The sequence below is a fragment of the Bombina bombina genome, chromosome 2 (assembly GCF_027579735.1).
Source record: "Bombina bombina isolate aBomBom1 chromosome 2, aBomBom1.pri, whole genome shotgun sequence".
Taxonomy (NCBI): Eukaryota; Metazoa; Chordata; class Amphibia; order Anura; family Bombinatoridae; genus Bombina; species Bombina bombina.
This window is the reverse complement of record NC_069500.1, coordinates 690,020,956-690,165,134: the sequence shown is the minus strand read 5'-3', so window position 1 is coordinate 690,165,134 and position 144,179 is coordinate 690,020,956. Positions and strand designations below refer to the sequence as shown.

Here is a 144,179-nt window from a genome sequence, read left to right as displayed (position 1 = left end):
TCTAGGGGGCCTATCTATCAAGCTCCAAATGGAACTTGAGGTCCTGTGTTTCTGGCGAGCCTGCAGGCTCGCCAGAAACACCAGTTATGAAGCAGCAGTCTAAAGTCCGCTGCTCCATAACCCTGTCCGCCTGCTCTGATGAGGCGGACAGGAATCGCCACAATTCAACCCGATCGAATACGATCGGGTTGATTGACACCCCCTGCTGATGGCCGAGTGGCCGGGAGTCTGCAGGGGGCAGCGTTGCACCAGAAGCTGACAAGAGCTGCTGGTCCAATGCTGAATACGGAGAGCGTATTCCTCTCCACATTCAGCAATGTCTGTCGAATCAGGTCCGACAGACATTTCATAAATAGGCCTCTATGTCTTAACATTGGACAGTTGTAAGATTAGAATTTAAATAATTGACAACAGAAAAATCCATATCTTGGCCTATATTATAGTCAATACTTACCAAGTGAGACATACTGTACTTCTCTGGAGGGGGACAGATTAAAACTACATCACCTTTTCCTGCATAAAGATAACTGAAATTCCTAATCACCAATTTCTAGGTTGTCCATCATTGAATTGTGAACAATGGGATACTCTGGTAAATATAAACTATCTTTAGTGGTGGCGCGGTCATCCGACATGGAGCTTCCTCTTCATGCGATTGTCCGTCGCACACTGAAGCTTGAATGCAAGGTACCCATTTTATATTGGGGTAATATGCATTCTTATTGGCTGAAATTTTCAAATCAGCCAATAGGATGAGAGCTGCTTAAATCCTATTGGTTGATTTGATCAGCACCTAGCATTCAAGCTTCAGTGTATGGCGGACGATAGCATGAAGAGTTGGCTTCACATCAGATGACCGTGCCGCCGCCAAAGATCACTCCTGGCATCGGAAGACTGCTCTGCACATCGGAAGGCCACTACACACCTCCAGGAAGAAGATAGATGTCGTCCCCTCGCTAGATGAAGATGTCGCTGCCTGAAAGAAGACTTGTCACCGCCTGGATAAAGATGGCTGTCTGGACTTCAGGAACGGTGAGTACATTTTTTGGGGTTAGTGTTAGGTTTTTTATTTTATTTTTTGGGGTCTTTTTTTAGATTAGGAATTTTTTTTAATAGGCAGCAAAAGAGCTCATTGCCCTTTTAAGGGCAATGCCCATACAAATGCCCCTTATGGGGCAATGGGTAGCTTAGCTTTTTTAGACTTAGGTTTTTTATTTTGGGGGTTTTACTGTTATGGGGTACATGGTAATTTTTTTTAGGTAAAAGAGCTGTCACTTTAGGGTAATGCCCTACAAAAGGCCCTTTTAAAGGCTATTGGTAGTTTAGTATTAGATTAGGGGGTGTTTTTATTTTGGGGTGGCTTTTTTGTTTTTACAGGGGTATTAGATTAGGTTTAAATTTTATTATTTTGGATAAATTCATTTATTTTTTTATGTAATCTTAGATTTTTTTATTTTTTATGATTTTAGATTTTTTTTATTTTATGTAATCTTACGCCTAGATTTGGAGTTTTGCGTTAGAAGGGGTGCGTTATCTACGCGTGCTTTTTTTCTCCCGCACCTTTTAAATACCGCTGGTATTTAGAGTTCACAGAATGGCTGCGTTAGGCTCCAAAAAGGGAGTGTAGAGCATAATTTACCGACACTGCAACTCTAAATACCAGCGGTGCTTACGGACGCTGCCAGCTTCAAAAACGTGCTTGTGCACGATTCCCCCATAGGAAACAATGGGACAGTTTGAGCTGAAAAAAAACCTAACACCTGCAAAAAAGCAGCGTTCAGCTCCTAACGCGGCCCCATTGTTTCCTATGGGGAAACACTTCCTAAGTCTGCACCTAACACCCTAACATGTACCCCAAGTCTAAACACCCCTAACCTTACACTTATTAAGCCCTAATCTGCCGCCCCCGCTATTGCTGACCCCTGCATATTATTATTAACCCCTAATCTGCCGCTCCGTACACCGCCGCAACCTACATTATCCTTATGAACCCCTAATCTGCTGCCCCTAACACCGCCGACCCCAATATTATATTTATTAACCCCTAATCTGCCCCCCTCAACGTCGCTGACACCTACCTACACTTATTAACCCCTAATCTGCCGACCGGACCTCGCTGCTACTATAATAAAGTTATTAACCCCTAATCCGCTTCACTCCCGCCTCACTAACCCTATAATAAATAGTATTAACCTCTAATATGCCCTCCCTAACATCACGACACCTAACTTCAAGTATTAACCCCTAATCTGCCGACCGGACCTCACCGCTACTCTAATAAATGTATTAACCCCTAAAGCTAAGTCTAACCCTAACACTAACACCCCCCTAAATTAAATATAATTTTATTCTAACAAAATAAATTAAATCTTATTAAATAAATTATTCCTATTTAAAGCTAAATATTTACCTGTAAAATAAACCCTAATATAGCTACAATATAACGAATAATTATATTGTAGCTATTTTAGGATTAATATTTATTTTACAGGCAACTTTGTATTTATTTTAACCAGATACAATAGCTATTAAATAGTTAAGAACTATTTAATAGCTACCTAGTTAAAATAATTACAAAATTACCTGTAAAATAAATCCTAACCTAAGTTACAATTAAACCTAACACTACACTATCAATAAATTAATTAAATAAAATACCTACAATATTATCTACAATTAAACCTAACACTACACTATCAATAAATTAATTAAATACAATACCTACAAATAAATACAATTAAATAAACTAACTAAAGTACAAAAAATAAAAAAGAACTAAGTTACAAAAAATAAAAAAATATTTACAAACATTAGAAATATATTACAACAATTTTAAACTAATTACACCTACTCTAAGCCCCCTAATAAAATAACAAAGCCCCCCAAAATAAAAAAATGCCCTACCCTATTCTAAAATTAAAATAGAAAAGCTCTTTTACCTTACCAGCCCTTAAAAGGGCCTTTTGCGGGTCATGCCCCAAAGAATTCAGCTCTTTTGCCTGAAAAAAAAAACATACAATACCCCCCCCCCCACATTACAACCCACCACCCACATACCCCTAATCTAACCCAAAACCCCCTTAAATAAACCTAACACAAAGCCCCTGAAGATCTTCCTACCTTATCTTCACCACACCGGGTATCACCGATCCGTCGAGGCTCCGATGTCTTGATCCAAGCCCAAGCGGGGGGCTGAAGACGTCTATCCTCCAGCTGAAGTCCTGATCCAAGCGGCGGCTGAAGAAGTCCATCTTCGGGCAGAAGTCTTCATCCTATCCGGGCAGAAGAGGACATCCGGACCGGCAAACATCTTCATCCAAGCTGCATCTTCTATGTTCTTCCATCTGATGACGAGCGGCTCCATCTTCAAGACCTCTGGCGCGGATCCATCCCCTTCTTCCGACAACTAGACGACGAATGAAGGTTCCTTTAAGGGACGTCATCCAAGATGGCGTCCCTCGAATTCCGATTGGCTGATAGGATTCTATCAGCCAATCGGAATTAAGGTAGGAAAATTCTGATTGGCTGATGGGCATTTTTCTTTGGGGCATGCCCCGCAAAAGGCCTTTTTAAGGGCTGGTAAGGTAAAAGAGCTTTTCTATTTTAATTTTAGAATAGGGTAGGGCATTTTTTTATTTTGGGGGGCTTTGTTATTTTATTAGGGGGCTTAGAGTAGGTGTAATTAGTTTCAAATTGTTGTAATATTTTTCTAATGTTTGTAAATATTTTTTTATTTTTTTGTAACTTAGTAATTTTTTATTTTTTGTACTTTAGTTAGTTTATTTAATTGTATTTATTTGTAGGTATTGTATTTAATTAATTTATTGATAGTGTAGTGTTAGGTTTAATTGTAACTTAGGTTAGGATTTATTTTACAGGTAATTTAGTAATTATTTTAACTAGGTAACTATTAAATAGTTATTGACTATTTAATAGCTATTGTACCTGGTTAAAATAATTACAAAGTTGCCTGTAAAATAAATATAAATCCTAAAATAGCTACAATGTAATTATTCGTTATATTGTAGCTATATTAGGGTTTATTTTACAGGTAAGTATTTAGTTTTAAATAGGAATAATTTATTTAATAAGAGTTAATTTATTTCGTTAGATTTAAATTATATTTAACTTAGGGGGGTGTTAGGGTTAGGGTTAGAGTTAGCTTTAGGGGTTAATCCATTTATTAGAGTAGCGGTGAGGTCTGGTCGGTAGATTAGGGGTTAATAATTGTAGGTAAGGTAGCAGCGACGTTGGGGGGGCAGATTAGGGGTTAATAAATATAATATAAGGGTCGGCGGTGTTAGGGGCAGCAGATTAGGGGTACATAGGGATAATGTAGGTGGCAGCGGTGTGCGGTTGGCAGATTAGGGGTTAAAAAAAATTAATACAGTGGCGGCGATGTGGGGGGACCTCGGTTTAGGGGTACATAGGTAGTTTATGGGTGTTAGTGTACTGTAGAGCACAGTAGTTAAGAGCTATATGAACTGGCGTTAGCCCAGAAAGCTCTTAACTCCTGGTTTTTTTCTGCGGCTGGAGTTTTGTCGTTAGATTTCTAACGCTCACTTCAGCCAAGACTCTAAATACCGGCGTTAGAAAGATCCCATTGAAAAGATAGGATACGCAATTGGCGTAGGGGGATCTGCGGTATGGAAAAGTCGCAGCTGCAAAGTGAGCGTTAGATCCTTTAATGACTGACTCTAAATACCAGCAGGCTGTAAAAACCAGCGTTAGGACCCCCTAACGCTGGTTTTGATGGCTACCACAAAACTCTAAATCTAGGCGTTAGTTTTTGTAGCTAAATTAAATCATAGGTTTTATTTTTTATGTAATATTAGGATTTTTTATTTAAATTTTAGATTAGAATTTTTAATTTTGGTAGTTTAATTAATTTATTTGTTTAATAGTCTTTTTTATTTTATGTCATGGGGTTAACTTAGGGGATGTTAGGTTAGGGGGCTTAGTGATTTGATTAATACTTTGTGTTGTGGGGGATGGCGGATTAGGGGTTAATAGTTTAAATAGGTAGATTGCGTTGTGGGGGATGGCGGTTTTGAGGTTATTACATTTTATTGTTAGTTGCAATGTGGTGGAATGGCAGTTTAGGGATTAATAACTGTAATAGATACTTTGCAATATGGGTGTTGGTGGATTAGATTAAATGATTAATACATTTATTAGTTATTGCAGTGGGGGGATGGCGGTTGAGAGGTAGATAGTGCGCATGTGTTAGGTGTTTGCTTTTATAATAACAGCGAGCGACGGGTAAAATATACGCGCCACACTGTATGTGGCACTGTATATGTGATTGAGTTATTAATTTTCAAGAAATCCGGCATCAGGTGGAAGCATTAACACAACGCTAACTTACACCTACATGAAAAGGGCGACTGCACGCAATCCGCAAACTATTTCAATGGAAACCTGGTGCTAAAATGGAGCCGTAAATTACTTTTAGCTGCCGGCAACTTTGGTAGCTTACGGCTCTATTTTTAAGAGCTCAATGGAATCGAGCACTAAGGGATTACTCTATAGTAAAACACAGAAAGGTCCATCCATTTTGCAATGAGTTTATTAGGAATCAAATGATATATGTTGGGATAAGATGAATATATACAGGTACATATATTTAAAACAATTCAGTCCAATTTATACTGGACAACCCTAGCTATCTTAACCCCAATTTGTGCAACACCAATAACTAAATATAAGAATCACAGAGAATTTAATAAGGTAGAATACTTAGAGAAATTCTCCAAGTTGTGCTTTGTCTCTCTGTCCAAGATCAGACATCATTTAGCAAGAAAAAAATAGAGGATAGGGAGTTTATTTACTAATTTTTACAATTTTATTTAAATTCACTAGGGTGTGGCCTATTATATGCCATTCAACGGCTATATGGGAGTATCTTTTCATTAAATGAGCCATTGATAATTATATTTTTTATTGTGAATTAGGTCTCTTAAGACAGGCAACAATATGGACAGTGCACCAGCAGAAGCAAGCAAAAAATCCCTGTTTTACACAATCACAGAAGAGGGCTTACCTGAGAGGGTCAAGTGGCACGTTGCACAGAGAAAACCTATGTTTTAACATGGTAGGTCCCTTTCCATTCTGCAGTCAGTGGCTTAGTAGGGAACATTAGAGTGAAAACAGGTAAATTATTTTATTTCTTTATATACAACTTAGAATATCATGACCACGTTAAAGTATTCCCCACAGACTTAAATGGAGAGCAAAAGTGGGGGAAAACTAACACCCTGCTCACAAGCATATTTCCCATTCCAGTGTTCTTCGCATAGCAGAATATGTTCTAGTTATTCATAAATACATATTTCTATTTTGGTTTTATATATATATAATAAATATATTTATAGATATAGTCAGATATTTATAGGAATATCTATTTATAAATACATAGATCATATTGCCCTATGCGCATAACATTGGGACAGGAAATATTAACACTAAATACACAATATATCACTTTATTAAATATGAATAATTGCATAAATATGATTCCAAGCAGCACATACATGTAAAAGCAGGTAAGCAGTATTGACAGGTAGTCTCACACAAACACGTTTCATGCGCATGCACACTTGATCACTGCATTGATCACAGGTGGAATGTCTAATTGGCAATCAAAGTGCGCTCATACTAACAGTATTTGTTTGTATATATATATATATATATATATATGTGTGTGTGTGTGTGTGTGTGTTTTTATATCTATACACTTGTATTTATGTGTTTATATGTATATTTATGTCTGTAATACACATATAAATACATAATTACATATGTATAAACACACACACACACACATATATTTATATATGTAAATATGTATAGATGTTTATGTATGTATTTACAGTCATATATACACATATAAACACAAAAATACATATGTTCTGCTTTTTGCGTGCAAGAGAAAACTTTTTACTTTCACCTTGTAATACGAGAGCTACCCGACGCGCGCAAAAAGCTTACTTCTAGCAGAGTTAATGCGTGAGCGATAAATAGTGCTCCACTTGTAATCTAGCCTAAAGATTGTAATCACCCTCTATTGGCCAAGGAAGCCTTGGCTTCTGCTTCTTCATCAGCTTGCTGATCAACCTTCCTGTTTTCTCCTGAGCTTTCAGGGAGTTCTTCATCAAGGTCATTTGTTTAATTCAAATGTATGCAAACTGTAACTAGTAGCTTGGTTGCTAAATGTGCAAGGATGTTAAATATTACATCTCTAGTGCTTAAATTAACATTAAAATGACATGAGTGCAATAAATGCACAAAATAAAGTATATGCATATAAAGAAATAAAATAATTTACCTGTTTTCACTCTTTAGTTTCCATCTAAGCCACTGACCTGACTGCAGGATGAAATGGGATGTGTGTATATATATATATATATATATATATATATATATATATATACACACACATATGTACCTCTATGTTAAAGCCCTTTGCCTGCCTTTTTTTCTAACACCTGAGACCTTATATCTTTGAGCCCTTATACATTTTTTATTGAATATTTTTTTTAATAATTTTTATTAGTGTTTTTATGAGTGTAACTGTATTTTTCAATGATTTTTTTTATGTGTTTTGTGACACTTTTTTGTTCCGTGTAACAGTTTACCAGAGCTCTAAGGTAGTGGTATTCGTTTTAGAGTAAACCACCATTGCGCTCACACATTCGCATTTACTTTAAACTTGTAATTCGAGCGCTCCTTCTGATGCACACAAACAGCTGTGATATCGCTTGTGAAAACCAGTTAGCATGCCACATATAATCAGGCTTCATTCTCATTCTGTGCAGTGAGGGCATTGGAGGAAAGGCATAATGCAGACTGAAGTCACATTTCTAATGGAACACATCTGATCTCCTGTGTTGAAGTAATGCAAAATAACTGAAGAATCCACTGACTTCATTACTGCAACCACTTGTCATCATGTCTACTTCTATAAAGTTCCATTTTACTGTGATTGCCAGACATATTCTCTTGTGTAACTGACATTCTGTCATGAAAACCATGGGCTTGCTCAAGAAATCTGTTTTCAAGGTCAGGTGTCCCAGAAGATGAACTGCCATCAGTTGACATATATATAAATATCATTGCCCAAATCTCTGCCCTAAGAACTGCTGCACTTCTTGTTGAATCTTATGACCTGGTGTAGGATATTGCTGCCCTGTTGTCTGACAGAATCTTGACAAATTATCTTTGAAGAATTCTGTGAAAGGTTGGAAGGCCTGAAAAAGCAACCATTAAAAAAAACATTATTTTCCATGTTTTATTTTCCATCAAGGCAATTAAGAAATTAATGAAGGATCAGAAGGTGTCCTAGCCACTTTTCCAGTAAGCTCCCCACAAGCTTAACATACAAATTTCACACAAGTTTTAGAGAATGAAAAATGGCACTTCCACAGCTGTGTCAGTTTATACAGCACTAATTATGCAGCAAAAAATAAACTTTTTATGTTCAGAACATTAAAGGTTTATTTTTTGCTGCATAATTAGTGCTATATAAACTGACACAGTTGTGCTGTTTAGACTAATACAGATACATTATTGCTATAAATGTTGCTATTACATTGTTGTTGATATACTGCAAGTGCTTTTAAATTTGAATATATATTTTTTTCTATACTTTTTTCTATACATAAAATATGAAATTATCTTTATAGTCAGAAGTGTTTTGGATTTATTTAAAATTGTTTAGAAAAACTTTGATATTTACTCCTTGTCAGCTGTGGAAGCGCCCTTTTTCATTCTCTAAAACGTATTTTCCATCAAGCCCATTTGGCCATGCAATTCGTTGAGACTAGCTTTCTGATGGCTTCCATTCTGTAATGCTCATGGGATATTTCCCTATCAGACCAAACTTGGCCAGTAGTTTTCTTATCCCAGCGTTAAGTGGAAGGATAAGGAAATATCCCAGAACAAAGTGAGAGGTATGAAATGAGGTAAGCAATACTCATGGGAGAGAGGGCAGTCCTTCACGGCAAAAGGGGAAAGACAGAGAATAGTCAAATAAGGCAAAGTCTGGCAACAGGCAGTCCAAGGAATCAGCCCTACAGGTTAAGCAGCAGAGTGGTCTGACAGGCAAAGTTCAGCAACAAATACAATCCAGCAATTCAGGGGTAAAACAGCAGAGTGGTCCAACAGGCAAGATTCAGCAACAACAAGGCAATCCAGTAGCTCAGGGGTTAAACAGCAGAGTGGTCAGACAGGCAAAGTTCAGCAGCAATAAGACAATCCAGCAGTTCAGGGGTTAAACAGCAGAGTGGTCAGACAGGCAAGATTCAGCAACAATAAGTCAATCCAGCAGTTCAGGGGTTAAACAGAAGAGGGGTCAGACAGGCAAAGTTCAGCAACAATAAGACAATCCAGCAGTTCAGGGGTTAAACAGCAGAGTGGTCAGACAGGCAAGGTTCAGCAACAATAAGTCAATCCAGCAGTTCAGGGGTTAAACAGCAGAGTGGTCAGACAGGCAAAGTTCAGCAACAATAAGGCAATCAAATATCAGCAGACAATAGCACCCAGGAGCACACAAAGTAAGCCCTATACTTGGGCAGTGTATGTAAGTTATGCAGGTACTTACATAGGCCCCGATTCATGCCAAAGAGGACTCAGAGGACCCAACCAGCATGAGAGGGGAATTGACATACGGCGATAACGTCATCGCCGCACGCTCAGAGCAATTGCCGCATCCCTGGCAACAGCTATAGCAAAGGAGCAGCACAACAATGAAGAGAGGAGTGGCGTGACACATCCATTCTTTGTCATAATATATTTGTTTCACTGCAGTTTTGCCAGATAAGCAATCAAGCTGAAAAAGCTTTTTGAAGTAAATATACCATATCTTCTGTATTGAATAATTCTAACAGAAATCAACATGAACAGCCTAATAAGTAGGATTGAACTTACTATTTTCACAATTTATTATCCAGTACCCATACCTGAATACGCAATTTCTGATAAGTTTCAAACTATAGTCCTAGATTTTCATATTTCTTTAAAGGGACATTAAACACTTTGAGATGGTAATATAAAATGATAAACCGTATTTATAAAAAAAACTTTTCAGTATACTTTCATTATTTATTTTGTGCCCTTTTCCCGTAATTCCATTCTAAAATTCTGAGCTTTTCAGTTCCTTTTAGAAATGGAAGCGCACAACACTGTTATATTCCACACAACCACTCTAGTGACCTATTTATAACTGTCCCTAATTGGCCACATCAGAGATGGTAACCTAAGCTACAACATGGCAGCTCCCATTGTTTTATAGACTCTACAACTTTACACTTATTTTGTCAATATTTAAACAGCTAGTGAAACTTTAAAAAAAATGCATCTACATGTTATTCTCAGACTATTATTTTCTTTGAATGCTTCATTCTATCTAGCATTTATTTAGTGTTTAATGTCCCTTTAAAAGAACTGATTCTTCCCTGGAACCTCAATCTTCAAGAGCAGTTTATCATCTAAAGCAAAGGCATCCCATTTCACTGATACTACTCATCTTCAAGACACCCTTCCTTATCACCCTCATCAGCAGGCACATTTGTCAGCTTAATGTATTTTTTCAATATTCCCTTATCTAAGTTTTTACCAAGATAAGGCAGCTTTATGCTGTTAACCACTATATACTGAGGAATGATCATCTGTCATTTTGCCACGATCTTTAAAATAAATAAAAAACACACATCAAAACATACCATATGTTATTCCATATATAGCGCATTTTTAACAAGCAATAATGAAATGGAGGGACATTTTAAAAATACTATTTAGGGAAATAAGTCAAGAAATTAAAATCTTTAAGGAAGCAAATACATGACAAGCGTAAGTGGTTAATCATAGTGAAATATAGTTAAGCTTTAATTAGATGTCAAAAGACAATGGACAGCATTTCATCCAAATGTGGGTGGCAAAGGTATGGAAATCAATTTTCTAATTTTCAGAAACACTTAAAGGGACATGAAACCCAAAATGTTTCTTTCATGAATTAGGTAGAACATACAATTTTAAACAACTTTCCAGTTTACTTCTATTATTAAATTTGTTTAATTCTCTTGGTATCATTTGTTGAAGGAGCAGCAATGCACTACTGGTTTCTAACTGAACACATGGGTGAGTCAATGACTATTGGTAAATATATGCAGCCACCAATTAGCAGCTAGAACCTAGGTTATTTGCTGCTCCTGAGCTTACCTAGATATACCTTTTAAGCAAAGGATAACAAGAGAAGAAAGCAAATTAAATAATAGAAGTAAATTGAAAAGTTGCTTAAAATTGTATGCTCTGTCTAAATCATGAATGTCTAATTATGACTTTACTGTCCCTTTAAGGGGTATGTATGTTTCAGGTTCCAAAAAATAAGAAACTGCCTTGTAGATTGTATTTTAAGACATACTTCTGTAGATCATTTAATAAATTAAAATGTATTAGTTTCCAATGCTGCAAAAGATTTTGGGTAAGATATGCAAATGAGGTTCACAAAGACTCACTTTTTAATTTCAGTCTGCTTTTATGCAGACTCCCTTTATGCCATAGTATCACTGTATACACAGCTTTTTTTTTTTTTTTAATATATTTTTCTTTTATTAAAGTAAATTGGATTGTCAGGTATAACAAAACATTGTGTCTCTTTAAGTCACATCACTACTTAGAGACCATTATATATAGAAAATGTGTCATGTGCACAGAAACAAAAAAAAAAATATAAAACCAGAACAAGCTGGAATATTAACAGCAATAAAATACTCTACTGATAGCAAGTTTGTCTATATCTAATATATATCTCAGTAAATCTTTACGAAAGTTTGAAATTCTCTACCCTGTCTTATCAATAAACTATTGTACTAGTGGATTCTCCAGGGATCAAAGTCAAAAGGCAGTAAACTTGACCTCTTTCTGACATAATTCTCTCCCTATCCCTCAGGTCTCCCTATACCTGGATCTAGTGCAATTTGTTAGAGAGTACACTCAAAACGTGGGATCTAGGATACTGAATGTGATAATCTATGAGTGAATAGTGGAGAGATTGTGGTACATAATCATGAGAGGGGACAAACCGTACTGGGGAGGGGGGGAATTCGGCATGTTAAAGTTTACCTACTGTACCTATCTCAATTAATACTTTCATGTTGTATCTAGGTAGGTAGAGCAGAGGCAAGGGAAAAGGGTAGAGTCATACTAGGGGGGGGAGGGTTTAACGAAAAGGAAGCATGATACAGTCAGATAATGGAGATGGGAAAGAGGAGAATCCCGAACATGGGAGGACTCACAGCCATCTGCCCTTATACTAGATGAGCCCACACATTCCAGAATCCCTTTATTGGTCGCCTGGCGGATCCTGTCTATGAACCCAAAGGTCCCAAATTTTCTAATACGATTCAATTTTGTTCAGATGGAGAAAGAATCCCTTCTCCATCGAGGCATAAGTTTCCATGATTCGAATAATGTCAGTCAAGGAGGGCGGGCTTACCTGTCTCCACATTCTAGCAATCAAGGTTTTAGTGGTGGCAAAAATAAAGATAGCCGCTTGTTTCTGAATTTTAGGTGTTTTCCGCAGAAAGAAATTCAAGAGGGCCACCTTAGGTACTTTCGGGATAGAAATCCCAATTGAATCGCATACCTGAAAGACTTCTTTCCGCAGTTGTTTCAAGACTGGGCATGACCACCAAATATGAAGATCCGAACCTACCTGTCCACAGCCACTCCAACACAGGGGTGAATGAGATGGGGCCATTTGTGCCAATCTTTGTGGGGTGTAATGCCATCTAAGGCAAACTTTAATATAGAGCTCTAATAAGTTAGCACAGTGTAATGTCTTTTTGGTGTGTAAGAACGCTTGCACCCAATTCTTTTCAGAAGCTTGAATTCTCAACTCTCATTCCCAAGCCTTTAATTGCCATACCTCCCCTGCACATATGTCTTTCATTATTAGCGAATAATGAATGGATAGGGGCTTCAAGAGGGGCGAACCAGATCTACTTTTCTGTTCCCACACAGTTGGGCCTCTAAGGTCTGATGACAGAAATCCCCAGCTAGATAAAAATTTGTGCAACCGAAATCTTTCAAGCCGGAACCATGGAGGAATATAGAAATCATCTACCTGACACTTCGGATCGGCTGGTTGTAGGGTATTCTGTTGATACAGATCAGAAACCCTAAGTAAATCCCACTGCCTCCACTGGGAGCCATGGGAGTCCCGTAGACCTCTCAACAGTCCAGGGATAGAATGAATTGGGGAAGGGTGCGGGGCTATTTCCGAATAGTGCCTAATATTTTTCCAATAGTCGAGGGCTTGTTTAATAATTGGATTTAGGATGAGGGAGCTATCAGTTTTATAGTCTGGAATCCAGGGTAGATCCCTAAGAGTAATGCCTGGTGGAAGGGAAAATTGTTCAACCCTCTTCCAACCTTGTGTAGTATCATTCGTCTCCCAGTGGGAAATGTGGGTCAGTCTAGCTGCCTCATAATAGATAGTAATATTAGGGAGAGATACTCCTCCCATGTGATAGGGCCTCTGGAGTGTCTTTCTAGAAATTCTTGGCTTTTTCCCTTGCCAAATATATCTGGCCATCAGGGCATTAAACTTTTCTAAAAGAAAAAGGGAGAGGTTGAGCGGCAGGCAATGGAAATAATATAGTATCTTAGGCAAGATGATCATTTTGACTGAGGCCATATGGCCCATCCAAAAATCCTCCTTGAAGGTCCATGAATTGAGCTGATCTCTAACTTCTGATAGGAGTTTGTCACAGTTTTTTGTCCTGACTAGTTCAATGTCCGGGCCTAACTGGACTCCCAAATGAGTGATAGTGTCCGATGCCCACTGGAATTGATAGGACTCCCAAAGAATCTCTTGTTCAAATTGCGGAATATGGATCGCGAGAGCCTCAGTTTTGGCTAGATTAAGTTTTTAAAAACTTAGGGAGCCAAAATGAGCGAGAGTCTCAAAGAGTGCCGGAAGTGATCCCAATGGGTTGGTCAAAAAGAGGGTAACGTCGTCCACAAATAACACTATCTTTTCTCCCCCTCCTTCCCTCTCCCCCACCCGGTGGCTTAAAGGGACCCCTCTAATCAAAGGTGAGCTCCGAATGGCCTGGGCCAATGGCTCAATCGCCAGAGCAAATACAATGGGCGAGAGAGGGCAACCCTATCTCGTTCCGTTTGTTATGGGGAAACTCGATGAACAGAAGCCTAAACCTCTAACTTTGGCACTTGGAGAGTTGTAGAGAGCTTGGATTGCTATGACTATATCCTTAGGGAAACCGAAGCTAAAAAGAACCTCCCACAAATACTCCCATCTGACCCTGTCAAATGCTTTTTCAGCATCTAGGGACAGGGCCAGCATGGGGACTTTCAATCTGTGTGCCTCTGACAAAATGTTTAAAATGCACCTCATGTTATCAGGCCCCTCTCTACCTATAGTGAACCCCACCTGGTCTGGGTGCGGGAGGTTAGGAGTGATGGGTCGCAGTCTGTTAGCACACAACTTAGAGTACAATTTTACATCTATATGAATGAGGGATATTGGACGGTATCTCCCACACTGGGAAGGATCTTTGTTAGGTTTTGGGATGGTAAGTACAGTTGCTTCTAATAAATCACTTCTGAATGAGCCTTTTTCTCTAGCCTCTGTAAAAGTCTGGAGTAGTAGAGACGAGAGTTCCGGACGAAAGGTCTTATAAAACATAGCCAGGAAACCATCAGGGCCTGGGGCTTTCTTATTTTGGAGTTGAGTAATTGCCACTTTCAATTCAGAGTTTGAAAAGGGAGTTAGTAGCAAATCAACTTCTTTTTGGGATATAGTGGGCAGGTTCAAGCCCTCTAAGAAGATTCTAATCTGGTCTCTAGGGGGGGTATTTTTCCCCTCCGTGTGATGCAGATTGTATAGGTTAGAATAAAATGACACAAAGGCTTCCCCAATATCTCTGAGGGAGGTCACCTGAGTATTCCCTTTGTTTATGGACAAAATGCGGGACGAGGCCATTCTACCTCTCAGCTTACGTGCTAGCATGGTGGAGGCTTTGTTACCGTGGTAGTATAGAAGTTTTTTAAACCTACTAACTGCCTCCTTAACGCAATTTAATTCTAACTCTTTGAGTTGTTTACGAAGGGCGTCTATTTCAGTCATCAGCTCAGGGGAGGGGTTAGTTTTGTTAAGGGATTCTTTGGTCCGAAGCTGGGCCACCACAAGGCCGAAAGGAGCCCCTCTTGATTTTCTGATGGAGGCTTGTTTGTAAATACAAACTCCTCTAATGTAAGCCTTGAGAGCCGCCCAGAGTGTTTGGTGGCAGGAAACAGAATTTATATTGTGGCTCAGATATTCCATCCTGTATGGAGTTCCGGATCAAAGGTTGAAACTCAGGGTCAGACCATAACGAATCTGGGAGTCTCCAACTCGGGCTAGGAGAGGAGCTTAGTCCATTGCCACTAAAAGTGCATCATGATCGGACCAGGTACAGGGTGTGATCTTAGAATCTTTAACGGCATTCAACGTTCACGTGTCAGTAAAAAAGTAATCTAGCCTCGAGTATGAGTTATGAGGTCTAGAGAAGTACGTAAACTCTTTAGTTGAAGGGTGACAGGATCTCCAAATATCAAACAAGTTGTATTGGGAAAATAAATCTTTTGGCTGTAGAGAGCGAATATGGGTCTACAGTTTTACCCTGACTGACTCTCTTGTATACGAGTGCATCCCAGATCATGTTAAAGTCACCCCCTAACAGGAGTTTCCCCGTCTTTACTTTGCAAATATTTTGTAATAAAGTCTTAAGGAACTTAGGCTGATTTTGGTTGGGGGTGTATAAATTAACTAATGTGTACACTTGGCCATCTAGTTTACAGATTAGAATGAGGTATTTGCCCTCAGGATCTGCTTCATGGTAATTTTTTTCATGGCTAACAAGACGATGGATAAGGATTGCCACTCCCCTGGTCTTCACAAGGACAAAGTATAATCTGCAATATATTCAGAGAATAAACAAACACAGCTCCAACCACCACCCTGTATTCATGGCCGGTAACAGGATACCCCGGCTTCAGGTGACAGGGATGGCTAAAACACTATGTTCAAATCTCTTGCAGATAATTTACTAGAGTGGAGTTCCAATATTAACAATTAAAATAAAAAAACACAAAACACATTAACACTAGCATGCTGCACACAAACGCGTTTCGGCCGAGTAGTGGCCTTTCTCAATGTGTATTTAACTACTGACAAGGCGAGTGTCACGCTGTAGACTTCTTAAATACCCTGTGTGTGAAGTTGATAGCCAATCGTGTCACGCATTGCATTCACGCCCATCTTTGGGTGAATCACGTACAATATTGTATGTGCAGGGTTTGTGATGGGAGCGGATTAGTGGTTGGCTGAAACTAAACCGCTATTGCCCAATCAACATCTATCAACTCGTATGTGTTCGTGCATATACGATCGCTATACTCACACTGGTATTGTGAAGGCTCAGAGTTACCCATATATGAACCAAATTCTACGTGCACCATAAAGCTGAGATATACTTATATTCCACGTTAATTAAACATATAGGAATGATTGGGGCAATTGTTGAAATAGAATGCCTATTCACGTTGTGATTTCATTCATTCTATTTATAGAATATTGCTGAAGTATATGATTGGATGTGATCCAAATTAATAAAAACACATAAGATCATGATCCTCATAATAAGAGTGGTTTGTATTGTGTGTGTTACCAAAGAAACACTATTTTTTCTCCCACACTCCTATATTGAAACCAGAGAGTGGACTATAGATAAATGCACATATTGTAACTCGCTGACATTATAGCGATATCCTAGGATTTAGATATGGAAAAGGATATTCCTAATAATTGTCGCGATAAGTATGAAAAACATTATATATATTACTTATCTTGGTAGCCCATATAGAGGAAGGCGTTTATAAAGATACAAGTGCCCCTATCAATGTATTTATACAGCTTGCGATGTATATTTAGCATTTTCACATTGGTATTATGGGATAATTAAATAAAAAATTTACTCTCATATTAACCATACTATAGTCTTCATCATACTATTAGTAGAGTGTTGCTAAAGTATATAATTCCATGTGAACCTAATGATTATGACAGCAATTCTCCATGTCAAGTAGTGGGTGGAAATATTTATATGTACATCCTCACAGCCATTGTTTCTGCACGCTCTGGATAACCGAATCGTGTGAACAAAGTATGGATTAATGGACATAATATTGCCTACTAAAGTTACAGAAGAGCCATAGGATGTAAATGTTAGTGAGATGCATCCCTATTGGTCCTCCCATTGAATATATATCACTAACTTTAGTCACCTTAATAAGGAAAGGCATCTGTTAAACTATAACAACCCAACTAACAACCCACAAAAGAGAGAAATTATAAACGTATTGAAGTTTAGCTGTCCTATTCACTGTTAGAGTTCACAGGAATTAAATAAGCTGTTGGCGCATTTGTTGTAATTAACACCGTATTATATAAAGTTTATATGATATTGAGATTATTATATAATACATTTATTAGTAAAATTAGTAAAAAAAGTTAGTGATGTATATTCAATGGGAGGACCAATAGGGATGCATCTCACTAACATTTACATCCTATGGCTCTTCTGTAACTTTAGTAGGCAATATTATGTCCATTAATCCATACTTTGTTCACACGATTCGGTTATCCAGAGCGTGCAGAAACAATGGCTGTGAGGATGTACATATAAATATTTCCACCCACTACTTGACATGGAGAATTGCTGTCATAATCATTAGGTTCGCATCGAATTATATACTTTAGCAACACTCTACTAATAGTATGATAAAGACTATAGTATGGTTAATTTGAGAGTAAATTTTTTATTTAATTATCCCATAATACCAATGTGAAAATGCTAAATATACATCGCAAGCTGTATAAATACATTGATAGGGGCACTTGTATCTTTATAAACGCCTTCCTCTATATGGGCTACCAAGATAAGTAATATGTATTATGTTTTTCATACTTATCGCGACAATTATTAGGAATATCCTTTTCCATATCTAAATCCTAGGATATCGCTATAATGTCAGCGACTTACAATATGGGCATTTATCTATAGTCCGCTCTCTGGTTTCAATATAGGAGTGTGGGAGAAAAAATAGTGTTTCATTGGTAACACACACAATACAAACCACTCTTATTATGAGGATCATGATCTTATGTGTTTTTATTAATTTGGATCACATCCAATCATATACTTCAGCAATTCAGTAGAATGAATGAAATCACAACGTGAATAGGCATTCTATTTCAACAATTGCCCTAATCATTCCTATATGTTTAATTAACGTGGAATATAAGTATATCTCAGCTTTATGGTGCACGTAGAATTTGGTTCATATATGAGTAACTCTGAGCCTTCACAATACCAGTGTGAGTATAGCGATTGTATATGCATGAACACATACGAGTTGATAGATGTTGATTGGGCAATAGCGGTTTAGTTTCAGCCAACCACTAATCCGCTCCCATCACAAACCCTGCACATACAATATCGTACCTGATTCGCCCAAAGATGGGCGTGAATGCAATGCGTGACGCGATTGGCTATCAACTTCACACACAGGGTATTTAAGAAGTCTACAGCATGACACTCGTCTTGTCAGTAGTTAAATACACATTGAGAAAGGCTGCTACTCGGCCGAAACGCGTTTGTGTGCAGCATGCTAGTGTGAATGTGTTTTGTGTTTTTTTATTTTAATTGTTAATATTGTAACTCCACCCTAGTAAATTATCTGCAAGAGATTTGAACATAGTGTTTTAGCCATCCCTGTCACCTGAAGCCAGGGTATCCTGTTACCGGCCAGGAATACAGGGGGGTGGTTGGAGCTGTGTTTGTTTATTCTCTGAATATATTGCAGATTATACTTTGTCTTTGTGGAGATCAATAGAGAGACATGTGAATCTTCCCAGCTGTAATATCGATTACATTTTAATAGTGGTTAATAAATATATGTTTTTAGCAAATTTATTACTTTACATATTAGTTGAATAGGTTTCAACAACATTACAATACCTAATGGAATGAGTGCTATTTAACCCCTTCTTGTCCAACTTCCCATATCCTTTTTTTACTACTAGACTATTAAGGGCTAGCACCAGGGATTACTATATCCCTTATTCCTAATTATTATTTTCACAGTGCCAATACTTTTTGTTCCTTTGTATAACACTCCCCTGGTCTTGTTAGAGTGGGAGGCCACTTCATAATTAGTAAAATGTTGAAACTTAAATGAAATTGATGGGTCATTTATCCAGTGAGTTTCCTGGGCAAAGACTATTTTAGCATTATTGAATTTCATGTAGTTACCCAGTAGACTGCGTTTAGTGGAAGAATTAAGTCCCTTACAATTAAGGGAGGCAAAAGTTAGAGTAGCTGGAGTATTCCTCATCTTGGGGAAAGTGGAAGAGGGGGAGGGAGACAAAGCTAAACAAGAGAATCATGCAAGAAAAGAGGACCAGGAGGAAAGGGATGGGGCGCTCTGCTCCACCTACCTGCGATACAGTTCCTCGGCATAGTAGTTAAGAAACCTAGGGTTTCATATCATATTCGTTCCTCGTAGTGGGATGAACTGTGGGACAGCAAGTACTGTAGGAACCCAGAGGGCAGACTTAGAGAGGGTCAACTTGGTGGTCTATCACTTACCCTGGAGAAAATAAATTATATGTATTAGTGGGACAGGAATTGGTTCAAAGAATAAAAAACAAGTAAAAAGGGGAGACAAAGAACGGAAGAACAAAAAACAACTGAGAATCTAGATTAAACCTAGGTACAATCAGTATTGAGTAAAATTGGCATCACTATTCACCGCCTAACAAGGAATATATCACGAAACCCAGGGAGGGCTATTTTACTTCCTTGTTCTCATCAAAATGAGAAATTACTATGGGGGGGTGGAGAGAGGATCTGAGCTAGATCTTATGTCTAAATAACAGATTCTCTACCGCCTGAAGGGATATGGGGGGGGGGGGCACTGGAGGTGGTTAGTGAGAATAACTATAGAGTCAAGGGACCCTTCATTAAAGAACTAAAACAATCATATTCCCTACACAAACTTCAACATAAACTGTACAAACATATAATATCTGCTAGGGTAGGGAAATATTAGTCACAGATTAACTGAGTAAGATACATATCATTAAAACTAGAGTGAAGAGCAATAAACATATTGTCACATCATCATTTCAACTGGAATTAAACAATCACATCATGTTATTATGCCAACCACATTGGACCTTCTCTTCTTAGTAAAATGAACTAAGTGGACTATAGAAGTTGCAAGAATGTCAGGGGCTCAAATAGGCTTATCCAACTCCTGAAGAGGGGGGAGATGACTTATCATATGGCCCGTTTCAACTTGCTTCATGGCAAGAGTAATTATGGGAAACTAACACAGGCCCCAACCATGCTTTTATGGTAATTACTTATTATTATGATACAGGGGAGCGGGCCTTGTCACTACCTCTCAAATAACTACAAAATCTATTACACATTTAAGGGCTATTGCGCTATGAGCATTGGGATATCTCAACTTGGAGTTTTAAATAAAAGAGTAGACCTGCAACTTCAACATAGTCCTAGGCAAGATGCACTGAGTTTAAAAACTGGAAGAAAAAAACTAAAAGCTAGAACATAGAAAACAACAAAGAGGACATATATAACAGTGAACAGATCACACAACATTATTCTAGAACCTAATGTGATTGTTTAATATTAACTACTGTACTTATTTGTTGATGTTGTGACGAATAAGGTCAGTCATAAACCCTGAACAGCCCAATCAGCTAGTTTCATCAAGAGTACAGTCCCGGGGCAAGTTTGGAGTGTCCTCAGAATTCCTCCTCAAGGAGGATCACTGGGGGAGGGGGGCCCATTCTTGTGCTGTGGCTTGAAGTGATGAGGATGAGGGGCATAGCTCTCTGGACTGAGATGGAAGTCTTCGAAGATCCCATTTTTTAAGGAGGTCCATCCCCTCATTGATGGAAGAGACCGTATGGAGAGCGCCGTTTCTGTTGACAATCAGCTTGGTTGGGTAACCCCATCTATACTTGACGTTGTGTTGTCTGAGAATCTGTGTGAAAGGGGTAAAAGATCTACATCTTTGGAGTGTAAATGGAGAGAGATCTGGGAAGACCTGGATGGATTGGAACTTCTCCGGTAGTGATGGTATGTTTGCCCGTTCTCTTAAAATCCTTTCTTTATGGGTGAAAAAGTGGATTCTGGCTAGCACATCCCTGGGTTTGTCAGCCGAGATGTTGCGGCTCCTTGGGGTGCGGTGGACCCTATCTATGAGGAAGCTTGGGGTGTCTAGATCATCTAGGAATAAGACACAGAAATCTTTGATGAAGTTTTCTAGATCACCAGTCAGGATATCCTCTGATACTCCTCTAAATCTCATATTATTTCTTCAGGATCTGTCCTCTAAATCCGAGAGTTTGAGTTTCAGGTCAGAGATCTATATAGCCAGACTTTGAGAGTAAGACAATAAATTTTCATGGTCTACTGCTAGGTCCTCATGTTTTCGTTCTAAGGCGTCTGTCCTTTCTCCAATCACCACCATATCTCTGTGTAGTTCTGCTGCGGACCCCTTAATGGCCTTAGTGAGGGTATCTTGGAGAGTGTTCATATACTTTGAAAGAGCGTCTACTATAGTAGCTGCCATATTATCAAGGGGTGGGGTCCAGTCTGGGTGCGCTTTAAGCCTGACATCTGTATCCTGATCATCACATGATTGGGTATCCTCAGGAGAGGAGCTCCTTTCTTCTCAAGGAGTAGCTTTAAAATGATCAACGACGGTTCTCCTGGGTTGGTTCACTTGCTTGGGCTTTTTCTTATGAGATTGTGACATAATGAAGACTGGACTGTTTTGACTTAGTTTATCTTAAATTTTTAGCTCTTTGAATGACAATTAATGCCGTAGAGATGTATCTTACAGGTTCTCACCTCCTATTGGCCCCCTTCCTGATCCCTAGGTCATTGTGCAGCACAGCATAATTAGCAAGGGAACATCTGGAGTCCTTTGTTGAAGGCCTCTCTCCTAGGGGAGGGTGTCATCTGATGATGATGTGGGAGCGGGAAGAGAGGATATGACCCTCTGGGAATACACCAGAGGGAAATGGTAGGAGAGAGGTTCTCACTGATTGAGCTCAATAGCCCACTGTTAGGGAGGAGGAGGTCTCTGATGATTTAAATCTTAGTGGAAGAGGACTTTGAAATGGAGAAGAGGGTGTAGGGCCCCCTCCAATAAGCAAGATGCAAACTATGAAGGCCTTGAGGGTTGTTGTTGTTATTTCTAAATGCTGCCTCCAGCTGCTTATGGCCTCCTGAGGCTCAAGTTGGGCGCTTCCAGCAACAGTCACCTAGTAACTGCAAGGACGTGTGTGATTACTAATTACAACCTATAAACTGACAACAGGGACAAAAACTTAAATACACTCCACTCTGAATGTAAAAATCAGAGGTACATATGCGGACGCAGCAGCCAAAATGCAATGCAACAGACAAATATATAGTGTCCTTCAATTCAGCTATCTCCACATTGACTCCTGTGGCTTCTCCTAACTCTCTAAAGATGTAATGTGCAGGGCCACAATTAAAAGAGCTTAATTTCTTTATAGATCTCAGTATAAATTATATATGTGACTAGAAGACTGAGATAAGGGACAGTAGCTTTCCACTAGCAGGGGGCCCAAAATGATCTTCTTCTCACACAGAGTAAGTGTTACAGGGCTTAGTGGTGCTCAGTGGAGGCCTATGGCCTGTGATGTGCTCTAGGGCGCTTGAGGCGCAGTTTTGGCAACACAGCTCTTATGTAAAAGTACTTAATGGCACCTCTCCTCCCCAGAAAGATGCAAGGGATCTAGTACAAGCGGTTTTATGTAATAGCCCAAATTGTTAGAAGCAGTGCAGTGAGAGGAACTAGGGATTTAGGGCCTTAGGAGTACTCATGTAAAGTGTGCTATATGCAAATGGGAGACTTTGATCTTACCCCTTCAGAGCACTTCGGCAGCAAGGTCCACAGTAGGTAGAGTGCACAATGTGGGATCCGTAGGTCTTCAGCATCAATGGGCTGCTTATTCACATAGGTGAAGGCCCAGACCTTAAGATGGCGGCTATGTGCGCTCAGTGGCAATCGAGAGGTGTACAGGGCTCTTTCTCTTCCACTCTTCGAAAGTGCTGAGCCCAGGATCCGATAATCTGGGGGTCCTTTGTAGCCTTAGGCTGACCCTGTGTCCGCGCCGCTGTAGTGGCTCTCACCACGGAACTTCGCTGCCTTAGTCGCCCGCCACGTGGGCCCAGCCATGCCTTGCTCAGCAACAGCGCCTATGTCTCCTCCCCTGGTACCGGTTAGATCCTCTGTGTAGGTGATAGCTCCGGAGCAGATCCCCGACCCTCCGGAGCTCAGGTGGATAAGAAGGAGTCTAGATGAGGTGGTAGGCAGAGGTCTGTATGTGCTGGGCACAGCTGTTGTATTTCTCACACAGCTTAACTCCCCAATCCAGCCGGACCAAGAAGGGGCTTGTTATGTGCAGCCCTAGAAAGTCTTTTTGGTATTTTTAAGGCACTTTCACAGCCTCAAAATTAAGAAAAACTCCAGAAAATATACAGAGCTCAAAGCTAGTGCAACTGTCCTGCACGGCAGTTGGTTCCGCCCCCCGTATACACAGCTTTTAATCGTAGCTAGGGTTAGTACAGTGATTCAGACCATCCCAGCCATTTCATAGGTCTGAATCACTGTTGGGTGAAGTTGATTTCTGGGTGAAATACAACAACTTTTAAAATTATGGGGAGGTGAAAAGTGATTTTAAAATCCTCCAATAAGCACAAAATGCAAAGAAAATAACTCATTATGTAGATCATCTAACAAATCTTAACAAGTCAGAAGGCTTGCTTTTCCCACAGAAAACCTCTGGATACATTGTTTCCAATGCAGCAAAGGATTCTGGGGAAGATTTGCAAATGAGTTTCACAATGATTCACTTTTTTTACTTCAGTCTGCTTTTATGCAGACTTTGCGCTTATGAGTTGCAAAAAACATGAAACGGCTGTCTTAGGATTGTCTGAATCACCGTACTAACCCTAGCTAAGCTTAAAAGCTGTGTATACAACGATGTTATGGCATAAAGGGAGTATGTGTAAAAGCAGAGTCATTGTGAACCTCATTTGCATAGATTACCCAGAATCCTTTGCTGCTTTGGAAACAATGGTGCATATTTATCAAGCTCCGTATGGAGCATGATGCCCCGTGTTTCAAGGGCATCAAGAGCACTACTCCATAACTTGTCCGCCTACTCTAAGGTGGCGGACAGAAATCAACCCAATCGAATACGATCAGGTTGATTGACAACCCCTGCTAGAGGACGATTGGCCGCAAATCTGCAGCGGGCAGCATTGCACCAGCAGTTCACCAGAACTGCTGGTGCAATGATAAATGCCGAGAGCGTATGCTGTTGGCATTTATCAATGTGCAGCGGACATGTAAAATATCGGATTATGGCCCCTCGCACTATGATAATTAGGCCCCAATGTATCCAGAGGTTTTCTGTGGGAAAAGCAAGCCTTCTGACTTGTTTATATTTGTTAAATGAACTACACAAGTTATTTTCTTTTACATTTTGTGCTTAGTGGAGGATTTTAAACTCACTGCATAATTTTAAAAGTTGTATTTTGCCCAGAAATCAACTTCACCCACCAGTGATTCAGACCTTCTCCCATATGATGAGTGGCAAAAACCACAAACATCTTGAGATGGTCTAAATCACTTCAATATTTGACTGTTTTTGTTTGCTAAGAAGTAGATAACGCAATATTTGCAGCAGAATTGACTTGTGCTCTATGCTTTAAACTTTTTTGCACATACGGCAGTTAATTTATGCCCTATTACACCACGGATGAACTTTTGTATTTTAGCCACTGTTATCTTCACATTGTTCTTCGTTATCTGCATTAACGCAAATCTTGTTTTTGATATTACCATAATATTTAAGCATGCATATGTACGTTTGGATATTTTAGCATTTTTATGAATTAGCACATGTTATGAATTCATCTTTTTACAAGCATTGGGAGATGTCACACTTTTATATGTATTTTTCCATTGTGATTTTAATATTGTAATTATCATATAAACTATCCAATCCGGATGTTAATAAATCCTTTATAGTATCTTTAGCCTTGGGCGCACTCACTATCTTTCTTTTTTTCACTTATTTATTGTTTTCCTAATAGAGAAGGAGTTAGGGCAGGTGTAGTGTATGATACTTTTAGCCAAGCGCATTTTCTTTGTATATCGCATTCACTGCAATAACCCTAACTAAGCTTAATGTATACAGCGACGCTATGGCATAAAGGGAGTCCGCGTAAAAGCAGACTGAAGTAAAAAAGTTAATCATTGTGAACCTCATTTGCGTATCTTACTGAGAATCCTTTGCTGCATTGGAAACAATGTATCCAGAGGTTTTCTGTGGGAAAAACAAGCCTTCTGACTTGTTTAAATTTGTTGAATGATCTACACAGTGAGTTATTTTCTTTACATTTTGTGCTTAGTGGAGGATTTTAAACTCACTTTTCACCTCCACATAATTTTCAAAGTTGTTCTATTAAGACCCACTTGAAAATGTGTCTAATTTACTTGGTAAGTTGAGATGATGTGTTAAGTAGATCTGCAATCTTCCTATAAATTAACTGCTGGTGTAACAATTTGTCAGTAATTTAAGGACTAGAGGGACTAGATTTACAAATGCTTTATGTAAGTCGAAGACAAATAAAGCAAACTACAAGACGTAGTAATTTAGGTAATAACCTGGATGATCTCATAAAAACTAAAATAAATGTATACAGTATGAGATTTTAAAATAATTATTTGTGTAATGGCTTAAAGAAATAATCAACAAAGCTTCCAAGAATAGTTAAAAATGCCATAGAATTCTAAGGATTTGCACTTATCTTGAATATGGGCTACTACTTGAAAATACTAAATTACTATTTCCTGGGTCCACCTGGCTATTGTAATAAAAGTGGTGTGGGTCCATTTAAGACTATACAATTTGGGGTTGTCAAAAAAGAGTACTGTATATGTACAAAAAAGCAATATCTTTCATATTTACTGAAGCTGGCACCTTTGAGGTTTGGGGTTCTAGTGGAACCCCCACTAGCCAAAAACAGGACTTTCAGATCAATGATGAAAAAAACATTTCATGAAACCTTTGAATAAAATAAAGTATCACATAGAAAATTTGAATACATTGGGGCCAAGTTATCAACGTGTCTACTTACCTGCCTTCGCCGGCCCAATACGCCCGCCTAAGCTCGCCTACCATCGCCGCCGCAGACCTGCAAAATTTCATCTAAGTTATCAAACAAGCTGTCAAAAAGCCAAGCACCAAGTACGAGGCGTTGAGCAGCGGACTGTGAGAGTTATCACTCATCCGATCTCGCTGCTCTTCGGCTTTTTGACAGCTTTATTGCTAGCCTGTCACTAAGCACCCACACTAAACTACACTGTTCTACCCCCTATACCGGCGCCCCCGGAGCCCCCCGCAACTCAATAAAGTTATTAACCCCTAAACCGCCGCCCCTAGACCCCGCCGCAACTCTTATAAATGTATTAACCCCTATCCTGCCCCCCTACACCGCCGCCACCTATAATAAATTTATTAACCCCTATCCTGCCCCCCTACACCGCCGCCACTGTAATAAAATTATTAACCCCCTGGGGGGCGGAGCCAGCGCTCAAAGGAGATGGCTGCACGTTTGTGAGCTCTAGTCTCCCTTAAGGGCTAAATCAACTTAAATGTGAGTGTGTCTAGCTCAATTGATCTGCCAAGACGTCTCGACAAGCCCTACTTATCATTCCGGATTGACATCTGACCGGATTTATAGTATAACAGCAAGGAGACGGCATTACATTACACCGCGGCTTGCGGCCTGCATCGCATCCAAGCGCCATATGAAGGAGACGCTACGTGACACAGATCGCGGACAGAAGTGAAAGCTGCCAGACAGTCCGCGGGGGGAAAAGTGACCGCAGTGGTAAGCGGATATGTGTTGCATAAGGTGTGTGCCCTTTTGTGGACTTACTGTGCTCATGTGAAACCCCGGGAAGGGAAACATCAAATTTAGTGAAAGGCCGCAACCGACCACAATGAATGGGAACGCATGGCATTTTAAAGTGATGAAAGGTGAACCTGCTATAAGGGGACAGCAATAAAACATAATAACGAAACAAGAGATGTGCTTGACATCGGTTAATGTGAACTGTGCTTATCATGTAATTAAAAGTATATCCCACTGACACATGCTGCGCACTTCTGGACACGTATGACTAGCCTGAGAAGGTAGGAAAGATAGTAAACAATACACCCCGGCCGCAGGCCTACAGCTGATGAAAAATACACGGGCTGCAGTGACACTGATACTAGCGACAAAAGTGGCAGACCTAATTTACTCACTACGCCGGCAGTTGATTGATACTACATCTCGCCCTTTCTATCAAGATTTAGAATACCGATCTCTCTTACCCAGGGGTTAAAATGTCTCCCAAAAAGGGGGGTAAGCCAGACAAAGGCGCTAAAAAACGGACAGCAACAAACCCTTCTGTAAACAATTTTTTCAAGCACATAGATACACCTGGGAAAGTGCTAACAGCTACAAGCGAAGCCAGAGGAGATGCTTCCTCAGCCTCATCTGAATCTGAGGGAGAGAGTTCAGAACATGCTATCTCAGTTCCTAGAGCCCTGCTGAATTCATTGCCCTCAAAAAAGGACTTTTCCAACCTAATTGGCCAAGTTAAACAATGCATAAGGGAGGAAATCTCTGAGATTAAAAAAGAACTTTCAGATATGGGCCAGAGAGTAGAAAAATTAGAAGATACCAATGCCCTAACTGATTCCAACATACTCTTTCTCGGATCCAAAGTGGCCTTTCAAGATGAGCAACTTTTACAAATGGAGAACAAGCTAGACGACTTGGAAAACCGCAGTCGTCGTAGTAACATTCGAATTAGAGGAATCCCGGAGACCATCCTACCAGCAGATCTGGAAGAATACCTACAAGGAGTGTTTACTCTTGTCTTGGGAGTAGACTCAGAAGCCACAATAGCACTGGATAGATTTCACCGGGCTCTACGAGCAAAACCTCTGGGTGATCAGCCCCCAAGAGACGTAATTGTCAAGATCACTAGTTATCAAATCAAAGAGGAGATAATGAAAAAAGCACAACAGAAATATCCTCTTAAGTACAAGGCTGACCCCATACAGTTATTTGAAGATTTGTCTCCAAGAACATTACAGAAGAGACGTGAATTCAGATTCTTCACCACCACACTGAGACAGCATAATATCCTGTACAGATGGGGCCACCCTTTCAATCTGCAAATCCCATGGAAGGGAAGAAGATTAATCTGCAATACAATAGAGGATATACAGAAGGTCTGTAAGGACCTGGAAATCACCACTATGCCTCAGCAGGATGAAATCAGTGAAAGAAGAGGGGAGAGACCCCATATGGCCCCACCTCTACCACAGAGATCGGAGTGGAAGAAAATACCAGTAAAGTTGGTCAATAAAGACATTCAAAAAGTGGACTCTGCAACAACTTCAGGAAAGTGAACTTTTCTCTCTTTCTTTCTGGTGTGGGTTTGAATTTAATTGAACCTAGGGGGTAAAGGTTGCAGTTGATACAGCAGTGTTTGTGATCTGGGGATTGCCTGCACTGGCCCACTCTGTGACTTAAAGGTGGAGTGGGCCGAGGCGGGATGATCTCATGGATGAAACTCTGTTGGGGTATGGTAGCATTGATTGATAGACAAGAGCCTTTGACGATGAAGATAGGTGAGACATACTGTGTTGATAAGATATGATCACTGCCTTTGACCTAAGTAGAAATCACATTGTAAAGTAAATATTTGAATGCTGTAATGGTAGGAATCACGTGTTTATTTGAATGTAATGATTGAAGACCTATATTGATTAATCTGCAAGGCGAGATGTCACATATCTTATGTCCAAATGTTTATAGGCGCACTCACTAAGCAACACTCAGGGTGTACCACGGTGCAAGCCTGAGGTAATATCTATCTCATGCCCAAATAGGGGTTTTGTATTCTCCCCTTAAAAGAATGCGAGTTATAGCTCTTTTTATTCGCACCAGTTGTGCAATATTTATCTTGCTTGAATTTTGTTTTGTTTATTATTTTTTAGTTGCTGCCGTGAGGGCCACCTTAATCTTAGATATGTAATCTGGGCTAAATATCACTGTCAATTATTTACAACATTGCCACATAGCTTAGGACTATCTACACATAGCTTCAACTCTCTGGATGACAGAAACTAATACACCCAGTATACATATAATTACCCAAAACGTAAAAGGTTTCAATTGCCCTAGTAAGCGGAATATGGCTATCAGAGACCTGTATAGGAGAGGAGGGAAAATCCTCTTACTGCAGGAAACACATTTTAAAACGGGTAAGATACCCAGGTTTTTTTCAACTCAATATCCGCAACATTTTCACAGCACGAACTCCACCAAAAAAATTAATGGGGTCAGCATTTTGGTGCACAAATCAATTCCATTTAAACCCCAAAAAATAGATAAGGATAAGGAAGGGAGATTCTTGGGAATTATGGGTCTGATGTTTGGTAGACCTGTGAAAATTGTCAATCTATACGCCCCTAATGCGAGACAGGACCGTTTTGTTTCACAAATCTCAGATAGGATTACAGCCCTTGCCAAAGGCCCCCTAATTGCAGCTGGAGATCTTAACACTCCTCTCGACCCTGACCTAGACAGCTCTAACCCCAATGTTCGGCAGAACCAAAAAATGCTTCATTCTATTTGGAAAGACATTAGAGCCTTGACACTACATGACACATGGCGTTACACTCATCCGCACACTAGAGACTACACCTTTTTTTCAAACCCACAAAAAAGTTACTCAAGACTGGACTACATTCTAGTAGACCATCTCGCACTCTCATTAGTTAAACATGTACATATCAAACATACAACATGGTCAGACCACTCTTTAGTAGAATGTGTGATGGCATGGCCTTCTGCCCCCATCAAGCCCTTTACATGGCGTCTTGACAATGTGCTGCTAGCTGACTCAAAAGTGGTAGAATCATTTGCGGAGTTTTTAGACAGCTATTTTCTTATTAACAACACACCTGACGTCAGTCCCGCGACAGTATGGGAAGCACATAAAGCTTATATTAGGGGCGAATTTATCAAATTACAAGCATATAAACGCAAACAAACCCTTGCAGAATATGTTAAATTGGCACAAGAAGTATCTGAGGCTGATATGTCACTGAAACTACACCCTAGGGATCAGGAACTAGCTAGGATTCTACAACATAAAAGGGATAACCTAAATAAACACTTACAACTCGAAACACAGAGAAGCCAATTGCACGTACAACAAAAATACTATGGTGAGGGAAATAGATCGGGGAAGCTATTAGCTAGAACATTAAAGCAACAACGCACAAACTCCTACATTCACTCACTCAAATCACCACATAATACTAATATTGAGGACACAAAATCCATTGGGGACTCCTTCAAGAAGTTCTACCACAGACTATATAATCTGTTCCCCAACAGATCGCCAAATAACCATCAGTCAGAGTGTGAAAGATATTTAGAAGGTATAAATCTCCCTAAACTCACAGAAGATGAAAGTAGGGTAATGGAAGCACAGATCTCCAGTAGGGAGATAATAGAAGCTATTAAAGAATTAAAACCGGACAAAGCCCCAGGACCAGATGGTCTCAGTAATAGGTATTATAAGGTTTTCAGGACCCAACTCACCCCACACTTACTTACCCTTTTCAATCAAATATCTGACACTGTAGTTTTCCCTGACACAATGCTACAGGCCCATATCTCAGTACTCCCTAAACCCGGCAAAAAACCAGAGATCCCAGCTAATTTCAGGCCAATCTCCTTGTTAAATGTAGATATCAAATTATATTCCAAAATAATAGCAAATAGGATAAATAAAGTCCTCCCAAAACTAATACATCACGACCAGGTTGGCTTTGTTCCAGAAAGGGAGGCTAAAGATAATATTGGAAAAGTATTAAACCTATTGGACTACATTAAAAAATTCAAAATTCCTGCAATTTATCTATCAACCGATGCTGAAAAAGCATTTGATAGATTAGATTGGACCTTTTTATTAACAACCCTTCAAAAATTCGGCTTCCCCAAAACAATTATTTCAAAAATTTTCGCTCTATATTCTACCCCATCGGCCCAGATACGAGTAAATGGGACTCTGTCTGAACACCTCGAAATCAGGAATGGGACGAGGCAGGGTTGCCCGCTCTCCCCCATTCTTTTTATATTATCATTAGAACCATTGGCCACAAAATTACGTGCACACCCGGGAATAAAGGGTATTACTATACAAGACCAATCTTATAAGTTAGCAATGTTCGCTGACGATATTCTCCTGACAATAGCTGAACCATTGCTCTCTCTCCCACACATACAAAGTGAACTGGAGACATTTGGGGCAGTATCAAATTTCTTGATAAATATTAACAAATCGGAACTATACCCGATAAACCTCGCAGACTCAGAAATATTAGAAATTAAACATATGTTCCCCTATAAAATTCAGAGACAAGCATTAAAATATTTGGGGATATTTTTGACACAGGACCCTATCTCCCTATGGAAACTAAATTACGGCCGATTGTTAGGGGAATTTGAACATTTGGTATCTTCTTGGCTACCGAAAAAACATATTTCTTGGCTGGGAAGAATTGCCGCTGCCAAAATGACATTATTACCAAAAGCACTATATGTCATGCAAGCATTGCCCATATCGGGAGTGTCAGCAGACATCAATAAGCTACAAGCGATTATAGACACATATATTTGGGATAGGAAGCCCCCACGCCTTGCTAAGACCACGCTTTACAGACACAGGGAACATGGGGGACTGGGGGTTCCTAATCTGCACTTTTATAAATTGGCAATTGCCGCAAATAAAGTAGTAGAATGGTGCAGACAGGGGGACAACTCTTATAAGAGAAGTGTCCATCTAGAATCCCAACTGTTAGGAACCCCGCACATAGGTGGGATGTGCTGGGCTCCTCAAAATCCATCTATAGAAAAAATAGAAGCTTACCCAATTATCAAAGAAACCTGGTCTGACTGGTTAAAGTTACGCAACAAACACAAACACATAACATCCACTTATTCCCCTCTAACAATTCTTGACCCAAATGAGGAATTCCTACAAGACTGGTCAGGGAGGAAATTAAAAGTAGATCAAACATCTAAACTAGTGGATCATATCCCTGTATATCTGTTATCAGAAAAAGGAAGAATAGCACAGAGAGAAACCCTACTAACACAAGGCTACACTTTTTTCCAATCCTGGTTGAGATACCATCAGATACGCCATTTCCTAGCTATGCACCAAAGCAAGCAAGATTTGCTCAGACCGCTCACGGTTTTTGAAAATTTATGCATATCACACCACCACCCTAAGGGGGTGATCTCCACAATGTATAGGATGGTCCTTAAGTCAAGCCTTCCGACCAAACCGAACTACATATCTAAATGGGAGGCTGAGATGGGTAGACAGTTTTCTTGTAAACAGTGGGATACATGGTTTCAGGCAACAGCCAAATCAGTACACTCATCAACAGCGCTTGAAACTAATACCAAAATTCTCACCAGGTGGTACCTAACACCAGGCAAGCTAAAACACATGTTTAAAAATGCTAGCGGCAAATGCTGGAGGGGTTGTGGGCAGGAAGGTACCATGTATCACATATGGTGGGAATGCAGAGTAATACACACATTTTGGATACAAATACATAACCAGATTTGCAAAACGATTGGTATTGATCGGACATTGTCACTGGAGGGTGTCTTGTTTAATGCCAATACAGAGATCCCTTGTAGGATTAGGAGAAACATGTATCAAATACTAATAAATACAGCAAAAAGGCTCATAGCCAGAACCTGGAAGAAAGCACACGCACCTACACTTAGCGATTGGCGTGACTTAGTGAGGCACACCTTAATATTAGAAAGGTTACATTATCTTAAAACAGGAAATTTGACTTTGTACCATGATATGTTATTTCTATGGGAGCAGTATATTCATGGTTCAGAGGTGGTAGGCAATTGATCTCTATTGAAAGTGTGATAGATAGAGCATAATATGTAATATATATGTATTAGAAGTTATGTCGATGATGCCCAGAACAGTAAATGCATAGTGGCCCTCACGGTGGAAAATATGTTAAAATTTGTAAATTCTTTTGTAGTCACGAAGTTCTTCCAAATTTTTTAACGTATAATGCAATAGGAATTTAATTTCACTGAACCTGGACTGAATAGAAAATTTTATGGACTTACACTCTACGCCATTCTCAGGAGTGACATTATGTGCAACCCGAAGGGGTATATAACAGAAAACGAAAACAAAATATGGTTGTGGACTTGCTGTCACAGCCAGGGATTCAGTGAGATACCATTGGCTATATATAAACTTACCTTTACTGCACGGATTCAAATTGTTATTTCATTGAATGTGACACGCTGTTCAGGTTATTCTGCTTTGTACATTTACAATCTTTATCTTATAAGATCGCTTTTTATTTTGTATGTTTATTATACTTGAATAAAGCTCTTTTGAAAACAAAACAAAAAAAAAAAATTATTAACCCCTAAACCTAAGTCTAACACTAACCCTAACACCCCCCTAACTTAAATATTAATTTAATAAATCTAAATAATATTTCTCTTATTAACTAAATTAATCCTATTTAAAACTAAATACTTACCTTTAAAATAAACCCTAATATAGCTACAATATAAATAATAATTATATTGTAGCTATTTTAGGATTTATTTTTATTTTACAGGCATCTTTAAATTTATTTTAACTAGGTACAATAGCTATTAAATAGTTATTAACTATTTAATAGCTACCTAGCTAAAATAAAGAGAAATTTACCTGTAAAATAAAAACTAACCTAAGTTACAATTACACCTAACACTACACTATACTTTAATAAATTATTTCTATTTAAAACTAAATACTTACCTGTAAAATAAACCCTAAGATAGCTACAATATAATTAATAATTACATTGTAGCTATTTTAGGATTTATATTTATTTTACAGGTAACTTGGTATTTATTTTAGCTAGTTAGAATAGTTATTAAATAGTTATTAACTATTTAATAGCTACCTAGCTAAAAGAAATACAAAATTACCTGTAAAATAAATCCTAACCTAGGTTACAATTAAACCTAACACTACACTATAATTAAATTAATTAAATAAATTACCTACAAATAACTAAAATTAAATACAATTAAATATAGTAACTAAATTACAAAAAATAAAAAAAGCTAAGTTATAAAAAATAAAAAAAATAAGTTACAAACATTTAAAAAATATTACAACAATTTTAAGCTACTTACACCTAATCTAAGACCCTAATAAAATAACAAACCCCCCAAAATAAAAAAATCCCTACCCTATTCTAAATTAAAAAGTTCAAAGCTCTTTTACCTTACCAGCCCTTAAAAGGGCCTTTTGTGGGGCATGCCCCAAAGAATTCAGCTCTTTTGCCTGTAAAAGAAAAATACAACCCCCCCAACATTAAAACCCACCACCCACATACCCCTAATCTAACCCAAACCCCCCTTAAAAAAACCTAACACTACCCCCCTGAAGATCATCCTACCTTGAGTCGTCTTCACTCAGCCGAGCCACCGATGGAACCGAAGAGGAGATCCGGAGCGGCAGAAGTCATCATCCAAGGGGCGCTGAAGAAATCTTCCATCCGATGAAGTCATCATCCAAGCGGCGCTGAAGAAATCTTCCATCCGATGAAGTCATCTTCCAAGCGGCGTCTTAAATCTTCATCCATCCGGAGCGGAGCCATCTTCAGACGAGCCGACGCGGAGCCATCCTCTTCTTCCCGACGACTACCGACGAATGGATATTCCTTTAAGGGACGTCATCCAAGATGGCGTCCCTTCAATTCTTATTGGCTGATAGGATTCTATCAGCCAATCGGAATTAAGGTAGGAAAAATCTGATTGGCTGATTGAATCAGCCAATCAGATTGAAGTTCAATCCGATTGGCTGATCCAATCAGCCAATCAGATTGAGCTCACATTCTATTGGCTGTTCCGATCAGCCAATAGAATGCGAGCTCAATCTGATTGGCTGATTGGATTAGCCAATCGGATTGAACTTCAATCTTATTGGCTGATTCAATCAGCCAATCAGATTTTTCCTACCTTAATTCTGATTGGCTGATAGAATCCTATCAGCCAATCGGAATTGAAGGGACGCCATCTTGGATGACGTCCCTTAAAGGAATATCCATTCGTCGGTAGTTGTCGGGAAGAAGAGGATGGCTCCGCGTCTGCTCGTCTGAAGATGGCTCCACTCCGCTCCGGATGGATGAAGATTGAAGAAGTCGCTTGGAAGATGACATCGCCCGGATGGAAGACTTCTTCAGCGCCGCCTGTATGATGACTTCATCGGATGGAAGATTTCTTCAGCGCCCCTTGGATGATGACTTCTGCCGCTCCGGATCTCCTCTTCGGTTCCATCGGTGGCTCGGCTGAGTGAAGACGACTCAACTTAGGATGATCTTCAGGGGGGTAGTGTTAGGTTTTTTTAAGGGGGGTTTGGGTTAGATTAGGGGTATGTGGGTGGTGGGTTTTAATGTTGGGGGGTTGTATTTTTCTTTTACAGGCAAAAGAGCTGTTTTCTTTGGGGCATGCCCCGCAAAAGGCCCTTTTAAGGGCTGGAAAGGTAAAAGAGCTTTGAACTTTTTAATTTAGAATAGGGTAGGGAATTTTTTTATTTTGGGGTGTTTGTTATTTTATTAGGGGGCTTAGATTAGGTGTAAGTAGCTTAAAATTGTTGTAATATTTTTTAAATGTTTGTAACTTATTTTTTTTATTTTTTGTAACTTAGCTTTTTTTATTTTTTGCAATTTAGTTAGTTTATTTAAAGGGACAGTATACACTCATTTTCATATAACTGCATGTAATAGACACTACTATAAAGAATAAGATGCACAGATACTGATATAAAAATCCTTTCAGTTTAGCTCTGTTGAAAAGGCAATTGGAAAGCCCATTGCAAGTGGGAAATAAGACACTCCCCCCTCCCCCTTCTCTTGCATATGAAAAGACCCTTTACACAAACAGGAGCAAGCTGGAGAAGGTAGCTGACAGTATTCAATAAAACTTTGGGGCTTGGTTAGGAGTCTGAAAATCAGAGCAATGTTATTTAAAAATAAGCAAAATTATACATTTAAAAAAAACAAAAAACTTTATGGGCTTTATAAATAGATCATCTACAAAACATTTATGCAAAGAAAAAATGAGTGTATAATGGCCCTTTAATTGTATTTAATTGTAGTTATTTGTAGGTAATTTATTTAATTAATTTAATGATAGTGTAGTGTTAGGTTTAATTGTAACTTAGCTTAGGATTTATTTTACAGGTAATTTGGTATTTCTTTTAGCTAGGTAGTTATTAAATAGTTAATAACTATTTAATAACTATTCTAACTAGCTAAAATAAATACCAAGTTACCTGTAAAATAAATATAAATCCTAAAATAGCTACAATGTCATTATTAATTATATTGTAGATATCTTAGGGTTTATTTTACAGGTAAGTATTTAGTTTTAAATAGGAATAATTTATTTAATAAGATAAATATTATTTAGATTTATTTAATTAATATTTAAGTTAAGGGGGTGTTAGGGTTAGGGTTAGACTTAGGTTTAGGGGTTAATAATTTTATTACAGTGGCGGCGGTGTAGTGGGGGGCAGGATAGGGGTTAATAAATTTATTATAGGTGGCGACGGTATAGGGGGGCAGGATAGGGGTTAATATGTATCATGTAGTTGCGGCGGGTCTGGGAGCAGCGGTTTAGGGGTTAATACATATATTATAGTAGCAGCGGGGACCGGGAGCGGCAGTTTAGGGGTTAACATATTTATTATAGCTTGCGGTGGGCTCCGGGAGCGGTGGCTTAGGGGTTAATCAGTTTATTATAGTGGCGGTGGGCTCCGGGAGCGGCGGTTTAGGGGTTAATCAGTCTATTATAGTTGCGGTGGGCTCCGGGAGCGGCGGTTTAGTGGGTAATAACTTTATTTAGTTGCGGCGGTGTAGGGGGGGACAGATTATGGGTGTTTAGACTCGGGGTACATGTTAGGGTGTTAGGTGTAGACAGCTCCAATAGGAATCAAAGGGATGTCTGGCAGCAGCGAACATGAACTTTCGCTATGGTCAGACTCCCATTGATTCCTATGGGATCCGCCGCCTCCAAGGCGGTGGATTGAAAACCAGGTACGCTGGGCCGAAAAAGTGCCGAGCGTACCTGCTAGTTTTTTGATAACTCCCAAAAGTAGTCAGATTGTGCCGCACTTGTGTGCGGAACATCTGGAGTGACGTAAGAATCGATCTGTGTCGGACTTTGCCCGGCAGATCGAAGCTTACGTCACTAAATTCTACTTTTGCCGGTATCTAGGGCTTGATAACTTAGGCGAATCAGCCTCGCCACAAATACGCTGCGGAATTCCAGCGTATTTGAGGTTGACGGCTTGATAACTAGGCCCCAGTGAAATCTCATGAAATGTCAGAAAATATATCCTGTAGGAGCATGAATTGCTTATTAAACAGGTGCATGGAAAGCTCAAGTAATATTTCATTTCTATAGAATTCACAGTATGAGAATATAGTCAACAGGTAGGGCAAATAAAGGATGTTTTTATGGCATAGTGGTATAGTCACAGTTTGTATACTCTGCTCACTGTCCCTCTTGCAGCTTTATATCAGTTTTCCAAAGAATGTCTAACAATGCTCTTGTTCTGCTTTTTCGCTGCCAAGCTCAGCACTACACTTGCCAACTTCTATTTCATATTACAGTAACGCACATTGAAGATAGCAATTCTTCATGTGTGCTAACTCTACAGCGTTAGTCTGATGCGCCTTATGCATATTTTACATTCCTATGTTTTTCACATGGTAAATAATGTACTTTTTATTATTAAATATATATTCTTATACTTCTCATATTGTTGATATTGTTCATGTAAAATACATATCTATACCTATATTTCTGTAAGAATAAATATACAGTATAGGAATATATAGGTATATAGAGAAATATGTATTTACAATAAAAAGTCCATTAGCCTGTAAGTGAAGAACATTGGAATGTGAAATATGTACAGTACATATAGAGTAAAAGACATAAATACTTAAATACATATGTACACATATATAAATATATATATATATATATATATATATATATCTAAATATATATATATATATATATCTAAATATATATATATATATATATATATATATATATATACCTATACATACACACACACACATATATGTATAAATAAATAAATAAATAAATATATATATATATATATATATTATTTCACAAAAGTGAGTACACCCCTGACATTTTTGTAAATATTTTATTATATTTTTTCATGTGAGAACACTGAAGAAAGGACACTTTGCTACAATGTAAAGTAGTGAGTGTACAGCTTGTATAACAGTGTAAATTTGCTGTTCCCTCAAAATAACCCAACACATAGCCATTAATGTCTATACCGTTGGCAATAAAAGTGAGTACACCCCTAAGTGGAAATGTACAAATTGGGCCCAAAGTGTCAATATTTGTGTGGCCACCATAATTTTTCAGCACTGCCTTAACCCCTTAAGGACAATGCCATTTTTCAATGTCCTTGCCTTAATGGGACATAATACTCATATGCTAAATCACTTGAAACTGATGTAGTATAACTGTAAAAAGCTGACAGGAAAATATCACCTGAGCATCTCTATGTAAAAAAGGAAGATATTTTACCTCACAATTTCCTCAGCTCAGCAGAGTAAGTTCTGTGTAAAAAGTTATACTCAGCTGCTGCCCAGCTGCAGGTAAAAAAAAATTAAAAAAATGAAGAAATGAACAGCAGCCAATCAGCATCAACAGTGCTGAGGTCATGAACTCTTTTACTGTGATCTCATGAGATTTCACTTAACTCTCATGAGATTTCATTGTAAACTTCCTTACACTGAATAGGGAAATATGATGAGTGTGCACAAAAGCTCACTCCCTTAGCTGTCCCGGGACCGACATACTGATTTGCTGCTTAGAAGTCCTTTACAATGAGATGTGGCTACTGAGAACTTTTTGAGGTAAAATATCTTTCTTTTTTACATAGTGATGTTCACTACTATACTGTATCACTTTCAAGTGTTTAAACATTTCGGTATTATGGCCCTTTGTGTTTGTGTTTAGCTGTAATTTTCCTCTTAATCATTTACTGTACCCACACATATTATATATTGTTTTTCTCGCCATTAAATGGACTTTCTAAAGATACCATTATTTCCATCATATCTTATAATTTACTATAAAAAAATGTATAAAATATGATGAAACAATTAAAAAAAACACACTTTTTCTACCTTTGACCCCCAAAATCTTTTATATATTTACAGCCATCAAAAAACACCCATGCTAAATTTTGTCCAGAGTTTAGAAATACCCAATGTTTACATGCTCTTTGCTTTTTTTGCAAGTTATAGGGCAATAAGTACAAGTAGCACTTTGCTATTTCCAAACCATTTTTTTTTTTTTAAATTAGCAATAGTTACATTGGAACACTAATATCTGTCAGGAATCCCTGAATAACCCTTCACATGTATATATATTTTTTTAGCAGACAACCCAAAGTATTGATCTAGGCCCATTTTGGTATATTTCATGCCACCATTTCACCGCCAAATGCGATCAAATAAAAAACATTGTTCACTTTTTCACAAACCTTAGGTTTCTCACTGCAATTATTTATAAACAACTTGTGCAATTATGTCACAAATGGCTGTAAGTGCTTCTCTGGGATCCCCTTTGTTCAGAAATAGCAGCCATATATGGCTTTGGCATTGCTTTTTGGTAATTTGAAGGCCGCTAAATGCCGCTGCGCACCACACTAGTATTATGCCCCGCAGTGAAGGGGTTAATTAGGGAGCTTGTAGGGTTGATTTTAGCTTTAGTGTAGTGTAGTAGACAATCCAAAGTATTGATCTAGGCCCATTTTGGTATATTTCATGCCACCATTTCACCGCCAAATGCGATCAAATAAATAAAATCGTTAACTTTTCCCAATTTTAGGTTTCTCACTGCAATCATGGCACAAATGGTTGTAAATGCTTCTCTGCTTCTCTAAATCAAATATTAGCCAAGAGGATTTTAAAATCAATGATATCATTCGATGTCAAGACAAAGGGGTAATTTATCTGTTAGAATGTGGTTGTGGCCTCCAATATGTTGGACAGACAACACGGAGTGTCAAGGACAGAATCAGGGAACATTTATTTGCCATTAAACATAATAGAGACGATGTCCAACTTAACAAACATTTTCAAGACAAACATAGAGGCAAAAATACAAGTCTCAAATATATGGCTATATGTAAAGTACCAAAACAATGGAGAGGGGGAGATTATGGTAAAAGACTACTACAGGCCGAGGCAAAATTGATTTTTTACATAGTATATATCCACAGGGTCTAAATGCTGATTTTGAAGTCTTTCATCTTTTTAACTAAATTATTTTGATACAACTTTAATTTTTAAATAAATGTCAATTTGAAAATATTGATACAACTCCCCCTCCTACAGTTTGATTCACTTTTCACTTTTTATACTTCTACTCAGTATGAATCATCAATATGTTTTTACATCTCACCGTTTTTTACTGTTTTCTAATGTTTTTTAATGTTTTTAAATGCTATTTATATATAAAACTATTTTGTTTTTAATGTCATTTCTATAATGTTTTAGAAAATATCTTCTTTTTAGTGAGATTTTCTGTCTATTAAATATATGTGGTTTTATCATTACCTTTCATCCAATTGTATAAACTCTTAATTGTACTCTATCCTATTGTTCTTATTTATAAATGTATTGTATTCACAATCGCCTAGATTTAGAGTTCTGCGTTAGCCGTCAAAAGCAGCGTTAAGGGGTCCTAACGCTGCTCTTTACCGCCCGCTGGTATTTAGAGTCAGTCAGGAAAGAGTCTAACGCTCACTTTCCAGCCGCGACTTTTCCATACCGCAGATCCCCTTACGCCAATTGCGTATCCTATCTTTTCAATGGGATATTCCTAACGCCGGTATTTCGAGTCTTGGCTGAAGTGAGCGTTAGAACTCTAACGACAAAACTCCAGCCGCAGAAAATAGTCAGGAGTTAAGAGCTTTATGGGCTAACGCTGGTTTATAAAGCTCTTAACTACTGTGCTCTAAAGTACACTAACACCCATAAACTACCTATGTACCCCTAAACCGAGGTCCCCCCATATCGCCACCACTCTAATAATTTTTTTTAACCCCTAATCTGCTGACCGCACACCGCCGCCATATACATTATCCCTATTTACCCCTAAGATGCTGCCCCGAACATCGCTGACACCTACATAATATTTGTTAACCCCTAATCTGCCCCCCAAACGTCGCCGCTACCTACCTACACTTATTAACCCCTAATCTGCCGACCGGACCTCGCCGCCACTATAATAAATGTATTAACCCCTAAACCGCCTCACTCCGGCCTCAAAAACCCTATAATAAATAGTATTAACCCCTAATCTGCCCTCCCTAACATCTTTGACACTTAACTTCAAGTATTAACCCCTAATCTGCCGACCGGACGTCGCCGCTACTCTAATAAATGTATTAACCCCTAAAGCTAAGTCTAACCCTAACACCCCCCTAAGTTAAATAAATTTTTAATCTAATAAAATAAATTAACTCTTATTAACTAAAGTATTCCTATTTAAAGCTAAATACTTACCTGTAAAATAAACCCTAATATAGCTACATTATAACGAATAATTATATTGTAGCTATTTTAGGATTTATATTTATTTTACAGGCAACTTTGCATTTATTTTAACTAGGTACAATAGCTATTAAATAGTTATTAAGTATTTAATAGCTACCTAGTTAAAATAATAACAAAATTACCTGTAAAATAAATCCTAACCTAAGTTACAATTAAACCTAACACTACACTATCAATAAATAAATTAACTAAACTACCTACAATTAAATCAACTAAACTAAATTACAAAAAAAAACAAACACTAAATTACAAAATATAAAAAAAGATTACAAGAATTTTAAACTAATTACACCTACTCTAAGCCCCCTAAAAAAATAACAAAGCCCTCCAAAATAAAAAAATGGCCTACCCTATTCTAAAATAAAAAGTTAACAGCTCTATTACCTTACCAGCCCTTAAAAGGGCTTTTTGCGGGGCATGCCCCAAAAAGAAATCAGCTCTTTTGCCTGTAAAAAAAAAACATACAATACCCCCCCCCAACATTACAACCCACCACCCACATACCCCTAATCTAACCCAAACCCCCTTAAATAAAACTAACACTAAGCCCCTGAAGATCTCCCTACCTTGTATTCACCCAGCCGGGTATCACCGATCTATCCAGAAGAGGTCCTCCAGAGGGTCCAAAGTCTTCATCCTATCCGGCCAGAAGAGGTCCTCCAGAGGCTCAGAAGTCTTCATCCAGGCGGCATCTTCTATCTTCTTCCATCCGGAGCGGAGCGGGTCCATCTTAAAGCAGCCGGCGCGGATCCATCTTCTTCTAACGACGTCCTAAGTCTGAATGAAGGTTCCTTTAAATGACGTCATCCAAGATGGCATCCCTCGAATTCCGATTGGCTGATAGGATTCTATCAGCCAATCGGAATTAAGGTAGGAAAAATCTGATTGGCTGATTGAATCAGCCAATCAGATTCAAGTTCAATCGGATTAGCTGATCCTATCAGCCAATCAGATTGAGCTTGCATTCTATTGGCTGATTGAACTTGAATCTGATTGGCTGATTCAATCAGCCAATCAGATTTTTCCTACCTTAATTCCGATTGGCTGATAGAATCCTATCAGCTAATCGGAATTGGAGGGACGCCATCTTGGATGACGTCATTTAAAGGAACCTTCATTCGTCGTTAGTCCGTCGGTGAGGAAGGATGGCTCCGCGTCGGCTGCTTCAAGATGGACCCGCTCTGCTCCGGATGGAAGAAGATTGAAGATGCCACCTGGATGAAGACTTCGGACCCTCTGGAGGACCTCTTCTGGCCGAATAGGATGAAGACTTCGGACCCTCTGGAGGACCTCTTCTGGCCGGATAGGATGAAGACTTCGGACCCTCTTCTGGATGGATCAGTGATACCGGCTGGGTGAAGACAAGGTAGGGAGATCTTCAGGGGCTTAGTGTTAGGTTTTTTAAGGGGGGTTTGGGTTAGATTAGGGGTATGTGGGTGATGGGTTGTAATGTTGGGGGGTATGGTATGTTTTTTTTCAGGCAAAAGAGCTGATTTCTTTGGGGCATGCCCCGCAAAAAAGGCCCTTTTAAGGGCTGGTTAGGTAATAGAGCTGTTAACTTTTTATTTTAGAATAGGGTAGGGCATTTTTTTATTTTGGGGGGCTTTGTTATTTTTTTAGGGGGCTTAGAGTAGGTGTAATTAGTTTAAATTCTTGTAATCTTTTTTTTTGTAATTTAGTGGGGGTTTTTTTTGTAATTTAGTTTAGTTTATTTAATTGTAGGTAATTGTAGTTAATTGATTTAATTTATTTATTGATAGTGTAGTGTTAGGTTTAATTTTTAACTTAGGTTAGGATTTATTTTACAGGTAATTTGGTAATTATTTTAACTAGGTAGCTATTAAATAGTTGATAACTATTTAATAGCTATTGTACCTAGTTAAAATAAATACAAAGTTGCCTGTAAAATAAATATAAATCCTAAAATAGCTACAATATAATTATTATTTATATTGTAGCTATATTAGGGTTTATTTTACAGGTAAGTATTTAGCTTTAAATAGGATTAATTTATTTAATAATTAATTTATTTCGTTAGATTAAATTATATTTAACTTAGTGGGGTGTTAGGGTTAGACTTAGCTTTAGGGGTTAATACATTTATTAGAGTGGCGGCGAGGTCCGGTCGGCAGATTAGGGGTTAATACTTGAAGTTAGGTGGCGGCGATGTTAGGGAGGGCAGATTAGGGGTTAATACTAATTATTATAGGGTTTGCGAGGCGGGAGTGAGGCGGTTTAGGGGTTAATACATTTATTATAGTGGCGGCGAGGTCCGGTCGGCAGATAAGGGGTTAATAAGTGTAGGTAAGGTAGCGGTGACGTGGGGGGGGGCAGATTAGGGGTTAATAAATATAATATAGGGGTCGGCGGTGTTAGGGGCAGCAGATTAGGGGTACATAGGTATAATGTAGGTGGCGGCGGTGTACGGAGCGGCAGATTAGAAGTTAATAATAATATGCAGGGGTCAGCGATAGCGGGGGCGGCAGATTAGGGGCTGATAAGTGTAAGGTTAGGGGTGTTTAGACTCGGGGTTCATGTTAGGGTGTTAGGTGCAGACTTAGGAAGTGTTTCCCCATAGGAAACAATGGGGCTGCACTACGAGCTGAACACTGCTTTTTTGCAGGTGTTAGGTTTTTTTGCAGCTCAAACTGCCCCATTGTTTCTTATGGGGGAATCGTGCACGAGCACATTTTTCAAGCCGGCCGCTACCGTAAGCAACGCTGGTATTTAGAGTTGAAGTGGCGGTAAATATGCCTCTACGCTCCCTTTTTGGAGCCTAACGCAGCCCTTCAGAGAACTCTAAATACCAGCGTTATTTAAAAGGTGCGGGGGAAAAAAAACACACGTAGCTAACGCACCCCTTTGGCCGCAAAACTCTAAATCTAGCCGAATGTGAATTACATTAGAGGTATATACCTACCGATATGGACAATCCCTAATACTAGTAGCTTTTATTTATTTTAGATTTAATGAAGACTCAAGCATATTAGTATAAATTGACAATAAATCAATATCCTCTTTATATATCAGAACTACATGTCCCAGAATTCCATCATGCAACCGGCTGTGACCTCAGAGCCGGAACCGGAATTGACATGCATTCCGAAAAACTGGACATGACGTGCTATCCGAAAAAAACGGAAGTGACGCGTCACCCGGATGTAACGTAGTTGTAACGATGTCACGTGGCGTTTTTCATAGAATACAATATTTAGAACGGATCAACAATCCAGACTATTATGATAATATGGAGTTTCTACTACGAAGGTTTGTAATCATCAATTCCAGAACTTAACGAATAGGGGTAATCAGCCTATAATAATAATATGTCCAATACTGGAAGTGAAAGAGCCAGTAGCCTCCATCTTTATTAAGGACATTAGAGGATTGCCATGATACATGTAATGGCATTTTAAGGTGGGAAATTACAGGAAGTAAAAGAGCCAATAGCCACAATCTTTATTAAGGGCATTAGAGAATTGCCATGATACATGTAATGGCATTTTAAGGTGGGAAATTACAGGAAGTAAAAGAGCCAGTGGCCACCATCTTTATTAAGGGCATTAGAGGGTTGTCATGATACATGTAATGGCAATTTAAGGCAGAAAATTACACCCATCTTGATTGGTCCCTATAGGCTATTTAAGCCATACTTTTACCAGCAGTAGACATCTTGAGAAAGGCCCAGCTTTGGGGCCGAAACGCGTTGATGTACATGTTATAAGTAGTCACTGCTCGAGTTTACATATAGGGTAAGCCTATTTTAAATTAAGTTTATATTCATATTAGCGTTATTGTTATGTGATTTTTGTTTTTCACAGGTACTGCAATTTTTGGATCCTATTGGATTTCTTATTCACTTTTTTCACTTGATTCACTTTTCTCCAATTTTTTTTTTTTTCTTTTTCTTTTTTTTTTTTTAATCATATATTTTTTATAACCATCTTTATTTTGATTTTTGATTTCTTGGATACCCCATCATACACAAAGGATTAATTGGATTCACAAGAGCACCGGATCTGTTACACAGGACATTTGCTAAGGATATCATCACTTATTAAGACTTTTTATATCATTTGGGACTTTTAATACACGTTTTGTTGTGTTTATATGTTTTGGTATCCCCCTATCTCCTAAGGGGCACTTACTCTATTGTTTTTAACTAATTTTGTAATTGTTTTCAATCGAATTGCTATATGTACATAGGGTACCCTAGTTTATGTGAATGTAATAAATGTATTTTAATATTTTAATATTATTCTGATAATTTAGCCTATAGCTGGCGCTCCCTCTTTCTATATTTATATTCTTTTTTTGAGTTTTTAGGGGTCTCACTTTGGGAGCTTGTATATGTTCGGATGTTGGCGCTGTATATGCACTTTTAAACATTTTAGACAAAGATTTTTTCAGATATTTATATTTTTTCCACTTTTGCTGGCCCCCTGTATCATGTGATAGCCATCAACCAATCACGGTGCCTAAGAAAGTTTGCTCATAAAAAGACTGTGCCAAATTAGATAACGGAAGTAAATTAGAAAGTCTCATAAAACTGCATGCTCTATCTGAATCATTAAAGTTTAATATTGACTTAATTGTCTCTAATCTTATCAGCCCTGAATAACCACTTCATAACTTACATCACAAATTAAATTTTACATTATCTTTTAAATTGTTCTTAAAGGAGCATTGACATCAGCACTACCACTTGTATTTCATCTGTAGCTGGTAGCACTGACAGGAGAGCGCTCCTAAAAGCGCCATAAAACAATTTGAGTTGTGTGCATATTATAAAAGAGTTAACAGAGGTAAAACAGTGTGTGAAAAAGTGTAAAAAAAAAAGCTTATAAGTATTATAAGCTTATAAGCCTTCTCCACCTGTCTTATCAGTGTCTTAATCCAAACCCTGAAGTATCATGTAGCAAAGTGTGCATATGAGGATAATTACTTATGCAAGCAAGGGGGGTTGAGGGGGGACATCAGATACTGCTATTGTTTGTTGCCAAGAGGCTTGCTTGTTTACATGGGGATAATGTCACATGCTTTGTGAAATTATCAGCATTATACTGTGCACCGCTTTAGTCAGGTGTCATGCGACTCTGCCCCCTACCATGCACATGCACAAGTGCATTCTGCAATAGCTATGGCCTAGTTAGCACCTTTCATATATGGAAAACATAACTATGCCTGAATTAAAGGGGTTAATAAGGGTTAAAAAAAGAAACTGTTTTGCAGGTAAGCTTTGGCTGCATTATTTATTTAGAAACTTATGTTAGCTCATACTGTTTTATATCCCTTTACGGTTGGTGCAGAGAGGCTGGAAGTAGACCTTCAGGAAGCAGCCGTGCCAGTGAAGCGAGCACAGCATTGATGACACACACACTGTTTATTCCGGTCACGGCTATGCCACACTGTGGGGGGGAAACAACATAACTGCATGATTGGCATTTTTATAGCCAATCACAAAGGAGCAGGGTATATGCTGTCACACCAGTCACATGGTTGTAGGAACGTACATAACTAATGATGCCTCACACGTTTGTTGCCTTTGACTGGTCCCATCAGCCGCATTAGTGCCTTTAGGATCTCTCTCTCTTACACACAGACTGTCCCAGTGTTAAAAATCCAGCAAGAGTGAAGTACTGGAACAACAGATCTATGTCTGAGGGGAGCTGTTTGTTAATTGCTTGGCATATGAAGGCACAGCAAAGCATAAATATTAGCAAGTAAATGTATGTAAATCTGTTGAGTTTCTAAAGTTTTCTGTTGTTTAAACCTGTTTCTTTACTTTAAATTTTATAGACTGTCTGTCATTCTAAATTGTACTTAGAAGTGCAGCAAGAAATAAGAGCTGAAATCCTATTGGCTTTCCAAAACAGCTAATAGGATGAAAGCTACTGAAATCCTATTGGCTGTTCAAAACAGCCAATAGGATGAGAGCTACTGAAATCCTATTGGTTGATTTGAACAGTCAACAGGATTTCTGTAGCTCTCATCCTATTGGCTGATTTAAACATCCAAAAGGATTTTCAAAGCTCTCATCCAATTGTCTGATTTAAATTTGAAGAATCAAATCAGCCAATAGGAATGCAAGGTACGCCATTTTAATACGGCTACCATGCATTCAAATTCAGTGTGGGGACCGTAAGAAGAGAACACTCCACGCAGCATGTCTTCAGCTTCCAGGATTGCTCAGCTCCGCGCAGCCGGGATGAAGATAGAAGACGCCCCCGGGATGAATGAAGATATCGACTCCTGGATGAAGACTTCTTGCTGCCTGGATGGAGATGGATGTCCGGACTTCAGGAACTGTGAGTAAATTTTATGAGGTTAGTGTTAGGTTTTTTTTTTGGGGGGTTTTTTGGGCGGGTTTTTTTTTTTAGATTAGGGCTTTGGGCATTTTTAAAAGAGCTGAATACCTTTTAAGGGCAATGAAAAAGAGCTAAATGGTGGGTTTTACTGTTGGGGGGACTTTGTATTTTTTTTACAGGTAAAAGAGCTGTTTAACTTAGGGCAATGCCCTACAATAGGCCATTTGAAGGGCTATTGGTAGTTTATTGTAGGCTAGGGGGTGTTTTTATTTTTTTATATTTTAAGGTTATTCGATTAGTTATAATTGTTTTTATTTTTGATAATTTTGTTTATTATTTTTGTAAGCATAGTGTTTTTTTATTTTTTTGTAATTTAGTGCTTATTATTTTTTGCAATTTTAGATTTTTTTAATTTTTTAATTTTTTTCGCAGTGTTAGTTTTTTTTAAATTGTAATTTAGATTTTTTAATTGGTTGTTTTTTAATTTTATTAGAATAGTTATGTTAGGTTAATTTATAGCTTAAACTTATTTATTTATTTTTTTCACAGGTAGGATTTTATTTATTGTAATATAGTTATATTGTAATTTTAATTTAAAGTTAGGGGTGTGTTAGGTTTAGGGGTTAATAGTTTAATTTAGTGTTTTGGGATGTGGGGGGGCTGGCTGTTTAGGGGTTAATAGGTTTATTTAGTGGCAGCGATGTGGGGGCCGGAGGTTTAGGGGTTAATAGGTTTATTTAGTGGTGGCAATGTGGGGGGCCAGAGGTTTAGGGGTTAATAGGTTTATTTAGTGGCGGAAATGTCGGGGAGCGTGGATTAGGGGTTAATAGCTTTATTATAGTGTCGGTGATGTCGGGAGCTGCGGAATAGGGGTTAATAGCTAAATTATAGTGTCAGCGATTTTGGGGATCAGCGGAATAGGGTTAATACATTTATTATAGTGACGGCGATGTTGGGGAGTGGCGGAATAGGGGTTAACTTTTATTAGTGTCAGCGATGTTGGGGACGGCAGATTATGGGTTAATAACTTTATTTAGGTGTTGGCGATGTCAGGGCGGCAGATTAGTGGTGTTTAGACTTGGGGTTTATGTTAGTGTGTTAGGTTTAAATGTAACTTTTCTTTTCCCATAGACATCAATGGGGTTGCGTTATGGAGATTTTTCACCATATTGCACACACAAGGAGGCATTTCAGTAACTCGTAATGGCAGCGCTATGGAGAGTGAAATAACGCAACTTTTTTGGCATTAGTTTCACACCCTGTTTAGCGCAAAACTCGTAATCTAACACACAACACTTGCAAGATATTACGTTTTTTCCTACTGGATGAACTGTGTAATATTATTGTTGAAGGTGGTATTTTTAAAGGACTTAAGAAAGATTGATAATATAAATGTGAAAAATGTGAACTAAAAGTTAATTGATTAGTTAGAAGGCTATATTCACTCCTGAAGGAATGTTCTGCAGTTGATGTCTTCAATTTCATCCTCAAATAGAATAATGGAAGAAAAAACACAACTTAGTGTAATTCTGTAGCCCACTTGGAATAAATATTGAAGTACGGAAAAGTGATTACTCACATTTGGTGGAGCCAATCCAAGCTCAGGGTAATGCGCACACCTACTTTATACTGGTAGGCAAACAGTATCTCACACGAAGGTAATAAAAAGTAATATTTATTAAAAATCATAAAATCGTCACAAATGCACAATTGACACCATACATTGAGGACTTCTGAGTGACAATACAGTGGTTATCACTTTAAGGAGAAAACCTATGAGCTGGATGGATGCAGATGGAAGGCAGAAGATTAACAGCTGACCAGCCACAAACTAATACCAGCAAGGAATTACTCCGCCTCTGGCGTTACAAGCAAATGCTAGACGTAGTGGTGAGATAAAAGTTCTAAGAGTTCCGACGTACATTTCGCTTTACAGCTTTCTCAAGGAATAAAGTGTGCATGTCCGTAATGTCTTTTATACCCCAGCTTGTCATCAAACCAGAAGTATCAAATGTATAGTCCACCATTTTGGAAGAGGGCAGATTGCCAATAAATATGGGTGTTAAATTCATAGTATCACCAATATATGGATAGAGAAGTTGAGGAAATAGATAAAAATGTAACATTTCATAACAGGTAGAAAAAAAATATAACTGAAACATATACTATTACATAATATCTCTAATACAATCATATAACCATATTATACAGCAATACAATTCATATGATATCTTAACATTGAATGGACAATAAAAATGAAAATGAGTATAGATATAGATCACAGAGGGATTATTTACAACTAAGTGCTTATTATTAATTGAATTACTTGCATACTATTATTCTTGATATTATAAGAAGTGATGCACATCAAAATCCTTGTTTAGTCCGTTGGGTATGAAACTATCCATAATATGGATCCATTTCATCTCCATCCGTCCCAAAGTGTTTTGTATATCACCTCCTCTCCAGCTAGACTCTATCTTTCTAATACCTAGGAATTCTAAATCTTTTATTTTCCTATTATGTTTCATTTCAAAATGTGCAGAAACAGTGTGAATTGGAAATCCTTTTTCGATGTTATATATGTGTTCACTGAGTCTAGTTTTTAGTAATCTTGAGGTACGTCCTATATATATAAGGTCACATGAACAACGTAATAAATAAATTACATTTTTGCTGTTACATGTGATAAATTGGGTATATCATAGCTTTTTTTTACCATCTTTTGAATAAAATTTATTACATATTCTAGGTGCTGATTTCATTTGTTTACATGCATTACAGAATTGACACCTTTTAAAATCCATCTCTGATGGAAGGAGCCAGTTTTTAGTTGATTGTTTTTCATATGGGCCTCTTGGCATGTTAGAAAGTTGTAACTTAAAATTTGGAACTTTTTTAAACAATATATTTGGGCCATCCCCTAAGAGACCTGGAAGCCCTGAGTCTCGAGAGAGGATCCCCCAATGTTTTTGAATGATATCCCTTAGTTCCTTACTTTGTGTACTATGCTGAAATACTAACCTATTTACTAGTTTCTCATTGTTGTTATATGTTGTCACCTTATTTTTAGTTTTGTATTGTAATAATTCCATTCTATCTAAATCTGTCACTTCTTCTATCTTGTCATCAAAAATTTTTTTTAGCAACAACCTAAAAACCCCTTTAGAAACCAACGGGTACATTATCAAAATGAAACTACCACCCATAATCGGTTCAATGAGTTAGCTAGATATGATTCTGAGGAGGTTTTTTTAGAGACTGGCAAAAGAATATATACAAGAACAGATTCAGACCTGTTGAACAAGAGAAGAAAAAATATGGACAGAGGGGAACATTAAATAGTAGAAAAAACAGGAAAGATAAAAACATAAGTAATAAACCTGTAAGGGGTATCTTCAATTTATCCTCCACTAAACTATCAAATTCACAAACTGCTGTTTTAAATAAGGGACTCAACTTTGCCCCAAGTTATAAAATCAACAAATTTGATACATTTATAGGGGTATAAAAATTCATCAGAAACTTATGTATTAAAAAGTATTTCTCCAATAATCCCATTTTAAACAATAATTCAATGGAAACAACTAGGTTCAAACATGTGGAAGTTAAAAATAAATCTACATTTACCCCAACACAATACAAATCGGCACCTATGGAAACTTTTTTAGAATTAGTACATAGGGATATTAAGAATTTAAAAATAAAATACAATTCTAACCTAACTAGAGAGGAACAAACAGCGTTATTAGACTTAAAAATAACAAAGAGATAGTGATAAAGCCGCGGACAAGGGCGGAGGTACGGTTATACTAGATAAGACTAAGTATGACGAAGAGTGTTATAGGCAGCTTAATGACTTCAGCACATACATTAAATTAACCTCCAACCCAATCTCAAGTTATAAAAAAAGACTAGAAAAATACTTACAAGATGGTTTGAAAGACAATATTCTAAATAAAAAAGAATATCTTTTCTGGAATATCAAATTTCCTAAAACACCCACATTTTATGTATTACCAAAGATCCATAAAGACCCACATAATCCGCCTGGTCAACCAATTGTGTCGGGGATCAACTCTCTCACTAGTAATCTTTCATTCTATATAGACCAATTCTTACAAACTTATGTGAAAGACACAAAATCATATTTAAAGGCTACCATAAGTATCTTGAATCAATTTGAACACATTAAGTGGAATGAGAATTGGTGGTTAATAACAAGCGATGTTTCATCATTATATACCATCATAGATAAAAACTTAGGGATCTTATCGGTTAAAAATATATTGGAAAAAGATGCAACACTAGACCCTAAACAATTGGAATTCATTCTTGAAGGTATTAGAATAATCCTGGAGACCAATAATTTCTGGTTTAATAATAATTACTATTTTCAGGTCGGCGGTACGGCGATGGGCACCAGATTTGCGCCCAGTTATGCCAACTTGTACATGGCAAATTGGGAAAACCATTATATCTATAATTCCCCATGGGCGCAATATCTGGTGTCTTATTATCGCTATATAGATGACCTGTTCTTTATTTGGTCAGGGAGCGAAAGCCAACTATTAGAGTTTATGGAATACGTAAAAATAAATGAATTTAAATTGGCACTTACCTGGAAATATAGTAAAACTAATGTGGAATTTCTGGATTTAGAAATCTATATTGAGAATAATATGTTAAAAATAAAAAATTTCTTTAAAAGTATCGATGTTAATAATTATATTAATCTGAACAGTTGCCATCAGAGACACTGGTTGACCAATATACCTAAAGGCCAATTCGTCCAGTTGAGACGTAACTGTAAGGATAAAGTCACATATCAGGAACAGTCTCAAATTTTAAAGAAACTATTTCTAGAAAAAAATTATTCAAATTTTTTTTTAGATGACAAGATACAAGAAGTGACAGATTTAGATAGAATGGAATTATTGCAATACAAAACTAAAAATAAGGTGACAACATATCACAACAATGAGAAACTAGCAAATAGGTTAGTATTTCAGGACAAAAGAGTGGTTCAATAGCACTACCTGAAATTTTTTATTAATGACTACACCCTCAATACATTGATCAGCTTATCTGCTGTATATATAAGTTAGGGTGGGTGGTGCTGTGTATTATTTAATTTCAAAGGCAAGATGGAATGGATTGAGTACCCATTCTAGAATACACTTATAGCACTCATTGTAGGCATATATGACATATAGTATATTTAAGTTAGAAATGATCACCAAATGATTTAGAAAGATCTCTGAGATAAATAAAATATAACTTTTATTACATACACATAAAATGGAGATAAAATTAAGGGATGTGCAGATTAAAAACAAAAGCTCTTATTAGGGTGATGTGGTACAGATATTATACCATAAGTGTGGAAATAAATATCAAAAATATGTACGAATACTCGTAGTGACTGGGTATTCAATACTGCAAGTTCTAATTAAATATCATAGAGCCTGCAGGTATGGCAAATATTTGCCCCTCTAATTGTAAAACATAGATAATTGTCCTTAGAGGGAATTAAATGTTTGCTAATATAAGATAAAATTGTGGTTACTTGGGATATAGAGTATCATAACGGTCCAGTGAGGTATATCAGCATAGTATGTTCTATTTAGCAGAAACGCTGAATTGGTTCCATAATAATAACATTACCAAACAAGGATCTTCAATATGGATGGATAATAATTGTTAGTCCCAAAATAATCCAAGGTGTCACTTTAGAGTAATAATGCATTCAAACCTATTATATCCAGAAAATATTATGAATGTTTATAATGTGTAATGATGTCTGTAAATCAGTATGTTTGGTGCATACTTAGGAATTATTACAATACAAAACTAAAAATAAGGTGACAACATATCACAACAATGAGAAACTAGCAAATAGGTTAGTATTTCAGCACAGTACACAAAGTAAGGAACTAAGGGATATCATTCAAAAACATTGGGGCATCCTCTCTCGAGACTCAGGGTTTTCAGGTCTCTTAGGGGATGGCCCAAATATAATGTTTCAAAAAGTTCCTAATCTTAAGTTACAACTTTCTAACATGCCAAGAGGCCCATATGAAAAACAATCAACTAAAAAATGGCTCCTTCCATCAGAGATGGGTTTTAGAAGGTGTCAATTCTGTAATGCATGTAAACAAATGAAATCAGCAACTAGAATATGTAATAAATTTTATTCAAAAGATGGTAAAAAAAAAGCTATGATATAGAACAATTTATCACATGTAGCTGCAAAAATGTAATTTATTTTATTACGTTGTTCATGTGACCTTATATATATAGGACGTACCTCAAGATTACTAAAAACTAGACTCAGTGAACACATATATAACATCGAAAAAGGATTTCCAAATCACACTGTTTCTGCACATTTTGATAAGAAACATAATAGGAAAATAAAAGATTTAAAATTCCTAGGTATAAGAAAGATAGAGTCTACCTGAAGAGGAGGTGATATGCAAAACACTTTGGGACGGATGGAGATGAAATGGATCCATATTATGGATAGTTTCATACCCAACGGACTAAACAAGGATTTTGAAGTCCATCACTTCTTATAATATCAAGAATAATAGTATGAAAGTAATTCAATTAATAATAAGCACTTCTAGTTGTAAATAATCCCTCTGTGATCTATATCTATACTCATTTTCATTTTTATTGTCCATTCAATGTTAAGATATCATATGAATTGTACTGCTGTATAATATGGTTACATGATTGTATTAGAGATATTATGTCATAGTATATGTTTCAGTTATATTTTGTTTCTATTTGTTATGAAATGTTACATTGTTATCTATTTCCTCAACTTCTCCATCCATATATTGGGGATACTATGAATTTAACACCCATATATATTGGCAATCTGCCCTCTTCCAAAATGGCAGACTATACATTTGATACTTCCAGTTTGATGACAAGCTGGGGTATAAAAGACATTACGGACATGCACACTTTATTGCTTGAGAAATCTGTAAAGCGAAACGTACTTCGGAACTCTTAGAACTTTTATCTCACCACTACATCTATCATTTGCTTGTAATGCCAGAGGCGGAGTAATTCCTTGCTGGTATTAGTTTGTGGCTGGTCAGCGGTTAATCTTCTGCCTTCCATCCGCATCCATCCAGCTCATAGTTTTTCTCCTTAGAGTGATAACCACTGTATTGTCACTCAGAAGTCCTCAATGTATGGTGTCAATTGTGCATTTGTGACGTTTTTATGATTTTTTAATAAATATTTCTTTTTATTACCTTTGTGTGAGATACTGTTTGACTACCAGTATAAAGTAGGTGTGCGCATTACCCTGAGCTTGGATTGGCTCCACCAAATGTGAGTAATCACTTTTCCGTACTTCAATATTTATTCCAAGTGGGCTACAGAATTACACTATGTTGTGTTTTTTCTTTCATTATTCTATTTAAGGACGAAATTGAAGACATCAACTGCTGAACATTCCTTCAGGAGTGAATATATCCTTCTAACTATTCAATGAACTTTTAGTTCACATTTTTCACATTTATATTATCTTATTTTTTATTTTGTGATTTATTTGTACATTTATTGTATTTAAGAAAGATTGATGATATATGGAAATTTCTAAGTCTGCCATACTGTTCACACATATCTGGAATTTACATTCCACAGGCATGCTAACAAACTTGTAATATTTGTTTGCCTCGATCCCCACTGGAAATTTGATTCAAAGTTTGGGTGATAACTGTTACGGCTGCCTCCAGGCTGGCTGGAAGTTGGACCGTAGAAAAGGATGCTCCTAGCGCTCACCCAAGGAGCAGCAGCACCGTAGACACTATAACTGCTGTGTAGCCACCATAAGTAACGCAGACTCTACGAACCACCACTGCTGGGCTGGTATCTCGCCGTCTGCTCTGCGCCCTGGATCTACGACCAGGCTCCAGTAGGTGAACCCAGGAACCAGAGCTCTTACAGGAGCTCAGTAGCTAAGGGAGTATATAGAGCATAGCAATCCCTGTAGTGATTATAGCTGGCCCCTACAAACATGAGTCAAAGCTGCAAGTTAGAGGGACAGAATAGGTCTGATTAGACAATGGTAAGGTTTATCACTAAACCTAATTAGAGCTGATCCCAGCAAACTTGTATTTAGAATTGAACAAAATTAACTCTTAATGGCACACAATGAAACTGAACCAAGTGGGAGAAAGCCAGGGACAAGTCATTTCACAGGTCTGGGGACATAGTCTTAAAGGGGCATTGTTCACCAAAGTCACAATATGTCCCCAGACGGTTCTTAAAGGGCCATACACACCCAATAAAAGTTAATATACTCTCAGGGGCACAATCTTCCAGGGGCCATAGTCATGAGGAAGGAGGCTGGCAAATAGGCTTCTCCAAAATCCAGGGAAGCAGGGCAATTTTCCATTTAAAGGGCCAGTTACAAATAGCAGTTTGTAACATATCTCCCCTTTTGGAGGGAGACTAACCAGGCACCTGACCTTCTGTCGGTCAGTGCCTAAGTTAGTCTCGTAACCCACCCACAAATAAACATTAGCAGCAAAGTAGCCCCCCCACAATAAGTAGTACTGGCCTGTAGGTTCCAGTTTGTAGGATGAAAGTGTAGCATCCTCGGCCTTCCTGGCGCAGCTGGGCAAATAGCTGGTGGTACTTGGGGGGCAGAGGCCAGCGGCACTCTGCCCTGGTGCCAGCGCTTCTGCTGGGGTGAGGGGTTTGCAGGCCAGTCCTGTAACAAGGGGGTCTGTAGGGCAGAGGCCAGCAGCGCTCTGTCCTAATGCCAGCTCTTCTGCTGGGGGCATTGGGGCGTAGTCCTGCCCGGTGGCAAATGGAACGTGGGGGTCAGTGGGGGTTAACATCTCCACTGTTAACCCTGGGCCCAAGTTAGGAGTTAGCTGGAGAATGGAGACTGGGATCCCAATCCACTGCATCTCACTCTGCTGATGGGGGACAGGAGCAACTGTCTCTGCCCCCTGTGCTGTAAGTGCAGAGACCACGGTCCCATCTGCACGGTTGTGGGGCTTACTGTCTCCCCCTGGTGCGTTAAGCTGCCGCTGGGGAGAGGGGGTTACAAGCTCCTCTCCCATACATACTTCCAGCCGCTGGGGAATGGAGTCTGGGCTCCAAATTCCCTGCATATTCCTCTGCTGCTGGGGGACAGGACCAACTGTCTCTGCCCCCTGTAACTCAGCCTGCCGCTGGGGAATGGAGTCTGGGCTCCCAATTCCCTGCATATTCCTCTGCTACTGGGGGACAGGACCAACTGTCTCTGCCCCCTGTAACTCAGCTTGCCGCTGGGGAATGGAGTCTGGGCTCCCGATTCCCTGCAATTCACTCTGCTGCTGGGGGACAGGACCAACTGTCTCTGCCCCCTGTAACTCAGCCTGCCGCTGGGGAATGGAGTCTGGGCTCCCAATTCCCTGCAATTCACTCTGCTGCTGGGGGACAGGAGCAACTGTCTCTGCCCCCTGTGCTGTAAGATCAGAGACCACGGTCCCATCTGCACGGTTGTGGGGCTTACTGTCTCCCCCTGGTGCGTTAAGCTGCCGCTGGGGAGAGGGGGTAACAAGCTCCTCTCCCATACATACTTCCAGCCGCTGGGGAATGGAGTCTGGGCTCACAATTCCCTGCATATTCCTCTGCTGCTGGGGGACAGGACCAACTGTCTCTGCCCCCTGTAACTCAGCCTGCTGCTGGGGAATGGAGTCTGGGCTCCCAATTCCCTGCATATTCCTCTGCTGCTGGGGGACAGGACCAACTGTCTCTGCCCCCTGTAACTCAGCCTGCCGCTGGGGAATGGAGTCTGGGCTCCCAATTCCCTGCAATTCACTCTGCTGCTGGGGGACAGGACCAACTGTCTCTGCCCCCTGTAACTCATTTTCTCGCTGGAGAGCAGGTGTCCATACCCCCAAACTCCACAGTTGGCGCTCAAAGGCTCGTGCCGCTTCGTTCTCAGTAGCCAATTTTTGGATGATTCGACTGACTACCTCCTGCGCAGGGTCTGGACCATATCAGACTAGCCGCCTCTTTACCTCTGGAATGAAATCAGCGCCCTCATAGCGACGGATCAGGTTGAGGTGCTCTTCACAGGGTTCTGACCAGTGTCTTGTCAGCTCCATGCTGCTGTAGGTAGGGACGCTGCGCAGTGGCTAGCGTTGCCCTCAATAACTCTCCTACGATACCAGTGCTGTTGTGGTGCTGCTCCTTGCGCTAGGACGCTATCCCACCGCTGCCGCCAAATGTTACGGTTGCCTCCAGGCTGGCTGGAAGTTGGACCGTAGAAAAGGATGCTCCTAGCGCTCACCCAAGGAGCAGCAGCACCGTAGACACTCTAACTGCTGCGTAGCCACCATAAGTAACGCAGACTCTACGAACCACCGCTGCTGGGCTGGTATCTCACCTTCTGCTCTGCGCCCTGGACCTACGACCAGGCTCCAGTAGGTGAACCCAGGAACCAGAGCTCTTACAGGAGCTCAGTAGCTAAGGGAGTATATAGAAGTGAAAAAACAAGTACTGTGGGCGCCTTAAAGGGCAGGTCAAAAAAATATATGAGTTGATTATGTCCTAATACATATGAAAAAAAATCTTTTAACAAATGATAGGTAAATGATCAAGGGAAAAAAAAAAATCTTTTAACAAATGATAGGTAAATGATCAAAAAAAAAAAATCAACAGCCAATTGAAATGAATGTTAAAATATAATTTAATTAGACTTTACTAAATGTATTAAAAGAGTTGTAAACGAAATAATTCATACAATGAGATAAATATAAAAAGGCAATACTAAATGTACATAAATAAATGCATAAAAACTTGTTTGTATAAAATAAGTGATTCTCTGTAAGTGACCTATCTATGTAGAGAGAAGACCTCTAAAGACACTTCAAAATACTTAGCCTCTGCTGCAGACAGGCTTAAGGAAGCAAAAAAGCAAAAAAGCAGTACTAATGAGAGAAAACGAATCCTGGTGATTTAAGCAAAATAACAATGAGCTGCAACAATGATGCTCAATTCAATTTCAACGTTTTAGGATTGGTGTAAAACGGCAATCCTGCGCAAGTTATAGCCGCTGAAGAAATAGTACCTTAATTTGTTCAGGAGCTCCAAGTGTTTTTGTAATCAGGTGTAGCAGTTATACCGCCAGCATGAAACAGCTCTGGGAACCCTCTGTGTGTGATGGGAAGAAAGCCGCCAAGCTCCTCTACCCTACAAACTCTGGAATTCCACCCTCAGCTGTGTGATGTCCGTTTGTTGCTTCAGTGTTTCCTGGAGTACGGTGTCCTTAGTGAGCCACAATAGTGTGAAGAAAGTAGTTCCGGCAACGTTTCAGCTCTTAGCAGAGCCTTTGTCAAGCCTCTTTGGACCGGGGAGCTCCGGCATGGGAAGGCTTTCTGAGTCCTCCACAGCCGGAGCACAGATAGTGGCCACGTCCTTGGGTCGGTCTTCATATACCTTGAGCATGTTCACATGAAAGGTCTGCTGAACTCGTTCATATGAACATTTGGCTACAAGGTAGGTGGTGTTATTCAGTTGTTCCACCACCTTGTAGGATCCTTGCCACAAAGCCTGTAGCTTGTCCATTTTGACAGGCTTCAAAGCTAGGACCTTCTGCCCTACTACCAGAATTCGGCTATGAGCATTACGGTCGTACCACCGCTTCTGGTTTCCCTGAGTAGCCTGAAGGTTCGCCCGCACCATGGCAGTGAGGTCTATCAGCCAGTCTCTGAATTTTAGGACATACTCCACAACGGAGGGTCCTCTCATCTGTTCTGACCCCTCCCAGTTGGCTCTCAACAGGTCTAGGGGTCCCCTGATCTTCTGGCCATACAACAACTCAAAGGGGGAAAAAACGGTAGATTCCTGGGGCACCTCTCTGTAGGCAAATAGGAGGTGCGGCAGGTACCTGTCCCAGTATTTGTGAGTGCAGAGAATGTCCAAAGCAACTGCTTCAGGGTCCCGTTGAACCTTTCACAAAGCCCATTGGTGATATGGGGCAATGAACAGGGGTTGGATCCCGCACAGTTCCCAAAACTTTTGGGTGACCTCGGCGGTGAACTGAGTCCCCGATCCGAGACCATTTCTCAGGGAAGCCCACCCTGGTGAATATCTGCAGCAGCGCATTAGCCATTGCCTCTGCTTGGATATTCATCAGGGGGACTGCCTCTGGATACCTAGTGGCATAGTCTACCACCGTGAGTATGTACTTTTTCCCGGAGGGACTGGGGTGAGATAAGGGCCCTACTATATCTATATAGAAAGGGTTCGTCAATAATGGGGAGGAGGTTTATGGGGGCTTTGGTATGGTCCCTGGTCTTCCCTACTTTCTGGCATACCACACACGTTCTGCAATAGGCCTTAATCTCTTTTGTGATTCTTGGCCAGAAAAAGATTTGGGAAAGGCAGTGGTGGGTTTGAGAGCTGCCCAAATGGCTGGCCAGGGGGATGTCATGCCCTATGCGCAAAAGGTTGGACCGATACCTTGTCGGTACTACCAGCTGTCACTTGGGCACTGGCCCTTTCTTCCTCTGGGAAACCTGGTACAGCAAGCCATTCTCCCATTGGAAGCACTCTTCCCTTAATCCTTGGGCTGCCTTCCCATTGACCCAAACAGTCTGGTAGTGGTGCTGACTGTTATCAGAGGCCACCAAGTTAGCTTCATGTAGGGTGCCAATTTCCTCTTCAGCCCAATCGGGGTAGTCCACTAGGGCCGGGGCATACATATAGTGGGCCGCAGCTTGGGAGGTCCGGACTGGAGCGGTTACCCAGGAGGTGGGCTGGGGGTGTCTTTGCTGGGCTGCTGGATGAAGTCGGTTCCTGCCTCAAATATCCAGGCTGCCCACAGGAGATGCATCCTCGGGAATCCCTGACTCTTGCTGGGGGGATAAAGACAGGCTGGGCCGAGGGCCTGTTGGGAGCCACCATGGGCTTGATGGCAGTGGGAGCCGGGCGGAATCTTGTCTGGCGGTCAGAGGGAACCGGGCGATGGGCGTCTGCATACTGGTCTGCCAGAACAGCTGTCTGGTCTGTTGTGGTGGGCCTTCAATCATGGATCCATTCCTTGACCTCGACTGGAAAATGGTTGTAAAAATGCTCCAGGAGGAAAAGCTGTGCCACTTCTGTTACAGTGTAGCTTGACAGCCAGCTAGCCAGAAGGCCATTGACCTAGTGAACCGGTGGGTTCACTCTGAAAGGCTGCCGATGAGTCCATAATGAGTAAGGATACGGTCTTTAACCTTGCCATAGTCTTTCTGGTCATCTGGAGGGGTGGAATGAAAAGCGGCCAAAGCCTGTCCAGACAGCTTACCAATCAGGACCGATAGTCGATCGGCGTGGGCGCCCCCCTGCAGTTCACATTGGGTCTCAAAAACCTGAAGATAGCAATCAATATCTTCCTCCTCTTCTTTGTAGGCCCGGAAGGCTCCATGGGGTAACTTGGGTGCTCGGGAGCCTGCACCTTGGAGGCGGAAGGAACACCTCCTGTAGACTGGTGAAGCTCCACTAACCTGAGCTGGTAACCTCTGAGACTATCTTTGTAATGACCTCCTGAGATGGCCAGGCATCATACAGCGCCAGTCACAACTCCACTTCCCTTTTTATGTCGGATGCAGGTGTCCCCGGAGTAGATGCAGTACTAGGTGCCGGGCTAGACAGTGTAGGAGGTTGCTCGTGGCCCTGTTCATCATCCAACCCACCAGCTGCCTGGTCACCTTCCAGCATTTCTCTTGTGAGGGCTGGTCTGCTCTTGGGACCCACAGTCTTTCCTCTGGTCTCCATCCAAACTGGTCTTTAGGTGGTGGTTTGAATGTTCCAGGAACTTGGAAGCATCCCACCGCTGCCAGCCAATGTTACAGATACCCCGGCTACCATGACTGGGTAGCTCTGCCAAAAGGGTCCTGCTTCCTCCCTACTGACTGCAGCTATGTAGCTGGCAAGTGACCACAGCCTGTAGCAATCCCTGATGCCTGACAGCACCAGTATTCAGGGTCCCACCCTGTGGCAGACTCTGGTTACCCAGACTAGGTAGCTCTGCCAGAGTGTCCTTCTTCTGCCTGGCTGCTATGTAGCCCAGGAAAGTGATTTTAGCTGGAGCACACCCAAATAACTAGACATACTAGCATTCAGGTGAAACAGGAACAGATTTTATTGGAAAACACACACTCTTTTATACACAAAGCCCCTCCAGACAGACCAGCACCTCCATAGCAGCCATAGTCCCACAGAATCCAAGGACCCATGGGTGACGGTTTCTGTGACACTTCCCATGTGTCATTTGAAAGCTCTCGGTCCCCAGATGCCACAGTCCAAAAAGCGGCTTGATTAGTTACTGGGGAACGGAGATACAGTCCGTTGAAGTTATGGGGTTAGAGGTGTCTAAAACCCCGGTTCCCAAAAGAGCTCCCCTCCGGAAATTCCCCCACCTCTTGTCCTTCCTAGTGGCTACCAATCCTAAAAATAGCGGAGCTCTGGGGCAACAGGCTGCTGGAGTGACCAGGGGTAAAGTTAGCGCTTGTCCTGCTGTTCTGTGGCTGACCGGGAGTTCCAGGAACCCGGCCAGCCTGAGAGGGGTTAGGCGGGTGTCCATTGTGAGGTGGCTGACTTGGAGTTCCAGGAGTCTGGACAGCCTAGGCGGGTTTTTAAAGACCGCTGCTCCATAACCTGTCCGTCTGCTCTGAGGCGGTGGACAGACATCGCCAGAAATCAACCTGATCGAAAACGATCGGGTTGATTGATATCCCTTGCTAGCGGCGCAAATCTGCAGGGGGCGGTGCTGGTGCAATGATAAATCCTGAGAGCGTATGCTGTCGGCATTTATCGATGTGCAGCAAACATGATCCGCAATATCAGATCACGTCCGCTCGCCCAATAATAATTTGGCCCCTTTATCTCCTGCAATGGAAATGTTTTTTCACTGTAAGAGCAATAAAATTGTGGAACTCATTACCAAAGGAGGAAGTGAATGCTAATACCCTAGATACATTTAAAAATTGCTTATAGAAACAAAATTCATGGATATGATTGCTTGTATTAAATGGGTCACCTTTTAGTGGGATTATTTATGCTTAAAGTGAATGTCAATTTTCATGTGAAAGTGCCCGGTTTTTAAAAAACTATTAAAAACAAGGGCACTTTCATTCATGAAAATTGACATTTCAGCCATTTTTTTAAAATATACTTACCTTTTCTTCTTGAAGCCGCTCCAGTGCTTCACCAGCCTGTCACAAGCCTCTTCATACGTCAGCTATGACTATTCCGGCTTCCACCCCGGGGAAATCATTGCCTGAGGCAATGCCGTGATTAGAGGAAGCCGGTTTCGTCATTGCTGGGTAAGTAAACCAGGAAGAGGCAGGCGGGGCATCGTTTCAGAACGGCGATCCGGCGTTTCAGAAGAACAAGGTAAGTATTTTTAAAATACGGTGCTATGTCAATTTTTATGAATGAAAGTGCCCCTGTTTTTAATAGTTTTTTAAAAACCGGGCACTTTCACATGAAAATTGACCTTCACTTTAACTGGAGCTTTTTGTATTTTATATTTGTATAGGTTAAACTCGATGGACTTCGGTCTTTTTTCAACCTCATCTACTATGTTACTATGTTAATCCCCTTCCTTGTTATTCATTAATGCAATGAATTATAAAAAAATAAAAGGTTTTGATTACAGAACAAGACAAATGCAAATTAAAAACACTGAAATAACAGATGCATGTTTAGCAAGCAATAGCTGAAGAGACTAAACATTATAACATTGTTACAAATTGTAATGAATATCAAAGCTGCATGGGCTGTCAACAAATAACATTAGACTGTAGTAATAAGTGCAGGATTAGAGTGACCGAGACAATTCTACACAACCATCTTCGGAGCAGGGAGTTTAATTAAATTTTCTACACAAGGCAGTTTTTCATGTTTGTTTGTTTTTTCTATGCATCCGTTTGTATAAGTATATTGTACCCAGAAAAAAAATATTTATATAATCCAGCTTTAAGATGATGTTTTTTAAGGGTATTTTGTTTTTTTTATTAAATGGACATGAAACCCAATTTTTTTCTTTCATAATTCAGATAGAGCATACAATTTTAAACAACTTTCCAATTTATTTTGATCATCAAATTTGCTACATTATTTTGGTATCCTTTGTTGAAGGAGCAGCAATGCATTATTCATAGTATGACCTAGCTGAACATATCAGGTGATCAGGTGAGCCAATGACAAGAGGCCAACAATACACATCTAGCTCCCAGTAGTCGATTGCTGCTTCTGAGCCTTCCTAGGTATATATTTAAGTTGTTGGAAAAACTCATACAGGAATAGTATGGTAGATCTCTACTCACAGAACCACAATCCACATACTTAAATTAGACACCTGACCAGCTGTTTAATAATACATAACCCAATCTTCCAATCCTCAATCAGTACTACAATGACCCAGTGACTTCTTGCTCCACTCTATATTATATAGGGGGGGCTCAAGCTTAAACCATTTTGTAAGATTCAACACATTATATTATATCATTGTAAGGTGCTAATATGTTACTCTAATATGTGATCTGATATGATATAAGAATTTTTCAATTATTTTATTTTCTTATCTATTTATTTTTTGTTCGTAATAACATGGCATTCTAACTATGTGACTTTTAGACATATAGGTGCAGGCAGAAATCCTATAAGTCTATAAGAATTATATGCACCATAGAAACACAGAACATCTCCCAATAACTATCTTCTTCAACTATAGAACTAAGGTTAGATTTTGTCATACAATGACAATATAACCTCTAATCGACTTTCTAACCAATCAAAGCTTTAAAACGAAATATCAAACCTAATGTTACCCAGGAGAATTTATAAGTAAAGGTACAATAAACAAAATGGGAATATGCAACCCAACTTCCGCTTTTAAGGAAGATGATCAAGATCTAAAAACCAAAAAAAGGTCTAAAGACCGAACCGGAAGTGCACAATTACCCGACTTCCGGTGGAGCGACTAAACCGGAAGTAAGCAACAACATGACTTCCGGTGAGCGGCCGAACCGGAAGTGTACAACTATCTCACTTCCGGTGCTGTGTCACACCATATTTGATACAGGAAAATTCGTTAGGAAACAAAATTGCACTATAACATAGGTAATAGCCACACCTAACAATTTTAGGAGCACAAAATAAGCACCTACAGCCACATTACTTAAAAACTGGGCAAATTAAAACAAATTAAAGTAAAGAAATTTGTAAAACACTTCAGGGGTAACACTACCGGGTCAAAATCCCGGAAGAACAAGGATTTTGGCGCCAAATTTTGGCGCAAAAATTTTGGCGCAATTTGCAAAAAATTATTGGATAGAAAGAAGGTATAAAGGCTGGTGCTCACCCATACCATATGTTAGTCTTGAGAAAGGCCTCAACTGCAGGCCGAAACGCGTTGACAAGTATATGGTGAGCATTACTCCTTTTTATTATTGCCTATTTTTAACAATATCACACTATGTTGTTATTTTTTGTTTACAGGTTTTGAGGAAGTTCTTCCCCTTTTTTCTTTCATATTTTTCTATTTTTATTCTATTTTGTGCATTTTATAATTTTTTTATACCATTGTGCACTACAATAAGAACTACAGATTTTTGTTTTCTCAGTGATCACGTTTATAATTTTGTGTATACACTAGTCACTTATATTGGACATTTTGGAGATTTTATATTGGACATCCTTATATATATATATATATATATATATATATATATATATATATATATATATATATATATATATATATATATTTTATATTTTTTATATCTTTATATTTTCACATTTTGGATATTCTTATTATTTTTGAGACATCACCATAAGGATTACAACTTTTTCAACATCTTTATGGACTTTACTACATTGCTTTTTTTGTGTTTTTTCACGGATTGAATCACCTCACATTAATTTGGACTGTCCACACCTTCATTTAAAGAACACATTTTCTGGATTGTTTTTTGGACTATTATTTGATCATAATTTGTTTTTTGGATCATTATTTGATCATTATTTGTTCTTGTACACAATTGAGGTTTTTATTTGTACATTTGTGTATTATTTTCATTTGTACATTTGTGTATCATTATCATATTGCCTTACTATTCGCTACTTTTTAAACTGCTATGTTCATACAGCCACCTTACTAGCAAATCTATCCTATTAGCATATTTGCTGTACAGCTGTACCTTAGCTTGCCCTCCCCGCGACAGACGTAGGGACTTTGTCAGAGAGACCTCGACTATCTCTAGCATACAGAACTTTCACCGCATTATTGTTCTTAATACACATTATTGTTCTTAATACATATTTTTATTCAATATTTTTAATATATCGAATTATTGTATAGTTTTATGGATCCATATTCTTGCATGTAACTTGTTTTTAACCGGATATGATGTACTAAATTGCACATAACTGTATTAAAATTGTGATATTTTATTTGGAAGACGTATGCTCTGTGTCATCTAATATAACTATATATAGCCAATTTTTTCGATTTCTAAATTATCCTGCACCTATATATGCCTTCATAGTACACATTAACATCCACCCCCCCAATCCAAAGCGCTAGACGCTTGGAGTCCACGCTTTTAAACAAACTCAATAATATTATAAGAAGGACGGACAAAATCACTGTGGTCCACTATTTCAGGGAACTTATTCAGACTCTAACTTTACTAATTACGTTATACCACATATTTCCACTAAACCTCTGGCCTTGCCTCTTTTGGCGCTCCTATCTTACCACCTATATACACCATATATTTAAGTGTATATATATATATATATATATATATATATATATATATATACATATACACACATACACTTAATTAAAATACATTTCACACTTTTATATCTGATATGTTTACAGAGAGAAAAGTGAAGGCGTCAAGACAAGCTGATGCTAACAAAAATGGTTTGTTATTTTTGAAATATGATCACTATGACTGGCTGTCACAGTGATCAGATGACAATGGGGCACTTTATCGAACTTCCTTGGACTGCCTCACTCCTGAGGCACCTAGCATGACAGTAGCCAGGCTCCATTTTAAGTATGCAATCAATAAGACTGTGTCACAGTGATTATATACACAGTAACATGTTTCACTGTTAATGCACTGTTGCTGGATAGCTTCACATGTAGGCATCCAGCTGCAGCATGAATCTTAAAACATGGAGGCACCCCACTGACACCTGTCCCTGCAATCGCTAGCTTGGGGTGGTCTCCATAGTGCTATTTCTTCAATGCCTCACTCAACAGCATATAAGCCTTCTATCATTGGCTAAACTGATGTGTTCAGCTAGCAAACAGTAGTGTACTGATGTTCTTTCAACAAAGGCTATAATGAGAATAAAGCTAATTTGATAATAGAAGTAAATTAGAAAGTTGTTTAAAGTTATATGTTGTATCTGAAACCAAGGCTCCACTAAGAGATTGACTATTATCAAATACTTATGATTTGATCACAAACTCATAGAAATCAGTCTTTGTATGTAAATCTCAGATGGATTATGAGTAAAATGGTTTGGATTTATCTTATTCAATAAATAGCTTATTGTAAGAATTATTTGTACTTTAAAAGAAACTGTCTCATCCTGTATTTGCTCATATATACCATAATGTTGATTTTTTTCTGCAATTTATTAAGCCGACTGTCCTGACAAGATCCTTTTTTTTTTTTTTGTATGAGTGAATAAAAAGGGTGTTGTCTATATAATTACAGATCTCTGGGTCACTTTCTTGTATGATTGAAACAAGTGCTACCAAAATCTTCATGAAGGACATAGGAGCCACTGAGCAGCCAGATAGCATTGCCAGAAACTAAATATCTTAATTCTGTAGACTGAATTTCAAGTATTTATAATCTGTTGTGTAAATGGGAATGTGCAATAGGCATTTGAAGATCAAATTCTAACATGACAAATAACTACATTGATTATGATTAGAAAAGACAGCTCATTTCCCACTATATTTGCGTTTTGGTTTAGAAAGATACTGCAATGAGTAGTCAAAAATTATCTCTAGAAGATAAAGTTATAAAAGCTTCAAAAATGATGGGACTCAATTCAGGAATTATAGTTAAAAGTAATCATTTTACATACTTTTACCTAGATTTTAGCTTTTGTCAAAAAAACAAAATAAACAATATTTCTCTCAAAAGGCAGACCACAGACATAATGTTATAACCATTATTAACTATTCAGTGCTTTAGTCATAGTGCTTTTTTAGCCATATAAGCTGTTATTGAACCTCAATATATCTGCAGTAGCTTCTGCCATAAAAGATAGAATCAAATATATGACAGCAAAATTTAAACCTTTTTTGAAGTATAGATTAGGGATGGGTGAATGTGTTTATATTTGAATTCAAATGTTAGAACGAATGTTATTGTAGAAATTCAATTTACATAATAGAATGTTGACAAGAACGAATATTCTTAAAAATTCTATTATTGAATGTTTTTTACAGTTTTCGAATGTCACTTTCGAATTTGAATGTGACATTCAAATTCGAATGTGACATTCGAATTCGAATATTACATTTATTAAAACACAATTGTAGACTAGAAATACTATTTTGAATTTGAATGTGACATTCGAATATTACATATATTAAACACAGTATTAGACTAGAAATACTATTTCGAATTTGAATGTCACATTTGAATTTGAATATTACATTTATGAAACACAGTATTAGACTAGAAATACTATTTTGAATTTGAATGTTACATTCGAATTGAAATGTAGCATTCGAATATTACATTTATTAAACACAGTTGTAGACTAGAAATACTATTTCAAATTTGAATCTTACATTCGAATTTGAATGTCACATTCAAATTTGAATGTCACATTTCGAAATTGAATGAATACATAGCTAAACATTCTATTATTCGAAAGAATTGTTTCGAATTTCATTGAAAAATCCAAAATGAAAATTTGAAAATAGAATGTTAGAATGTTATTTAAAAATTCGAAATTCAATTAGAACGAACGAATGTATCAAAAAAAAAAATTTTTTTGAATTTTTAGAAACATTCGCCCATCCCGTAGTATAGATATCATCTCTAAAATATCAACATAACATTCAGTAGATTTAATATGCAAACACATAGATAACAAAAGATGTGTAGTGATGTCGCGAATTGTTCGCCGGCGAATAGTTCCCGGCGAACATAGCTTGTTCACGTTTGCCGCAGAGGGCGAACATATGCAATGTTCAATCCGCCCCCTATTCGTCATCATTGAGTAATACTTTGACCCTGTACCTCACAGTCAGAAGACACATTCCAGCCAATCAGCAGCAGACCCTCCCTCCCAGACCCTCCTACCTCCTGGACAGAATCCATTTTAGATTCATTTGGAAGCTGCATTCTTAGTGAGAGGAGGGACAGTGTAGCTGCTGCTGATTTAATAGGGAAATCGATAGCTAGGCTAGTGTATTCAGTGTCCACTACAGTCCTGAAGGACTCATCGGATCTCTGCTGTAAGGACAGCACCCCAAAAAGCCCTTTTTAGGGCTAGAACATCAGTCTGCTTTTTTTTTTTTTTTCATGTGTAATCTAATTGCAGTTGCCTGCCTGCCTGCCAGCGTGTGTGTCAGGCTCACAGCGTATACTGTGCCCACTTGCCCAGTGCCACAACTCATATCTGGTGTAACAGTAGTGTATATTTAAAAAAAAAAACACTTTTTTGACTGTGTTAAATAATAGCAGTCAGTTTCCTTCACACGTGTGCGTTTCAGTGCCTGCCTGCCAGGGCACAGTGTCACCCCAGTGCAACTCATATCTGGTGTAACAGTAGTGTAGATTTAAAAAAATAGGGAGTTTGCGGTTGTGCAAATGGACTGTTTGCGGTCGTTTGCGGTGCGTTTGAGGGACAATCTAGGCCAAAATAAACTTTCATGATTCAGATAGAGCATGTAATTTTAAACAATTTTCCAATTTACTTTTATCACCAATTTTGCTTTGTTGTCTTGGTATTCTTAGTTGAAAGCTTAACCTAGGAGGTTCATATGCTAATTTCTTAGACCTTGAAGCCCACCTCTTTCAGATTACATTTTAACAGTTTTTCACCACTAGAGGGTGTTAGTTCACGTATTTTATATAGATAACACTGTGCTCGTGCACAAGAAGTTATCTGGAAGCAGGCACTGATTGGCTAGACTGCAAGTCTGTCAAAAGAACTGAAAAAAGGGTCAGTTTGCAGAAGCTTAGATAGAAGATAATCACAGAGGTTAAAAGTATATTATTATAAATGTATTAGTTATGCAAAACTGGGAAATGGGTAATAAAGGGATTATCTATGTTTTAAAACAATAAAAATTCTGGTGTAGACTGTCCCTTTAAACGGGGAGTTTGGTCTGTCACTGTGATGCGGGTGTAACCCTTACACTACCTGATCGATACAACATCATATCTGATGTATTAAAGCATGTTATTCCAAACAATTTAGGAATGTTAGGTGATTTATGCCCTTTATGGATTAAAACCAGTCTCTGCATCAACTATGTAATTTTCCATGGGAGTTTTGCCATGGATCCCCCTCCGGCATGCCACAGTCCAGGTGTTAGTACCCTTGAAACAACTTTTCCATCACTATTGTGGTCAGAAAGAGTCCCTGTGGGTTTTAAAATTCACCTGCCTATTGAAGTCAATGGCGGTTCACCCGGTTCGCCCATTCGCGAACAGTTGCGGAAGTTCGCATTCGCCATTCACTAACGCAAAATTTTAGGTTCGCGACATCACTAAAGATGTGTCATTGACCCGTAAAAAATAAGAAACACTATAAATGAAAGTAAGCTTTGCACTCAATTGCATCTTTCAAAAGTGACTATATGACCACTACTGCATGAATTTAGGTGTTTTATCCAAATAATAATTCAGAAGGTGTAGGGTACAATTTTGAAATTTTATCAGGAACAGTATATTTTTCTAGCTTATTGCATTCATTCTAAACCAACTGTAATATTTCCAGGTGTTCAGGAAAGCCCTTAACAGTTTGTTGCAGAGGCAAACCAATCTCATTTGAAGATCAAAGAACTGGGTGGAATGGGGGGGGGGGATATATTGTTTGGTTGATAAGCTCCTTTGTTTGTTATAATGTACAGGGGTCTTACCATTCACTTGTCCATCATACAGTGTTCAATCCTACCATAATATTACTTAAGACTGATGTTAGGGACTGCTGGTCAAGCACTTAATGCTGGATTTTAGTCAAACAGGTGTTGTATGTTTTTTAACATTAGGTCGTTTTAATTGTTCGGATCCTATAATGTAAGATTTTTGTTAATATTAAATTGTCTATATTAGCTGTTCCCTTTAGAAATAAGAGTAACAAGTCCACATCAAATATTCGTCCGAACCGAATGCCTGCATGGATGAAATTCATATTTTTGCCCAAGCACATAATATATCTAATAATTATCAACTTCACATGTTTGAGTTGTACCTCAATGTTTCTGCCCAGGACAATCAAACTATTTACTGCAACTAGTGAAATATGCATTTGACCCAAAAGATATGCAAGACAAAAACACTTTAAACACCCAATGAAAATGTCCCCATATAAAAATGCCCATAAATAATGGGTGTAAGCAAGCACCCACAAATAGGTGCAGACCCTTATATAAAATATTGTGGATGCAGCTTTAGGCTTCAAGTGGGCCCTAAATAATGTGGACCTTGTCCGTCCTGCCTTTAATAAATGGGGCCCTTATCTTAAGGCTATGATTACGGCTCATGCCGAAATGCGTAAGCCAATCTGACACACTACACCCTTGCTGATGTTCCGTGGACTCTGATGTCCTTTTAAACCTGTGTCAATAAAGAAATTTTTTATTCAACACACGGACTGATCGCACCTTTCTTGAGAATTATTTTGAACTTGCCAGAAGATCAGCCTATGTCTCGGGATAGCTTGCTTCCATTACTCCAATTGGATGGAGCTCCACACGTGACTGCCAAACCACGCTAATGATGACGTACCCGGCAAGAAGACGGACGTGAGTGTAAGGCATAGCAGGCATGGTACTCTAAACGGACTGCAACGTTTGAATATCGCAGATCCGTGAGTAGACTCGGTTGGATCCTGCAGTGAATACCTAAAGGTCCTAATCCGGGGGGAAAAGGTGAGCAGTTCACACAAGTATATTATGATGTACTTTCTCTCCATTTTTCATTGAGTAAGCAAGCTGTATTGCATATTGAACAGTGCAATTAATTATTTAGTATTACATAGTTTTGCAGCAATCTCCTTTTGACTTTGCCCTTATCTTAATCACACACAATATAAATATATATAAATATATATATATATATATATACACACACATACACACACACACAGTATGTCACAAATAAAGAGTACACCCTTCACATTTTTGTAAATATTTTATTATAGCTTTTCATGTGACAACACTGAAGAAATGACACTTTGCTACAATGTAAAGTAGTGAGTGTACAGCCTGTATAACAGTGTAAATTTGCTGTCCCCTCAAAATAACTCAACACACAGCCATTAATGTCTAAACCGTTGGCGACAAAAGTGGGTACACCCCTAAGGGGAAATGTCCAAATTGGGCCCAATTAGCCATTCTCCCTCCCCGGTGTCATGTGACTCGTGTTACAAGGTCTCAGGTGTGAATGGGGAGCAGGTGTGTTAAATTTGGTCACTGGAAGCTCAACATGGCACCTCATGGCTGAAAATCTGGAAAAAAAATTGTTGCTGAGCTGCAACACAGTGGGCAAGACCATACAGCGGGTTTCACAGGTCAGGTTCTACTCAGAACAGGCCTCACCATAGTCGACCAAAGAAGTTGAGTGCACGTCAGCGTCATATCCAGAGGGTTTCTTTGGAAAATAGATGTATAAGTGCTGCCAGCATTGCTGCAGAGGTTGAAGGGGTGGGGGTCACCCTGTTAGTGCTCAGACCATACGCCGCAGACTGCATCAAATTGGTCTGCATAGCTGTCGCCCCAGAAGGAAGCCTCTTCTAAAGATGATGCACAAGAAAGCCCGCAAACAGTTTGCTGAAGACAAGCAGACTAAGGACATGGATTACTGGAACCATGTCCTGTGGTCTGATTACACCAAGATAAACTTATTTGGTTCAGATGGTGTCAAGTGTGTGGCGGCAACCAGGTGAGGAGTACAAAGACAAGTGTGTCTTGCCTACAGTCAAGCATGGTGTCATGGTCTGGGCCTGCATGAGTGCTGCCGGCACTAGGGAGCTACAGTTCATTGAGGGAACCATGAATGCCAACATGTTCAGTAACATACAGAGGATGCATGATCCCCTCCCTTCAGAGACTGGGCAGCAGGGCAGTATTCCAACATGATAATGACCCCAAACACACCTTCATGACAACCACTGCCTTGCTAAAGAAGCTGAGGGTAAAGGTGATGGACTGGTAAAGCATGTCTCTAGACCTAAACCCTATTGAGCATCTGTGGGGCATCCTCAAATGGAAGGTGGGGGAGCGCAAGGTCTCTAACATCCACCAGGATTCCAGTGGCAACCTGTAAAGCTCTGGTGCCCAAGAGGGTTAAGGCAGTGCTGGAAACTAATGGTGGTCACACAAAATATTGACACTTTGGGCCCAATTTGGACATTTCCACTTAGGGGTGTACTCACTTTTGTTGTCAACAGTTTAGACATTAATGGCTGTGTGTTGGGTTAATTTGAGGGGACAGCAAAAGTACACTGTTATACAGGCTGTACACTCAAAATTTACAAAAAATGTGAGGGTTTTACTCACTTTTGTGAGATACTGTGTGTGTGTATATATGAATGTATATATATATATATATATATATATATATATATATTTATATGAGAATTAAAACAAACTTGCACGTCTGAGGAAGGGGATACTTTGCCCCCAAAACGTTAACTGTAAATTATTTTAAAAGAGCAGAGTGCGCAAGTTTGTTTTCATTCTCACTTTTTATTTGTACTAGCACCCTGTAGTTGTTGGACTGAGTGAGAGTGCACATCTGTGAGATTATATATATATATATATATATACATATATATATATACATACACACACACACATATATATATATATATATATATATATTACATACATACACACACATATATACACACAGTAGCAATTAAGAATGGAGATTGGTATTTAAAGGGACAGTCTACTCCAGAATTTTATTGTTTAAAAAGATAGATAACCCCTTTATTACCAATTCCACAGTTTTGCATAACCAACTCGGTTATATTAATATACTTTTAACTCTGTGATTACCTTGTATCTAAGTCTCTGCAGACTTCCCCATTATTTCAGCTCTTTTGACAGACATGCATTTTAGCCAAATCAGTGCTGACTCATAGGTAGCTCCACAGGAGTGAGCACAATGTTATCTATATCGCACACATGAACTAGCGCTGTCTAGCTGTGCAAAACTGTGAAATGAGATAAGAGGCGTCATTCAAGGGCTTTGATCTTAGCATATGAGCCTACCTAGGTTTAGCTTTCAATAAAGAATACCAAGAGGACAAAGCAAATTTAATGATAAAAGAAAATTGTAACATTGTTTAAAATTGCATGCCCTATCTGAATCATGGGTTTAATTTGGATTTGACTGTCCCTTAGTTTAAACAATGGTCCCCACATCACTACACCATCACCAAAAGCTTAGATTGTTGACATATAGATGTATGGCAGGATGGATTCATGCTTACGCTAAATTCTGACCCTACCACCTGCATGAAGCAGCACAAATTGAGAATTTTCTAATCTTCTAGTGTCCAGTTTTAGTGAGCCAGTGCCCATTATAAATCTGGTCTGCTGCTGTAGACCATCAACTTCAAGGTTAAACATGTTAAGGGTTCAGAGATGCTCTTCTGCATTGTTCTAATGCATAGTTTTTCAGTTACTGTGAACTTTTTTGTATGTGAAAATCTGAGGAGTTCAACTGTTTCTAAAATACTCCAAAATACTATGTCTGGCACCAACAATAATTCCATAGTCATTTGACCATATCTGCATGTTCTGATGCGCTGAGGTGCTGCCACATGATTCACTTTTCAGATATTTGCATTAACAAGCAGGTGTACAAGTTTACCTAATAAAGTGACCACTGAATGTAAAGACTGAAACGCACCATGTAGAAACAAGCTCCTGGTAGTTGTATAGCACAATTAATTATGAACAACCGAATTAGCTTTACAAATGTAATGTGCCTAAGTAGCTGTATATTGTGGTATTGATTTATTTGCATTTAAATAATAGTAGCACTTCAAGTAATGAAAGGTGCTGTTTAAAGTAATCTTCAAAGAAAACATTCTTAAACAATTGTGAAATAAGAGGAAATGGTAATTAAAATGAGTAATAAAATTATTTCTCCTTTGAGATCACAAGCATAAAAGCTATGCAAATGTGCGTGAAAAGAGGCAAATATTAAACTATTGAGAAGATAGATTAATTATTTGCAAAATGTATTAAAAAAAAATATGACACACCACACACCCACGGAGAGATCTGTTTGAACAATCCATTTTATTATGTATATTCAAGTATGTTAAGAGCACAGAGAGCAATCCATAATAAAGAAAAGTTTTTTAACAGCTAATAACTTCTATTGGTTAATAGGCTATTTTTTGTATACTGTATATAGGCATACTATATTGCTAATGTATACATTGTTAAGGTATAATGGTACAATTGAAGAGGATTTATATTTTTTTTCTTAAAAAACAAACAAAAGGGAAAATAAAATCTTAATTTATTTCAGTTCCACAACCTTCTGCTCCAAAGTGTTCTGATTGGCTCCACTGAAATCATGTACCTGTAATAAAGCAAGATAGTTTATTAGGGGGAGAAACATTGGATTTGTCTTTAAAGGGACATTAAACCCCAACATTTTCTTTAATGATTCAGATAGAGAATACAATTTTTAACAAAGTTCTAATTTACTTCTATTATCTAATTTGCTTCATTCTCTTGATAATCTTTCCTGAAAAGCATATCTACATAGGCTCAGTAGCTTCTGATTGGTGGCTGCACATATTTGCCTTATGTGATTGGCTCACCCATGTGCATTGCTATTTCTTTAACACAGGATATCTAAAGAATGAAGCAAATTAGATAATAGAAGTAAATTTGAATGTTGTTTAAAATTGTATTCTCTGTCTGAATCATGAAATAATTTTGTTGGGGTTGATGTCCCTTTAAGGTAGAAATTAAAAGTTGATTCCATCTGTCAAAATGCTCTTAAATTTTTCACTCAAAACCAATAGTGTACTGGGCTGTCTATGTAGCACAAAACTACCAGACGAGGAGTTATGGTGTAGTTAGTGAAACAGCACACACCTCAATGGACTAACAAAGAGATCCCAAGTTCTACCTGAAGCTGTACAGCCATGCCTCATAATGATGCATATTGACCATGCTATCAGTATGTGTATGCACTCACAACAATTAGCTACCCACAAATACTAGATCACATTACATTTGTAAGAACGTAGCTAATGCTTGTAAATTTAAAACAAAAAACATAATTTATGCTTACCTGATACATTTATTTATCTTGTGGTGTATCCAGTCCACGGATCATCCATTACTTGTGGGATATTCTCCTTCCCAACAGGAAGTTGCAAGAGGATCACCCACAGCAGAGCTGCTATATAGCTCCTCCCCTAACTGCCATATCCAGTCATTCGACCGAAAACAAGCAGAGAAAGGAGAAACCATAGGGTGCAGTGGTGACTGTAGTTTAAAATTAAAAAATACCTGCCTTAAAATGACAGGGCGGGCCGTGGACTGGATACACCACAAAAGAAATAAATTTATCAGGTAAGCATAAATTATGTTTTCTCTTGTAAGGTGTATCCAGTCCACGGATCATCCATTACTTGTGGGATACCAATACCAAAGCTAAAGCTAAAGTACACGGATGAAGGGAGGGACAAGGCAGGTACTTAAACGGAAGGTACCACTGCCTGTAAAACCTTTCTCCCAAAAATAGCCTCCGAAGAAGCAAAAGTATCAAATTTGTAGAATTTTGAAAAAGTATGAAGCTAAGACCAAGTCACCACCTTGCAAATCTGTTCAACAGAAGCCTCATTATTAAAGGCCCATGTGGAGCTGTAATCCTTTCTGGAGGCTGCTGGCCAGCAGTCTCATAGGCTAAGCGGATTATGCTTCTTAGCCAAAAAGAAAGAGAGGTTGCCGAAGCCTTTTGACCTCTCCTCTGTCCAGAGTAGACAACAAACAAAGCAGATGTTTGACGAAAATCTTTAGTAGCTTGTAAGTAAAACTTTAAAGCACGAACCACGTCCAGATTGTGTAATAGATGTTCCTTCTTTGAAGAAGGATTAGGACACAAAGACGGAACAACAATCTCTTGATTGATATTCTTATTAGATACCACCTGAGGTAAAAACCCAGGTTTGGTACGCAGAACTACCTTATCTGCGTGGATGGAATCACATTGTAAGGCAGATAACTCAGAAACTCTACGAGCCGAGGAAATAGCTACCAAAAAAAGAACTTTCCAAGATAAAAGTTTTATATCTATGGAATGAAGAGGTTCAAACGGAACCCCCTGAAGAACTTTAAGAACCAAATTTAAGCTCTAAGGTAGAGCAACAGGTTTAAACACAGGTTTGATTCTAACTAAAGCCTTACAAAATGCCTGAATGTCTGGGACATCCACCAGACGCTTGTGCAAAAGGATAGTGCAGAAATCTGTCCCTTTAAGGAACTAGCTGACAATCCTTTCTCCAATCCTTCTTAGAGAAAAGATAATATCATGGGAATCCTGACCTTACTCCATGAGTAGCCCTTGTATTCACACCAATAAAGATATTTACGCCATATCTTATGATAGATCTTCCTGGTGACAGGCTTTCGTGCCTGAATCAAGGTATCAATGACTGACTCTGAGAAACCACGCTTTGATAAAATCAAGCGTTCAATCTCCAGGCAGTCAGCCTCAGAGAAATTAGATTTGGATGGTTGAAAGGACCTTGAAGTAGAAGGTCCTGTCTCAGCGGCAGAGTCCATGGTGGAAAGGATGACATGTCCACCAGATCTGCATACCAAGTCCTGCGTGGCCACGCAGGCGCTATCAAGATCACCGATGCTCTCTCCTGCTTGATTTTGGCAATCAGACGAGGGAGCAGAAGAAACGGTGGAAGCACATAAGCCAGGTTGAAGGACCAAGGCACTGCTAGAGCATCTATCAGCATTGCCTTGGGGTCCCTGGACCTGGATCCGTAACAAGGAAGCTTGGCGTTCTGGCGAGACGCCATGAGATCCAGTTCTGGTTTGCCCCAACGATGAATCAATTGTGCAAACACCTCCGGATGGAGTTCCCACTCCCCCGGATGAAAAGTCTGACGACTTAGAAAATCCGCCTCCCAGTTCTCTACACCTGGGATATGGATAGCTGATAGGTGGCAAGAGTGAATCTCTGCCCAGCGAATTATCTTTAAGACTTCTAACATCGCTACTCCTTGTTCCCCCTTGATGGTTGATGTAAGCCACAGTCGTGATGTTGTCCGACTGAAATCTGATGAACCTCAGAGTTGCTAACTGAGGCCAAGCCTGAAGAGCATTGAATATCGCTCTCAGTTCCAGAATATTTATTGGAAGGAGTGACTCCTCCTGAGTCCACGATCCCTGAGCCTTCAGGGAGTTCCAGACTGCACCCCAACCTAGAAGGCTGGCATCTGTCGTTACAATTGTCCAATCTGGCCTGCGAAAGGTCATACCTTTGGACAGATGGACCCGAGATAGCCACCAGAGAAGAGAATCCCTGGTCTCTTGATCCAGATTTAGTAGAGGGGACAAATCTGTGTAATCCCCATTCCACTGACTGAGCATGCAGAGTTGCAGCGGTCTGAGATGTAGGCGTGCAAACGGCATTATATCCATTGCTGCTACCATTAAGCCGATTACTTCCATGCACTGAGCCACCGAAGGGCAAGGAATGGAATAAAGAACACGGCAGGAATTTAGAAGTTTTGATAACCTGGACTCCGTCAGGTAAATTTTCATTTCTACAGAATCTATCAGAGTCCCTAGGAAGGAAACTCTTGTGAGGGGGGATAGAGAACTCTTTTCCTTGTTCACCTTCCACCCATGCGACCTCAGAAATGCCAACACTATGTCCATATGAGACTTGGCAATTTGGATGTTTGACGCCTGAATCAGGATGTTGTCTAAATAAGGGGCCACTGCTATGCCCCGCGGCCTTAGGACCGCCAGAAGCGACCCCAGAACCTTCGTAAAAATTCTTGGGGCTGTGGCTAACCCAAAGGGAAGAGCTACAAACTGGTAATGCCTGTCTAGGAAGGCAAACCTGAGAAACCGATGATGATCTTTGTGTACCGGAATGTGAAGATAAGCATCCTTTAAATCCACTGTAGTCATGTATTGACCCTCCTGGATCATAGGTAGGATGGTACGAATAGTCTCCATCTTGAATGATGAAACTCTGAGGAATTTGTTTCAGATCTTTAGATCCAAAATTGGTCTGAAGGTTCCCTCTTTTTTGGGAACCACAAACAGATTTGAGTAAAATCCCTGTCCCTGTTCCTCCTTTGGAACTGGATGGATCACTCCCATAACTAGGAGGTCTTGTACACAGTGTAAGAATGCCTCTCTCTTTATCTGGTTTGCAGATAATTGTGAAAGGTGAAATCTCCCTTTTGGGGGGGAAGCCTTGAAGTCCAGAAGATATCCCTGGGATATAATTTCCAACGCCCAGGGATCCTGGACATCTCTTGCCCACGCCTGGGCGAAGAGCGAAGTCTGCCCCTACTAGATCCGTTACCGGATAGGGGGCCGTTCCTTCATGCTGTCTTAGAGGCAGCAGCAGGCTTTTTTTTTTTTTTTTTTTTTTTTTTTTTGAACAAAATTTTTTATTGAGGTCTCAAGAACATACATGGCATAATAAGACTCAGATAATCAAACAGCTGATTACATACAGACCAAGAAAGGTAATTGTATATCTATGAACAAATAGGTTACAGTATTTAAAACCATAATAGTATATCATGTAAATGGTCGAAGGACAAGCACTGGGAAACAGTATGATCAAGTGGGGGAAACAGTCCCATAAGTCAATATGTGAGATAGCGCAGGAAATGTGGTCTAGCATAAATTAGAGTCTATATAATAGGTACCTCTTTTTTTTTTTTTTTTTTATTATTTGGAAAACAGTGTAATGGTCACAGCTCAGTAATCTGAAATATCAGATGATAAAGAAAAAGAACCCTTATCTGAATTCTTGGCCACCCGAAGGATTACCATGAGAGGCAAAAAATAAATATAGGAGTCCAGAAGGGTTTTAGAATGAGACCAATATGAGCTGGATTAGTAAAAGTGGAGTGGGGTGATGGGATACAGCGGGCAAGAGCCGCTTAGAAAAAATTAAGGGAGAGAAGGGAGGGAGGGCGGAGCACTTTTAAAATTGAGGAGGCCAAATAATGTTAATAAGGGGGGAGTACATGGCGAGGGGCAAGATGATAATGCCAATTTTAATCGATAATAATACACTAGTTGCGAGGAGATATGGCGTTTAAAATTAAATGGTCATCTTGCATGAGAGAGTTATACCAATTTATCTTTAGAGCTGGGGCAGATAGTATAAGAGGCGGATATATATAAATCATGTCCCACAGTCTGAAGGAGATGTACACAGAGCAGGGTTAATAAGCACCAAGGCATAATAATATATATAGGGGAAAAGTGCTAATGGCTATCTTAATTTACTGTAGTACACTAGTTGCAAGTAGGCATGGCGTTTAAAGTTACATAAGAGAATTATATCAATGTATCTTTGGAGCTGGGGCAGGTGTTATAAGGAGTATATATATATATAAACCGTGTCCCATAATTTTAGAAAAATTTGCACAACACAGGGTTAAAAACGCTAATATGCAACAAAATATAAATAACTATAAAAGTGCTCAACTATAATAGTAGTATTAACTATGCGAGCTGTAAAAGCTTTGATATTAACTAACGCCTATTTCTAACTCCTTATAATCCGTAAGTGGGTGAAAGTGGTAGGCCTCTTATATGATACTGCATATGTATATGAAAGAGGACAAAATCATATTAGCAAAGACCTAAAGAGTTGCCAAACATACAGTGGTTTTTGTGCAGGCTGAGCAAAGTCAAATACAATAAAGACCTGTTCTATAGCGTAATGTAAATAGTTAATAGTTAATGGCTGTACCTTGTTACTCAATACAGACATGACTATAACAGCTCACATTTAGAGTAATATAGATGTCATAGTCCTGAACAAGTTAAATCCGGTAGCCTAGATGAGGCATATAGAAAATGGCGTTAACTGCGTAGAGAGAAACTGCTTTTCTTGAGTTTATCAGTCTCTATGTAGGCTTAAACCGGGAAGAGGTATTGATAGAATTAGGGGTTCTATGGATTGGTAGTTATAGAAGTGACCCTTAACCTATGAGCTAATATAAAAGATAACTTTTAATCTGAGCTGAGATTGACTACTTCTGGTGAGAGAATATGGTGTGATAGCGGACCTTCCTGCCATCTACAGTGTTAAGTGCATATCATAGGGGTTAACCATCTAAACTCATACCCTCTAGTCTATATTAAGCAAACAAGGCCCAGCAAAAGAAGGTATTTACATAGTATATCCTGTACAGGCAGGTTATATTCAAGCAGTGACTTTATGTTGCACAGGGTTATGTAAAAATATTATTTACGTATCTCCACAGACATGGGCACATATCTACATATCACCTCCATAACCCTGAAGTTCCAAGGTGAATGCATAGTAAAAATGAGCAGCACACAAACCCTGATACAGCATTGACAACATGGAGGTCTAAATAGCATGGTTTATGAAATAGTGCCACAGGAGTATATAAGATAAAAGACGCAATGAAGTCTGTATTCAGGAGGACAGGATAGAGAGTGCTTTGTAGCAACAAATCTCAGGGATATGCTAACGTAAAAACAAATACAGAGCTGGGGGGTCTTGATCCGGAGTTTTTGGAAATATTAATGCAGAGTGTGCGAGTACATTTACATAGCATAGGCTTTCTTTAAAAAGTTCAGTGCAAAGTCTCACACAGGAGAAGCCACCCAGCAAGGGGAAAGAGATACCACAGCTCTAGCCGATTCCCGTATTAGCCCTATGGGAGAAGTATGTCTCATCTGTTTGTGATGTGCCGACTCTGGGAGACTGGAGACATCTCGGTAAGAAGCTGGAACCGGTGTCTGTGTGCGCGTCTGCTGACGAAGTAATTTTGATCAAGCTCTGCAGCGCCAACGATGCCGATGTCATTATAGCTCCATAGAAGTGGTTTCCCGGGGCAAAGGCAGCGTCCCAAACATAGGCAAAAGGAGGAGGGTAAGTATGTAAGGTCCAAGATGGCGGCATAACAAGCGTGCACACTGCTGTCGCAGTGATATTGTCACCGGGTTCCGATTTCACCTGGATGGGCTGTGGAGAGGGAAAAGCCAATAGATGACCTATCTCGTAAAGCTCAGAGTGCGGCATGGCACTGCCAGAGGTAATCCCCCGCACAAGCTCAGTTGTTGTCTTATCAGCCTCGGTGTGTTGTGTCGGATCTACGGCCTCCTCCGTGTGGGTTCCCTGTGGAGTGAGTGCTAGCAACAATGACATCAGGTCCTCCTTCATGCTTCGAAAGTGTTGATCCAAACTTTGCTGGGTACGTTGTTCCCAAACTGTAAGGGCTTCCGTAATTTCCATACTGTTGAGATATAGGCTCCAGCCGGAACGCCTGTGTGGGGTAGCTTAAAGGTAGGTTTCAGCGTTGTGCTCCTTGATTGAGTTGGCTTCGGCCCCTAATGAATATTACATGTAGCTTTAATCTTTTAGAGTAATTTAGAACAAGTTTGGGCTCTGTAGACGCTAAATAAATTAGTAAATGTTATCTATGAGCCTGGAGCTACAAGCATACACGTCTAGCTGGCTCGGCAGTTGGCTCCGCCCCCCCAGCAGCAGGCTTTTTGGCCTGCTTACCTTTGTTCCAGGCCTGGTTAGGTCTCCAGACCGTCTTGGACTGAGCAAAAGTTCCCTCTTGTTTTGCATTAGAGGAAGTTGATGCCGCACTTGCCTTGAAGTTTCAAAAGGCATGAAAATTAGACTGTTTGGCCCTTAATTTGGACGGGCATGACCTTTTCCTCCAGTGATATCAGCAATAATCTCCTTCAAACCAGGCCTGAATAGGGTCTGCCCCTTGAAGGGAATGTTAAGCAGCTTAGACTTTGAAGTAATGTCAGCTGACCATGATTTAAGCCATAGCGCTCTGCGCGCCTGGATAGCAAAACCAGAATTCTTAGCCATTAGTTTAGTCAAATGAACAATGGCATCAGAAACAAAAGAATTGGCTAGCTTAAGTGCTCTAAGCTTGTCAAGTATGTCATCCAATGGAGTCGCTACCTGTAAAGCCTCTTCCAGAGACTCAAACCAGAACGCCGCAGCAGCAGTGACAGGAGCAATGCATGCAAGGGGCTGTAGGATAAAACCTTGTTGAATAAACATTTTCTTAAGGTAACCCTCTAACTTTTTATCCATTGGATCTAAGAAAGCACAACTGTCCTCGACAGGGATAGTAGTACGCTTTGCTAGAGTAGAAACTGCTCCCTCCACCTTAGGAACTGTCTGCCATAAGTCCCGTGTGGTGGCGTCTATTGGAAACATTTTTCTAAAAATAGGAGGGGGAGAGAACGGCACACCTGGTCTATCCCATTCCTTAGTAATAATTTCTGTAACCTTTTAGGTATTGGAAAAGCATCAGTGCACACCGGCACTGCATAGTATTTATCCAGTCTACACAATTTCTCTGGCACTGCAATTGTATCACAGTCATTCAGAGCAGCTAAAACCTCCCTGAGTAACACGCGGAGGTGTTCAAGCTTAAATTTAAATGTAGAAATATCAGAATCAGGTTGCATCATCTTCCCTGAGTCAGAAACATCACCCACAGAAAGAAGCTCTCCTTCTTCAGCTTCTGCATATTGTGAGGCAGTATCAGACATAGCTCTTAAAGCGTCAGTATGCTCTGTATTTCGTCTAACTCCAGAGCTATCTCGCTTTCCTCTAAATTCAGGTAGTCTGGCTAATACCGCTGACAGTGTATTATCCATGACTGCCGCCATGTCTTGTAAAGTAAACGCTATGGGTGCCCTGGATTAACTTGGCGCCATTTGAGCGTGAGTCCCTTGAGCGGGAGTCAAAGGATCTGACACGTGGGGAGAGTTAGTCGGCATAACTTCCCCCTCGTCAGATTCCTCTGGTGATAAATTTTTTAAAGACAGAATATGATCTTTATTGCTTAAAGTGAAATCAGTACATTTGGTACACATTCTAAGAGGGGGTTCCACCATGGCTTTTAAACATAATGAACAAGGAGTTTCCTCTATGTCAGACATGTTTGTACAGACTAGCAATGAGACTTGCAAGCTTGTAAAACACTTTAAATCAAGTTAACAAGCAAATATAAGAAACGGTACTGTGCCTTTAAGAGAAACAAATTTTGTCAGAATTTGAAAAACAGTGAAAAAAGGCAGTAAATCAAACAAAATTTTTACAGTGTGTATAATAAGCTAACAGAGCATTGCACCCATTTGCAAATGGATGATTAACCCCTTAGTTAAAAAAACAGATAAAAAACCCCGATATAAACGTTTTTTAACAGTCACACCAACTGCCACAGCCTTGCTGTGGGCCTACCTTCCCCAACAACCGATTTTGGAAAGCCTAAGAGCCCTTTAGAGATGTCCTATAGCATTCAGGGGACTCCTGGAGGAAGCTGGATGTCTCAGTCTGTAAAAGTTACTGCGCAAAAAAAAGCGCTAAATTAGGCCCCTCCCACTCATAGTAACACAGTGGAAAGCCTCAGGAAACTGTTTCTAGGCAAATTTGAGCCAGCCATGTGGAAAAAACTAGGCCCCAATAAAGTTTTATCACCAAAGTATATATAAAAACGTTTAAACATGCCAGCAAACGTTTTATATTGTAAATATAAAAGAGTATTACCTCAGAAAGTAAGTATGATACCAGTCGCTATTAAATCACTGTATTCAGGCTTACCTTACATAAATTTGGTATCAGCAGCATTTTCTAGCATTCACATCTTCTAGAAAAAATCTTAACTGCACATACCTCATAGCAGGATAACCTGCACGCCATTCCCCCGCTGAAATTACCTCTCTCTTCAGTCATGTGTGAGAACAGCAATGAATCTTAGTTACAACCTGCTAAGATCATAGAAATCACAGGCAGATTCTTCTATTTTTCTGCCTGGGACAAAATAGTACAACTCCGGTACCATTTAAAAATAACAAACTTTTGGGGGGGCGGAGCCGGAAGCTGCCATGAGAGCAGTGTAAAACCGGAGCTCCGTGCATTATGCCCTGAAATGTTAAGTTTATTCTAGGTGGATATTTGAAAAACTTCAAAAGAAGACAAGAAGAAGCAATCTAAACATCTAGGCTTAAAGATGAGCCCCTTTGCAACAAGATATGACACGCCGGTGGATGTTTAGAAGATTTATCTAGATGCACTTCAAAAGTAACTGCGCCATAGCGGAAGTGGAATTGAAGCGCCACCAGAGGCCTATTCTTGAGCCTGCAGCGTAGCGAGCAGCACTGTCAAACCAAGAACCCCAATAGAACGGCCACATTAACAGATGAACCAGGAAGCTGACAGGCTATCGCTACATAGAACGGAACATGTGGCAAAGGTGAGCCCTTCTAATACCGGTGGCTGGTAACATAGTGCAGGCAAAACAGTTAACCGCTACGATATACATATCACTATCTCTGCTAAAAAGACTGAAAGACCCGCTAGCTGCTAAGCACTTAAACACACATATATGCAGCGGGTATTATACGAGGGAAAGGCACGTAAAGGGAGAATATCACTGACAAAGTTGGGGAAATGAAAACAGCATGAAAGGAAGTAAAAGTAAAGAAAGGTTTCCTTGAAGCACGAATCTTTGCATCTGGGGTGTTAAGTATAGAAGTACAGACGCATCAGCGGTAGAGATTTGCAGTTATTTACAACTATAAATATTATTCTGGACATAGCAAATAGTGATATAACGTGACAGAACTCTGCAGTGCATACAGTAATAGAAATACTTCCTGAGAATCCTCAGTAATAAACATGGCGGCAAGACGCAACATTAGAACTGATAAGACAACTAAGCAGACACCCATGAAAACTCTCACCATGACCTCATACTTGCAGGCTGCAGACGCAATGGAACCATTACATAGTGAAGCCAACCCAGGAGCACAATCACCTACACCTTCCCAAAGCTCCCAACCCAAAACCATGATGATAACTTCTGAGCCACAAATGCAAGCATCTTTCTTAAGTAATCTACCATCAAAGCAAGATATAGCGGACATAGTCCGTACGTGTATCAGGGAAGAACTGGCTACCTTATCTCAAGACATCCACACTCTTGGTTTTCAAGTCGAATTGCTAGAAAGCAACCATGACCAATTGAGGGAAGAAGTCCAAATCTTAACTGAACAGGTCAATACTCAGCAGGATGTCATTCAAACCCTCCAAGAAAAAATGGAGGACATGGAAAACCGCAGTAGGCGGAAAAACATTAGAATTAGAGGAGTACCAGAGGAAGTCTTACCTTCCTTGTCTTACTTCACATATCAGTAAAGACAAGGAAGGTAGATTTTTAGGCCTAACTGGATTATTGTATGGAAGACCCATAACGTTAGTGAATGTATACGCGCCAAATACCAAGCAAAATTCTTTCTTCCACGCTATGTTTAAGAAAACATTAGATTTGGCAGTGGGTCCAGTGTTTCTAGCAGGAGATCTGAATTTTCCCCTCCAGCCCTATAAAGATAGTTCCAATCCTAAAATAATGGTATCCAAAAAACATAATTTATGTAAGAACTTACCTGATAAATTAATTTCTTTCATATTAGCAAGAGTCCATGAGCTAGTGACGTATGGGATATACATTCCTACCAGGAGGGGCAAAGTTTCCCAAACCTCAAAATGCCTATAAATACACCCCTCACCACACCCACAATTCAGTTTAACGAATAGCCAAGAAGTGGGGTGATAAAAAAGTGCAAAAGCATATAAAATAAGGAATTGGAATAATTGTGCTTTATACAAAAATCATAACCACCCCAAAAAAAGGGCGGGCCTCATGGACTCTTGCTAATATGAAAGAAATGAATTTATCAGGTAAGTTCTTACATAAATTATGTTTTCTTTCATGTAATTAGCAAGAGTCCATGAGCTAGTGACGTATGGGATAATGATTACCCAAGATGTGGATCTTTCCACGCAAAAGTCACTAGAGAGGGAGGGATAAAATAAAGACAGCCAATTCATGCTGAAAATAATCCACACCCAAAATAAAGTTTAATGAAAAACATAAGCAGAAGATTCAAACTGAAACCGCTGCCTGAAGTACTTTTCTACCAAAAACTGCTTCAGAAGAAGAAAATACATCAAAATGGTAGAATTTAGTAAAAGTATGCAAAGAGGACCAAGTTGCTGCTTTGCAAATCTGATCAATCGAAGATTCATTCCTAAACACCCAGGAAGTAGAAACTGACCTAGTAGAATGAGCTGTAATCCTTTGAGGCGGAGATTTACCTGACTCAACATAGGCAAGATGAATTAAAGATTTCAACCAAGATGCCAAAGAAATGGCAGAAGCTTTCTGGCCTTTTCTAGAACCAGAAAAGATAACAAATAAACTAGAAGTCTTTCGGAAAGACTTAGTAGCTTCAACATAATATTTCAAAGCTCTAACAACATCCAAAGAATGGAATGATTTCTCCTTAGAATTCTTAGGATTAGGACATAATGAAGGAACCACAATTTCCCTACTAATGTTGTTAGAATTCACAACTTTAGGTAAAAATTCAAAAGAAGTTCGCAACACTGCCTTATCCTGATGAAAAATCAGAAAAGGAGACTCACAAGAAAGAGCAGATAATTCAGAAACTCTTCTGGCAGAAGAGATGGCCAAAAGGAACAAAACTTTCCAAGAAAGTAATTTAATGTCCAATGAATGCATAGGTTCAAACGGAGGAGCTTGAAGAGCCCCCAGAACCAAATTCAAACTCCAAGGAGGAGAAATTGACTTAATGACAGGTTTTATACAAACCAAAGCTTGTACAAAACAATGAATATCAGGAAGATTAACAATCTTTCTGTGAAAAAGAACAGAAAGAGCAGAGATTTGTCCTTTCAAAGAACTTGCGGATAAACCTTTATCTAAACCATCCTGAAGAAACTGTAAAATTCTCGGAATTCTAAAAGAATGCCAAGAAAAATGATGAGAAAGACACCAAGAAATATAAGTCTTCCAGACTCTATAATATATCTCTCTGGATACAGATTTACGAGCCTGTAACATAGTATTAATCACAGAGTCAGAGAAACCTCTTTGACCAAGAATCAAGCGTTCAATCTCCATACCTTTAAATTTAAGGATTTGAGATCCTGATGGAAAAAAGGACCTTGCGACAGAAGGTCTGGTCGTAGCGGAAGAGTCCACGGATGGCAAGAGGCCATCCGGACAAGATCCGCATACCAAAACCTGTGAGGCCATGCCGGAGCTACCAGCAGAACAAACGAGCATTCCTTCAGAATCTTGGAGATTACTCTTGGAAGAAGAACTAGAGGCGGAAAGATATAAGCAGGATGATACTTCCAAGGAAGTGATAATGCATCCACTGCTTCCACCTGAGGATCCCGGGATCTGGACAGATACCTGGGAAGTTTCTTGTTTAGATGAGACGCCATCAGATCTATTTCTGGAAGCTCCCACATTTGAACAATCTGAAGAAATACCTCTGGGTGAAGAGACCATTCGTACGGATGCAACGTTTGGCGACTGAGATAATCCGCTTCCCAATTGTCTATACCTGGGATATGAACCGCAGAGATTAGACAGGAGCTGGATTCCACCCAAACCAGAATTCGAGATACTTCTTTCATAGCCAGAGGACTGTGAGTCCCTCCTTGATGATTGATGTATGCCACAGTAGTGACATTGTCTGTCTGAAAACAAATGAACGATTCTCTCTTCAGAAAAGGCCAAGACTGAATAGCTCTGAAAATTGCACGGAGTTCCAAAATATTGATCGGTAATCTCACCTCCTGAGATTCCCAAACTCCTTGTGCCGCCAGAGATCCCCACACAGCTCCCCAACCTGTGAGACTTGCATCTGTTGAAATTACAGTCCAGGTCGGAAGCACAAAAGAAGCCCCCTGAATTAAACGATGGTGATCTGTCCACCACGTTAGAGAGTGTCGTACAATCGGTTTTAAAGATATTAATTGAGATATCTTTGTGTAATCCTTGCACCATTGATTCAGCATACAGAGCTGAAGAGGTCGCATGTGAAAACGAGCAAAGGGGATCGCGTCCGATGCAGCAGTCATAAGACCTAGAATTTCCATGCATAAGGCTACCGAAGGGAATGATTGTGACTGAAGGTTTCGACAAGCTGAAATCAATTTTAGACGTCTCTTGTCTGTTAAAGACAGAGTCATGGACACTGAATCTATCTGGAAACCCAGAAAGGTTACCCTTGTCTGAGGAATCAATGAACTTTTTGGTGAATTGATCCTCCAACCATGATCTTGAAGAAACAACACAAGTCGATTCGTATGAGATTCTGCTAAATGTAAAGACTGAGCAAGTACCAAGATATCGTCCAAATAAGGAAATACCACAATACCCTGTTCTCTGATTACAGACAGAAGGGCACCGAGAACCTTTGTAAAAATTCTTGGAGCTGTAGCTAGGCCAAACGGCAGAGCCACAAACTGGTAATGCTTGTCCAGAAAAGAGAATCTCAGGAACTGATAATGATCTGGATGAATCGGAATATGCAGATATGCATCCTGTAAATCTATTGTGGACATAAAATGCCCTTGCTGAACAAAAGGCAAGATAGTCCTTACAGTTACCATTTTGAACGTTGGTATCCTTACATAACGATTCAATATTTTTAGATCCAGAACTGGTCTGAAGGAATTCTCCTTCTTTGGTACAATGAAGAGATTTGAATAAAACCCCATCCCCTGTTCCAGAACTGGAACTGGCATAATTACTCCAGCCAACTCTAGATCTGAAACACAATTCAGAAATGCTTGAGCTTTCACTGGATTTACTGGGACACGGGAAAGAAAAAATCTCTTTGCAGGAGGTCTCATCTTGAAACCAATTCTGTACCCTTCTGAAACAATGTTCTGAATCCAAAGATTGTGAACAGAATTGATCCAAATTTCTTTGAAAAAACATAACCTGCCCCCTACCAGCTGAGCTGGAATGAGGGCCGCACCTTCATGTGGACTTAGAAGCAGGCTTTGCCTTTCTAGAAGGCTTGGATTTATTCCAGACTGGAGATGGTTTCCAAACTGAAACTGCTCCTGAGGATGAAGGAACAGGCTTTTGTTCTTTGTTGAAATGAAAGGAACGAAAACGATTATTAGCCCTGTTTTTACCCTTAGATTTTTTATCCTGTGGTAAAAAAGTTCCTTTCCCACCAGTAACAGTTGAGATAATGGAATCCAACTGAGAACCAAATAATTTGTTACCCTGGAAAGAAATGGAAAGTAGAGTTGATTTAGAAGCCATATCAGCATTCCAAGTTTTAAGCCATAAAGCTCTTCTAGCTAAAATAGCTAGAGACATAAACCTGACATCAACTCTGATAATATCAAAAATGGCATCACAGATAAAATTATTAGCATGCTGAAGAATAATAATAATATTATGAGAATCATGATCTGTTACTTGTTGTGCTAAAGTCTCCAACCAAAAAGTTGAAGCTGCAGCAACATCAGCCAAAGATATAGCAGGTCTAAGAAGATTACCTGAACACAGATAAGCTTTTCTTAGAAAGGATTCAATTTTCCTATCTAAAGGATCTTTAAACGAAGTACCATCTGACGTAGGAATAGTAGTACGTTTAGCAAGGGTAGAAATAGCCCCATCGACTTTAGGGATTTTGTCCCAAAATTCTAATCTGTCAGACGGCACAGGATATAATTGCTTAAAACGTTTAGAAGGAGTAAATTAATTACCCAATTTATCCCATTCTCTGGAAATTACTTCAGAAATAGCATTAGGAACAGGAAAAACTTCTGGAATAATCACAGGAGATTTAAATACCTTATCTAAACGTTTAGAATTAGTATCAAAAGGACCAGAATCCTCTATTTCTAAAGCAATTAGTACTTCTTTAAGTAAAGAACGAATAAATTCCATTTTAAATAAATATGAAGATTTATCAGCATCAATCTCTGAGACAGAATCCTCTGAACCAGAAGAGTCATCAGAATCAGAATGATGATGTTCATTTAAAAATTCATCTGTAGAGAGAGAAGTTTTAAAAGATTTTTTATGTTTACTAGAAGGAGAAATAACAGACATAGCCTTCTTGATGGATTCAGAAACAAAATCTCTTATGTTATCAGGAACATTCTGCACCTTACATGTTGAGGGAACTGCAACAGGCAATGGTACATTACTAAAGGAAATATTATCTGCTTTAACAAGTTTGTCATGACAATTAATACAAACAACAGCCGGAGGAATAGCTACCAAAAGTTTACAGCAGATACACTTAGCTTTGGTAGTTCCAGCACTAGACAGCGATTTTCCTGAAGTATCTTCTGACTCAGATGCAACGTGAGACATCTTGCAATATGTAAGAGAAAAAGCAACATATAAAGCAAAATTGATCAAATTCCTTAAATGACAGTTTCAGGAATGGGAAAAAATGCCAATAAACAAGCTTCTAGTAACCAGAAGCAAAGAAAAAATGAGACTGAAATAATGTGGAGACAAAAGCGACGCCCATATTTTTTGGCGCCAAATAATACGCCCACATTGTTTGGCGCCTAAATGCTTTTTGGCGCCAAAAATGACGCCATATCCGGAACGCCGACATTTTTGGTGCAAAAGGACGTCAAAAAATGACGCAACTTCCGGCGACACGTATGACACCGGAAACAGAAAAGATTTTTTGCGCCAAAAAAGTCCGCGCCAAGAATGACGCAATAGAATGAAGCATTTTCAGCCCCCGCGAGCCTAACAGCCCACAGGGAAAAAAAGTCAAATTTTTAAGGTAAGAAAAAATGATTGATTCAAATGCATTATCCCAAATATGAAACTGACTGTCTGAAAATAAGGAATGTTGAACATTCTGAGTCAAGGCAAATAAATGTTTGAATACATATATTTAGAACTTTATAAATAAAGTGCCCAACCATAGCTTAGAGTGTCACAGAAAATAAGATTTACTTACCCCAGGACACTCATCTACATGTTTGTAGAAAGCCAAACCAGTACTGAAACGAAAATCAGCAGAGGTAATGGTATATAAATAAGAGTATATCGTCGATCTGAAAAGGGAGGTAAGAGATGAATCTCTACGACCGATAACAGAGAACCTATGAAATAGACCCCGTAGAAGGAGATCACTGCATTCAAATAGGCAATACTCTCCTCACATCCCTCTGACATTCACTGCACGCTGAGAGGAAAACCGGGCTCCAACTTGCTGCGGAGCGCATATCAACGTAGAATCTAGCACAAACTTACTTCACCACCTCCATAGGAGGCAAAGTTTGTAAAACTGAATTGTGGGTGTGGTGAGGGGTGTATTTATAGGCATTTTGAGGTTTGGGAAACTTTGCCCCTCCTGGTAGGAATGTATATCCCATACGTCACTAGCTCATGGACTCTTGCTAATTACATGAAAGAAAAACTACTACAACATTGTGGAGAAACCTAAAAGACCTTAATCTATATGACCTTTGGCGTCTTATTCACCCAGATACAAAGGATTACACTTTTTATTCTAGCCCCAACAAGACACATAGCAGATTAGACTATATTTTCACTAATCAGAAAGGCCTCCCTAATGTGCATAGTTGTGATATTTCCCCAACAGCATGGTCAGACCATTCGGCAGTAAAATTAAAATTTTCTTGGCCAGAAACGCAGTCAGATGTGTTTCTTTGGAAGTTAGATGACACTTTACTGAATGACCCGGACACCCAATCGAAGATATCAGCACTGATCACAGAATATTTTACGCACAATGTAAATTCTATAAATAATAACTATATGATTTGGGAGGCACATAAAAGTGTATTGCGAGGGGAACTGATAAAATTAAAAGCCCAGAGACAGCGTCATATGAGGCAACAATATAAAGACTTGGCAGATGAATTTTCTCGATTAGACCTGGCAATAAAACAAGATCCAAATAATTTAGAAATGTTTCAGAAATATCAAACAGCCCGTACAGCCCTAGACAGTTTTTTAGATATAGAGTACCATAACCTACAACGGAAAACAAATAGCATGTTTTATTATGAGAGCAATAGAGCAGGCAAACTGCTAGCGAGGGCACTAAAAAAGAAGCGGTTTAAGTCATATATTTACGAGATACGAAAACCACAATGTCAGAGTCCTCTTACCACAACAAAAGAAATACTAGATAGTTTTAGGGAATATTATATTAATCTATATAACATCTCCAAAACGCCTCCCTCAGAGGAACATCTCACAAATCTCACGTCATATGTAGCAAAGTGTAAGATTCCCAAAATCACACTAGACCAATTGCAAGATTTAAAGAAATCTATCACGGCGCATGAAATACAGCATGCGATTAGCACATTACAAAATGGGAAGAGCCCGGGCCCAGATGGCTTCTCATCAAAATATTATAAGCTCTTCTCCCAAAACCTAATACCCCACCTAACACCCCTCTTTAATGAGGTTACAGGCAATAACCCGTTTCCTCCCTCTATGCTAGAGGCACAAATCTCAGTAGTCCCTAAACCAGGGAAGTCTCCAGACACCCCAGCAAATTTCCGTCCAATCTCATTGCTGAACGTGGACATAAAATTATATGCCAAAATATTAACAGCACGTATTAATAAAGTCCTCCCCCAAATAGTCCACATTAATCAGGCCGGTTTCACTCCGACACGAGAGACACGAGACAACACTACTAAACTTTTGCCGATAATGGAACATGCTCACCGCATGCACACACCCTCCGCATTCATTTCAATGGATGCGGAGAAAGGCTTTGACAGGCTCAGTTGGAACTTTTTAAAGCAGGTTTTATCTAAATTTGGGTTTGATCAAGAATTGGGAAGATATTTTCATTATATAATACCCCTCAAGCAAAAGTTAAACTCAATGACTCAGTCTCAGACCCCTTCCAAATAACAAATGGTACGATGCAAGGCTGCCCCCTATCCCCACTACTTTTTGTGTTATCCATGGAAGTATTAGCCTCATATGTTAGGGATAACGAACACATAACAGGGCATCGGATAGGGCAGTCGGAATACAAAATTACGATGTATGCAGATGACATATTTACCACACTAACACACCCTAGCAAGTCAGTCCCCGCCCTTATTCATTTGATACAGGAGTATGGCCTCTACTCCAATTTCAACATAAATATATCTAAATCTGAATTGCTGAGTATTAACTTAGAGCCAGCAGCAGTAAAAACCCTGCAACAGCAATTTCAATTCATAATCCAAGATAAAGCGATCAAGTACCTTGGGGTACATATCTCTCCTAATGTCCCTGATATTCTACTACTTAACTATAACTCACTTAAACTACATGTGTCCTCATTGCTAAGAGCTTGGAATAATAAATTCCTTTCTTGGCTTGGTAGACTTAACGCGATCAAAATGGTCATATTACCCAAAATGTTGTATTATATGCAAACCTTGCCTATTCCCCTCCCTGAACAAACAATTTATCAGATACAAAAAATGCTAACCAAGTTTATATGGGCAAATAAACGCCCACGAATAGCAACAGCAACGCTTTATCGTCCAAGAGAATTGGGAGGTATGGGGGCTCCGAATTTACAACACTACAGGCAGGCAACCTTTCTGACCAGAATTGTTGACTGGTGTAAGAATGCAGTCAATAAAGAATGGGTTCAGCTAGAACATCAGTTAGCTAACAATGCTCCACTAGGAGGCTTCTGCTGGCTCCCTCCCAGTCAAAGAGCACTTCCAAAAACTGTAGCCACATCGACATGGGAAACTTACAGATGTTGGGACAAGATTATTAAGAAACATTCACACATTTCCTCAACATATTCCCCACTGACCCCACTAGTGGGGAATGCTCTCCATCCACTTAATCTCATAAAGAGAGGGGACTATCCCTTAAGTATACGAGAATCTCTCCCTGTTTGTGAATTCTACACAGCAGGAAAACCGAAATCGCAAGAAGAAATTATTGCTAAACACGGCCCTAGATTTCAAGATTGGCTTGCGTATTTACAAATATCCCACTTTCTCACCACACACCCGTTCAAAGCACATCTAACTCGATCTCTCACCCCATTCGAGAATATATGTATCAACCCTCTACCAAATCGGGGAATATTGTCCCTCACGCATAAACAAATCTTAGCTACATACTCTAAAATGCTGCCATCTTATGTCAGTGCATGGGAGAAGGAATCAGAAAGCTCGATGTCTAGACAGACATGGTGTGACATATTCACACGTATGAGTAAAGCTTCTTCATCCATCTCTATCCAAGAGATGAATTTGAAACTGATGTGCAGGTGGTATTATACACCAGTACGCCTACTCCAAATTTTCCCCACAGTTTCAGATATGTGCTGGTGGGGTTGTCAGGAAAGGGGCACACCATATCATATCTGGTGGCAATGCCCAATAGCAAAAGATTATTGGGAGGCAATCAAAAGAGAAATTGAGAGAGTTTTGCAATTGCCCTTACCACTAAACATCTGGACTTTTCTTTTTAACTCATTCCCTAAAGTAACTTGTAAATTTAGACTAACGCTTTTGACAATTATGGTTAATTCAGGGAAAAAATTGATACCTTTAAACTGGAAGAAGCCAGACCTTCCTTCAGTGGAGGTATGGAAAGCTGCAGTAACACATGCACTTACATTAGAGAAATACCACTTTAAGCTGACTAACTGAATAGACGACTTAGACTCAATACGATTTATATGGGACGAGTACAGGAATACCTGACTAGACACAAAGTGAGAGTGGTAGCCGAGAACCTCAGTGACCACAGTAGGGTAATTTGTAGTCTCAGATACCAGCTTAGAAATGGAATGCAAAAATTTCAATTAACCATTCAAACACAAGTACATATACGCTCTGGGTTCTCCTTTCTCCTTTTTTTTTTTTTAAATCTTGATAACCAGGAATTCTTTTCTGCAGTTTATTTGTTAATAATGTGTTAAAAGTATAAGTAGATAATGTGAAGCAAAGCTATAACTGTATATCTCGTTATTGAATACTGTATGCTTCTGAACCTTTCAATAAAAAGTTAAAAAAAAAAAAAAAAAAAAAAAACTTTTGATTGAAGCAAGATAACAGCTACATTTCACCACTTTCCTCTTACTACCTCCATGCTTGTTGAGAGTTGCAAGAGAATGACTGGATATGGCAGTTAGGGGAGGAGCTATATAGCAGCTCTGCTGTGGGTGATCCGCTTGCAGCTTCCTGTTGGGAAGGAGAATATCCCACAAGTAATGGATGATCCGTGGACTAGATACACCTTACAAGAGAAAAGTTGTTTTAACCACTATATTTGCATTTCACTTCTATATCACAGATGAAACACTTCAGGAAAAATGACATTCTTTCTTACTTATACATGAGGATAGCTCATATATTATAGCCTTGCAAACAGGGCTCTATTTGTTATTCTATTTAAAGGGACAGTAAAGTCAACATTTTTTCATTCAAGAGTTAGATAAAGCATTCTGTTTAAACAACTTTCCAATTTACTTCTATTGCTGCTCTTTCACCAAAAGATACCAAAAGAATGAAGCAAATTTGATAAAAGAAATGCATTTAAAGTCATAAAATAAACATGTTGGTTTTCATGTCCCTTTATTTATAAAAAATCAATAAAACTCTTAAAGTGTCAGTAATATCAAAATTATTTTTTTCGTAATTCAGGTAGAGCTTGAATATAAAACAACTTTCCAAATTACTTTTATTATTTAATTTGTTTAGTTCTCGTAACCTTTGTTAAAGAGCATACCTTGGTATGCTCAGAAGCTGCAATGCACTACTGAGAAATTTTAAAATAGTTTAAATTCATATGCTCTATTTCAATCATGATTGACCAATGACCATGATTGCAGACCAAGGGAGTGTCAGGGGAATACTACCAGAAAATGTACTGATATCCCAACTGACTTCTTGATAAAATGATTTGATCAACATATCTATCCATTTAGTGAAGAAAAATAGCCAGTTTTTATTTTGTTTAAGAGTTATTTTTTAATTAGTTTATAAAACATTTTGATGTAGAATGTGTAGACTTATTAATAGTAAACTATGTAAAATCTTTTTCACACACATGCTTTACTTTAGTGATCTTCAACTCCAGTTGTCAAGTACCATTAAGAATCTAGATTTAAAGAATTTCTCTACCAAAGCAAAGGTGAGAATCTATGACTGAGTTAAAGTGAAAGTCAATCCTAGCGTTGTACAAACGCTAGGATTGACTATTGAAACAAATAAAGGGGACTTTTTTTTTGTTTCAGTCGATTGCCACTCTTAGCTCCTACAGCAGTCCACGGGTAAAAAAAAAATTCGGCTAAGAGGTGATGTTTTCACCTCTTAGCCAATAGCCGTGCGGTAAATCCGGCTCCCATGGGCGCCAAGTCGGATTTACCGCACGGCTATTGGCTAAGAGGTGAAAACATCCCCTCTTAGCAAAACATTTTTTTAGCCATGGGCTGCCGTAGCAGCTAAGAATGGCGATCAATTGAAACAAATAAAGGAGCTTTCTGCATGAAGTATCTTATACTTTATGAATGAAAGTCCCTTTATTTGTTTCAATAGTCAATCCTAGCGTTTGTAAAACGCTAGGATTTACTTTCACTTTAATGCACAACACAAGAAGCAACATTTTTCATACCTGGGATTTTGTGGGTTTTTGAGAAATGGAGATGAACAGTGTATACAACTAATATACAAGACTACTGCTCTAATACAGATAAGTCTCCCAGCTCTTCTGCCACATAAGATCCCATTTAGGAAAACAGAAAACTAACAATGAAGTCCTTTTAGATTAGTCATTTATTTTTGTAATCCCTCTAAGGTTTTCTGTATCCATATGATTCAAATGAATAATCTATTCATATGCACCAGACAAGTGACAAAGAAACATACCTTTTCGCCCTTCTTGTAGAAATGGAAGGTTGGCATGCATTTGATATCACAGTCTGCAGCAACATCCTGAAAAGAACAGTAAATTATAGAATTAATATCACTTTAACTTTTCATCTTTTACTGGGTATAGGCAAATTAAGCATATCTAGACATGCATTGTGCACCAGCATTTTAAAAAAAGTGTGAGCTCAAGCAAACGGTAGTGCATGGTAGCATGAAAACTCGTTGGACACATTTTAATGCTTAGCATTTTCATATATATATATATATATATAGATCTTTTATTACTTTAGACCTAAAAATGCAACGCTTTTTTAAAATATTTGTTTTCTTTTTAAACATGAAAACAAGCTTTTCAGTTGTAGCTACTTCAATACCCCTTTAAACTCAAAGCTGCAATTCAGATATACATAAAATTTACAGCCAACTTCTGAACTTCAATATTGCTGACCAATCCCAAGCTCAGGTAAAAAAAATAAACATTTTATATTGGCTGAATATGTAATGTACACATAAGTATTTGTATTAAAAAAAAAAAACATTTTAAATAAATATATTTTTGCGATTGTAATTGTACTATATATTGTTATATATGTGAATAATATGCTATCAATATCCCCTCATTGTAAATCTTGAGCAGTTTGATAGCCTGTTTAGTGATCACATTTAACTATAGCTTGGTGAACAATTTGAACTATTTGACTATTTTTTATACCTCCTGTTTATTTTTACATAAAATATTTTTTCTTTTTTTATATATTCAGCATTCTGCTCTCAATTTTAATTGTCTGTACTGATCACATCTATACAATTAAAGGTTTTAGAGCCATCTACTATATATCTCATCTCTCAATTAAAATGCCCAACTATTAATCTTACAAAGCGAGTCTAAGATTGACCGATAAGTGTTTCATTAGGCTTTGTCACACTTTGTGTTATTTTATCTTATAGTCTCCAAATCTTTTGTTGGTGCTTGAAGATGCTATCCGTCTCATAAACCTCTTGCAAGCTGTAGCTATTAATATATTCTGTCCCAGGATTTGAGACCCAAAAGGGGTCTCTGATCTCTAAACCTTCTATTAATAGACTAATTTTTTAATACCAAAATCCAAGAGTGGCCCTTTGGGCAAGATTTATCAATCGATAATATATATCAATATATATACATACACACACACACATATATACACATACAATTCCCCCCCCCCCCCCAAAAAAAAAAAAAGGCTCTGATTTGGTTTAAGAGGAGTGATAGCAAAAATGCTTTTTTTTCCCCATTTAAAAAAAAAAAAAAAAAAAACGTTATTTTTGGGCAACTTTTTCTCTTAATTTACTAGTAGTGAAAGGGTTAAACATGTGCATTCGGATTCAGACAAATGTAAAAAAACCAAAATCACTGATTTTGCTGTATTTTTTGTATTTGTTTAGAAAAACAAAATGAGTGGCTCCTCTTATGAATAATCACCTGAACAAATGATGGTTGAGTAAACATGAAGTTATTTCATCTGTTTGTTACCTCTTTACTCCTGGCGGAAACCCACTCTACAATACTAATCCATCTATGGCCCAAATAAAAAACAAAAGCCAACTGGTATATTCCAAAAGTTGTTGTACTTCTAATATTTTTGCTAGTAAAACATTAAATTTAGTTGGCTTGGATGGATGATAACACACAATCCTGTGACAGTACAAAGAAAAAGGATGATAGAGAAACTTGCAGGGAAAGCAGCAACCACCTCAAACAATCAACCTCTCCCTTGTTGCTCTCAGACTCTGGTTGCAGTAGCATGGTGCAGAGTCAGACGCGCTGTGGCAGCATGAGTGCACAGGTGTGCAGCCTGCAAAGATGTTGTTGTCATCAATGGGCCAGTCAAAAAAAAAACGAGAGAGGGTACAGTTTTAAAATAACGTCATGGGCAAATGCAACAGTTTGCAGTGACACAAATATTTTGCCAGCAAAAGTAGCAGTAACAGGGCCCCCACTGCCACCTGGGGCAATTCTGCCCTAACTGCCAGTGTATCTAGCACCACAAGACAAAGCCCTCTCATATTCACTGGTGTTAATTGTGAATGCCAGATGATTGTTGTTACTGTTTTTAGAGCATTTTTAGCTTTAGCTTTTCAAACGGCTGTTCTCATTTTGTGAACCTTCTAGAAAGCCCACAATTTTTAGTCTTAAATTCCAGGAAAAGGAAGGGAAATAAATCATGAAAGTATATTTTACTGTTTTCTGTGTCTAATTAAACATTTTATATAACAATCAATGTGTTTACAGTTCTTAAATGAATGTGCTCTATTTAACACAGGAAATGGCAGGACAGGAGGGGAGATGCAATTTTAGTAAATCTAGGAGTTCACTGAGAACAAAAACATATTTAAATTTATTTTTACCTGTGCATCATCCACATCCACTTTAAGAAAAACGACATCTGGATATTTTTCACTAAGGCTCTACAAAATAAAATAAAATATTTGATTAAGCATTTTAAATTGACCTTAAAACTCATGTATGCATACCCTGAACTGATCACAGTTTCAAAGACCTTAGTGTGAGTCCAAGCGATTACATGAAAAACACATGGCTAAGAAAGAGATGAAAATAATGTAAAAGCTAAAATAAACAAAAAAATAATAAAATATATTTGCAGACATCCAGCATTAATTACAGCAGACAATTCACATAGATTAGTTGGTAGAAAGCCATTTGGATTCATTAACAGCAAAAATTCTGCTCACTCTATGAGTTACATAATCAGACTGCATGATGTACAATAAATGGATCACAGAGAATATTCACATTAATTTCAATTAATAATAGAATGAAGATTAGGAAGAAAAAAACAAGACATTGCATGTTAAATAACATAAAGACATCCCAAACCCCTGAATGCTAGTATGTCCTGAAATCTTAGCAATGTGACAGTTTTAGCCATTTATGACATAAAGGGTACACCAATGGCACCACTTGTTCTTATAAAAAATGCTCCCATATATTTAGTTTTGCTTAGTGATGTATATATTAGGGGTCGGTGCTTGTACTTTCATGAAATTTACAAAGAATTCAGCAGAGAGATTTAAAAAAAAAAAAAAAAAAAGTACAAATATAGCACTTATAACGTTTATTTTGTTTGATTTAATAAGAAAAGCAAAGTGTTGAAAAAGAATTAAAACTTTTATTGAAGTCTAAGAAAAATAAAAAAAGGTTTAAAAATTGCGAATGCTCCTCTAATGGTGCAGTGTAATGATAAGTAACTTAAGAGGTTAATCTCATTATTTTAGGAGAAACCCCATTAAAAAATGTCCTATTAAATATGTTATTGCCAACAGGCTGAGTGCGTTCAGATGGTCAAAAATTGAGGAATGTGAGTGGGTACCTAATGAAGGTTACCTTTAAAATATCAGTAAGTAATACCGGATATCTTTACCTTTTAATACCATAGGTGCGTTTTGATACCAGATAGTAGTACCTTTAAATACCAAATATCTTTGCCTGGAATATGGTTTGAGGTTATAGAGTATGGTTATCTTAGTACCCAATAGTAGTACCCTTGGATACCAAATACCTGTACCTTTTGATACTGTGGGTAATCATTGAATATAGTTCCCTTTAAATACTAAGGTAATTGAGGATTACTGTCAAATACTAGATGGTACTATTAGATGCCAGATAGCTATACCTATTAATACCAGAACTCTCCAATATCAAATAATGATACCTCGAATACAAGATATCTATACCTTTACGATACCACTAGGTAATTAAGGAGTGAAGTTGCCCTATGAAACCAAATAGTACCGTTGGATACCAGATAATAATACCTGTTAATACCAGATACCTATACCTTCAAATACCGTAGATTTACCTATTCATACTAAATCATTATTGGGTTACCTAATACCAAATGGTGATAATACCTCTGAATACAGAGTACCTATACCTTTTAATACCTTGTAATACCAGATACCTATACCTCCTAATACCATTCCAAAACTATATTGGGTTACCTTTAATACCAAACAGTGATAATACTGAGTATCTATACCTTTTAATAACATTGAGTTATAGAGTGAGCATTGCTATTAAAAGAGAGAGAGACGCCACTGATGCGTTTTGCTGTTGTGGCTTTTTCGAAAAAAATAAAAAAAAATTAGAAACTTCATACACCCTATGCAGCCCACTCACCAATGCTGTGAAACTCATTTAAAGGGACACAAAACCTATTTTTTTTATGATTCAGATAGAGAATACATGTTTTTTTTAAGTTTCCAATTTACTTCTATTATCAAATTTACATAGTTCTCATGTTATTCTTTGTTGAAGAGATATATAGATAGGTAGCGTGCACATGCCTGAGGCACTACATGACAGGAAATGCTGCCATCTAGTGCTCTTGCTAATGTAAAACATTGCAGCAAAATTGCTGCCATATAGTGCTGCAGACACATGCACACTCCTAAACTTACCTTCCTGCTTTTCAACAAAGGGTAACAAGAAATTAAGAAAATTTGATAATAGAAGTAAATTAGAAATTTGTTTTAAATCTAAATCATAAAAGAAAAGTTTTGGATTTTATATTCCTTTAAAAATAGAAGTATAAAGAGCCCTTCAAGTTTGGATTTTTTTTCTTATGAATTACCCCTTAAGTACAAGTTTTGCCATTTACACTGAATACGATTTTCATGACATAAAAACATTGCAAGATACAAATTAGATTAACTACCCTGTTTGTATGAGTACTGTTTTTATGTGTAATATAGATACAATTTTAACAAAGTAAATCCAACTGACTGTGTATATGGATCTTGCCATCACATACAGAAATGTAGGTTAAAGGGACATTCCGGTCTAAATTTAAATACAAATAGATTAACTGAATCTTTGGATAGAAACATATTTGCAATATAAATGTATTGGCAAAAATGCTTTTAGCAAAAGTTATAACCGTTTTAGTGTTAACATTTTTCTCTGCACATGCATGTGAAGCATAGCTAGATATTCTCAGTGCACCAGCATTTTATACAATGCAGCTGCTCAGAGCACCAGAGGGGTTTGTATCATGTCAGCCATTAACAGATGGTACAAACACCTTAGGCAAGTGCTGTGTTAAAAATGCTGGTGCACAGAGCATACTTAAATACACTTTTCAAACAGCTATAATTTTTATTAGAAGCATTTTTGCTAACACATGTATATTACAAAAATGCTTCTATGCACAACTAAAATGCATCTGTGTGGATTCCAATTTTGTCTGGAATGTCCCTTTAAGCCCATTGGTGCAGCACACAGTTAACAATGTAAAATGTGCCTTTAGATCAGCTTGGCATGCACTTTGTAGCACTGTAGAGAAATATCACTAAATCTTTGGGGGCATTATATTATTACAATATATGTGTCTTTTCTTCATATCTAAAACCTGCAGAGTGAGATACATAAATATCAAGCTAAAATATGCCTTATTTTTTAATTCTTGAGGTATCCTACAATACTAATTAGAATTCATAGTCACCTACATTACAATATCATGTTTTTTAAAAAAAAAGCCCTCAAAGATTTGCATGATTTCTTTCCATGACGGTGAGAAAGCACAAGTGCCTCCTGGGTATCTGATCTAAAACTGTGCACAACTGTCCAAGGGAATATTCACTGTTATATTATTTATGTACTTATAATTTGTCTTCTGTGATTCCAAACTTTTGAAAGATTAGATAGTTGCTGCAATCAAATAGCATAATTAAGGACAATTGAGAAATTTCATGTAAATTATTTTAAATGAAATTGCTTGTTTTTATTTTTAAATAAAAAAGTAGAATTATATAATTTTGCAAGGTTTTAAAAACTCAAAAGGTTGCACAATGTGATTTGTAATATGAGCTATATCATTGATGGGTTATGTGCAATGTTACCAGTGAAATAATTCTTTTAAAAGAAACAGAAAGGGAGATTTTAATTACCCAGTGTTTTAATGGTTATAGAAAGGACATAAAACAACATTCTTAAAAATAAATAAAACAAAAGGAGACATAAAAGGCGTGTGCGTTTGCCCCAGTTGATTGGCGCATCGACTTGTTCACTAAGGACAAACAGGTCCCGAGCGTTACTTTAACACCAGCAAAGAGTTTAAACACAGATTGGGTTGGTAATGCTAAAATTATGTTCTCTAACAAATTTGAGCATGTGATTTTTGCACTATAATTGCTATTTAAATAAAGTCTGTTTTCTGAAATTGCCTATGAAATGATAAATTTATAAGTAAGTTATTCAGAAAATATCCCAGATAACCTTTGTTTTTAGGCCTTTAAATAATGTTCATCCCTCCACATGAAAGCCATTTGTACCCACAGTATACAGATTGTTTGGCATATCAATGTGTATATAATTATTATGTGGAATGTGTGAATATAATCTCATGACCATATAATGAAATCAGTAAATAAAATGAATGTCACAACATTTACTATGGGCAGAGGGGGGTGTAACCTGATAAATTTAGGTATTTAGGTTTTGTGTTGCCCTAAGCACTCAAAATGTTCACCAGGGCTTGCATACTAGGGATGTGCATTTGGATCCTTTGTGAGGATATTTTCATAGCCAGATTGATTCATGTAAAAGATCTGTGGAAATCCAGATCTTTAGAGTGGGGGATCTTTTCCATGAACCAATCTGTTACGAAAATATCTGAAGGGTGTTTACTTCCGCATTTGGATCCTCACAAAAGATCCAAATGCATGCCCCTATTGCATACACATATATCCATCTAATGCTGCAATGTGTATAATATATATATATATATATATATATATATATATATATATATATATATATATATATATATATATATATATATATATATACACATATATACATATATACATACACATACACATACAGTTCCTTTAGGGAAAGCACTCTCTCACCATTCCATGTAATGCCACGGTGCTCTGCTAGATATCATCCAAGCATTTCACAAAGTGCAGGCACTCACTGGTCTTAGTTAAAATTTCCAAAAATGTATTAAGTCATTATTAAAAGAGTGACACAACATTTCGGCATGGCATTGTGCCTTTGTCAAATGTCAGCATATATTCACAAAGTATACAGCACACTTAAAATTATATATATATATCACAGATTTTTTTTTCAAACAATATTTCCCCAAACACACTACTAAGAGCTGAAAGCTAACAGAACTAAAGGCAATAGCTAGCTGAATAAGCTGTAAGCTAAATGGTCAGTCTCTTATTATACCCCCTAGAATATAAGCACCTTGGGCAAAATCTACCACTATATACCTGTATAATACTTCTAAAATAGATGTAGGCTACTTATAAATATATCCACAAAACATGTGCTGCCCCCATCTCCAATCTACTGCCCTAGGCAATATGCCCCTGTTATAACTCCATTTGTTTAGTGCGCAAGCAACCAATTTAAAATAAGGAATAGATGAGAGAATGCAGCCTGCATATAGCTGAATCTTTTGTCTTTGGTTTTATATTAGATGGGAAAAGGGTCATATTTTAACAGAATTTACTGGTTTGAAATATAATTAAAAGGGATATAGAATAATTTTAAAAATATATTTGTATTAACAAAAATGCTTCTAGTAAACACTATCCCTGTTTTAACATCATACACACTGATGTCAACTCTGAGCATGCTCAGAGACCTAGTGGTGGTGATTAACATGACAGTGATAACTTAATTTGCATCAGAGAACCCACCGATGGAATGCTGAGCAGATGTAACATATGTTTATATGTAGCTGAAAGTGATAGCTTTTACTAGAATTACTTTTGCCAACAAAAATGTATTGCAAAATCACTCCTGTGCCAAACACAAATGCAAATTTTAACTTCAGATTATTAAGCCCCCTTAAAAAATATTAATAGCTTTTTTAAGTAATTATACTGGGCACTGTAACATGTCGTCCAGGCCAAGGATATGTTTCTTAGCTGATAGTACATAAAAATGGAGGAAATGTTACATTACATGTGCTAAAGAAGTACCTGCTACTTTTTATCAAAATGTAATATTAGGCACAGAGCCTAGAATATTAAAAGTCCACTAGAATAAAAGCCGTTTGACTTTGCACCCTGCAAGGAAAAACTTTCAAAGTTATTTACCATAATATCATAACCACAAGAGATCAATAATGTATTTATTCTGAAACCAACTTGCAAATGTGTTCATGAAGAAATTGATTTTATTTGAAACATTAAAAACAAAAGGAATAAACGGCATATAAAAGATACAAGGAGATTACTTTAAAGGATGAAACTGTAAAATGTTATTCACTTGATTGCTGAAACTAGTGTAATACAAATGAAAAAATATACAATTTAAGTGGTGGTAAAAGCCACAGACAAAGCAAACTTTTAGACAGAATGAGTAATAAAAATAAGTGCTGCAAACTAGTTAAAAACGTGGCCTGTCAATTACAACATACACAGCAATATTTTGTACACCATCCCCTTATTTTGTTTTTAAACTACTTAAAAACTTTAGGTGAATTTGGACAAAAACAGGAACATGTTGATGCATTTGCTTCTGTACCTGCAACTCTTTTCAGAGCCATTCTTATTTTACCCTTTACAGTTGCAATCTTGGAGTTTGCATATTTTTGTGTGTATCTATATGTTTCTGTACAAATGCATCTAAAGTTGTAAAGTAGCCACCAATCAGCAAATGCTACCCAGGGTCTGAACCAAAAATGGGACAGCTACTAATCTTACATTCCTGCTTTTGCAAATAAAGAAAACAAAGAAAAAATTATAAATAGGAGTAAATTAGAAAGTTGCTTAACAATTGCATGCTCTATATGAATCATGAAAGAAAAAAAAATTAGGATTCATATCCCTTTAAGGGACAGCACACAGAATGAAGCTTTGCCGCTTGACCAAACTGCATCAGTAAGTGGTTAAAATAAGATAATTGATTTGAAGAGAGCTGCTGGAGGAGGAAACTGCAGCAGGGAAAGGAAACAGTTTCCGTTGCTGGTTCTAGCCAGAACACCTGATGTTGCTACCACATACGTGTGTGGTGACATCATTGGGGCAAGAAAATCTTGATAATGCAGTCAGTGAGTCTGCAGCTGGGTAGGGGGCTTTAAAAGCCCATACTGTAGCCCCTCTCTGCTTGCAGGGACAAGAGACCCCTCTTTTGAAATAAGGGGTTGCACGCCTTGAAAGATGCAGTTGGTTAATGTAGAAGCAGAAATAACCTACAACCCTTATCTCCATCTGTTTTTGCAAAAGGGACAAGTGACCCCTCATCTAAAAGGGCAGACTCTTTCTTTCAAACAAGGGATCACTGGTGATCATCTACCCTGTTACAAATTAGGTGATTTCTAATGGTGGGGTAAGAGGCTACTACAGCCTCTTTCTTTCCCACTGATTTAATTAGAGGAGTAAACAAAATACTAGTGTGGGAATATGTTGTTATTGTATGAATATGATCCTACAAGTCCTATTAATACTAATAAATAGAAAGATAGAAAGGCAGGAGGATGATTACAAGGGCTATATCACTATTGTTGAAAACACATCAAATACTGGAGAGGTGAAGCACTTAGTGGTAGTGCACCTTGGTATTGATGGCCAATAACTGGATACCTTGGTATCAGTTGGGGGCACTGTTGTTAATAGAAGCATATTTCCAAAATGCTTCCATTTAAAACTCAAATTTTGACCTTTCTATCCCTTTAAGTGGGAATATTGTAGAATATAGTGTACTAACATGCATCTCTGGAACGTTTCCTTATAAATGTAAACAGCTGCTACTATTGTCAGAAAAATAAATTCAATATTTAATTGCTGAAATAAATATAATTGTGTATGCGCTTTAACACTGTCAGGGATTTATCTCTTTTCATGCTGTACCTTTAAGAAAGTGAACTCACTAGCCCTATTTAAGGCTCCTCCCAACAGAACTCATTGCTTGGTAATTTGTTGCTCAGTGACAAGCTGCTTCTGAAGAGACCTAGCCGTTTATACAACTTTGTATTTCAACTTATTGCTCTCTAAACTCACCCTGAGTTTCTGCCTACTTGAATCAACCTGCAGATGCTCTTTTGTGCCTGAAGATTTTCATCGTTTATTCAGTCAGAGATTTCTCAGTCTCTCTCCTGTATTGAAGTTACTCCCTGCAGCGTGTGACGTCACGCCTGACATTCTCCCGCCGCGGTTCTCTGTCAAGCTCACTGTGATACCGCTGGGACTTGTTGCTGTCTGGTAACAGTATTACTCTGCTCAATTGCCATCTCCTGTAATACTGGTCTGTATATATTGCATTGTATGAACTGTGTGTATTGCTGCAACTTCATTACACTTATGCATGCTATATTAACTGTGTAACTCTCTCTTGCTGGAGATTCATATTCGCTTCAGATATCAAATATGCACTAAACTATTACTTCTAATTACCAACTTGCTTACAAATAACTGTGACAAAGATTCATATTGCTACCATCTCTCATTAACGGACTGCCTAAGCATACTTTAATCCTTATAACCATTAACCTTCATTCTGCTTGAAAAAGAACTGTTTGCATTAACCTCAACTTTACCTGTTTCATGAGATAAACACAGCATCTTATACTCTGATTGAACAAGTTTGGAAATAACCAATATTCATTATCAAAGTATGGTTTACATAATGCCCACAGCTTGATTTATTTAGATAACAAAGTACTGTGTGAATTTTGGTGTGTTTGCTAAAGCCTGCTGGATAAACTATTTTACACTGCTTGTGTGTGTGAATCAAGGCACCTGCAGTGATTAACTCTTTCACTACTGTTGAAGTTACATCCCTTTAAAATGTACTCTCTTTTCTGCTGCTAGCAGTTACTGTGCGTGAAGGTTCCGTTTTCACTCAGCTACCCTGCTGTAGTGACCCTCAGATCAATGAGCATATCAGGGTTCCCTTAAGTTCAATCTGTGGGAATCCGAGGTAAGGTGTGAGACTGAGTGGTCCTGCATAAGCAGTAAGCTGTAGTAGTAGTGTTCTCTAAAACAACTTAACATATCTTAACATATTACCAAGCCTTAAAAAAGGAATACTACTAACAGCTAAAAATCATGGATGTAAGTGAACTGTCCAGGAGAGTTGGTTCTTTAGCTCAGAGTATGGATCACATGATTCAAGGCTTAAGGGATATTCAATTAGAGAATCAGAATATACATTTTTTTTATTAATGATCACCTTGCTAACAAAACTCCTAATGTTGAGTCAACCCCAGAACCCATTGTTAGTCCACCTGAAAAGTTCTCTGGGGACAGATCTATGTTCAGGGATTTCAGGAATTCCTGCACTCTACTTTTTACTTTGAAACCTAAGTCATACCCAACTGACAGGATTAGAGTTCTAACTGTAATTTCATTCCTCAGAGGTGAGGCCAGGTCTTGGGCCAATGCTTTTTATGAAAAAGATGATCCTATCCTAAATTCCCTAGAAGATTTTTTTTCTGCTATGTCTCTCTTATATGAAGATCACAATAGAAAAAATACTGCTGAAACTGCCATTAGATCTTTAAGGCAGGGCAAAAGAATGGTAGAAGATTACATTACTGAATTCAAAAGATGGGCTCCTGACACCCTTTGGAATATTCCTGCTCTACGCAATCAGTTCCGTCTGGGGCTCAATGATGCAGTTAAGGATGAGTTGGCACGGGGTGTGATTCCAGAGGACTTGGATGCCTTGATGACTCTCTCTATTGGCATAGATTGTCGACTTAGGGAAAGGAAGTCAGAAAGATCTTATTCGGAGAATACCAGAAGAAGAACCCCCAGTTATTATCACTCAACTCCTACCACAGTAATCACTAGACCCATAGAAGAACCCATGGATGTTGCAGTTATTAGGGGACCCTTGAGACCTGAAGAGAAAGCAAGGCGTAAGCTCCTAAACTTATGTCTATACTGTGCTGAAAAGAACCATGCAGTTAGGGACTGTCCCTCTCTGATTCGACAAAAGAAGGGTAAGACTTCATCCAATGACCATACAGTTAATTTGGTTGACAGCATAAAATCTCATCTATCTATTTATGTCTCCTTACAGTGGTCCCATCAGAAGATAAACGTTCAGGCCATAATTGACTCTGGGGCTTCTGGGAATTTTGCTGATAACACTTTTGTTGTTAATAATCACATACCACTAATAAAAAAGAATGTTGCACTAGCTATTCGTCTGGTTGACGGTTCATTCTTTAGCTCTGGTCCCATAACTCACCACACTATCCCACTCAAAGTGGTTACCCCTTCAGGACACACAGAGCTTATTTCCTTTGATGTTCTTCCATCTTCTGTTTATCCACTAATCCTTGGATTGAATTGGTTAATAAAGCATAATCCCAATATATCGTGGTCTACAGCAGTGTTTTTCAACCAGTGTGCCGTGGCACACTAGTGTGCCGTGAGAGATCCTCAGGTGTGCCACGGCAGACTGACAACAGTGTGACATTTTTTAAACTTTGCTTGTTTTTTACTCCCAGTGCAGGGGTAGTTTGTAGGAGGCATGGCCTAACAGCACAATACATACAGTATGTGTGTGTTTGTGTGTATGTGTATATATATATGCTGTATTAGGCTACAATGTATGATTTTGTTTTTAAATTTTGGGATGGTAGTGTGCCACAGGATTTTTTAATGTAAAAAAGTGTGCCACGGCAAAAAAAAGGTTAAAAATCACTGGTCTACAGCATCAGTAGTTTTTGATTCAAGTCACTGTAAACAATCCTGTTTTGGGGTACACACACTTTGTCAAATCACTGAACATAAGTTACCAGAATGCTATAGTGAATTTGCTGATGTTTTTGATAAAAAAGAGGCTGAGTCCTTACCTCCACACAGAGACTATGACTGTCCTATTGATCTTATACCTGGAAGCTCCATACCATATGGCCATATATATCCGTTGTCACAGCCAGAGTTAAATCATTTAAAAGAATATTTAGATGATAACTTGAAAAAAGGCTTTATTAGACCTTCCACCTCCTCTGCAGCTGCAGCAATGTTCTTTGTAAAAAACAAGGATGGCAGTCTTAGGCCTATCATCGATTATAGGCATTTGAGCAAATGCACAAAAAAGAACAGATACCCCCTGCCCCTCATACCTGAACTTATTGAACGTTTACAAGGTGCCACAGTTTTTACTAAACTTGACCTCAGAGGTGCTTACAATTTGATCAGGATGAGGGCAGGGGATGAATGGTTAACTGCATTCCGTACTAGATACGGTTTGTATGAATACACTGTAATGCCCTTTGGGTTGTGCAATGCCCCTGCGATATTTCAATGTTTTATAAATGATGTCTTTCATGATTTGTTAGATGTCTGTATTGTCGTATACTTGGATGACATCTTGGTTTATTCAAATTCTCTACAGGCTCACATTGTACATGTCAAACAAGTATTAACACGTTTAAGGGCACACCATCTCTATGCAAAGCTTGAAAAGTGTATTTTTAATACAAACACCATATCATTCCTTGGTTACTGCATCTCACCAGCTGGAATTTCAATGGAGTCAAGCAAAGTGGAAGCTATTACTAACTGGCCTATTCCACGTAACAAAAAAGATGTTCAAAGATTCCTTGGCTTTGCAAACTTTTATAGAAAGTTCATTAAAGATTTCTCTCTTATTGTCAGACCTCTCACTACGCTAACACGTAAGCAAGTCAAGTTTGTTTGGAATCAAGATGCTGATCATTCCTTCAATATTCTAAAAACTAAATTTGTCTCAGCCCCTATTTTACAATTTCCAGATCCCACATGTCAATTTACGCTGGAAGTTGATGCTTCTGAGTTTGCTGTGGGGGCCGTTTTATCTCAAAGACGTTCTGAAAAAGAACCTTTGCATCCTGTCTCCTATTATTCTAGAACTATGAGTTCAGCAGAGATTAATTATGGAATTGGTGATAAGGAACTTCTTGCAATCAAATCAGCTTTGGAGTTTTGGCGACACCTCCTAGAGGGTGCAACATATCCAATCACCATCTATACTGATCACCGTAATTTAGAATATTTAAAATCAAACAAGACCCTTACTGCTCGCCAGGTTCGATGGAGTTTGTTCTTTTCTCGTTTTGATTACGTTATAACTTATAGACCAGGATCCAAAAATATGAAAGCCGATGCTCTTTCTAGAAAAGACCCTCGTCCTACTGATGTGGTTTCTCCTTCATCTATCATACCTTCGGATAGAATTATTTGTTTAACAACTGATTTTAAAACCATTTTACAAGAACATTTAAAGGATGATTCATCTTTGGATCATTTGGATGTACTAAAACATTCGGACAACTTATACTACCATGGCACTCTGTTATATATACCTCCTTCTCTCAGGAATGAGGTACTTACCTCTGCCCACGACTCCTTGTTGGCTGGTCATCCTGGAGTTCATAGAACTGCTCATTTGATTAAAAGGAATTACTGGTGGCCTAAGATGCATGATACTATTAAACAGTACATTGAATCCTGTATGGTATGTACAACTAAGAAACATCACCATAAGAGTCCCTATGGTTACCTTCTCTCTTTACCAGTACCAGACAGACCTTGGGCAGCGATTGCTATGGATTTCATCGTTGATCTACCTTCATCAGCTAATTATAACACCATATTAGTAGTAGTGGACTTATTTTCTAAAATGGCACATTTCCTACCACATAGAGGATTGCCTACATCTTCAGAAACTGCTTCACTTTTTCTGAATCACATTGTGAAATTACATGGTCTACCTGAGACAATTACCACAGATAGAGGTACGCAATTCACTTCAAGGTTTTGGAATCAACTGTGCTCCTCTCTCAACATTACCAAACGTTTGAGTACCGCTTATCATCCACAAACAAATGGTCAAACAGAAAGGACAAATCAATCATTAGAGCAATACCTTCGTTGCTATTGCACTCAACAACAAGATAACTGGCATTCCCTACTTGCTACTGCCGAATTTGCCCATAATAATGCCGTAAATTCATCAACTAAAATGACACCATTTTACATCAACTACGGATTTCATCCCTCATATTACCCAAATCGGATCAACAATTCCGACATGCCTATAGTTAATGATCTTGTTAACACCATTACCACCAATTTCACAACATTGAAACAAGTCTTACTAGAAGCTCAGACTGTTCAGAAACACCATTATGATCTACGTAGATCCAAGCCCCCAGATTACAAGATTGGCGACAAAGTCTGGTTAAGCACTAAACATCTACGGTTACAAGTTCCATCTAAAAAACTCGCTTCTCTATATTTAGGGCCTTATCCAATACAAAAGGTCATCAATGTTAATGCTGTAACACTTAAGCTACCAGATTCTCTAAAGATACATCCCACATTCCACGTTTCTCTTTTGAAACCGTACAATACAATCAGAGACACGACTCAGAATGACACGGTGGATCCTTCAGTTATTGATGGCATGGAGTATGAGATTGAGTCCATCCTAGACTCTCGTTACCATCATAATCAACTTCAATATCTTGTCAGTTGGAAAGGGTTTGGTCCGGAGGAGGACTCTTGGGAACCTTCCACTAATGTCTCTGCACCACGTCTTGTCTCCTTGTTTCATCGTAGAAATCCTGATCGTCCTGGTCCTTGATCCGCGGAGCGGCTCCTTGGGGGGGGGTGTCCTGTCAGGGATTTATCTCTTTTCATGCTGTACCTTTAAGAAAGTGAAATCACTAGCCCTATTTAAGGCTCCTCCCAACAGAACTCATTGCTTGGTAATTTGTTGCTCAGTGACAAGCTGCTTCTGAAGAGACCTAGCCGTTTATACAACTTTGTATTTCAACTTATTGCTCTCTAAACTCACCCTGAGTTTCTGCCTACTTGAATCAACCTGCAGATGCTCTTTTGTGCCTGAAGATTTTCATCGTTTATTCAGTCAGAGATTTCTCAGTCTCTCTCCTGTATTGAAGTTACTCCCTGCAGCGTGTGACGTCACGCCCGACATTCTCCCGCCGCGGTTCTCTGTCAAGCTCACTGTGATACCGCTGGGACTTGTTGCTGTCTGGTAACAGTATTACTCTGCTCAATTGCCATCTCCTGTAATACTGGTCTGTATATATTGCATTGTATGAACTGTGTGTATTGCTGCAACTTCATTACACTTATGCTTGCTATATTAACTGTGTAACTCTCTCTTGCTGGAGATTCATATTCGCTTCAGATATCAAATATGCACTAAACTATTACTTCTAATTACCAACTTGCTTACAAATAACTGTGACAAAGATTCATATTGCTACCATCTCTCATTAACGGACTGCCTAAGCATACTTTAATCCTTATAACAATTAACCTTCATTCTGCTTGAAAAAGAACTGTTTGCATTAACCTCAACTTTACCTGTTTCATGAGATAAACACAGCATCTTATACTCTGATTGAACAAGTTTGGAAATAACCAATATTCATTATCAAAGTATGGTTTACATAATGCCCACAGCTTGATTTATTTAGATAACAAAGTACTGTGTGAATTTTGGTGTGTTTGCTAAAGCCTGCTGCATAAACTATTTTACACTGCTTGTGTGTGTGAATCAAGGCACCTGCAGTGATTAACTCTTTCACTACTGTTGAAGTTACATCCCTTTAAAATTTACTCTCTTTTCTGCTGCTAGCAGTTACTGTTGTGTGAAGGTTCCGTTTTCACTCAGCTACCCTGCTGTAGTGACCCTCAGATCAATGAGCATATCAGGGTTCCCTTAAGTTCAATCTGTGGGAATCAGAGGTAAGGTGTGAGACTGAGTGGTCCTGCATAAGCAGTAAGCTGTAGTAGTAGTGTTCTCTAAAACAACTTAACATATCTTAACAAACACCTTCAAAAGCATAAAAACAAACAGCGTATTGGAGGAACAATCCTAGTTCCTAGGGCTCAATTTTCTAGTTTTCTTTCATGGAAATACGTTTTTTATTCAAAAACAACTTCAGTGGATGATTATTCATTAATAAAGATAATCTCAGATTTAGACCACAAATTGTATTTTTATATAACTTACCTTAAAGAAAGGAGCAATCATTTTGCAAGGACCACACCATGTAGCTGTGAAGTCAACAACCACAAGCTTGTCCCCAGCATCAACCAAAGCTTGTTTGAATTCTTCCTAGAAGAATAAAGAAAATTAATAAAATATTAATAATTAGAATTATTATTAGAATACTATTTTCAATGTTTTATAAATGCTGAAGGTGAGAATTAAATGCCTCCACATTAAAAAGGACATGAAACCCAAAACATTTTCATAATTCATATAGAGAATACAATTGGTATCTTTAGATGAAAAAAGCTCAGGAGTGTGCACATGTCTGGAGCACTATATGACAGCAGTTTTGCAAAAATGTTATCCATTTGCAAGAGCACTAGATGGCAGCACTATTGCCTGCCATATAGTGCTGCAGACATCTACCTTGGTATATCTTCAACAAAATACCATGGGAATTAAGCAAATTTGACAAGATGTAAACTGGAAACTTTTATTTATTTTTTTAATTGTATGCTCTGTCTGAATCACAAAAGAAAATATTTGGGTTCCATATCCCTTAAATACTACTTTCATACTAACCAATTGTTAAAAGAAGATTAAAAAAAAAAGATAAAACACCAAATTTACATTGCGCTGGAATGTTATTTTTATTACTTCCCCCCCCCCAAAAAAAATTGGTTAAATAACATACATGTTTTATATGCCATTTTCAGTTTCATATTTACTCTTTCACCCCCATGGTTTGCATTAGTTCTCTTTAGATTTTATTTTAAAGGACTATTAAACATGACATTTCAACAATGTATAAACTGTTTCATTATTGCAAGTAAAACATTATTCCAATATACATTATTTATTTTGCTGCCTTTTGCTGTAAAATAGATCTAAACCTTGTGCTTGTTTTACTTTCTCCCAGGGAATTTTGGATTAATCATTTTAGGCAATTTATGTAAGCTTTTGTTTACTTCACCCCCCCCCCCTAAGATTCTCAGCAGTCACATGTTTGTAAAAGATAGATTATCAGTTTTGCATCAACAATTATGGTAGTTACTATTGCAAAGAATGCTTATCCTAAGTCAAATCACTGCTAAACCACCTTAAAGGGACAGCATACACCAATTTTCATATAACTGCATGTAATAGACACTACTATAAAGAATAAGATGCACAGATACTGATATAAAAATCCAGTATAAAACTGTTTAAAAACTTACTTAGAAGCTGTTAGTTTGGCTCTGTTGAAAAGGTAGCTGGAAAGCCCACTGCAAGTGGGAAATAAGACACTCCCCCCTCCCCCTTCTTTTGCATATGAAAAGACCCTTTACAAAAACAGGAGCAAGCTGGAGAAGGTAGCTGACGGTATTCAAATAACACTTTGGGGCTTGGTTAGGAGTCTGAAAATCAGAGCAATGTTATTAAAAAATAAGCAAAACTATAAAAAACAAAAAAAAAAAAAAGACACCTTTATGGGCTATATAAATAGATCATCTAGAAAACATCTATGCAAATAAAAAATGTGTATAATGTCCCTTTAAGGGAAGAAATAAGGGCAGCCGCATTGCAAAATTATTTTCAGATATGTAGGTTCAGAATCATGTAGTTTACAATTTGTGTTTGGTGGTCTTTTAATACATTTTGATCTCTCTTACAAAATAGTGCTATTTAAATGTTATACATTCTGCAACAATACAGATTATAAAATAAAGCATACAGAGGTCAGTTCACCTAATTTCCTTTATTAAAAGGACATTAGAGTCAAATCTAAAAGCGATATGAAACCAAAACATTTTCTTTTGTGATTCAGACAGAGCATACCATGTTAAAAAAAAGTTTACCATTTTCTTCTATTATCAAATTTGCTTTGTTCTCATGTTATTCTTTGTTGAAGAGATACCTAGGTAGGCATCTGGAGCACTACATGGCAGGAAATAAAGCTGCCATCTAGTGCTCTTGCAAATGGATAAGATTAATACAAAACTGCTGCCATATAGTGATCCAACAAAAGATACAAAGAGAAGGGGGGAAATGATAATTGAAGTAAATTAGAAAATTGTTTTAAATTACATGCTCTATTTGAATCATTTAAAAAATGTGTTTCATGTCCCTTTAAATGTTCATGGTTCATAGAGAGCATGCAATTTTAACAGACCTCTATTATAAAATAAGTATTTTGCAAAGCAAACCTAGGCTGGCTCAGGAGCAGCTGGAGGTTGGTGGCTGCACACATACGCCTCTTATCATTGGCTCACTATGTGTGTTCAGGTAGGTTTCAGCAGTGCATTAATTCTCTGGAGCTAACTTTAAACTCTGTGTTCACCCCTACAGGTTAATTAGAGATATACAAATAAGCTCCTACACTGCTCAAGCTGAATATTACAGGGTCAGGGTACTGAATCTAATAGGATTCACTACAAACTCACACAGTGTTCACTGTTACATTACATGACAAAGATGGAAACGAATGTATACCGCAAATGTTTTGTTTTGAATATAAATAATAAGACTCAGAATTTAAGCCCAATAATATATAATCACATTGGTAGGAGCATATGAACAGTAAATACTTAGTCAGATTTTTTGTAACTATAGAAAGAATCGTGCAACTTACTACTAGATCACTGCAGGTTTAAGCAGTTCAAGCACATTGAGCTTATGACTCTATACACCACAATATAGCATAAGGTTGTGAGTCACAATATGGATCTCTATTACTCATTATTTGGCAACACTTTCCTTCTCGCTCCTATATTCTCACTAGTCGTACTCTCTGCAGCTAAGTTGCTCCTCTCCTATGTGCACTGATTAGACATTTTCAATTTCTGTGAAAATATTATTATTTGTGACACTTAAAGAAAAGCTCATTCAAATTTGAAAAAGAAAAAGGCATAATGTTTTGAATATTAGCATCAATAATATAATGCATGTGCCTATGAGTAAAAAAAACAAAAAAAAAACAGTGTAGGCTTTAAATTTGAATCCCCTACTGTAAGCTAAGAATTTTTAAAAAGTAAATACCATTGAAACACATAAGAGGAAAAAGTAGAGGATTTAAAATTTAAAAATAAGAAATCTCCAGAGGAAGAGTTACAAGTCTGAAAATATCAACTTCAAAAGTTAAGTGAATTGGCTTTAATTACTGTTAGCTTTTTATAAAGTAATTGTGCAGTATATGGGTTCTTAGATAACGAGCTAAGGTTTCACAACTGTTAAGCAACCTTCTAAACAGTCGCAACACTTTGTAAATATTTTATTAAAATTAGGGAATTAACAGTTTCCTGTGGAAAGTGGTTACATTCTTTCAATATTCTGGGCAGATACATTTTTAATATCAAAAAGGCATAAATGGAAATGTGGTTTCTTTAACAATATATATATATATATATATATATATATATATATATATATATATATATATATATATATATATATATATATATATATATATATATATATATATATATATATATACACACACACACACAATTAATACAGAAAATAGCTAATAACCACCGGTGGTAAGAGTTAAAACGTTTTAAACGTTTTTGAAAAATCTGGTGAAAACGGATAATGAAAATGATATGTCTCTGAAGTGGAGAGTACAAATTTGAGAGTCTGAGGCAGGATGAATGAACAATCAATGTAGGTTTAGCAATGCTAAGTGGAATACGAAGTGACTCACCCAGAATTCAAAGCCGTTATAGTATTGCTTCTCCATGTGCTGATCTGAGATATTATTGAATTTCACGTCTAAATCCTTTTTAGATATGTGGTTACCTTACAAGTGAGCAAGACCAGCCCAAGGTGTACCATGATGTGTATCCGTTGTTCAGCGTGTGCGGGGTCACGTGACAATTCTCCAACCAATCAGAGTCACGGATTGCTGGGTGGTCTGCGAGTCAGCGATGCCTGAAGTTCCAAGTTGCCTGAATGAGCCAAACTTGTAATGAATGTTTCGTAACTATGTTACACTTTAAATAGGATTGTTACGTTAGAGTTCCAAATGATGTTACAGAGCGCTCTGCATGTCAATATCTGACTCGATAGCATACAATCCAAGTGATACAAATCAACACGTTTCAGCTGGTATAGCCTCTCTCAAGATGAATCCTTGAATGCTCTCAGCTCACTTTTTATTAGAAGTGAATTGCTTTAACTCCTCCTTTGCTGTGTGCTCACTTCCCTTGGTTTCGTTAAAGGGACATAACTTTATGTATGATAGTTTGATATTAATAGATAATTTATTCATAGAGATTCTCCAAAAACGATGTTCACCAATAAACAGTGCACAGAAATGCATCATTTAAAGTGCCTCTGATTAACCCCAAATAAAGTTCAGCTGCTCTAGTTGGTCATTCCTGAAATTGTCTTAGTCGCATCCCACAGCAAAAGCCATGGTCCACAGAGAGCTTCCAAAGCATCAGAGGGATCTCATTATTAAAAGGTATCAGTCAGGAGAAGGGTACAAAAGAATTTCCAAGGCATTAGATATACCATGGAACACAGTGAAGACAGTCATCATCAAGTGGAGAAAATATGGCACAACAGTGACATTACTAAGAACTGGACGTCCCTCCAAAATTGATGAAAAGACGAGAAGAAAACTGGTCAGGGAGGCTACCAAGAGGCCTACAGCAACAATAAAGGAGCTGCAGGAATATCTGGCAAGTACTGGCTGTGTGGTACATGTGACAACAATCTCACGTATTCTTCATATGTCTGGGCTATGGAGTAGAGTGGCAAGACGGTAGCCTTTTCTTATGAAGAAAAACATCCAAACCAGGCTACATTTTGCAAAAACACATCTGAAGTCTCCCAAAAGCATGTGGGAAAAGGTATTATGGTCTGATGAAACCAAGGTTGAACTTTTTGGCCATAATTCCAAAAGATATGTTTGGCGCAAAAACAACACTGCACATCACCAACAGAACACCATACCCACAGTGAAGCATGGTGGTTGCAGCATCATGCTTTGGGGCTGTTTTTCTTCAGCTAGAACTGGGGCCTTAGTTAAAGGTAAATGAAACCCATATTTTTTCTTTCATTATTTAGAAATAACATTCAATTTAAATCAACTTTCTAATTTACTTCCATTATCTAATTTGCTTCATTTTCTTGATATCCTTTGTGGAAAAGCATATCTAGATAGGCTCAGTAGCTGCTGATTGGTGGCTGCATATAGATGCCTCGTGTGATTGGCTCACCCATGTGCAGTGCTATTTCTTCAACAATGGATATCTAAAGAATAAAGCAAATTAGATAATAGATGTAAATTGGAATGTTGCTTAAAATTGTATTCTCTATCTGAATCATGAAAGAAAAATCTTGGGTTTAATGTCCCTTTAAGCTAGAGTGAATTATGAACAGTTCCAAATACCAGTCTATATTGGCACAAAACCTTCAGGCTTCTGCTAGAAAGCTGAACATGAGGAACTTCATCTTTCAGCATGACAACGACCCAAAGCATACATCCAAATCAACAAAGGAATGGCTTCACCAGAAGAAGATTAAAGTTTTGGAATGGCCCAGCCAGAGCCGAGACCTGAATCCGATTGAAAATCTGTGGGGTGATCTGAAGAGGGCTGTGCACAGGAGATGTCCTCGCAATCTGACAGATTTGGAGTGTTTTTGCAAAGAAGAGTGGGCAAATCTTGCCAAGTCAAAATGTGCCATGCTGATAGACTCATACTCAAAAAGACAGTGCTGTAATAAAATCAAAAAGGTGCTTCAACAAAGCTATGCAACCATATTTTTTTCTTCCCTCTACCTAAAAAATTTCAGTTTGTTTCAGTTTGTTTTTCAATTGAGTTGTACAGTTTATAGGTCACATTAAAGGTGGAAAAAGTTCTGAAATGATTTATCTTTGTCTCATTTTTTTACATCACAGAAAGCTGACATTTTAACAGGGGTGTGAAGACGACTTTTTTAGCAGACAAACTGTTTAACAATTGGAAATACTTTTTGAAAAGATTATTTAAATAAGATGCAACACTCAGTTATCAGTTCTAATTCCTTGTCCTGCATGCATGTGGGACTCAACATATTTCTTTAGGAGTAACTCATTTTTAGTTTTTACAGTAACTAATTTTCAGTTTTAACAAACTGTTAACTGCATAGCATTAACGTGCACAATAAAGTTTGCCCTAAAGTCTTTAAATTGCATACAAACCATTCCTGCACTGAAAGATTGTTCGCCTTCAAATTAAAGGCTGAGCATGTAATTGTAACTTTTCAATTTACTTCTATTATTAAATGTACTTTACTCTCTTTGTATCCTCTGTTGAAAAGCATACCTAGATGGGCTTAGGAACAGCACTGTATTAACAGCAGCTAGATGACTGGAAGTCTTTTCCCAGCACTGTTTGCTTAAAAATAATAAAAAATAAATATTCCTGTACAACTAATGTAAGTTTGTGGCTTTTTTTGTTTTGTTTTTAAACAACTGATGCAGGTAAATGGCATTTTTAGTAATGACATTTGTCTACATTATTTGACAAACACAAACAAAAAAAATTGCTAGAGGAAAGGTGGCTTAAACTCTAGCAATGTAAATGTTTTTTTTTCCCCCACAGCAAGAGCAATACAATTGTAGAACACCATGCCTAAGGAGGTAGTAAATGCCAATACCTTAGACACATTTAAAAATAGCTTAGAAACATTATAAGCTAAAGATTGAATTCAGAGATATTTGTTGTATTAAATGGGTAAGTTTCTAACTGTATTAAGGTAACTGCAATTGGCAACTTCTTTGTTGTGAATCAAGTACGATCTGTACTGACTTCTTTCTACCCATGTACTTGTTAAAAAAAAAAAAAAACACACACACAGACATGCACTTGGAAATTTGTCTTCTCAAAGTAGAAATTAAAGGGATTATAAACAGTCTGTTTCATTATTGTAATAAAAAAAAATAAAAAAAACACTAAGCAGGTGCTTATACTTAGAAATAATTTAAATATTTAATATTCATCTATTTAAATAGATTTTACCTTTTCATTTCTTTTGTTAGTCAGAAAGCTTCTAGGCTTGTGAATAGACTAGATAACACGGAGATAGATTTTCTCATGCCCAGAATTGACAGAAGAAAAACTTACACCTACAGGGAGTGCAGAATTATTAGGCAAATAAGTATTTTGACCACATCATCCTCTTTATGCATGTTGTCTTACTCCAAGCTGTATAGGCTCGAAAGCCTACTACCAATTAAGCATATTAGGTGATGTGCATCTCTGTAATGAGAAGGGGTGTGGTCTAATGACATCAACACCCTATATCAGGTGTGCATAATTATTAGGCAACTTCCTTTCCTCTGGCAAAATGGGTCAAAAGAAGGACTTGACAGGCTCAGAAAAGTCAAAAATAGTGAGATATCTTGCAGAGGGATGCAGCACTCTTAAAATTGCAAAGCTTCTGAAGCGTGATCATCGAACAATCAAGCGTTTCATTCAAGATAGTCAACAGGGTCGCAGGAAGCGTGTGGAAAAACCAAGGCGCAAAATAACTGCCCATGAACTGAGAAAAGTCAAGCGTGCAGCTGCCAAGATGCCACTTGCCACCAGTATGGCCATATTTCAGAGCTGCAACATCACTGGAGTGCCCAAAAGCACAAGGTGTGCAATACTCAGAGACATGGCCAAGGTAAGAAAGGCTGAAAGACGACCACCACTGAACAAGACACACAAGCTGAAACGTCAAGACTGGGCCAAGAAATATCTCAAGACTGATTTTTCTAAGGTTTTATGGACTGATGAAATGAGAGTGAGTCTTGAGGGGCCAGATGGATGGGCCCGTGGCTGGATTGGTAAAGGGCAGAGAGCTCCAGTCCAACTCAGACACCAGCAAGGTGGAGGTGGAGTACTGGTTTGGGCTGGTATCATCAAAGATGAGCTTGGGGGCCTTTTCGGGTTGAGGATGGAGTCAAGCTCAACTCCCAGTCCTACTGCCAGTTTCTGGAAGACACCTTCTTCAAGCAGTGGTACATGAAGAAGTCTGTATCCTTCAAGAAAAACATGATTTTCATGCAGGACAATGCTCCATCACACGCGTCCAAGTACTCCACAGCGTGGCTGGCAAGAAAGGGTATAAAAGAAGAAAATCTAATGACATGGCCTCCTTGTTCACCTGATCTGAACCCCATTGAGAACCTGTGGTCCATCATCAAATGTGAGATTTACAAGGAGGGAAAACAGTACACCTCTCTGAACAGTGTCTGGGAGGCTGTGGTTGCTGCTGCACACAATGTTGATGGTGAACAGATCAAAACACTGACAGAATCCATGGATGGCAGGCTTTTGAGTGTCCTTGCAAAGAAAGGTGGCTATATTGGTCACTGATTTGTTTTTGTTTTGTTTTTGAATGTCACAAATGTATATTTGTGAATGTTGAGATGTTATATTGGTTTCACTGGTAAAAATAAATAATTGAAATGGGTATATATTTGTTGCCTAATAATTATGCACAGTAATAGTCACCTGCACACACAGATATCCCCCTAAAATAGCTATAACTAAAAACAAACTAAAAACTACTTCCAAAACTATTCAGCTTTGATATGAATGAGTTTTTTGGGTTCATTGTGAACATGGTTGTTGTTCAATAATAAAATTAATCCTCAAAAATACAACTTGCCTAATAATTCCGCACTCCCTGTAGATTACGAGTCTTGCGTTAGCCTTAAAAAGGGTGGGGAGAGGTAGGGAGGTTGCTTCAGTGGTTTGGGAAATAACTCAAGACCTGAATATTTTTTTTTTTTACATATATTCTGCTTTCATGCTACTTTTCCAGAACAAAAGTGTTTCTGTTCATTAAGGATATAACAAAATTTGCCAGAAAGTGTATAATTACTGCTGTATATTTACAAACCCCCCATGATGGTTATCATAAAGTTTTTTTTTTTTATTAAATTGGCAAAACTGTAAATCATGCAAACCCTTCTATTTTCAATATTATATCTGACAAAACTCCTATATTTTACATCAGGATATCACATTGATGTACATACATATTTTCTAATAAGAAAAATGTACTTAAAGGGTCAGAGAGAAATAAAGATATGATTGGTTCTCTACTCGTAATCTATATTTTTAAAAGTAATGCACCTTATTCATTTAGTCTGACTTTACAACATTCTAGACCAACCCCCTAATGCCACTTTGCAGTCCAGGGTTATAGTTTCTTTAGCTGCTTATCTTATCCATTTATTGTGGTCAATTAGGGACAATATAAATATGCTCCTGCATTGCTTAACCAATCATTTTGTAGAATGATTATAACCAGAGTTAAGAATGCTGCACAACTTGGACCTAACTGGACACATCTGGTGAGAAATGTGTGAGTAGCCACCGATCATCAGCTAGCTCCCAGTTCTGCCTTGCTGCTGCTGCGGATCTGTACACAAGAGAGCAATGTAAATTTGATAACATAAGTAAAACATGGCATGTTCTATCTAAAACCATGAAAGATTATTTTTTAATTTCATGCCCTTTTAATGAAGGAAAATATCAGGTTAAATAAATAAGAATTGTACATTTAATTATTTAACTAGGCATTATTAAACATTTTGGGCTAGATTGCAAGTGGTGCTCTCTTTTGTGCTTCCGCTAAAGCGTAAACTTCACTAGAAGTAATCTGTTTGCGCACATCAGGTTGCGCTTGTATTACAAATCGAAAGTAAAAAGTCTTTGCGCTAGCGAAACCCAATGAACGCTAACCAAAGGACTTTGTGATAACGCAACCCCGTTAACATATTCTCCTCATAGAAGTCAACGGAGAAAACTAAAACCTATCGTTTGTGTGCTAATCCAATGTGATTTATGAATATTTCACATTCCAATGTTCTTCACTTACTAAGCAATGTTATTTTTATTGTAAATACATATTTCTATATACATATGTATATACCTACAGTATACCTGTATATCTATTTTAAATATATATATAAAAAAAGACTCCTCTCCTTTTCAAAGTTGGAACAAATAAATGTAAAAACTTTGAAAAGCAGATTAGAGTCTTTTTGTACACCTAGACACATTTATGACTCAGGCTCAAAGAAGTCATGCTAGAGTGCTTTATTTATACATATGTTTGGAGTACTAAGTAAACTTTGAGTTTATGTTTGACAACGGAGAGTGCCTTGCTATATATATACATATATATATATATATACATATATATATATATATATATATATATATATATATATATATATATATATATATATATATATATACACATATATATATATACATATACATACACACACACCTACACATATATACATACACATATATATATATATATATATATATATATATATATACATACACACACACCTACACATATATACACACACACACATATATATATATATATATATATATATATATATATATATATATATATATATATATATATATGTGTGCGCGCGCGTATATATATAAATATAATTGCTTATTTAGATTTTTTCAACAGCATAATTGTTAATTATTTATATATTTTTAAAAAATATTTTATATGTTTATTTATTAAAAAATATTTTAAAGGAAAACATTTTTTATAGTTTACTGTCTCTTTAAGTTTAATGTCCCTTTAGAGCAGTGCTTTCCAAACTGTGTGTCGTGACACATTAGTTTGTCGGCAGCAGTGTGTAGATGTGTGCCTGCTTCAACACAAATTGTTTGGAATTTAACTTTTTTTTTTTTGTTTCTGACTTTCTGCCTGCATGCTACGCATATCACATGGTTGACATGTGATTGATACTTAGTGGGTCACAGATCATCTTAACCTATTGGCGCAGCTCAGCGGAAACTGAAACTATTCCCTTTGGCGGCACATTAGCTCCTGACTGCACGTGTAGTCTCCTCAATCGGCTCTTGACTGCACGTGTAGTCTCCTCAATCGGCTCTTGACTGCACGTGTAGTCAGTGAGTGGGACAGCAGTGTGTTTGCAGCGTGGGCAGTAGTCAGTCAGACTCACAGAGCTCTAAGGGTGGCATCTTAAAGGGACACTGAACTCAATTTTTTTTTCTTGTGATTCAGATAGAACATGCAATTTTAAGCAACTTTCTAATTTACTCCTATTATCAATTTGTCTCTGTTCTTTTGCAATCTTTTTTTGAAAAAGAAGGCATCTAAGCATTTTTTTTGGTTCAGAACTCTGAATAGCACTTTTTTTATTGGTGGATGAATTTATCCACCAATCAGCAAGGACATGTTCACCAAAAATGGGCCGGCATCTAAACTTACATTCTTGCATATCAAATAAAGATACCAAGAGAATGAAGAAAATTTGATAATAGGAGTAAATTAGAAAGTTGCTTAAAATTTCATGATCTATCTGAATCACAAAAGATTGGGTTCAGGGTCCCTTTAAACGCTGAGCTGAAGTCAGAAGTCAAAGGGTTGGTTTTTTGCAGCTAGCTCCCAGTAGTGCATTGCTGCTCCTGCTCTTGATATATGGATAGGAAGTGGAAGCTTAAAAATGCTTGATGATAAAATGTGAGTGTCTTTATCTAATATTACACTAAATATTCAGAAACTGTGTTCATCCCATTAGCCTCATACATCCTATTAAAATAGTAAGTAGTTATTAGTGTTATTAAACTTGTTTTTAATTCTTGCACATACATACTTACTTGTAAATACATTTTGTTATTATATCATTTATGTATGTGTCTGTATCTCTTAAAACAAGTTAGTTTAACCTCCTGTTTGCTGGTACAACTGAATTACTGTGTCACAAAATGATGTAGGTCTAAAAAGTGTGTCACCAACATGAAAAGTTTGGAAAGCTCTGCTTTAGAGTCACAGATTTAAATTTACAAAACACATTTCAACAAGATAGAAACATTTATATCATAATTATTTATAACCTTTTGACAATAGTTATTTAAATGTGGGTGGTTCAGAAAAAGAACAACTTTCTTCTTTTGTTCTTCCTGCTTTTTAAAATTGTCAGCATACAGAACAAACATTGCACATAACAACCTGTAAAAAACAACAACCTTTTATGTTTGCTTTTTGATGCTTGCTTGTTAAATATAATAAACGCACATTAATGTGTTACCTGTTTGAGACTAACAGAGATCTGAGGTTCCAGTAGAACCAGATATACCTGAATTGCAAGTTACTAAATCAAAAACTAGCAAATTAATCTAAACTTTATGTAAAGAATAACCTGTCAATCGTTTCCATCAGAGTTGCCCAGGGTTAAAGGGCAAGAAAAGTCAAGTATAAAATGTGCATGGGTACATTTTAATTTGAAATAGAAGCATTTTTGCAATATACTTCAATTAGCAAATATGCTTTTATAAGTGTAGTTAATGTTTTTCAGCAGCATGTGCTGTGAGGGTCTGTGCACAAGTATTCAAACCTTATTCCTTCCCCAACAGTCAGCAGTGGCTTGTATGATACAAATGCAGCCTTTACAGACATAATACACATAACCGTCAGCTTGCTGAGCATGAATGGTGTTTGATTTCAGATGTACAGTACTCAGAGCATATGTGTGCAAAGCCCTGTAACACAGTAATAACTGTTACTAAAAAGCATGTTTGCTAAAGGAAGTATCATGCAAAAATGCTTCTATTTAAAATTGAAATGTACCCATGCTGAATATTCTGTGTAATCTGCCACTGCACACAATAAATTAACACATTTTAAATATTTGTTATAAATCAAGAAACTTTTTTTTTTTTGTTGTGTATTTTAAATCAGACAATAGTGGTGGTGTAGGATGTATCTGTGCACAACACATTTATAGATAATTTGGTCATATTATCATTACATACAGTAAATAACCTGGTGTAATGGGAACAATTCCCTAAAAGGAGGCTACTTTGCTTTCTAAGTGTAAGTTACACAACAATAGATGGAAGAAAAGTGACTTTAGATGTAAATAAATCTAGCAGAGTTTTAAGCGACAGTAAAAAATCACAACCTATTTTTCTTTTAAATCCATAATATATATCAACAGTAAAACTTTCAGGATTTAGATAGCATATCTTTTTTAGACACTTAAATATACATCTATTATCATATTGACTTTGCTCTCGTGGTATCATTGCTTAAAAAGCATATGTGCATATCCTCAGCAGCAGCAATATACTACTGAGAACTAGCTGGTTATTGGTGGCTACACAAACTTGTCTCTTGTAATGGGCTCACTAGATGTGTTCATTTAGATCCCAGTAGTGCTTTGCTGCTCTGCAGCTGACTTTACAAATGTGTTTAATTCCCTTGCACTGGTTAAATACAGTTATATGCAAACAACAGTGCAAATAAAATGCTCTAACATAGAACATTTTCTTTTTGCACTTTTATGTTCTTTCACAATTTAGACAGAGGATAGAATTGTAAAAATAGATTCCAATTTAATTGTATTTTAAAATGTGCTTAGTTTTCATGCTATTGTTTGTTGAAGAGATATCTAGATAGGTAGCATGAACATGTCTGGAGCACTAAATGACAGGAAATAGTGCTGCCAGCTAGTTCTCTTGCTAATGTATAAAATTGTGGCAAAACTATTGATATACAGGTGGCCCTCTGTTTACAATGGTTCAATTTGCAGCCTTTCAGAATAACAACCATTTCTTTCAGTCATGTGACTGCTATTGAAAAGCAATGAGAAGCAGTGCATTGATTAAAATAGCCAGAAGGTGGAGTTGTCCGCTTGTGTTGCAGCAAAGATATGCAAGCCAAGCAAGCTGAAATTAATCAGTTTAACCAGACATGAGCTATTGAGCAGCTTGCAAAAGGAACAAGATCTTCCTGTCTATAAATCAGTCCAGATTGGAATGCATAGAAAGAACTGTTTGCAGAAAAATGCAAGTAAAGTCTGTGTTGTGTGATTATTTCATTATGTTAATAATGCTGTTTAGCAAATGTTTTTGTTCATTTAACTTAGTTTAATTATATATTCTGTGTTGTGTGATTATTTTATTAGGTTTATAATGCTGTTTAGCATTTAAAGTCTTCATTTCAAAGCTTTAAAAATAATGTATTAGGTGTTACTTATGCCAATTTTGAGAGGGACCTGGAACCTAACTCCCTCACTTCCCATTGACTTACATTATAAACTGGGTTTCAATTTACAACGGTTTCAATTTACAACCATTCCTTCTGGAACCTAACCCCGACGTAAACTGAGGGCTACCTGCTTACGTCCCTGCTTTTCAATGAAGAACAATAATAAAACAAAGAAAATTTGATAAAGAACGTTGTTTAAAAAAATCTGAATCATGAAAGAAAAGGTTGGGGGTTTATGTCCCTTTAAGTACTACAAATGCAGCCAATGAAACCAGGCATATGGCAGTAGCCCAAAGACAAATTACTAACAAATAAAATGCACTGTGATTATTTATGTAAATTACACCCCTTTACTCTGCAAATAAAAAACGACAATATTTACATTAAGGTTTAAAACTTGTCCATATCAAAACATGACTCACTTGCTGCCCACATATTAGTCATGAGATTTCTGAAACTTATTCAAAGTAATATTTGTCAAGATTAACCCTTTCCCACCGGGACTAATATGTCTACATTGGAACAAAGTTCTGATGTACACAAACTGAAATCACGTGATCATTCATGTGATTGCAAAATTTAATTGATGGGTTCAGGTCAGGGGAAGTGCCTATGACGCTAGGCACGCCCTCCAGCACTCCAGCCCGCGATCCTGTTTACCAAGCTGCTATGGCTTCAGGACAGCAAAACGTCTAGGATGTTCTATGCCGTCATACCGGCGCTAAAGTCCAGCACAGATAGGATGCATGGAACATCCTATTAGTGGGAAGGGGTTAAAACCAATTTAAAATGTGTTCAAGCTTTAAAGGGGGGGGGGGTGGCTTACACTGAGGCCCATTCTTTTAATTATAGCCCTGTTTGAAACAAATGTGCCTAGAATTTGGTAATCTATCTTGAACTCTAAAAATGTTAAAATCAGGATTTTTTTCATAGAAAACACTTTATTTACTTGTGGTTATTGTTTACGTTCAGTATATACTTATGCAAAAGTAATTTACATGTTTCTTTTTATCTTGAGGGCAAAGTATCACTCCTGGCTTTAAAGGGATAGTCTACACCAAAAAAAAAAAAATGTTTAAAAAGATAACGCCTTTACTACTCATTCCCCAGCTTTGCACAACCAACATTGTTATATTAATATACTTTATAAAAAAAATTATAGCACATTATAAGATATGATGAAAATAATGGTATCTTTAGAAAGTCCATTTAATGGTGAGAAAAACAGTATATAATATGTGTGGGTACAGTAAATGAGTAAGAGGAAAATTACAGCTAAACACAAACACCGCAGAAATGTAAAAATAGCCTTGGTCCCTAACGGTAAGAAAATTGAAAAATGGTCCGGTCACTAAGGAGTTAACACCTTAATGACCGGACCATTTTTCGATTTTAGAACTTTTCTAACAGTGAACATAACCAAAAAAAAAAAAAAAAAAACTGAATGGCAAATTATTATTATTATTTTTTTTTTTAAATTGGACCATTGTATGATACCGCTTGAAGCAGTCCCCAACGCAGAGTCCAGGCTATCCAGAGCAATCTGGACAGTAATATATGGTGTCCTTTCTCTGCCCCCTCTTGGTACAGACTCTGCATTTTGTTTGAGGTTTCTGCTTTGCCGCAGGGGGGGGATTTTAAAATTAAAATGGGTAGCCCCAACTCTGCTCTCTCCCATCACTGCCCGGGGAGCAGGTGCATCTTGGTACAAAATACCCGAAATGGTCTGGAGCTAGTGTTACCTCCTCGGCCATGTTTTCCTGGACACTTATAAGTTACACATTATGCTGGGTGTGCAGAGGGCAACATGTATTGCACCCTGGACAGCACTATTCATGTTCCTTCCAGCATACTCTGCAGCATGTGTAACTTATAAGTGTCCAGGAAAACATGGCCAAGGTGGCAACCCTATCTGGAGCTGAAACTGTAAAAAAGTCTGTGGGTTGCAATCTGCATTAAGTAAATTGCAACCTTTTTGTACCAGGCCCTTGTCTTCTGCATAATTACGTAGAGCTGCAGCAGCTAATCTGCCAGATCAACCCCACCCATATGCTGGTATAAGCTTTGATGCACACTGGCTTCATTGTGCTCTCAGCTCTGCAATGTACAGAGACCTCCACAGTCCTCTCTGTGTGGATCGTGGTAAGAAGGTACACATCCTTCTTGTGTCTGTACTTAACTGCCAACAGCTCCTCTTGGCGCAGAGCTGAGGTCTCCCCCCTTCGTAGCCGGGTGCATGCAAGTTGTCCTGGGAAACCTGCACGGTTCTAATTGTTTTGCAAGCTACTCTATCAAAGCAACACAGTAACTTGGAAAAATTGACACTTGTATAGAAATTATCTAAATACAAGTGGTACCCTTTGTTTATCAGGGGTAACATCAGGTCCCAGACAATCTTGCCACTGGTTTCTATATGTTCTGGGCAACCTGGAGGGTCAAGGTGGATGTCCTTACCCTCGTACACCAGGAAGGCCTCTGGTGTCTCGCTCTCGCTCTCACAGAGCTTATATACCTTTACCCCAATACCTGGAGCGTTTGGAAGGAATATACTGTTTGAATCCCAGCCTTCCCGTATACTTCTTTAGGGCTTCATCCACGCATATATTCCTTCCAGTTGTATAAGCCTCTGCAAACCTGGCAGCAAAGTGGGTAATCAATCAAATTGGCAATGTTCCCTAGGGGGGCACAGGCTGTTGTCGCTGAAGTGCATGAAATGTAGAATCATTTCATACCTCTTCCTTTACATACACTGGGAGAAAATGGGGGTAGAGCAGATGTAGCTACTGCTCCAGTAGTAGGAGTGAATAGAGGGTTTTCTTTATGATGCCCATCAGCATAATCAATGCCCAGAATTTTTTTTAATTCTGGCACATTAATGGGGGCCCATTGCTGCTTTGCCAAATATGAGTAAGCCTTTGCAGCACAGAACTGATGGGCATATAAATTAGTCTGGGCAACAATGTTCCCCAATACATCATCACCCAGAAACATCTCCATAAACTGTTGGGGGCTAAATCCTGCGACATCCATATTGATGCCAGTATTTGCAGTGAAGGGTGGGATTTCTGGCCTCTTGTGATGAGGCACTACCCACTCCTCAGCAGCAATGCCAGCTGGAGCAACACGTCTCCTTCTGGCAGGGGGGGGGGGGGGGGGGCTATCAGCCACAGACACATCATTAACAGTTGAGACTGTATCTAATGATGTATCTGAGCATATGGCAGGGTCAAAATAGAGGCGTCTGGCTCTGATGCAAGGATGGCATACGCCTCCTGTGACATTTGTTTTTATGTCACAGGGAAAAAAAATATTAAAAAAAAAATTAACTAAATGGCTCTGAAAAGAGCCTTTGGGTTTCACAAAAAAAATTACTAAAAAAAAAATAAAAAAAAAAATGAATCCCTAAAAAAAATGCACAGACAACAAAAAAGTGCAGCTGTGCTACAGCCAGTGATTTATAGTGATCACAATTTTTACCAAAATGAATTAAAACTAGCTAAATTGCTCTGAAAAGAAACTTTGGGTGTCACAAAAATATTACTAAAAAAAAATGTAACCCCTAAAAAATGCTTTTGTGCAAGAGCCAGTGATTTATAGTGATCACTGGCAAGCTAGGGGTTAATGGCTCTGAAGAGAACCTTTGGGTCTCACAATGTTTAACAAATATATTAGATAAATCTATCTCTCCTAAACACAGAGCTCACTCTCTCCCACAAAAACGCAAGTGAGGAGAGGGAGGGAGATGCACACTGATCAGAGTCAATATATACAAATATTGGCATGATCAGAGATATGGGATATTTTATTATTAAAAATTAAATTATAGGGGCAAGCTCAGATTGGATGACCCTAGCCTGCCCCTATGATGAGGCAGGCTAGGGACACCCCCAGAAGCTCCATGATGCACTGGGCATTGCCATATTTGAAGCCACATGGGGGTGGGGAAGGCAATATGGGGCTTTTATATTCAAAAATATATATATTTTTAGTATTTTTTTATTACTTACTGAGTGCCTCAACCCGCCGAGGCACTCAGCACACAAGCAGAACATCGGAAGCCTGTCCTATCACTTATGATGCTCTGCTAGACTTCCGGGCTCCATGTGGAGTGAAACTGGAAGTGATCAATCTAGGGCCCGGCAATCGGGAACAGTATTGCAGGATGACTTGACATCAAGGCATCTCTACAATACTGTTAGAGTGGCTGGAAGCAATCCTGATCGCTTCCAGCGCTTAGATTACCTGAGGTCATTAACGACCTTTTTTGTAGGACATACCTTGTACGTCCTCATCGTTAAGGGGTTAAATCTCTACATTTCTGCCTGTTTCTAAGCCACTACAGACAGCCATGTTGTTTTATTAACTTTTCACAACAAGTGACTGCTAATTCATGTGAGCCATATAGATAACATTGTGCTCTCTCTCATGGAGTTGTGCATGACAGCACTAATTGTCTAAAATGCAAGTCAATAGATAATAAACAGTCATATTATAAGGGGGCTGTCAGAAGAGGCTAAGATACAAGGTAATCACAAAGGTTAAAAGTATATTAAAAGGGACACTGAACCAATTTTTTTATTTTGTGATTAGGATGGAGCATGCAATTTTAAACAACTTTCTAATTTACTCCTATTATCAATTTTTCTTCATTCTCTTGGTATCTTTATTTGAAAAATCTAAAATGTAAGCTTACAAGCCAGTCCATTTTTGTTTAGCACCAGGGAAGCACTTATCGATTGGTGGCTATATGCAGCCACCAATCAGCAAGCGCTATCCAGAGTGCTGAAGCAAAAATGGTCTGGCTCGTAAACTTACATTCCTGCTTTTTTAAATAAAAATGCCAAGAGAACAAAGACAAATTGATAATAGGAGTAAATTAGAAAGTTGCTTAAAATTGCATGTTCTAACTGAATCATGAAAGAAAACATTTAACTGTGTTGGCTGTGCAAAATTGTGCAATTGGTAATAAAGGGATTATCTATCTTTTTAAACAATAACATTTTTGGCGTAGACTGTCCCTTTAAGTAAATGAGGAAATAGCACATCTTGAGATTTATTAGTCGACAGACCTACTGAAGCATCATAAACTACCTTTTGCACACATCTGATTTAGAAACTCAAAAATGTTTGGCAGTTATCTCTGAACTAGACATTACACACTATGTAATAGTTTATGCCAGTGAGGCCTTTCTTTCTGTAAACTACTGTGAATTGTTATATATGCAGCCTTTGCCATTTTTTGTGCAAATGTTGACAAACATGAATTTTATGATCTTACATAAATGAGAAAGACAGATATAAACATATCTCCAAATTACTATAGTTCAATTAGCGTAATTAAGTATATGGCAGTCGTCCCTATAGCCACCTGCTCAATCTGCTGATTGCAGCATGACTGTGCACATAACTCATTTGAATGCTGTGGTTTCAGCATACATCACATACAGTGTTCCTAGATGATGCCAAGCCTGACAACGCCCTTCAGTAAAATTGAAACTAGGCAAATCAGATTCTACAGTTATAGGGGTAAAGCACAAGTGTGCAATGTATGCATTTGTTCTAAGATGGCTTTATAAAAAAAACTCTGTAAATTCTCTGTAAAAAAAAACTAAGTCTCTCAATAAAGAAGGAATATATATACAAACAATATATACTTATCCACCAAGATTTAGATTCAAAACAAATCTCTTGAAAAGTAGATGTGATGACTTACAATAATAACATTGATATTGAAATTACATAAAGTAGTATTTGAACTGTACACCACTGTAGATCACAGTCCAAAACTCTTATTAAGAAATAAAGAAAAAATAAATATGAATACATTGTAACTACAATAAATGTGTGGATGGGAGAGTGTGGATACATGTGTAAAAAGTTTATTATTATTATTTATTAAGTATTGCAACATAAGAAGTGCTTAGAAAGCTGTTCACACTTGATTTTTACACTATTTATTATATTTTTTTCTATAGTGAAATTGTTTTAAACTATTTAGGTTATGTTAATTTTATTTGCCAATTTTAAGACCAGTGGGATCTCATATCAGCCTACTTTGCATTTTTGAAATAGAGAAGAGATGCTTATTTGTGCTGAATTGTTACTGCCACATCTGGGCTGGTCCTTTATATATATATAAAACAACTATGCACAAAAGATAACATCTACTTGTAAAGATTCGCTAGTTAGTAGATTTTTGGACCACCAGATGATTTGCCATTTTTCACAGCAAGTGGTAATATGGCCTCAAAGTTAAATATATATATATATATACACACACACACACACACACACATATACAAGTATATTCTACCACACTATTAAACAGTAACGAAAAAAAAACAGGTGTCTTCTATGACCAAGTCATAATTTGGCACAAGCCTCATACTGACAGATTTTATGTATATGCAGGATCAACTGGAGAAGCTCTAGGAACCCCAGATATAAAGCCACTCATTATAATGACTGTCACCAAGGTGAAAATGTGTATATATTTTTCCACACTCCAATATATAGTGATGCAATGCATTAACTCTCTACCCATAGCTGAAAATGATTGCCTGGGTGTTTGTGGGTGTTTTCATTGCAACATCAGAAGTAAAAGGATGGTGATATTTTGTTTCTTTAATGTTATATTCTTTATATACAGATTTGCACAGATACTATTTTTCACTTTCTGCAGAAACATTTTGCAATAATGTGGCCAACAAGGGTGATGTACTGTAGGTTACACCAGCATGAGTTATTGGTACCACTGTTGTGAAATGTGCTAACAGAGAGGAGCCTGCTCTGTGAGGCTAGGCCTATGTGAATAGCAGGCACTATGACTGAACCACACGTGTGTGTGCTTCTTCTGTACTCAAACAAAAATATGTTAGAGATTCAATCATGTGACTCACAAATTTCCATAGACAGGATGCCATAGCACTGTATGTCTACTACACAACTAATTTAGTACACTAAAATAACGTTACCATATTACAACGATCATGTATAAAATGTATTTTAAACCCTATAAGTAAATACATTTACACATACTCAGAGAACTATACAGGGCAGATACATACACATAATAACAACTATTACAATATGCATCATTATTTAGATCTGTATTTATGCCTTGCTTACCAAATTCTCAATGTGTCGGACCATGTTGCGGGTGTGCAGTGACAGCGAGAGGAGGCCGGTGTGTTAATACAGACTGCAGCAAAACGCAAGGTTTGGGCAAGAGATGGAAAGCAACGGGGCTGATCCAGAGGCGGATCTTACTAAGGGCGTGAATAATAAGGGGACTAGGATGTGTAGATAGAGCGTTGGATCGAGACAAACTGACCATACCTAGAAAGGCGGGGCTTGTTATTATTGACAGTCTAGTAAGTGAAGGGGTTGAACTAAGTAACCAAACGGGAGGCGAATAAAGGGGATTCCGGGAATGCAGTTTTCAGGAAACAGGGCCATTTCAAGGAAGCTACGTAATATGTATACAGAGGAGAAGCAGCTACGTAATATGTATAGGAGAGGCAGCTAACGGTCCCATTACCAAGGGGAGTGACTGCTGCATACAGCTAAAAGGAATTGCTAGGGACCTGTTTTATAGAGAATACATATATAAAGCATAACTGCGAATTATTTTTAGAAATAACCGACCTCACAACTACTTTTTAAAGGTATCTAACATTAACATATTCTTATTTGTAAAGGACGTCTAGTTTTAATACGAAATCAAAGTCTTACGTGAAACACAACTTTTTTTTTTAGGGGGATGTAACTAAAGTGAATTGGTCAGTTTTGTTCACGCTACCAATGTATTTGCAAAAGTTTGTTTTCCAGAATTCTTTAGTAGGAAGAAAACAGATCTCCTGAGTTTCATACATGCATTAAAGTGTATTTGCAACGCTATAAACGACACTAGTGATTATCATCTGACTACGAACAAATCTGGATGTAAACAAACACTCATTGGTAGTTGTTTGAAATGTTTTACATTTGGTCACTATTATATAAGATAACGTATTAAACATGGAATATGCTTGGGTACCATATGTTTCTCATAGCTAGTGAAAGCACTCTCGGTATTTGTGCAAGTTGTTGTAAATAGTTATAAACACATTATATATACAAATTATACAATTACAGATCCCGATGTATTGCCCAATATGACCCCCATAGTCTTATGAGGTACCATTATGATTTCATAGGATGTCAATAGCTTGCAGACTCCACTGGGAATAAAAAGCAGCCCTGGATGCGTTTAACACCAATCTGTAGAATGCACATGCCCCATTTTTCTCAAGGCAATTTCTCCAATTTATTTTTCAGAATTAAATTATTCGTAGGTAATTGTTGTTACATAGGAACCATATAACCCAATTTAATCCATGACTCCATTTTACAGTTTCAAAATGATTATCCATAGTTTAACCTTTTAAAACTGTTGCAGTATTCTATTCTGTCCTAACCGTGCCGGACTTTAGCGCATTGGGACAGAATAGAACGTCTGAGACGTTTGGCTGTCCTGAAGCCAACGGCGCTTCCTGGATGGGATCGTGGTCTGGAGGGCTTGCCTAGCTTCATAGGAACGCCCCCCTGACCCAATCCCATCATTGAAATCTCGCGATCACATGCAATATCACAGGATTTTAATTTGTCTACATCGGAACGTTGTTCCGATGTAGACAAAATGACCCTGTCATGAAAGGGTTAACCTGAAGAACACACTCAAACTGTGTCACTCTGTTTCATAGTGTGACTTTGACTAGACGCTAGAAACCATTCAAAGGAGGGCTACTAAAATACTACATGGTCTATGAAATAAAACCTACTTGATGTGTAAATCTCAGAGGAGAAAGTGAGGTGTGATAGCTGCATTGCCTCACCACCCCATTGACTTGTAAGGAAAGCAAGAAACAGAACAACAAAAAAAATCTAACTTTTCTTTTTTGGTATTCGGACTAAGTCCTATGCAGTGACGTGCACTCATTGGAGGCAGGTGAGGCAGTGCCGCACCTGCCATTTGGGCCAAAATAAAAACAAATAGAGATTTTTATTAAAAAAAAAAAAAAGTGAATTTTTTTTTTTTTGACTTGTCAAAGTAATATTGCGCAATAGAGAGGCACTGGGTTCTGGTGTTTCTCGATTGCGCAATATTTCTAGTGTGTTTTGATATCTAGCTGCTCTGCAGCATCACCCGGTGGTGATTTGCAGGAGCAGCGCGGCAGAGAAAATAACTATATGAGGCATCTCTCATGAGGCCTCGACTGTTCCCTGGGAGACCGGCTCACGCTCATCCAATCAACACTGGTGTTACTGTTGATTGACTCCCTGGCCCTGCTGCACTAGTACTGAGACGGAGGTTTTCTGCGCATGCGCAAGGGAAGAGCAGCGCGGCGGCGGCGGGAACAACAGCCAGTCACAGAGTGCCACTCATTCCTGCTTGACACCTCTGAGCCAAGTAGCGAATAGTGGAGGAGTAGGCTGCCCGATCTCTATAGACTCTCTCACAGACACCGCATATCGCAGCTGCTGCCCCTGCCTGACCGCGAGGACCTGTCGCTCAGCTCAGCCTGAGTGTCACCGCAGTACTGCACTCATCTGCTGAAGGAAGGAGCCGAAGTGGGGTCACACTGAGTCTGTCACACTCACACAAGTAAGTCATCAAGAATGACAGCCGTGTGTGATAGTGTGATGATCAGTAGCTAGTGTACTAGTACAGCCTGCTGCCTGTAATATCATATGTATATTTGTTATTGTGAGGCTTGGGGTTAACGTTGTATAACTTGTAAGTTGTACACTTGTACTACAAGTGTACAACTTACAAGTTATACAACGTTAACCCCAAGCGTCTTGTACAGAGAGACAGAGTATACTATCAGTATAATCAGTACTGTAAGTTAAAAATATACTGGGTCTGGACCAGGTAGTGGTGGGTGCCTGCCTGGCCTGTCCCCCCTCTGCTTAAATTTGAAGTGCCTGTGTGTTACTGTGTTTTCAACTAGGAACACTCAACACTTGTGTTGTGAGTGACGCAGTCTGATCCTCTTATTTGCTTAGTTAGTAAATGTATTTTGTGTATGACCCGGTCAGTGTTGTAAGTAGTTACAACACTGACCAGGTCATACACAAAATACATTTATTAAACTTTCAAGTTGCTGGCTATGCTATCTATATCTAAGTATGTTGTTGTTTCACTTCCCAACTTTGGCAGCTTAATAAATATATTTTAATGAGCAGCCATCTTGTGATTTTGTGCTGTGCTTATTTGCTTAATAAATGTATTTTGTGTATGACCTGGTCAGTGTTGTAAGTTAATATATTTATTAATAGTAAAAGTTACACTACTGACTCAGTAGTGTAACTTTTACTATTAATAAATATATTAAAATAAGAAATATATTTTAATGAGCAGCCATTTTGTGATTTTGTGCTTATTTGCTTAATAAATGTAACTTACAACACTGACCAGGTCATACACAAAATACATTTATTAAGCAAAACTTGCAAGTTGCTATCCTAATGGTATGTTCTCTACTTCTCTGGCTGCTTAATAAATATATTTTAATGAGCAGCCATCTTGTGATTTAGTGCTGTGCTTATTTGCTTAATAAATGTATTTTGTGTATGACCTGGTGGTCAGTGTTGTAACTTAAGTTACATATATTAAGCAAATAAGCACAAAATCACAAAATGGCTGCTCATTAAAATATATTTCTTATTTTAATATATTTATTAATAGTAAAAGTTACACTACTGACTCAGTAGTGTAACTTTTACTATTAATACATATATTAAAATAAGAAATATATTTTAATGAGCAGCCATTTTGTGATTTTGTGCTTATTTGCTTAATAAATGTAACTTACAACACTGACCAGGTCATACACAAAATACATTTATTAAGCAAAACTTGCAAGTTGCTATGCTATGGTATGTTTGTTGAAAATCAGATCTAAATATGCTCATTAGCTACTGAGCATATTTAGATATTTTTTCCAACAAAGGATATCTGATTTTCTTCATTATTTTGATATCCTTTGTTGAAAAGCATATCTAAATACGCTCAGTAGCTTGTTGAACAGCATATCTAAATATGCTCAGTAGCTACTAAGCATATTTAGATATGCTTTTCAACAAAGGATATCAAAAGAATGAAGAAAATCTGATATCCTTTGTTGAAAATCATATCTAAATATGCTCAGTATATACTGATTGGTGGCTGCATATAGATCCCTCATGCTATTGGCTCGCCCATGTGCATTGCTATTTCTTCAACAAAGGATATCTAAAGAATGAAGGCGTATCCGATTGCTAGCCACTGCCTCACCAGCCTCTGAAGTCACCGCACATCACTGGTCCTATGCCCCATCATTTGGTTTCCATACCCCTAAGGGTTATACATACCATCAAGGGTTAAACATAACCCCAGTTTAACAGCTCCTGATCTTTGGTGTTTGCCTTGAAGTAATCAAGGTAGCTTATATGTTTTGTCCCAAATATGCTACCAAATGTCACTTTTTATATAAATTTGGAAACATTACATAGCTGGATTGTGTTAAGACCTTGTCGTTTATACTTATTCTGCATCTAGCAATAATACATAAATAGAATCGTATAGATGTCAGCCTGTATTAGAGGTTTAAGAAACTAATATTAGAATAGACATATGAAATTTCAGAATGGTATCTTCATATTCAAAAGTTAAAGTGAATTCAACAAAACCATTTATGATGATAGTCGATATCAAATATAAATATTTAACCATTTATAATTGTATTACCTTCAAAATGTATGGTAGTTGGTTATTTGAAGTTATAGTTTTAAAGGGATATGATCAGAGGTGGCTCTTGAACTAGTGAGGTCTTAGGCAAGGCTCAAATATAAGGCCCCTCGGCACAAAACAAAATCCAAGAGTCTAACCAAATACTGTAGATCTGAATAAGAATTGCTCTGAATTTTGCTGAAATCTGTCCCTATGTGCATTAAAGTGAAAGTAAATCCTAGCACTATTAAATCAAATAAAGGAGTCTTTCATTCATCAAGTATAAGATACTTCATGTAGAAATCTCCTTTATTTGTTTTAACCGATCACCGTTTTTAGCTGCTACAGCAGCCCACAGCTAAAAAAATTTTTTGCTAAGAGGTGACATTTTCACCTCTTAGCCAATAGCCGTGCGGTAAATCCGGCTTGGCGCCAAGCTGGATTTACCGCACAGCTATTGGCTGTTTCCCAATGTTGCTTCTAAATTAGTACAATTTCAAGTCTCTTGTATCAGTGTCTCTTCCAGATCATAATTTTTGGGTGTGCAACAATTTGACCTAAATATCAAGGTTGCAGGGGGTATAGGCAGAGGAGCTCATCTTCTACTACTGTTTCCTACTTTTGTTTTTTTAATCCTCCTTTACCCCTATCTGGTGCTGTGTTCTAAATTTATGCCATTATAATAAGCTGGAATGAATTAGATAGTCTGTTATATATATAAATGCTTTTTTTGTATAAAAAAACAACTAAAATTACATTTATTCTACATTAAAGGGACACTGAACCCAATTTTTTTCTTTTGTGATTCAGATAGAGCATGACATTTTAAGCAACTTTCTAATTTACTCCTATTATCAAATTTTCTTCATTCTCTTGGTATCTTTATTTGAAATGTAAGAATGTAAGTTTAGATGTCGGCCCATTTTTGGTGAACAACTGGGTTGTTCTTGCTGATTGGTGGATAAATTCATCCACCAATAAAAAAGTGCTGTCCAGAGTTCTGAATCAATAAAAAATCTTAGATGCCTTCTTTTACAAATAAATATAGCAGGAGAACAAAGAAAAATTGATAATAGGAGTAAATTAGAAAGTTGCTTAGAATTGCATGCTCTATCTGAATCATGAAATAATTTTTTTTGGTTCAGTGTCCCTTTAACAAGTGAGATAAAAATGAAAGCAGTTGCTCTATACTTAGATATTGAAGCAAAAGAAAACTACTGTAAGGCATGTATGAAGTGGTCACTTAAAATCCTTTAAATAATATATGCCTCAGTGTCAATTTCTCAGAGTAATAGAATACTGCTCTGAAGGGGCAGACTTCAGAACTATGCCAGAATAATAATTTGATGTTGAAGTACTATGAGTGCCAGGCTTTTTTTTTCTTTAGGTCAGAGCTTAGATCAAATGACCCCTGAAACAGAAGCTGCTCTGTAAGTACTGTGCACACATAGCATTTAGCCCCTAGCTCTAACACACCTAAGTCAGCTACATACCCAAATTAGACCTCAGATGAAATCCTGAACTTCCAACCATTTTGTCCACCCAGTACCTATATCAAACCTGACATCACACACCTTATCGTGCACCCACTTTTTCAGCTCCATGCAAAAGTCAAATCAGACTTCAGACCTGCCCCTTCACAGAGAAGAAGAGAGTTACAAGAAAAAGGAGAGAAAAAGTAAAGAGAATGAGACATTGGGGAGAGAGAGTGAAGACAGAGAAAGGAGACAGAAGAAGATAGTTAAGAGAATGACAAAGTGGGAAATAAAAAAGTAAAAAGAGAGACAGAAATATTAGAGTGAGAGAGAAAGGAGGAGAGAATAGATAGATAGTGTACAAAGACAGAAAGAGGAGTGAAGAGAGAGAGAGAGAGAACAGAGAGAGAGTTGTCAGCTTTTTTTAATTGTATCTCCTAATACATTTATTGATTAGGCTCACAGAATAGTTAACCAGATCAGCAGGTAACGATGAACACTACATATATAAAGTTTCAAGTTTAATTTATGGAGTGTGGAGGCGACTGCGTCTTAGGTCTGTGATGTCATCTGCCTTTAACCCAGATGGATACATCCAGTACACGCTTGTGGATCAGCAAGTAGGATGATATTTACAGACATACTGGAGGACTTATCACTCACCAATACTATAAGAAGCAATAAGAGTGGAGTTATAATATCACAAGAGTACATACTGCATTGGATGTTCTATACTTTCATGTGCCACATATTCAGTAACATGACAATACACTTGCTCATTACAGAGAGTGTAAGACCAATATTGACAAGTCAGTGTCTTCTTAATGATAGTTAGGACACATTTGAATATTTATACCTTGGTACTGACCTTTGCCACGAGCTACAGAAGTTCTAACATAGTTTTATGTAAGTTTTAGAGGTACAATTTTTTTGAACCGGTTTGATGAACTTATTTGCACACACTTTATAGTAATATAGGCTAACACCACCCTTATGACTATCACTCATTCTTTGAATGTTATACACATATACATGTACTCAATAGGTACAAAAATCTAGGTCCACTTATACAATCTGTTTTTATTTCAGCATTTCCGAAATTATTCAAAATAATACATCATTTACAAAATATATTACAATATTTCCATTGATAAAAGTAAACAATATGTTTACTAGTACATAATGAAAATAATACATTCTCAACATTTTTTAAATGTACAATCCGTATTATTCCAGAGCTCATTTAGATCATCCGAGCTAGATTCTAGGGGGCCAATTTATCATGGCCCGATTAGAGCCAAATACATCTGTTTCTGCGCGAGCCTTCAGGC

General features: G+C 38.0%; 1 protein-coding gene across 1 annotated transcript; it reads right to left on the bottom strand.

The window, feature by feature from the left end:
• Nucleotides 1-75,864: 75,864 nt before the first annotated feature.
• On the bottom strand, nt 75,865-136,930 carry TXN (thioredoxin). The gene is made up of 5 exons (XM_053702673.1): nt 136,747-136,930; nt 115,612-115,716; nt 100,989-101,048; nt 98,598-98,663; nt 75,865-76,172 (listed from the first exon to the last, which is right to left on the bottom strand). Exons 1-5 carry the CDS (start codon nt 136,768-136,770, stop codon nt 76,110-76,112), a joined length of 318 nt encoding a protein of 105 aa, XP_053558648.1. The 5' UTR covers nt 136,771-136,930; the 3' UTR covers nt 75,865-76,109.
• Nucleotides 136,931-144,179: the final 7,249 nt, after the last annotated feature.

Excerpts from the sequence above, each read along its gene's own strand:
- TXN (XM_053702673.1), bottom strand. The coding sequence starts at position 136,770 with ATGGTCCGACACATTGAGAATTTG. Across the intron at positions 115,717-136,746 it reads TCCGACACATTGAGAATTTG|GAAGAATTCAAACAAGCTTT; the intron begins GTAAGCAAGGCA and ends TTATTCTTCTAG. Across the intron at positions 76,173-98,597 it reads TCTACAAGAAGGGCGAAAAG|GTACATGATTTCAGTGGAGC; the intron begins GTATGTTTCTTT and ends GCTTTATTACAG.